Source organism: Castor canadensis, chromosome 1, assembly GCF_047511655.1.
Source record: "Castor canadensis chromosome 1, mCasCan1.hap1v2, whole genome shotgun sequence".
NCBI lineage: Eukaryota > Metazoa > Chordata > Mammalia > Rodentia > Castoridae > Castor > Castor canadensis.
The window spans coordinates 85,522,786-85,666,964 of NC_133386.1; the positions used below are offsets into that span (position 1 = coordinate 85,522,786).

The following is a 144,179-nucleotide window of genomic DNA, read 5'->3' on the forward strand; positions in this document are numbered from 1 at the left end:
TAAGTTTTAGTATTAGGAAAAGCAATCCAGAACTTAATATTTTATGAACACCCATAACACTTTATGGCAATTTTATTTCTTGTCAGCTGAAATTTGCCAATGGCATGAACACTGTAACTCCCTTTTCCAAGGAAACTTCTCTTATAGAGTAGATTCTCTATAAATACCTGGAACAGGATATCATGAATTTGTAAATAAATGTTTGGAAGACAAGTTCTTCCTTCTCAGGCAAATCTTTCCTGAGATTTACAATCACATGGATATTTTCCTCTCTTCAGCCAATTCTGTCTTGCATCTTACGAGTCAATATATCCATGCCTGATGCTTTGTTCTCTCATTGTGTGTGTGTGTGTGTGTGTGTGTATGTGTGTGCGCGTGTATGTGTGCCTGATGCTTTGTTCTCTCATTGTGTGTGTGTGTATGTGCATGCACAAGTGCAGTTCCTCCCCTAAATTAGATTATAACTTTCTCAAGAGAAGGTGCCAAAAGTTTCCTTTCTTTACATCACCCATGCTGCTTAGCCAAGGTGTAGCCATGTACTCAATGGTGATTAATAAATATTTATTCATTGCTTTATTCTGTAGTAGTAAAAGAAATATATTTTTGCTCTTATCTTTTAGTTTTAGCTTTGTTTTATGGGGATGGCTAAGAAATCCCTTTCAGAAGGGAAATCTTGTAGCAGGTTGGGCCCTGCTCCGTGCACAGGAGAGGGAGTGCACAGCCTGACCCCAAACCCATCCAGTTCTATGTCTCAGGGACCTCAGCAAGGGAGTAAACAGGGTCTTAATGCATTGTGCAGACGATGCTAAAATGGGAAATGTTGGAATAATAAAATGGTCCCTAGCAAGGAAAATAAAATAAAGCTCAACTTGGAAAAAAGAGCTAACACATCTATGGGGAAAAAAATTAAAAACACAGATTCAGTAGGAGGGACAAACTTGGATACCAGCTCTTCCAGCAAGCCATCCCCTCACATCCAGAGTCTGGAGTGACATTTCGGGGGATTTATTCTCTTCTCTTCCCCCACCCCTGAAAAGGGTAACACTTTTGTACAGTTCTGATTGCAGCTAAGGCTGAAACTATCAGATTTCAAGTTTAGGAATTTAAGGTCCACTTTGACATAAATAAGCAAATGTAACTAAATTCAGATGTTATAAATAAAAATGTAAATAATGAAATTGACAAAGGAAACTTTCAAGCATTTACTATAATTATACTTTATCAGAGCAGAACAGGATCAGATAATCAGAACAGAAATAACATAGCAGAACACACTTTTTAAGATAAAAAAGATCAATAGTAACAAGCCAGCACAAAATCAGGAATGTTTGTTTTATGGCCACAGCACAAGGGCCCTTAGTTTGGAGAAAGATGAATTTAGAATGTTCTTCAGTGGTTTTGAATGTGTTAGCATTTTCATTTCTACCCCATGGCCACAATATATCTTGTTTACAGCATTATTATGGCCTTCTCCTGGCCTTCTGCTCCCAAATGTCAGACTCAAAGCCCTTCAATTCCACCCAGGAAGAGAGAGAACCCACATTTCTGTTTTGCCGTGAGATATGTTGGTCTTAATCTTTAAAACATTCTGCACAATAAATTGTTTTAGTCTAACTTCATAAATACTCCTCAAAAATTTATAACAGCTTCTATCTATAACATTTTTAATCATTTCAACCCATCTTTTCTGGACCCATCGACTTTAGATCCCAACCATATCAGGGTTGAAAAGAAGCAGAGACACCTCTCTGTGTCAAGTAGATTTGGGATCTCACACAAGTTCAGATTAGCATGAAAACCAGACAAAAGGAAGAACAGACTAAATACACTATGATTCTCATCATTAGACAGTTGTTCAATTCTCATTTGCTCCACCCTCATTTCTCTTAGGCCAAGAATATGAAACTGAAATTATTTTCAAGGTTTCTAAGAAAAATTCATTTGTCCCCCTTACTTCAATGAGCAAGAGATCTGATATTTTCTAGGGGTGAGTACATTTCAGACAATGTATAAATAGTTTTATTCTTTTATGTAATTTTTGAAACTGGAATTTGTCCATTTAAAGGCTCTCATAGATTTCTACCCCTAAGAAAGAGGTCTTAGACTGTCTGAAATTTTAAAAAATGAACAAAATATGTGAGAAGGGATTAAAATGATGCCACACATCAAACAATAAAAAATACTGATATCCGTCAAGCATGGTTGTGCAGGCCTGTAATTTTAGCACTCAGGAGGCTGAGGCAGAAGGATCATGAGTTTGTGGTGATACTGGACTATATGTGTACCAAATTCAAGGCCAGCCTGAGCTCCTACACTAATCAGCAAATGTGTGAAAGGAAATACTCAAGTCCTTAAAAATTGCCTAAAAAGACACAAAGTGACATGGTTTAGCAATGCTCACTCAGGAATAGAAATAGTACATATCTATTCCCACTACCCAGTCTGGAAAACCTCAATCTCCACGGACCATTTTGTAAAGTACATAAAATAATTGTACGCCAATAGTGGAAAACAATTAGTCATAGAATGATACCTTCTCTGGACCTGTCTGACAGATTTTAAAAGCAAACCAAAAAGTTAAACTACTTTCTTATTTCTTAATTTCATTTTAGAATAAAACTCAAGAACAATTGTGGTAACACAAAAATATTCATCACCCAAGATAAAATTAGGTGTTTAGCATCTAATAAAAAGTTACTAAGTACAGCAAAGTAGGAAAATGCATCCCACAATAAGGGTAAACAAACAAAGCCAATTCAGAACTCACACCGACGTTAAGTCATACAGGCAACTTTTTCATGTTTTTTATTGGCATTTTATTGTTATACAGGGGATATATTGCGATATTCACACATGTGCTTGCAATATATCTTAATTAGATTCACCCCTTTTCTCTTTTATCCGCCTCCCCCTCTTCTGAGAACATTTTCAGCAAGTTTTGTTTTCTTCTCATACATGAATGCAGGACACTTCTACCATATCCACCTCTCTTTACCGTTCCGTAAGCCTGCGCACCTCCTACTGGTACCCACTTCTCACACTGGACCTGTTTTATCCCTCTGCCCTTCATTTCTTAAGATGATTTTGTTAGCTTATGATGGTTAGGGGTTTCACTGCAACATTTCCATATATGTATGTATTATACCCTGACACGATTCATCCCTTCCATTATTCTCCTTTCTACCCCAGTTCCCTTCTTATGGTGACTTCAACAGGTTTCAATGTTCCATAATTCATACTTGTATATAAAATATTTCAACCACATTCACCTTCTTTATTTTTTTCATTGATCCTCCCCTTCCCACTACTGATCTGTCCTTAACATTCCCTATTTTACATTCTTGTCCTTCATTATTTAGGTGTCTGTTCATTGTTCAGTGGAATTTTTGCCTTGGTATTATACCTGCAAATGTACTGTGAATAAGTCAGTCTACCCCACCTCCACTACTCTTCCTCACAATGAGGACTAAGCAATCAAAACAATTCAGAACTCACACATATGTTAAGTAGTAGAGATAAACATTGAAACATATGTTAAAAACATTTTGCATGTGTTTTCAAATTAAAGAGACATTGAAAATATTTTAAAATTAAACTTCTAGAGATTAAAATGACAGTTCATGAAATGGAAAAGTCACTGGGTGTTATGAGTGGCAAATATGGTACTTGAAACTGAAGAAGAGAAGGTTAGTAAACTCAAAAGTACAAAAGAATGAAACCCAGAAAGATAAAGAGAGCATCAGTAAACTGTGGGGAAAATCCAAATGGTTTCATAGGCTTGTAATTCAAGTCCTAGAATATGCAAAGGGAGAGTGACAAAAAAAAAAATGAAAAAGCTACTAAAAAAAATACTTCAAATTTGAAAGTCTCTAAATCCACAGGTTCAAGAAGTTAAGTGAATTCTAAACACAAGAAACAGAAAGAAAAGTACAAGGCACATTGAAAATAATTTCCTTAAAACTAGTAAGAAGGAGAAAAGCCTTAAATTCCTTTTTTTTTCCTTTTTCTTTTATTATTCATATGTGCATACAAGGCTTGGTTCATTTCTCCCTCCTGCCCCCACTGCCTCCTCCCTCTCCCCCCACCCTCAATACCCAGCAGAAACAATTTAGCCCTTATTTCTCATTTTGTTGTAGAGAGAGTATAAGCAATAACAGGAAGGGACAAGAGTTTTTGCTGGTTGAGATAAGGATAGCTACACAGGGCATTGACTCACATTGATTTCCTGTGCGTGGGTGTTACCTTCTAGGTTAATTCTTTTTGATCTAACCTTTTCTCTAGTACCTGTTCCCCTTTTCCTATTGGCCTCAGTTGCTTTTAAGGTATCTGCTTTAGTTTCTCTGCGTTAAGGGCAAATTCCTTGAATGAAAACTTATTAATAAAAATAAAAGCATGTTTAAAAAAAAAAAAGATGGACTTGAGAATACAATGAATTAACATTTTAAAGTAATGGAATACAAAAAAAGTCAATCCAAAATCAGAGGGAAATCAATTAAATTTTTATAAAAAGACAGAAATTAAATAAAACCTAAAGCTAGTTCTCTGAGAAAATAAATGAAATTAATAAATCTCTGGTCTGAAAAATGAAAAAAGAAGTATAAATTTTCAATGTTAAAAATGAAAACGAGGACATAAATGAAGGTTCGACAGATATTAAAGACAAAGGAGAATGCTCTCAACAACTTTTTATCAATATCTAAAACTTATTAAATAGACAAAATTTTTAGGAGAAACTGCTTTCCTCATCTCACTTAAGCTAACTCTAGAAGAAACAGACAACCTTAGCAGTATCTATTAGAGAAACTAAAATTTAATTTAAACAAAAACAAGCTTTATACAAAGTACCTAGTACATGAAATAAAACAACAAAGAAAAAGTAATACCATTTCTATTAGAGCTCTTCCAATAAAGTGAAGAGTTGATGTATGATTTTCCAACTCGTTCTGTGAGGATAGGTTCCTGGAAATCCAAACCAGAATTATATTCCTTATGAATATAAAAGCAAAATTCCTAAATGAAATTTTAGCAACTAAAATACAACAAATATGAAAGCTGATACTTCAAGATCAACAACTACTTAGGGTTTATCCTAAGCAAATAAAGTTGGTTTTAGATTTGAAAACCAGCCAATATAATTTACCATATCAACAAACTATATAGATATAAAATCATCTTGATAATTGCAGAATAAGTGTTCGACGAAACTTAAAGTGTCATCCTGATTTTTAAACAAGCTTACAACAAAATAGGAGTAGGACGGATCTTTTTTAATTTGATAAAGAACACCTATGTGTTTTTTTAAAAAACTAAGTACTTTGTCTGTAAGTTTAGGAACAAGGAAAGGATATCCACACATTCTCATTTAGTTTGCAACTAGAGGATCTAGCAAGTACAATAAGTGAGGAAAAGAAATCCATCTAGATAAGAAAGGAAGAACTACATAGATAACATCAATGTGCCTGCAGAAAACCCAAACCAATCTGCAAAATACTACCAGAACTAACAAGTTTTTTCAAGATTTTAATGAGGCAAAAATCACTTGCATTTGTGTATACTAGCAACAAACAGTGAGACCTGGAAAATGATAATGGATATCATTATAGTATTATCAAATATGTGAAATGTTTAGGGAATATTATGCAAAAATGCCAAAGACTAGTGCCATGAAAACTATAAAACATTCTTCAGAGAAATTAATCATGTCAAGAATAAATAGAAAAATATAGTAGGATCATGGTTCAAAAAAGCCAATATTGTTAAGATGTCAGTTCTACCCAAATTTATCTATAGAACCAACACAATCTCAATCAAAACACTACCCAGTTCAATAGAAATTACTAAACCATTTTTAGGGGCCAGACATGGTGGTATACCCGTGTAACCTCATCTATTCCAAAGGTGGACATCAGGAAGATCACAGTTCAAAGCCAGGCTATGCAAAATAAAAATGTTAGCAAGACATCTCAACCAATAAACCTGGTGTGGTGGTGCACACCAGTGGTCCCAGCTACACAGGAGGCATAGGTAGGAGGATCGAGGTCCAAAAGCTGGCTCCAGGAAAAAATTCAAGACCCTATCTGAGAAATAACTAAAATAAAGAAGGGTTGGATAGCTAGCTCAAGTGATAGAGAACTTGCATAGCAAGTTGAATGCCTGAGTTCAATCAACAGTACTGTTAAAAAAAGACAAAGTAATTTTAAAATTCATATGGATGTACAGAAAAGTAAAGACATGTCTGAAAAAGAATAGCTTTCAAGACTAAAATTATCTGGTTTGAAATAGTATTAAAGTGAACATAATCTATGCAGCGTAGTATTAAGATAGATAAATGGATTAATGAAATAGAATAGGATCCAAAAATAAAACCACACTTTTATGGGAAAACTGCTTTATTTTACAAAGATAAAAAGGAAAATGCATTGAAAAAAAAGGTGACTAAAAACATTAAATTATTGAATCATTCATACTTTTAAAGTATTTATAGCTAATCAGAACTAGTCACAATCTCCCTAAAGTATATTCAGTGATATAAAGAATAAAGTTTATTAACTCTGTGGGAGAAGAAGGATAAAATTATTCTACAGGTGAAAGGACATGTATTACTAAGCATGGGATCTGAATAGAGGATGCACATGTTACTGTCGGTATCATTAGTGTCTAATCATGGATATCTGGAATTCACCTGAAACCGTTCAGTCTATTAACAGCGTTATGAGTTGTTAGTCCCTGAGGCTCCCAGAAGATACTGCGAGCCTGTCAAAGGGAAATTCAGCATAAACTTCCCCCCTTCTTCCACCCTTGATGATACAGCCATGTCTACTCAATATTGCATTACTATGTTGATGGCAAGAACGTAAATGCTGGGAATGCATGAAACGTTGCAAAAGGGGAAGAAGTTTCAAGGACTTACAACCAAAGTTGTGGACATGCAGGATCTTGTGACATCTATCGGCATAAGAATACACCAAGTTATTTCTTTTCTACTCCAGAAATCTCAAGGATTGAAGCACTAAAAGAAGTGGCATTGGTAGTCATAAATGAGGTATAAATCATTCCCCTTGCTTGCTATCTGATTGCTTTTCTTTTTCTCCAACTTAGGAAAGAAAGCTAACAAAACAATTTTGATGTTTTACTATTACATCAACTCTTGCTAATAAAGATTATTGACTGAATACCTACTATGAGTTAGACATGGTACTACTCAATTTTTGTTATTCCATTCATTCTTTTAAAAAAAATCCTATGCAATTGTTATTGCATCTGTTACTTATAGATAAGAAATCTGAGGCTTAGAGAAATTAAGTAACTTCCCCAAAGATATATAGCTGGTAAATACTATGAATAGGATTTGAACTCAACTGTCTAATTCTAGAGTCTGTAGGCTCTCAGTGTGCAATGCATTGCAATCTGGGCACCTTAGGTTAAGATTGTTTCTGCACTTAACTCTGAGTTAAGGCAGTGGTGTGGATGTGAATGGGCAGAAATATTTAGACAATAGGACATGATCATGACCCTTTTGTCTCTCAACAGGAAAATAATTGCCAGCATTTCTTATTATCAGAAAAATTTTAGTTATAAGGGAAAGCGCTCTGTGGTTAGAATCATATGTTGACTTTGTCTTTGTTAATGTAATTTTGAACAAATTATTTTCTCAACTGTTCTATTTAACCTAGTGTTTTCTTACAAAAGAAAAAAGGGACATTCAGTTGTGTAAAATTGCTTTAAGATTTTATGATACATAGAAGGCTGCTTCTTGATCATTATGGTTATGATTTCCTAACTCATACTAGGAAGGAATTCCAAGGTCCTTCAAAACTTAGTAATTAAAAATATCTTGTTAAATTAAGGTTAGATACTGAGAACAGGTGACATCCTTAGAATTTATCATAATTACCCAAGAGAGATGTTATTGTGATCACAAGATGATAGAAAATCATGGAACAAACATTAAGACATTTGGTACATGAACAAAGAAGTCCATCCTCATCATAGAAAAATGTAACACTAGCATGTTGTTATTCCCATTTACTTTCATACCTCCCTCCACATATAAGAGAAAACATGTGATACTTGACTTTGTGAGACTGCTTTATTTCACTTAACACTGCTGGGAATATAAATTAGTATAGAGGCTCCTCAAAAAATTAAGAATAAAACCTCCATATAATCCAGTCATATCACGTCAGCAAAAGAATCAAAATCAACTTACTATACAGATATCTACATACTTGTGTTTAAGGCAATATTATTCACAATAGCTGAATTATGGAATCAGCCTAGGTGCCCATCAGTGGATGAATGGATAAAGAAAATGTGGTACATAGACACGATGATGTGTTAAGTGCTTTTAAAGCAGCAAATTTAACAGCAGAGCTATCACACTTCACTGGTAATCTGAAGTACAATGATATCATGTTAATGTGCTAGTTTGGAACCTAGATCAAAGTTCAAAGTCAGGCTCCACCTCTTACAACTTTGACTACTATAAATAGTTCCCTCAGTTTCAATTTATTTTTTAAAAAAGAAGAAGGCAATTATGATAGCAAGTAGTTATAACATCTAATTTTTTATGATCATGGCATTGAATGATTTTCTAAAATGGAACATACAAATCAATCTTAAAGCTTACAAGCAACAAATAAATGGCAAATTGTAGTTATATAGATCAGAAGGACAGCTAATCTAAGCTTCAGACACTATCTTCATATATAAGTGTTTCACACAAGTTTAAACTGAACAACAAAGACTCAAAGATATTAAATGAAAACACTGGAATTTTTTTCATCAAAGTTCATACACATTCAAGGGACATCATAGAATGGAATATATATAGATAAAATTATGTACTAGGCTGTCAAAATTAACTGAGAGCTTAGCATGGTGGTGGTGTATACCTGCAATCCCATTTTTTTAGGAGACAGAGATAAGACAATCTCAAGTTTGAGTCCAACCCTGGCAAAGTTAGTACCTATCTCAGAAACAAAATACCAAACAAAAGGACTAGGGGCGTGGCTCAAGTGGTAGAGTGCTTGCCTAGCATGCGTGAGATCCTGTATTCAATCACCAGCACCACAAAAAATAAATAACTGATTTATTCTAAATTAAATGAGACACAACTTATACCTATCCCAGAATAAATGTGTAACTGTTGTTATAATGTAGCCTTGAAGACATTAACCTAATGGCAACAAATGAAAGAGGTTTCCAAGGTCTGATTGCCAGGGACAATAAAGATCATCAGATTTTTGGTTTATAACTGTGTGCTGTATAAATAGAAGAAATTTATATTCATAGAATTCCACCTTAGGTTACAAAATTGGAAAAATTAGTGCCCTGCCTCAAAAAGAAAAGAAAGATTCAAACTGGCAACTGCAAAGCTACTGATGAGAGGCGGCTCTCAAGTTTGATCTCTGCTTTGTGTACTCTGGCCTCACAAACATTTCAGTAACATCTCTTGGATACAATAAAGGACCTTGATTTAGAGTCCACACAGTCTCCTCTCTGTTAGACGCACATTGAATTGCTCCTGGGAGGATAATTCATTGCCACAATATAAATGGGAGAAAAGTGGAAAAGAGGAAGAAGGATCAAACTAAGTAGATAAATCTTGTTTGTGCTTAAATTTCAGGTTTAGAAGCTTAGTGATCTGTATTTTTAGTTTTGAAAAGCAAAATTTTTGATACTTTTATTAGTGGTACAGCTAAAGGACTTAACGTATTATTTATGTGGTACTTTGATAATCTGTGCCAAAAGCATTTAAATACATCAGAAGTCACTGGAATAAAGACTCAAGACTTTCTCTACAAAATGCAATTAGACACTAAATTCTAAAAAGTTGAGGCAGGATGTATGCAAGAAGAGACATCCATTTACCATACTATACCATCTGGTATCTACAGACTATAAATATATCTAAATTTAGTTTATATTCTCACCAAAGGCAATTGCATGAAAATCCATTGACATTACAAGGATCTTTTTACAATAATACATCCAACTAATTTGTGGATGAGCAATTAACATTTGCAAAGTGCTGATACAAAGAGGAATGCTAAGACATGTATATCTGCTCCACATATACACTTTAGGCACATATTGGTTTGCAAAACATAATACCATAGACAGTTGGAGAGAGATTCTTTCTAGAAAAGATACTTTTACTAATCTAGCCATCTAATTTGCTTATGAGTTTTTATTTTAATATGATCTGTTTGGGCAATTTTTTAGAGATAAAATATAATATCTTGGATTATACCTTATATTGCAAAATTTTCTCCTAATGAGCTAGAAATGTGAATGAATATTCATAACTTCATGTAAGACTTAAAATTTATGCAAGACAAATGTGAGATAACCTGTGTTCATTTGCTAGGGCTGCCATAACCAAGGATCAGAAACAGTGCTTTACACTCAGACTGAAAGTACAAGCTCAAGGTGTTGGTCTGAAAGCAGGAGCCTCCAGCCTACCTTCGAGTACATGATTTCTCCCAATACCACATTCCCTCTTTACACATCCCTGTGTTTAAATTTCCTTTTCTAATACAAACATCAGTTATTTTGGAGTAGGGGCCCACTGTGCAACAGCTCTACTTCCCTTAGATCATGTTCTGAGCACTGGGAATTAGGACTGAGGTGTAGTTGAGGGAAGACACAGTTCAACCTATCAAAAAGTTAGAAAGGTGCTGAAAACTTTATAACCATTCATTTTACCCAATTGTTGGACCTACAGCAACCATATTTAAGTTTTATGCTTAATTATTTATGCTGAATATAGTTCAAATTAATTAACAGATTATAAATCCTAGCTTGTAATTATGGAAATTTATTAAATTCACAGAAGAACTTCTAACCTTACCGAAAAGGAGCAGGAGAATCGTCAAAGACATTAAAATCAAACTCTCAGGACAAGCTGTCAGCATGAAGTTTTCATTTAATGGTTCCCAAAGGCGTATTAACATTTACTTATGGAAAACCTTTGATAACATTTTAGCACGCAGGAAATCAGTACATAACTAAGGATGTATGTACCTGGATTTGGTTCAAATATGACATAGATGTGATCATTACTTTTTCAGAGCTCCACTAACTTTGCTGAACTCTTTGTAAAGACCAGGAACTTTCGAAATTTCTTAACATGGATTTTGTCACTTAATATAAGTCTGCAAACAATATTACTCCCTTACACTAACTTAAGGAAATAAGTATACTCACAGTGGGGACACATAAATAAACCCCTCTGAAAAATGACTTTGGAATTAACAACAAAATGCAGGACTGTAAAATAAGTACAGTATGTGGAGAGGTACTTGTGTGAAGGGGGAGGGTGAATGGAGAAGATGAAGGTGACAGAATATGGTTGATGGGTTACATTTACATATACAAAATAGAATGATGAAACCTCTCGCAAGTACTTTAAGTAGGGCCGGGAAGGGGAGCTTGGGGGGGCGATCTAACCAATGTACAATGTAAGCCTATTTGAAACTGTCACAATGAATCGCCCCTGATAATGAATATATCTTAATAAAAATGAAAAGAAAAAGGATTTTAGTAGGTTATCTAACTCATGGCTTTTTGGGGCCCATAAAACTACTCCTGAAATGCATCAAATGTTAGAGATTATAAAATTTTAGAGAAAATTGGGAAGCTCTTCTACTTTTCTCTAAACTTTTGTAGTTTCCTCTAAATTCTTCTTCTAGCTATTTCTTGATTGAGAAAATGATGCAACATTAATTTTTTAGATTACAATATTACATTAATAAATTTTCCAAACATTAACAAGCAAAAACTTGGACAAATTAATTCCCCCAAAAGCAGCAAATCTTATTTCTGTTTCAAAGTAAATTACAAAACGACCCAAATCTACATTCCTCATCTGGATGACAAATCAGATTATATAATCCGCACATTTCAAAAGGGCTATGATAATGAAAAGACAAATTTCTAAACAAAGAAGAACTGGCAGTTTGGTGATTACTAGTGCTCACCCACATCCAGTTGTCCCTATCACTCACTACTTCCCTGCTTTTTCTTATTAGGTGGGCCCTTGTGACTGGACAAAAATGACACTTGCAGGAGTCAAGCCACCAAGTGTCTGAGGTGTCTTTCTCCCCAAAGCACAGCTTAGTCTACCCTGACTAATTCAGAAACACCAATTTTCAGGTTTGATCTATCTAATTAATTATCTGTCACTTTTGAGCTCTGTAATGATTTGTCAAAGAATGTAATCATTCCACCTGGACAGGTACTGATGTCTAACAAAAGATGACTTCTCCTTGGAGCAATCACATTGGCAACTCAAAAAAGGAAAGGCCTACTTGCAGTAGCATGAAGTCCATTCTTCATAGCAGTTCTAAATGTATGGGACAGATGGAGGAGCAAATTGCCGTCAGGAAGTTTCCAACTTTGACATTCCTGGGACAAAAAAATGCTTCCAAAAGGGCATAACTCCATAAGCCTTCAAAATCTGGAGGACTAATTCACTTCATCACCCTCCTCAAATTGTTAGGAACAGTAAAATGTTCACTGGCATAAAACTAATGAAGAAAACGGAATATCCTGGAGCCTTTGTGCAAATTAGGCATTTTATTTTAACTTTAGAATTTTTCACAGATGACCAAAAATTTTTTTTGAATTTAAGGAACTGTTAACCAATCCAGTTTAATTATTCAAAAGCTACATGCATACATTACATAATTGTCTACAGAAATGATAAAAATGTCAGACATACCTGGAAAGAATGTATTTGTTATATTTGGGGAAATATTTGGATTGAACTATTAACTAGTATTACAGGGTCTGCAATCTGACTGCTTTTGACTCCCAGCTTCTCTGCTTAATAGAAATGTAACTGTGGACAAACAAGTTGCTTTACATCCTGTAAATTGAAGATTATTTCCACATTAGGCCAAAGTTAGGCTAAAAATCCATTTATCATAGGGAATGACATATGTATATATGTCTATTCATTAATATTGCTATTGTAAAGAACACACATGAATAAGTTTAGGTAAAAATACAGGTTACGGCAACTTGCAATCTTTAATTTGACTGGAGCAGGCACACTTTATTAGTAAACAGCTTAAGCTCCTGCACTTGACAACTGGGTTCAAAACTCTGTTCCACAACTTCATCATCGTGGATATTGGGGTAGGTTACGTAACTGCCCAATTCCTTAGTCCTTTTCTCTGTACACTGTGGTGAATGGTCTCATTTCCTAAGCCCAACTTAGGAAAATGTAAGGAAGAAATGTGAAGAACCATGAAGATTCTCTTTTCACAAAATTATGATTTCTGAAAGTCAGGAGGGACACTACATTATATCATTTCTATTCAGAAAAGTGTTATTATATCTAAGTACAAAGATGTACATTTGATCCAGACTGTAGTTACACTCAATGATAATTACAAAGCAGCATGTGTTAATATAGGAAGCCAATACTCAAAAGAGTACTTTTCAGAAATCTTATGGAAAATTACTATTTGCTTTAAGAAATGCTAAAAAATGAAATAAAAAAGGAAATCAGCACTTTGTTTCTAACAGCTTCAATAGAATGCATGGTTCATAATTGGATGTAGAGGGATTTATGCACAATAAAACCCTTGATGTAGTGGGATTTATACACAATAAGATCCTTGTGGAACATGTTAAAAGAAAGATTTGAAACAAAAGTTAAAAACACTTTTGTATTCTTCTAGTCAGGTAGTTACAGAATGGTGTGCAGACAACATACACAGTTATAATAAACAATCTTTTATTTGGGGAGAGGATTTTTTTAATAAAAAGGACAGAATAGAGGCATAAACCCAGAACAGAAACAATTGCAACATGCTGTCTATAAATTTTCCTTCCCTTAGGCAAGGACACTGTTAAAACAGAGAAAAAGCCAAGAAATCAGCTTTCTACTTTGTTGTTACTCTTTTTAATGGAGAAGTACTTTTTCTTCAGTCTCCATTTCCTTCAGATTACCATACTCACTTTCAGGGACCCCCGTGCTCTGAGTAACAACTCGTTTTCCCCCAAGTACATAATTCCCTCACAGGGACTGAGTGGGAGCTATGGCTGCGAGTGATCTCACCCCTGCCCCAGCGGAGGCCACATATGAGTGGAGCACTCCTCTCTGGACTTCTTACTCTGTCACCTGCAGCCAGGAAAAGCCCACCCCACACTGGAACCAAATAAACCCATCTTCTCTGACTTTACCTCCATCAGCAGGAATCACAGAGGGATTACTCAAACTTCATGCTTCTTTCCAGTTCCCTCCAACACCACCCAAATCCAGGCCTGTGCAGCTGTGACAATTATCTCTTCGGGTTAAGGTGTTCTTTTTTTTAATTTAAATTCTGTCATCTGAAGAAGCAGTGGATGCTGAAGACACTTCTCACTCCTTGCATACTATCCTCTTCTCTCACTTCTCCTTCTTTCTCTTATCTTAGATCTCTTCTGATGTGTCCTTTGGAACACATGGTCCAGCATTAGGAAAATCCCCTTTATCCTTCAACTATTTCCATAATGTTCTTTTCAAAATCTGTTTCCTCTAAAATCCTAACTCTTCCTGAAGTCACTACTTGTCCTTTCTCCATACCAGTTGTGTCTGCTCTTCATGACACAGTACTTGCTTCACTGGGCCTGGAAGTAACTGTCACTGCTCTTCACTGCTGCTTTCAGACCATCCTCTCTCCCTTCTCCCTAAAAAATAAGCCTGCCTTAATCTCATATCATATTACCTGTAAACTCTCATTTTTGCATATACATATTTACATATACATATATAGAATTTGAATTCAGGGATTTGTACTTGCTACACGGTTGTTTTATCAATTGAACTATACTTCCAGTCCTTTTTCCTTTTTTCTCTGGAGATAGGGTCTTGTTCTTTGTCCAGAATGGCCTAGACTGTAATCTCCCTATTTTATGCTTCCTGCCATCTCTGGGATGACAGGTATATGTCACCGCATCTAGCTTTTTGGTGAGTCTTGCAAACTTTTTTGTCCAGGCTGGCCTAAACCATGATCATCCCAGTCTCAGCTTCCTACAAAACTTGGGATGACAGGTGAATGCCACCACATTCAGCTATTGGTTGATATGGGGTCTTGTGAACTCCCTGCTCAGGCTGGCTTCAAACTGCTTCCCTCATCCCCAGTCTCAGTCTCCTAAGTAGCTAGGATTGCAGGTGTGAGTCACTGGCCCCTGGAAATCCCTTATATTTATGCATGACTTTAGATTGTGGCTCATTGCCAGTTCCCCCAACTTGATACTGCAAGTTCTAGATTTATGCTGGTGCCCTTTCCTCTAATTCCCTCACTCTAAAATGCTTAGAACATACTTGGATCTCCAAACCATTGATTTTACAACCATATCCCCATCCCTCATCTTGGTATCGATCCTCTCTCCCTTTACTTCATCTTAAATTCTACGGTTTTAATGACCATTGCATTGTACATACTTTTGAATTCCTCACCTTTCTGTCAATTTATTTAACTGCCTAACAAAACCACAACCCTGGTTAAATTCATCTCTAATTGTTACTACTCTACATCCATGGTTAGGAAAAAAAAAAATCTCCCAACTGTGCCAATCATCTCACTCTGAATTTGTGACCATTAAATATCAATAATCTTTCAAAATCCAGTTCCTCCATTTGTTCTCTACAGCTTCTCTTTGCTCACTCACCTAAAATTATCATTTCTGATTTTATTATGCCATTCTTTCTTCTGTCTCTCATCTCTTCTCATCTCATCTCATCTCTCTCCCACCTCTGTCTACCCCCTCTCTGTCTCTCTCTGTCTCTCTCTCTCTCTCTCCATCACTATATCCCTTATTTTTGTTTCCCACTAACATGAAATTATGCTGATATTTCTACCACTTTAAAATAGTCTTTTCATGATTCCACCAACTCCTCAACACTTGTTGCTCCACTTTTTTCTTCTCCTTTGAAGCAATCCCTCAAAATTATTATCTATATTTACCTTTTACCATTCTTTCCCCTCAATTCTGGCTTGGTCCCACTACATTCTTGATTATGCTCCAAGTACTTCATGAATACTGTTTTTAATCAAACTTACATATGACTTTAATCACTAGATAATTATTTCTTGGTCTTTATTTCACTTGACCTATCAACAGCTTTTGACGAAGTTGATTGCTCTTGACAGGAGGATGTCCAGGATAGTATACTCTTTCTCCTTCATGAGTGTTCACTTCTTCTCAGTTTCCTGTGCCTGTTGTTCTTCTTATCCTTGTCTAACTGAAATGCTGCAAGGCTAAGGTCTTGATCCTGTACTACCACTCAGTTTCTAAGTAATCTTATAGCTTTATACCTTTGAAATTAAGCAATTTGTGGGTAACTCTAAAGTATTTAGCACTAGTCCAAACTATTGCTTCAAGTTTTAGATTCATATACTCAAATATTCACTTACTATTGCTAGTGGAGGTATAGTTGCATCAACACATCCAACAGTTGAACATAAGTAAGTCTAAAAATATAATACAAAGATTGTCAGGAACTATGATGGTTCATACACTCCTATTAGAGGTTGTTTGATTTATACAAAACAAAGTCATACAGTAAAGACAAGCTAAAAGTACTACAAAATGTAGTAACTTTTAGAAATTTAATGTTAATGAATATAAGCAACTACCTCAGTGTTATTTATTTTATGTAATTTCAAAACTTCTCCTTTTATAAAAAAAACTCTTTTTGAAAAGAAAACAGACAGAAAGAGTGAAATAGGAAGTATTTGATTGCTAAAAACATACAAATACCTAGGCAAACCAACAGAAACAGAATCCTCCAAAATTTGTATTGTACTACTTTGAATATTCTATTTTCTACCTCCCAAATGGCTTGGTATATCTCTCCTTAATAAGGATGCAAATACAGAGATAGCCACACCACACTAAAATTTCCATTGCTTTTTTTGTTATGCAAACTAAAATATAAGTAAGAGTTGTAAAATGATTTATTAGCATTTAAAGAAATGATAGAATAAATCTTTTAGTATGAGTTAAAGAATAAAATAGAAAATAATCTTACTAAATCCAAATTAGTTTTATGGGTCTTACTTATTCCTTACTAAAAGGAATATAGACTAGTATCTGTCATGAAAAAGTTGTAATTCCTCACAGTATAGAATCTTACAATTTAAAAAATAGACACTATTCCTAATTTGAAATCCAAAATGCACAATAAGGGAGAAAAAAGAAATAAAGGGCTTAAGGGGAGAAAACATAAAATTGATGTGATTTGCAAATGTGCAGTCTACATGAAAAAAATCTGAAAAACCTAAAACAATTGCAAAAAATATATACATAAAGGAAACTTTTATAAAAATCAAATATATTAAAATTAATTCTTCTCTACCAAATAAATTGTATAGAGAATGAAAAGTTAAGCCCCAAATTAGAAGATGTCTTTACCACAAGGACTATTGTCTGTAATATATAATATGTACCCATAAAGCAATAAGAAAGAGGAAAATATGGGTCAGGGTCATTATGCAGAATAAATGGCCAAAACATGAAAATATTCTGCATGGCATTGGTCTCTACTAAGATGTAAACTGATTCCCAGCTATATTGGTATTTAATAAAATGTGAATTAAAACCATTATGAGGCACCCTTGCCTCAGGAGTCGAGCAATTTTTTTTCAACTTACCATACAGTGTGGGTACAGATAAGAGACAATAGCAACACCAGCCCCTCATAGGAACCATTTCTTGGAAAATGAAGTGACCATGCTAGACAAGGTGAAAATTTGAATCCACAAATTCTATCCTTGCAGCCCATGAGTGACTTGTATAACAACATCGACATTGTCTAGGGGAAGAATTTAGAAATTTAATAAATATATAAAACAGAAAAAGCACATAAATAAGAATAACTTACTTTTACTTAATAGAATGAGCAGGTCCTCAGAAGAATAAATATTCTGTTATTTCTATATAAAATTAAAGCAGGCAAAAGTAAATGAAACAGAAGTATAAAGATATCATGAATCCAACCTGTGCATATGGAATCTTCAATGGAGGACAAAGGGATGAGATCAGAAAACAGTCAAAAATCTAGAAAGTAGTCAAGAGTTTTATTTTTTTGTTTGTCTAAGTTATGGGTTCATAAAATTCATTTTACAACTATTTATTTATGTATATTATAAATATTATTTTACACAGTACAGATATTTAATTAAAACATATAACAATGTCATTGTGATATCTAATGAAGGTAATGTGGTAAGCTTACCTTTAGAGATGTTCTTTGCCCTGAACACATAGAAATACCAGTTAAAATGTGAAGAACAAAAATCTACAGGTCATGTGAGTGTTCAAAATCAAGAAGCATTAAAACTATAGCACAGAAAGTCAAGCAGGGGTCCATGAGTGTGCCCAGTGCTTTCTCTGTGAGAGAGGCCTTAGGAGCAGGAGCATGTGGCATTAACTGTTGACCTGAGCATCTGGAGCAGTCTTCAAGGTTGTCTTGAAGTGCAACACTTTCATTATCATCGTGGAACATGGTGGGACACAGCTCGCCTCTGTAAAGTCTAGTTTCTGGGCCTGGTGAATAGAAGAGACAGAGAAGAACACTAAAACTGAAAATGCTCTCTCTCAAATGGAGATTAGAACTCAAAATTATGAAACAATTGAAAAATTCAAATATTGAGAAAACCTAAATAGAAAGAATCATTAAAATAATTATGTCTAAGATGTTCAAAGAGATCAATTTTAAATGACTTTATGGAAAATTAATAAGAATCAATGAACTGAAAAAGGCAAAAATGAGATGAGCAGATGGAAATACTCATTGAGCTTCAAAAAAATTTCAATTGAGGGAAAGCTAAACCAAACATAGTTTAAGATTTAACTAATTGGAAGAAATTCTCCCAAATGTAGCATAGAACAACAATACATTTTTTAAATTAAAGAGCATTTATCAACTAGTAAGAATTCCAAATACAACTGAGGGAATAGAAATAAAAGTTATTACTTAAAATTTTCCAGAATTGAAAAAAATGTCCTGAATCAAGAAATTCAGACAGCATAATGAGTTTTAAAGCAAGTTTGTTTTAAGCTAACCCAATTCTAAATTATGGCCATTATTTTACATATTTTATTCTTGATATTTCCTGTAGATCAAGAAAAAGCAGATAGTCTTTAAAATCATCAAAGTGAACAAGACAACTAATACTACTAGAATTAACAATAAATGTCAGAAACAATGAAGAAATATTTTCCAAGTCCTTTGGGCAAAAATCCATAACTCTTAAATTAAAAATGACAGCAGAAGATATTTTTGGGGATGCATAGAATTAAGTTATGTCACAGCAAGAAAAAAATACTCCCTAATATAACTCTTAATATAGACAATAGATAGATAGGCAAATCCTAACTAATGTGATTAATAATTAGTCATGTCATTACTATTGATAATATGTCCATACAGATTTTTAGCTACCCATTTTTGGCATTAATAGAGTGAATGATAGAGATCCAGCAGAACTCCATTCTTCCATTAAGTAGGCTCTGTACTTGGTGTGAAATATAAAGCTTTTATCATTTGTTTTCTAACATTCACCACAGAACATAGTCAAAATCTCAATTATCTGTTCTTATTCATGTCATATTTCATTACCACTAAACACATTTCTGTAAAATATTGCACACCATTTTCTTCTTTCTCTTTTTCCTAAAAATATTATTCATAACTTCAGTAAAGGTAAATGCTTTAATCTCTGTTGTTCAGTCAGAAGTTCAAACCTGCCCTCTGTGACAGGAAGAAGTCTGCCCTCCTCTGAATGTGATGGTGAGTTAGAACAGCACTGTGCACAGTTACTGTTGCTTTCCCTTGTCAGCACTTTTATTCACAGTCCATCTTTCCACTCTTTCCTCCTACTCACTGCATGAGTCAGCTATAGACACTTGTCTGGGGCTAAGATAACAAGAGTCCATTATCGTGACTAAAGATTTTATCTTTCTTTTTCTTTTCTTCCTGCCTTTTTCTATCCTGCCCCCTTCCTCCTACTCCATCTCTTCTCCACTTTATCTCTCTCTGTCTCTGTCTCTCTGTCTCTGTCTCTGTCTCTCTCTCACCCAACACCTATCCTACATAACAGTCCCTGGCAGCTGGAATATTTTCATAAGATTTGTGCTGCATAGATGGTTAGTCCGGTAATGATGGGTCATTAATATGTCCAGGCAGGTGCAGCAGTATTCAAGCTTCACAGCCATGTGGACACACTTAGCTATTAGGTTGTCCAAACAAATACACTATTTGTAAAAGTCAATATTTCTGAGTATAAATCTCATGTGCACTTGTAAGAATATATTTTATCAAAGAAAATATTTAGAACAAATTTAAGATTATAATTAGGTTTCTATCTTGCTCTTCCAGTTACACCCTTAGCCTGAGCATTTTCTGATTCAAATTCCATGACATGTTTAAGGTTTTTGGAGGGGTTGTTTGCTTCTTGACTAAGGTCTTTCTGTTTGGATGTTTGGATGTTTGGTTGGTTGATTTTTCATTTGTTTCTTTTTGGTTTTGGTGCTGGGGATTGAAGCCATGGCTCATACTCTAGTATACCCTCAGCCCATGCATAGTTATGATTAATCTAATCATCTGGTAGATTATTTAAAATACTTATTGATAGTACCTGGTCATAGTATGTATTTATGTTGGTTTGTCGTAGGGCTTTTCATAGAGAATTTTTTATTCTAAAAAGGAATGGAATTCATGTAGATCTACTAGTTTCTTATAGATAGCAAACACATTTTTTCAGATACCTATACTCACAAATATCAGGAAAGCCCACTATGCTGAGTGTATATGAATCCCTTCTGTAAGTAAATGACTTCAACTGGGCAAAGCATATTCAGAAGCACACACACGCTCTTAGCACTCACAACTGCACCTGCACATTGGATGAAGGTATGCATAGTACATCTGTAAATACCTTCGAATAGAGTCTACCGACCTTAGGAAGTAAGGTCCTTTGACTCTGAAAAAATGCAATCATGGTATCTTGGAATTAATCACCTTATATCACAGATTAAAGAACTTAATCCTTGGAAAGTTAAAGGATTTTTATCAAAAGGTACCTTCATTCACCTACCCATGCTGGATTGAGGAAAGAAGTGTGAATGAACATCAGCTCTATCATTGGATGTATAGAATCACATGAAATATTATTGATGACAGAATAATTATTTATTGACTGAAATATTTGAAAAACATTTGAAAATTTAATTTTAATGGGTGCATGAGTAAAAGATAAAATTGTACATATTAGTGAGGTAAGATGATGTTTCAATACCCACATGCATTGTGTAATATTTAGACAGACAAAAGAGAGCTATCTCTTCAAACATTTCTTACTTCTTTATGATAAAAATTTCAAAGTCCTTTCCTCTTTTTAAAATGTGCAGTATGTTATTCTTATCTATAGTCACAATGCTGTACAATAGCATATCAGCCCTTCTTATTCCTACTTAATAACTATAACTTAGTACTAATTAATCAACCTCCTGCACCCCAACTCTCCCCAGCCTGTTCACCATTCTGCTCTCAACTTCTATAAGATCAACATTTTTAGATCCCAATTATGAATGAAACCATATGGTACTTGTCTTTCTATGCCTACCCTTTGCTTAACATAAGGGTCTCCAGTTCTATCCATGTTGTCACAATAACAAGTTTCATTGGTTTTTTTATGAGTGAATATTATTCCACTGTACTTATATACCACATTTTTTATTTATTCGTAGTTAATGGACACAGTTAAATTGTTTCACTTCTTTGTTATGGTGAATAACATTGCAATGAACATGTGAGTGAAATGTCTCTTCAACATACTGACTGAATTTCTTTTGAATATATCCAGGAGTGAGATATGGCAATTCTATTTTTAATTATTTCAGGAACCTCTTACTGTTTTCTATAATGGCTGTACTTATTTATACTCCCATTCACAGTGTGTGAGGATTCCCTTTTCTCCACATCCTTGCCTTATTTCTATAGGTTTTTGATAATAGCCATTCATACTGGGGTGAGGTGATCTCATTGAAGTTTTTATTTGCATTTCTCTAATGACTGGGGATGTTAAGAAGCTTTTCATAAACCTATGGGACAATTATATGTCTTATTTTGAGAAACTGCTATTTAAGGATGTTATAGATTTTTAGATTTTTTTATTTCTAATTAATTGTACAAAATAATGGATTTCATATTTTCACACTTGTATACTGTATTGATCATATGCAATCCTATTTTTTCTCTTCCCCCCTCCATTCTCCCACCAATCCTTCTTCTTCTTTCATGTCTTTTTGATTTTACATATGAGAGAAAAACAAATACTATTTGTCTTTCTGAGTCTGGCTTATTTTAGTTAACAAGATGATCTCCAAATCCATCTATTTTCCTGCAAATGGCACAATGTTGCTATTTCTAACTAAATCATATTCCAATGACCAAGGCGAAACTTTGTGTCACCATTGCCACCACTTCTTCACTGGCGCTATGGAGCTGCAGTCCCAGTCAGGTTCTCCTTCCTTCCCTGTGACGTCATGCTCCAGGACTGCACGCACCATTGTGGGTTATGATCTCAACAGTTCAGTCCTCTCAACGCAAAGGAGAATTTTCCAGTCATATTAGTTTTACAACAAACAAAAGGGGAACAGGTACTAGAGAAAAGGTTAGATCAAAAAGAATTAACCTAGAAGGTAACACCCACACACAGGAAATCAATGTGAATCAATGCCCTGTATAGCTATCCTTATCTCAACCAGCAAAAACCCTTGTTCCTTCCTATTATGGCTTATACTCTCTCTACAACAAAATTAGAAATAAGGGCAAAATAGTTTCTGCTGGGTATTGAGGGGGTGGGGGGGAGAAGGAGGGGGCAGAGTGGGTGGTAAGGGAGGGGGTGGGGACAGTGGGGAGAAATGAACCAAGCCTTGTATGCACATATGAATAAAAGAAAAATGGGAAAAAAAAGTTTTTCCTCAGAACATTGTAAAAAGTAGCATAAGATTTTAGAAATTAAAATTTTCTGCTTTTTCTCTTTCTTTTACAATAATTAGATGCTATAATTTCAAGCTAGAACATTTTCCCTACAAAATGACATTCCATGATGGTGATTAATCACTACTGAAAGAAAATTACAAAAAAGAAATATAATTTACTCCAATGACAAAAATGTGAAACATTTTTATTATTTATTTATTTATTTTTATTAAATTAATGTTTAATGTTGAATTAATATTTGATAAATTAATATTAAATTAGTAAAACACATCTAAAAGCTTAACATGACTATTTAACATAAATTAACACAGAAAACTAGACCATTCCTTTCATAAATTGCACTTTCTAAAATTACATGCTAACACATATTAACTCTACAAATGGAGGTTTTCTCTGACATTCCCATTCATGCCTACACCATGCACTAACCATTTCCACCCTCCCTTCTCCCCTCTGTCTTACTTTCCCCTCTAATGGCATTTTTTAGCTTTTCATGATTCTAGATTTATAAATAAATTTAGTTTATTTAACTCATGCTATTCTAATTTTAAATTTAAGTGAAACTCAATATGTATTTAATGTTTTTTTCATGGCCTATATAACTTATGACCTTTTTGGAATACATTAAAAATAGTAAGTGGAATGACTCAGTCCAGGGGAAAAATGTTATTTTCTAAAACATCAGTTTTCTGGTTGTAGGAAAGCTTATGATGATGTAAGAGCATACAGTGATTCACACAGAGATGGTTATACTTACATTAAAATATTTTTCCTGGCAGTGGACTTGTTAAACATTTGTATATATACATATATATATATATATACACACACTTATATACACATATGTATATAATGTAAGAATCAGTACAAGCACATATTAACAAAAAGGGACAAAACATACAATATTCAGGAACCCTAATACACTTATGAGACCAGTTTAATGAAAATAAGGGTCATTATACTTGTTTTCCTAGTGTGAGCTGTGCCACCTATCTTAGGATATAATTAACATCCAGATTCTCTCCACTGGATTGATGATTTTTCCAAGGAAGAAATAGCAAATGCTTGCCAGAAATATATGGATCCTTTAACCAAGTTCCTTAAGTTTCACATAATAGCTATCTCCACATGGGGACTACAAAGATACCTTAAAAGATAGGCCTCCACATCAGTGCATGAGCCCACACAAAGACTATGAAAACAACTCTTGGTGAAAGAAATACTCTCATAGTTTAGAAGTAAGCATATACACACCCACTGAGAATTGTCTAACAAACACCTTTCCTTTAAATTTTTTGTGTAAACTTATTTTTAACTGATACATAGAAAAACAAAAGGTAAACATTATTTAAAGAGTGTTATATGTTTTGATGCATCTATATTTTGTATAATGTTTAAATCAGGGTAAACATTTTTATGTCATGAAACATTTATCATTTCTTTGTCATGAAAACATTCAAAATTCTTTCTTCTAACTTTTTGAAATACATGGTACATTAATATTACCTGTAGCCATCCTACTGTGTAAATCACCCTGGAAATTTTCCCTGTTAAGTAGGACTTTTTGTGGTACCGGGGTTTGAACTCCTGGCCTCATGCTCGCTAGGCAGGTGCTCTACTACTTAAACCACTCCACCAGCCATTTTTGGTGTTTGGCGGTTTCAAGATAGGGTCTCACAAATTATTTTCCTGGACTGGCTTTAAATCTCAATTCTCCTGAACTCTGCCTCCTGAGTAGTTAGGACTACAGGTGTGGGCACCGGTGCTCGGTTTCTATTAAGTATTACTTCCTACTCACTGATCAACTTTTCCCCATACCTGCCTGCCACCTAGCACCCCCATGTCTGGTAATCACTATTCTACTCTCACCTTTTCTGTGGTCAACTTTTTTAGAGCCCACTTTCTTGATTTAATTTAAAAAAAATTAAATTTTAAAAAAACCAAAATATTATATATTTTCTACATTAAAAATCTCAACCTGATTTCTACTTGTATAATTTCATCCATGGCTTCCCCATCTTGTTAGTTCATTGCTTGAGTTTCATTTTATCTTTCACATTCTGAATTTCAATTGGTTCTTCATGATTGCATCTTGCTTTATGCTATTTTATGCATATTTTAAATTATGGATTTGTGTATTTTATTAACTTTTACTTGTGTGATGAGATTATCCATTTTGTCTTTATTTTTTTTGCTTCCTCAACCCTACTGAATGCTCCTATAGTTGTATTTTCACCAGAATAGTTGACAGAATGCATCCATTAACTTTAGTAAAATAGAGAAATTTTCAGAGGAACCACACATAGAAAATGGACCAAAATTAAACTAGGCAAACCTGGACTAAAAAGCTGGTTTTCCATACATGGAGTTAACACTGTTTACCCTTGACTTTGGAGAATACATTCAAGTCAGACTCTGAGACCACAGGGTCAGAAAACAACCGTCTTACTGGGGGTGAGAATTTCCTTCTGAAAAGATTAGAAATTTCTATAGCCAGTTGTTAATACTGGAAATTGGATTAAAATTTTGGAAGCAAATATTAAAAAGGAGAGGGGAAAAATATCCCTCCTTTCTAAAAGGAGGATATGTTTAGTAAGGATAAGACAAACTCAACCAGACCTGGCCTTGACAGTCTAATGTCAAGTTTCAGGCAATTGTTTTAGGAGTTGCCCTCCAATTTCAACACATAAACACAATGATGGAGTGTCATATCATGGTTTTGCTTTCCCCAGAAATAGACATTGTACAGTCCAGACATAGAGCTTGGGTCAGGTACAAGCAAATCACCAAATCCATTATAATCAACAATAGAAACTTTTTCACTTTTAATCATAACAGAGATATATGCTTATTTCTGGGGAGCATTTTCAGGATGATGTAAGCTTAGTGATCTTTCAGTAAGTGTAAGTTGGGAAAGCCGGCCTGAGAGTTAATGTAACCCAAAAGCAAGTAAGCAAAAGAAAAGGGGAGAGACAGAAAAATGAAAAAAGGAGAAAGAATTGGTAAAATTATTAACATATCTGAATCCATCTGTGCCTTAAACTGTAAAAGTTTGTTTGTTTGCATGTGTGGTTTTGACTTAAACAAGTTTGAGTTGTAAACAAACAATGTTATAAAGAATAAGGTAATCCTGGCTACTAATCGTGGCTAACATAAAAATTGATACCAGTAGTGAAATCCTTAAAATAATGAACTGGCTCATTTTAAACTCACTGGGATAAGTGCACAAAAATGTAACTATGCTTAACACTGATGAATCATTGCATAAAATGGTTAACATGGTAAATTTTGCATTATTTTATCATATTTTCTTTAATTTTCAAAAAGACAGTATGTTGCTATTGACCAACCAAAGGGAAACTTCAGCAGAAATTTTTCTTATGTCTGGGCCACCAGTTCTTTTAAAAGTTCTTTTTCTGCTTGGAAAATATCCCATGCTCTGAGTCCATGCCAGGGACTCATTTTCTCAATTTTTCCTGTAGTCAGAGAGCAAACATACAGATGACTTAAAAGCAACACACAGATTCACCCTTGCCAAGCTTCAGTTCCAATGCAATGTGTCGAAGCGGTCACCTCCTAGGATTTGTTCCACTAAAGGTGAGGCATATAAATCAGCTTTCAGAAGCTGAAATCCAGTGGTGTGCCTCTCACTGTCTGTGCCTGGTAATAGCCATGAGATCTCTAAGAGGGCACCCCAGAGTATGATAGGTGTTTTATTCTCAATGCTGCAGGGTCTACATCTGACCCTCTGCCTCTCCAGGATATTCTGTGAGATTCCTACTATCTTCAATAAATTATTTTTCTCATTAAATTGACTCTACATCTTTACACTGGGCTTCCCAAAACACAACCTGAGGCAAACATTAAGGTATATGCTACTAATTTGTTATTTATGCCTATGTGAAGTTAACATAATTATAACTTTTAAAATTGATTACAAAGGCTAGAGAGAAAAAAATAGCAAACTGGCTGTATTAAGGTAAACAGTAGTGAATGTTTCTCCTTTCCTATAGGAAAAATTGGAATCTTTGTTAGATAATAACGAACAAGTTGGGGAAACTTGCAGTAGTTCTGTGGGATTCAAACTCTGCCTAACAAGATTGAAACACAAAAAAAATTTAAGTGTATTGGCTAATTCTTGCAATCATCTTTCAAGTTCTACCAAAAAGTGACATATTTGTCCCAGGCCAGCCCCATAAGAAACAAAACAATGGAAAATACATAGGCCAAGAGATGTGCTTTCTGATTAAGATGTTTCAGGGAATTTCCATTAGACTTTAATTAAAATCTACATTAATATTCACTATTTGATCTGATTCTTTGTAGCATTTGTCACTTCAAAATTCTACCAATACATTTTCGCTTATTGTTATTATTACTTCCTCTTCTAGAATATACTCAATTTTTTGCTATTTACTACATCCTCTGAGCCAAAAGAGTGTCTGATAGAATAGTTTCTCAACAAATGTATTGGGTTAATATTAATTTTATAAAATAAATTATATATGCATAATGTATACAAATATGTAATTGTGGATATAATTTTTGATTCTCCAATTTCCAAGTTACCAATGACTTGTTTGATATTTAAAATCAAATTTTAGTTTCTGTAAGAATTCTGTCAGATATGTATTTTTCTTCTTTCATAAAAAGAAACTACAGCTCAAGATTTAGGAATCATGATACAGGTCATGTGTTTAAAAAGCTATAGAGATTTGACAGAAAGATTGGACTGACTACAAAGTTTATTCATAATACGTCATTTTGAATTTAACATGTGACAAGACACACAAATAGTCCCTTCCCTGTGTTGTACCTCAATCCTTCCCATATGTTTTAGGATTTTTTTTTACAGGTTTTATTCTTCTGCTTTCATATATACATCAAAATACATCCACCATATTCACACTCATTTACCCTTTCCTTATGCCCATCCCCTCCCACTGGGACCCACCCCTTGAAAAGACCTGATTTTACCTTTCTGTCTTTCATGTTTTTTGAAAGTGTATATTGATATCCAAGGGGGTGGGGGTTGCTGTGGCATTTCAGATCTGTATATTTCATATTTTAATCAGATTAACCTCCCATTACTTACTCTCTCTCTACCACCATACTCCCCTATTATTCAACAGCTTACAGTGCATTATATTATATTATATCATATTCACATATAAATGAGATGTTTCAATCTTTTTTCATTCTCTAACATTTTCTTTCCCACCTCCTTAGCCCCCTCAGACAGGTGCCCAATGTGTCACTATCTATTACCATAGGATTAGATATAGGAAAAGTTTCAGTATAGTACCAATTATAACACTACGCCACTAAGTTCATGGGAATTCTTGCTGGTTTTAGTACATAGTTATGACTTCTTATCTTTTTCTTTTTCTTTTTTTTTTAATTTTGGTTTTGGTGGCACTGGGTCTGAACTTAGGGAGGGCCTGACACTTGCTAGTCATTTGCTCTTTTCACTCAAGCAATTCTATTTAAGGAAAAATATAAACTCTGAAACTATAAAGAGTATCCTTCTTTTCACTAGTGTATAATGATATAGATTTTCTCATTATAAATTTCCCCATTGTTAATTTAGCCATGAAATAATATTGCTATATTAATAAAAATGTGAACTGTCATTATTATCAAAATTTACCATTTCATTTATTACTATTTTTTTTGGGTGGCACTTGTGTTCAAACTCAGGGCCTCATGCTCGCAAGGTTACCACTATTACCACTTGAGCCACTCTGCCAGGCTGAAATTTAGCACTTTCCAAAGCAAAATTATGCAGATTTTTTTCCAAACACATCCTAGATACCTCCAGCTGTTTTAATTGGCTTCGTGGCAAACAACAGCAAGACAGAGGGTCACATCAAAGTGGCACCTGATGTATAGAAAGAGCTGTCTCAGTCAGTGGTCCCTAACAGAGGGTCTGTGGGGCTGAGATCGTCTCAGAGAATACTGTTTGCCTTGCTTTTTAGTTTATTTTCTTAACCAATAAAGTATTTGTCTACATGATAGTTTAGCAAGGTCCATAATCCCAGAACATTTCTTAAACAAAAAGTCCTTTTGTCTAGCATAGGAAGAAAGAGCAAGTATATCTGAGTCTTAAACAAGGTGGCTCAACAATTTTGAATATTCTTTATTGTGAATTATGAAAAATACTTTTTCTTTTGAAGACTTCTAAGGTTTTTTTCTCCCTAATTCAGGTATTGTGCTATCAGTATAAAATCAATTGAACTGATTATTTTTAATCAAAATTAAAACATACCAAAAACTGTTTAACATGGAGAAATGAGGTAGGTTAAAAAAGATTAACATAAATGGGGTGAATTTGATTGAAGTACATTATATACATGTCATAAATATCACAATGAAAAGCTTTGTACAATTAACATATGCTAATAAAAAAATTAAGAAAAATAAAATATTATTTGGGATTGAAGAGCTGCCTCACTTCTCTGAAAAGCTCACCTATGATCTTGCACCTAACTTATTGCACTCTTTTTTTTGTTGAAAAGTAAATGACTTCCTTGGGGAAAATCCTGGTAATAAGAATCAGAATTAGATTTGTTTTTTTAAAATTACCTGTTAGGATCTGATATGCTTGTTCTCCATACAAACACATTTGGACTTTTCACTTTCAAAATTACTAGACTGAAATTAGGCAAAAGGTTCACATCCCATCCCATCCTGTTTTTCTCCCATCCCACTCTCTTTGCAAAATGACTGAGTTCTATGCCTAAGAAAATAACTTACACTCCCAAGGCATAAAGAAGTTACTGCTCAAGATGTAATTCATTTGCCAAACACAGCTCATAATTTGAACCAGACACAGAGTGATATAGTTTTACTCATGTACTCATAAGGACAATTTACAAAAGCCTGAGGTTTCTTGAGTAAATTCTCTGTAAAGTGCTACTTGCAGTTGGCAGATGAGCTGTACCATCTTTCACTTCCATGCCTTTTGATGGGCTGCTCGCTGTATCAGGAAAACCTTTTTTCACATACTTAGCTCCTGTTAGAACTTAAACTCACAGCTCAGGTCTATTTTCCCAGGAAAATCTTTTTTTTTTTTCAGTACTGCAGTTTGAATTCAAGGCCTCACACTTGCTTGGCAGGCAATGTACCACTTGAGCCACTCTACCAGTCCTAGAAAACCACCATTGTTTAGTCCTGGTTAGATGTCTCTTCATTTCTTCCCAGGGACTCCTACATTAATATTTATTCTATAACATTATAATTATTAGTTTCTCTGCCTCTTGTAATAGAGCTTAAGATCCCTGAAGAAGAGGGCTGGTTTGGGTCATATATTAAACCCATAACACTGTGCCCAAAGTATTGTAGAATCAATAAATTTTTGCTGCATAAATATACTGACATGGAAATTATGAATGCTTATATACATTAAGGCATAAGTTATATACTCCAGATGAAATTGTCATTTCTGGTTGACTGCAGCATCCATTCCCCACCACTTACTCCATGGTCTCCTTTCTTAGGCTAACAGATTTTCATAGGAAAATAACTGCTCCTGCATTTTTTGCCATGTGGATTTTGGAAAATTGATCCCTTGGTCCTTAAGGAAAGGTTTAAACCAATCTATACATCTTGCCCATCTTGCCCCTGGCCAACAGAGAGAGGCTTCATAGATATGAGGGTGACCTAATCAGAGCTAGTGAGAGCTAGCCAGTCAGATCCTTTTGCAGGTCCTATGGAAAAGGTTCACCTCTGTTCTGAAATACACAATCAAAAAGAATGAGTACAGCCTCAAAATCTACTGAAGATCATCTTATAATTGAAAGAAGGAGATACATGGAGAAAGGAGAGTCAAAAGTCAGCAATAGAAAATGTTTCCTGTTCATAGTACTTGGGGAAGAAGAAGTTCCTGAATTTAGTCAATATTCACTTAGGAGAATTGATATTATTGTTATTAAACAAATTTTGAATTAAGTTTTATGCTTCTTCAAAATAACTAATATGTTTTACTTAATGGTTCACTTTTTTCTATCCTCATCTGAGGATAACTTGACCTTCCAGTTGTCTCATACTGTCATAGTGGAGACAGCATGTATCCAAATAAAGACACATTTTAATTTAAACTGTCTCTTTCTTTTTAACCTCCATACTGGGCAAGTCATTTTACCACTCTGTGTCTCATTTTCCTCAACTACCCCTATCTTAGAAGTTGCTGGAGGATTTAATGAGATAAATACATTTACCATTCCTAATTGCATGCCTAAGCTATATAAGTTAACAAGATAATCAAAACTTTGGTTTCTTTCTCTTACAATTATCCTCACTAACTTGAACTGCTTTGTGGAGTGACACATCTCACACTCTGTTATCTCCAGCATCAACACGCTCTATTCTGCTTCTACAAGGTAACATATTGGAGCTCCCTCATCTCATTTTCATCTGGGCATCTTTCCTGGTATTACTCACTTTCTGTTATGCCAGCCTCTTTGATTCTCCTACCACTCATATCTTCGTGCCACAGTTCTGCATTTGTGTTGAAGACCAGACTGCCAGCTTTCCCAAGTCTGCACTCCCCATTCATCTTTTTTGATCACCCGACTCTGATTAGTTTCATTGGCACTGAGTGAACACCCGCTGTATGGCAGCTCTAGAGATAATAGGTGAATTACAAAAGGGTTCCTGGCCAGAGGATCTGTAACCTAAAAAAGACATGCAAGTTCTCAACCAGATAAATTCAATATAAAGCAGTATTTAAGTCAGTGCATTTGAATAAGGTTAAGAAGGAAACAAGTATAGATAGAAAATAAAGGAAACCCAAAGATAGGTTTGGACTCCAAAATTAAAACTTTGAGAAATATAAGTACATATACACAGAGAAAATTACTAGAATTATGAGTACCAAAATTTTATGTGATTAACAATGGAAAGAAAGATCTTTGTTCTTCTCATTTTATATTTTAATAATGAAAATGTATTCTTTGTATAATAAAGACTGATAAAAATTAAAATGAGGCATTTGCTAGTCATACATAGGTTCTGTGGGTTAAAAAAAAGACAAATGATTGATTACTCAACCTAAGATTTTATTTCTTTCAAGAGCTTTTAAGTAACTCCAGAACTTGGTATTTTCTGCAGCAGATGAATCCCAAATGGTACAATTCTCATCTGCATCCGATTTTTGCCCCAGCCACTGATAAGACAAGCTTTGTATGATCAATTTGGAAATAATCCTAGTGTTCCTTAAACAAATACAGCCTTAAATCACTACCCCATCTGTTACTGTGATGGAATAATTGGGCTATACTGAGGACTAAGCTTCACTTGTCCTTTTGAAAAACTAAACTTCTCTCTCACTGTTTGCATATATACTTTCTTTTCCTTACCCATCTGGCATTAGGATATACTTCAAGATGTTTTAGTCCCAAATGAAACAAGTATTCAGACTATGCCTAAGCTACTGTTTTATTTAACATAATAGAATATTCTCCTTAAATATTACCTTCTTTATAGACAAAATAATACCTTTTGTAATTTGTAATTTTCCAGATGTCATGTGGATAAGAGAAAAAGTTCACAAAGGTCAACATTATAGGTATAGAGAAAAAGACCATGTTTAAGTTGTCATTTAATTAACAAGATATTTGTTATAATTGCTTATCTTGAACCTACTTGTTTTATAACAAGCTGAAAATTTATCTAATGTTACTCACAATGAAAATGTTTAATGAATATATCTTGAAAGCACACAAAACTAAAATTGCTTATCACCATTGTATTCAGTGAAATTTTCATCTACATCTCTGAAAAACAGATTGAGATGTGTGTGTGTGTGTGTGTGTGTGTGTGTGTGTAAGACTTTTGAGAAATTATCCAGAGGAAACAAATTTAGAAAAATGTCATAACTGATAACTGAAGTTTCTTATATTGGGAATTGAGAGAAAAACAACAAAGAGACAGCTTATATAAGGTGTTTGGTGCATATATTCAGATGTGTATATCCAAATAGTGAATCTACTTAGCTAGTAAAATTTTGAGAAAGGAATTACTATGCTGAAAGTCACAATACAGAGATTGAATTAAAAATTATGTTTCAGCATGGGATATAACTCAGGGATAGACTGCTTGGTTAGTATGAATGAGGCCCTGAGTTCAACACCCAGAACCAAAAGAAAAAAACCCAAAAACTTTGCATTCACCACATATTCAAAAATATTTACAGAACACTTTCTATGTGTCCAGGATGGAGATGGGAGTGAAATGAACAGGAAGGTCCTCTGAAGACATACTTACCGAATAGACCCATACATATTTAATCACCATAAAACAACAGAAATTCAGTACTTGCTCTTAGAGCATATTAGAGTTTGTCAGCAGAACAAACTCGTGTCAGCCAACTCTCCATTGTAACAAAATAACCTGAGAGAAATCAATTTAAAAGACAAAAGGGTTTGGGGGTTTCATACTTTCTGTACTTTCAAATCATGGTCACTTGGCCTTGTTGCTTTCAGTCCTGTGAGGCAGTAAATCCTGATGGATGCATGTACAGGAGGGCAGCTTGTTACCTACTGGTGGCCAGGAGCAAAGAGACAGAGAGGAAGAGACCAGCACCCCAGGTATCCTTCAGAGACATACCCTAAGGATGTATTTCATCAAACTTATAAAAGTTTCTACTACTTCCTAATAGCACTATCAGCTGGGGACCAAGACAGTAACAATGAGCTTTTAATGGACATTTAATATGCAAACCATAACAAGTCCTCATCCCACATTACTTCACAAATAAACTGAATGGTGCAATTCTACCTTTAATATATTGCTTGTAAAAACACACTGGCTATAATGAATTCCAGCTGGCTATAATGAATTTTTAAACCATAAGAGGAATGGCAGGGACATTTCATGGTCCAGTTTTGAAAGTTGCCCAAGTCTTTTCTATTTACGTTTCACTAGATAGGACTGGTCACAAAATCCAAGCTAGATGCAATAGGGCATGGGAAATTTTGCTTTGTGATTCTCATGAAAAATTCCATAATACAGAAGAGTAAATGTGTATTTTGGGTTGACAGTTAACATGTCTTTACATTCTACCTGTATCACCCTCTCATCATCCCATCCCCAAGATGATCACTCAAAGTTTGATCCACTCACCCCATTCAAAACACAGTCAAGGATATCTCAGAGGTGAATGCTATCCTTTATCAGGCCCAGAAGTAACTTGTCACAATCTAATGACCCATTCATTACAAGGTCAATTGTTTTCATCCCCTGAACCCATATGCCCATTTTACAAAGGGAGCAAGGATAGCAACAAAACAACCTAACAAAATTTTGAAAAATGCAATTTTTGCAACAATCATAAATCCACAGCAGTCAGAGAATTATTGTTGACAGTCATTTGCAAGGTTCTTATCCTGCCAGTGAGGGAAGGTCATTCATGTACACAAATTCTGTCACTTGAAAGAAGATCTAGTGTTTGTATATTATCCTTCAAAGCCACATCTAAAGGAGAATATTGAAGAGTATGTCCTCTTTGAGAGCTATACCGACTTTCATCTCCTTATGCCTTACATATAGCAATTTGGTAGCTAGGCAGTGGTTTTAAGGCTTAAATAGTCAAAAGACCTTTGGTTGAGTCTCAAATTTCTTTGGAACCATAATTCTTTCAAAAACAGATTTACTCAGTACTAGATGCCTCCATTCAGAACTAGATGCCAATAACTACAACTTAAAATTTCTTCTAACTAATTCTCAACTCTGATTTATTTCCTTGCATCTGTATCCCTTCTCTCTATGCAAGCTACATTATGGCCAAATAAAGCAACATCCTCGAGTGGAAGAGAAGAATCTTTAACTTAAACCTTTCAAACCTGAGTTCCTCTCTTTAAAAGTACCCCTGATAAACATTTGTTATTGTGTCTTTGTAAACCTAATTTCTTATAATTTAAGTTTCTATACTTATTTCTATTTCAGTTCATGAGTAAAAAATTCTTGCCCAAAATCATTGTTTCTGTGTAATAGTTTGAACAGATGGAGTAAATATCTAACAACCCATACTACTAGCATTCTGATCTCCAACTTCTTCCAAGCTACCAACTTGTACACGCTCAATCATCCTTTTCAGTTGCTGAAGGCAACAATTCTGTGTTTTGGTAAAGGTAAACCCTGAAATGAAGATAAATTCCAAAATTTTGGTTTAAAAATAATAGAAATTTTATTCATGTAAAAATAGATGAACATATCCACACAGTTGTCAAGAACCCATTCTAGTGGAGTCTCTGACATCTCCAGCATGATGCACCCTGACAGGTACCACAATTCCACCCATCCAGAAAATGTAAAGAGCACAAGGGATTGTGGGGAAGGATTTTAAAAGCTGGACCTTCAAGTAGTACATGGTAGGTCTGTTCACATCCCTTTAGCTGAAAAAGGTACATGGCTCTATTTAGCTGAAATTCAGATGCATACTTCACTTTGATGACTGTGTGTTTCTTTTTTTAAATAAAGAAATGCTTTTACATTGAAACACATGGAAATATATATATATTAAAAATTACAAATAACATTAAATACAACTGAGGCAGTGCCCCTTAAACTAAGGAAAGTTTAGAAAACATAGCCACCAAATTCCTCATGGCTTTGCGCTGGCTCTTGCACCTGCGCTGCTTGTGGGCCTGGTTCTGCCCAGTATCGGACAGTGAAAGAGCAGCAAATGCTCACACAAGGGCTGACATGGTATTCCCCTTCTTCTGCTTCTTTGGGCCTCCATTTGTGGGCTGTGATTTGGGTCCCATATTGGGTGGGGGAATGGGATGTGTGTTGGAGGAGGGCTTGTTGGTGCCCCCGACTCTAAGCGTCCCCAGGCTGGTAGTGGTAGAGGTAGAGATAGTGAACGGGTAGTTACCGCCACTGATGGCAGGGGTGCTGGGATTGGTACTAAGTAAGGGCAGGCCATAGGAGGTGAGTGGTGCAGATGTGGACAGGGCAGAGGGCTGGGGGAACTGGATGGAGCTCGGGGCCACTGGGTTGTGGGCAACAGAGGTAGCGGAAGACCCAAGGAGGAAGCCAAGAGAGGTCAAGCTGGTGGAAGAGCTGGTGGTGGAGATGGTGGTGGTGGTTGAGCTGGGGCTGGCTATGCTGTTTACCCCAAAACCACTCCCAGGCTTTGAAGAAGATAGGCTGGCTGGACCAGTGATGGTGCGTGTGGCCAGACTGGTGGTCATGGAGGTAGTACTTAGCGGAGCAGTTGTCTGCATTAAAGGCTAGGTTGGAATGTGCACAAAAGTAGGGGGTCTAATGAGGCCAATTCGGGCCTTGATGGGCAGAGTGATGGTGCTGGTTTTGGAGGGGATGGTTTGGTTGGAAGAGGCTGGCAATGTGCCTACCTGTGTGGGGTTGGTTCCCTGGCTTTTAGTCGGGGTCACCAAAAGGCTCTTCATCATGAAACCACCAGAGGCCAGGCCAGGACCTGTTGGGGAGGAATTTTTGGTAGGTGTGCTACCAAGTGGCTTTGGCTTTATGAGGTCAGGCCAAAGGAGACTTTGTAGTCTGGCTGATACTACAGTATCCAGACGTAGAGAGGATGATGTATGCATGGGTACAACTGGGCAGGAAGTAGGTGCCCACCCCTGGGAAGGGGCAGAAGATGTGGGGAGGCTTTGTCGTGTGGCTGAAACTTCAGCTTGGAGTGGGGGAGGATGGGAGATATCCACAAGTGTAAGTGGGTAAGAAGTAGGTGCCTGCCCCTGAGAAGTTGTTGAAGGTTGGCCTGCAAAGGGCCCTGGCTGTGAAGAACTAAGAACAGCTGGAAGGCTGGTTGTCTTGGGAGTTGCAGGAGCTACACTGGTAAGTACTGCAATGGGCACTGCAAGTGATGGTGGGGCCTGCAGATTCTGCACCTTGTTCAATTGCCCAAGGGGTGAAATAGTGCTTATGGCTGGGGCAGGGGTGGGGAGGGAGGCAGGCAAAGAAGCTGGCCCTGATGCAGGCAGGGTCAATGCAGGTGGAGGTGGCTTGGCAGGTGGAGGGTTTGCAGTGCTGACCACACCAGCAGGTCCTGGTAATGATGGAGCAAAGTCAAGGTGCATGGTCTTTAGGCTGGCCAGCAGCAGGGTAGCACCTGGGTCAGGGGCAGGGGTGGGGAAGGAGGCTGGCAAGGAAGCTGGTCTTGCTGCAGGCAGGGTCAGTGGAGGTCGAGGTGGCTTGGCAAGTCCAGGGGCTTCAGTGCTCACTGCATCAGCATGTCCTGATAATGATGGGGCACTGTCAGCATTCTTCATGGTCTTTAGGCTGGCCAGCAGTGGGGTAGCACCTGGGTCAGGTGCAGGGGTGGGGAAGGAGGCTGGCCAGGAAGCTGTCCCTGATGCAGGCTGAGTTAAAGTGAGAGGAGGCTCCTTGGTGACACAGTTAGAGACCTCATCAGTCTTGTCCTCCTGGGCCTCATTAAACCACTCCAATCTGGCCTTCTTCGCTCTGTGGGCTTCAGGAGGGCTGGTACAGGCAAGCAGGGGTGGTAAAGGCAAGGTCAGTGGGTCCTCCAGTCACTTCCATTTCCTGCTCCCAGAGCTGCCAGATGTTGATAGTGAAGTGGAAGACTTTGACTCCTTCCTTGTGCTATCATCTTCAGCCCTTTCTCCATGGGACTCCTTGTCCTGCACCTGAGGAGCAGGAGCAGGAGCAGGAGTACTCGATCCATGACCCAGCTCCTCTTCTCTTGTGTTCTCTGCTGTCCTCTCGGGCTACTGGGATCCTGAGGAAGCTGGTCCAGTGAAGAGGGATGAGGTGGGACCCCCTCTTCTTCCCCAGCTGAGAGACGCCTCCAGTGGACCTGTAGGAATTCCTGATGGAGTTATGCTTGGGCACTGGACTGCCACATGTGAGCTTGCTTGGTGGGGACCGCCTTGAATACATGCGTGCTTTCCTATTCAAGATGTCATCTGAGGTCTCAGAAGAAAGACTTCTCTTCAGTGACACAGGTTTCTGTGGAAGACTCACAGAACATCCATGGAGCAGGAGGGGTCCAGATGTTGAACAGCTGCTCCCACTGCTCTCATGGCACTTTTTCTTCGTTTCCTGGCCATCTCTGTGTATTTGGGACTCTCCCTCCATTCTCCTTTTCATTGTCTCTTTGCGAGTGGTGTCCTTTGCACCTGGCTGCTGTGCGTTTCTTGCTGGCAATGCCAGCATGGAGTTGGTCATCTGCCCTGGTACTTTTTTCTTCACTATTCCTTTATTCATGCCTTTCAGGGCACTCACTGTGCTCTCGGTTACTCTTCCCCTGGAGGACTGTGTGGAGCAGACCATCTGTCGTGGCACTGGAGGAGGTCTTTGATTGCTCCTGGAGGGGTGAATCCACTGGGTCCCTGGGTTGCTGCCCATCCTGGAGTTCCCAGAAGTTACCATGGTCTCTTGGTGGCGACTGGTCCAGCAAGAGGTGGGCATCGCCTGCTGGATCGTGTACCATCTTCCAGTCGGTACCTGGAACCATGGCGTGAAATCCCCAGGTGGGCGGTACCAAGGCCTCCTATGGGCCCAGTATCTGTGCATAGTGAACAACTCAGCAGGTTAGTTCTCCTGAGCAGAGTCACGGAGAGTTGCTCGACGAGCTCTCTGTTTCCAGGGAACTTGTCCTTAGAGACTAACAACATTCCATGCCATGACGTTGAGGTTCCAAGTCTTCGAGGATGGCCTGTGAGAGCCTCAAGTTCGCGGTTTCAGCAGGAATGAGGATCAGGTGCACAAATCTTGGTTTTGAGCCTCAGACTCCACAGTTTCCCTGGGGGCCCCACTGGTAAGCAAATCCCTGGGGGCACTGGGGAAAGCATGAGGCCCAGCAGGGCCTGGACAGTTGGATTAATAACAGGAGCACACATGATTGTACTGCTTACTTTTTGCAAAAATAAGCTGAACATGTACATTTATGCAAAAATGTGCACATGAATGTTTATGACATCTTTATTGTAATTGGCAAAACTTAGAAGCAACTGAGACATCTTTCAATGGAGAAATGTAAAATATACAATGGAATACTGTTCAGTGATAAAAACAAATATACTACCAAGTCATGGAAAAACATTGAGTTACCTTAAATGTCCATTTTTAAGTAAAAGAAGCCAATTTGAAGAAACTACATGCTGCATGTAAGAACTTACAAGCATCCTGCCTAAGGCTCTTCTTCAAACGAGTGAGTGGTAGTGTGTGACTGTCATTGCAGCTACATGGGAGGCATAAATATGAGAGCAAAGTCTAAGGCAATCTGAGCAGAAACATTACACTACACTACATGCAACTACATATTGCATGTAAGAACTTACAAGCATCCTGCCTAAGGCTCTTCTTTTTACTGTCTCTGATGGTTGATAACATGCTGATTAGATCTAAAGAGAAAAAATTTTAATTATTCTAAACTCATAGATAAGACATTTGCTTGTCAAAGGATGAGTTATAAACTGACTAAAATTCAGGGACCATATATATATATATCAGTGAAATGCCATAGGATCCAGTGATGTAGGGTGATTTGAGATGCCCCTTCTAAGGTGAAAGGTAAGTTATCACATCTGACTATCCTACAGCATGAAAGAGGCAGTGACTAGTGAGCCATTAGAGTTTGGAGACAACATATTATTTTTCTCATTTAGATATGTTACTTCAGCCCATATGTTAAGTGATACAAAAAGCTACCAGTTTTAAGTAGGACCCACAAAATATAAAACTCGAGACAAGCCTGGCTCCTGGGCAAGCTTCTATGACACTTGGGCCATATGACCCAGTAGAACCAATGGTGCTGTTGATATGGATGACAGTGGCAGATAAAGATGATGTTCAAGCCTTTGACAGACTCCTTAGGTGAATCACACTGCAAACCTTTTAGTAGTCTGGAGCAAGGACTTGCCATCACCAGTAATAATGACTCTCCTTTTGAGAGAGAGCTCTTGGACTACTCCTGGGCTGTAGAAGAAACTGAATGTTTGACTATGAATCACCAAGTTATCGTGTAACCTAAACTATCATGAACTGGGCATTGTCAATCCCATGAGTCATTAATTTGACCAGGCACAGTAAATTCTATCTTCAATGGAAAGTGGTTTCTATATGACCTGTCCTGAATATTCCTCAAGGTTCAAGTAAATTACAGGAATCAATGACTTAGATGTCTATGATCCCTTCTCCTGTTACTCTGCCTTTCCTCTCCCTTACACTGTGCCTCTCGCCTCTTGGAGAGTCTACCACAATCAATTGAGAGATGAACAAATGAATCAGATCAGGTTTAGAGACAGTTCTGCATATACACAGTCACTACCTAGAAGAAGACAGCTATAGCTCTAATGCCTCTCCCTGGCATCACTGAAGGAAAATAAAGAGTTATATTCCAGTTGGGCATAGTTTTAGTCAATGAAATTCCTGGAACATTTTTAGGGGAGAAAAATTAAGACTGCAAATTTGACAATAAATCATTTGGGAAAAGAGGCACATGAATTGACCTCTCACTGAAGAAGAAAATGTGAAGACATTTGCATCCCATGTGATTGCTCAACAAAGGGTGCCCTTAGCAAAAGAAGGCTTTAATAATCAAGTGGGTCGTATACTTGTTCTAAAGGTATCAGTCAGGTTTTTTCTCTAGCCACCCAGGTTATCACAAAATGGGCTCATGAATAAAATGTTTGTAGGTTTATTCATTGGCTTACCAACACCAGCCTGGCTATAGCCACTACTGAATGCCCAATCTGCCATCAGCAAAGACCAATACTGAACCTCTAAGATGGTTCCATTCCTAAATGATCAGCCAGCTACTTGGTGACAGGTTGATTCAACGGGGCAGTTTGCATCATGGAAGTGACAGAATTCTATTCTTATTAGAGTACACAAGTATTCTGGATTTGTTTGTCTTCCTTGCATTCACTGTTCTGTTAAAATTTTGTATATACCTTCATGACACCCTGTGCAGTATTGCTTCTGATCAGGGAACAAACTTTACACCCAACGAAATAACTCACCAGTCTTATCATGTCTCTTGCCATCCCAAAACAGATGGTTTGATAGAAGAATGCAATGACTTCTTGAAAATTCAGTTATAGTGCAAGCTGGGTGAAAGTACTTTGCATCCCTGAGCAAGTTTCTCTACAAGCCTTGTAAATATGCTATACAAATGCAATTCAGTATATAGTGCTGGCATACACTATACAGCACTGCTTCTCCAATAGCCGGGGTTCACAGGTTCAAGAATCAAGGAGAAAAAAATGAAAGCAGCACCACTCATCATTATTCCTATTGACCCATACAAAAATGTTTGCCTCCTGTTTGCACAACTTTATACTCTGCTTGTTTATCTTAGTTCCAGAGCTAGGAATGCTCCCACCAGGTGACACATGATTCTACTCAACTGGAAATTGAGATTGCCACCTACTTTGGGCCTTTCATGCCCTTGAGACAGTAAGTCATAAAGGGAGGTATCTTGTTTGCTGGAATGAGTGACTCTGACTACCAAAGGGAATCTGGACTACTCCATATGGAGGTGAGGAAGAGAATGTCTGAAATATAGGAGCTCTCTTGGGGTGTCACTTAGTGTTACCATGCTCTGTGACAAAGGTCAGTTGGAAACTACAGACACACTATCCAGGCAGGATAATGAAAGGCCCAGATTGTTGAGAAAGAAACACTTGGATCACCCTACCAAGTTGAAAACCATGACCAGCTGAGGTGCTTGCGGAAGGCAAGGGCTCACTGAACATATAGAGAAGTGGCATTAAAAGTGGAAGCTAAGAGGTGCCAAGGTTTAGCAGATTGCTGACAGGCACCACTTTCCTGACTGTCCCCATATCAGAAATAAAATCTCAGGGATGTGGCAGCTAAGAAGTGTGGGGAAGTTAGTAGCTAAACCAATAAGGACAGATAGTTGCTAGAGAAAAATCAAGAAATGCTGATTGTTAATGAAGCCTCTTAAAGTTTAAATCCAATGTAGGCATGAATCTGCTGCATACCAGGCCCCTCCCAGCCCAGTTTTTTTTTAATTGTGTGGGCTTGAATTGCTTCATGCAAGAGCCATACACATAGGACACCCTATGAATAAAACAACTTCCCAGAGGACTAAGAGCAGGTGGACAAGACTTGCCCAGGCCACCAGACAGAAGCTGACTGACATCTGTGCCCAACTACCTGGGGCAAAAAGGCAGGGATGGAAATAAGCCAATGGAGTAAACCAGTTCTGACCAGGAAGGCCCCCACACAGGACTGGGCAGCACGTGGATGAAGATACCTCCATTCCCTGAAAAAACTTTTGGTTAAGAGCTTATTAAAGTCCCACACACCCAACCCTGGATGGCAGGGCTAAACCACTGTAACCACTGTTAGTGCTGAAGACCACTGTTCATCCCTGTATAGCACACATGCAAATACACTGGATCCCCAAAACACTTTTGGTTAAGCAAAAGTGTTAAAGGCTCCCATAAATAGACCTGGTTCAGATCAGCAGGGGCAGGTGAAGTTGCTCAGCCCAGAGTCTCTATCCCTAGGACAGGTGCAGAAGTGAGCAGACAAGCTGGCTAGAGCTCAACATCCAGGTCTCGGTTCCAAGAGAAAGAGGTCATGGATGAGAGCTGGCCAGCTAGCTAGAGCCTTAACACCACCCAACACACAGTGTATTCATATACACAAGTGACAGAAACCCCTCACTCTTCAAATGAAATATTAGACTGGAGGCCTAGGAGGAAAAGAGAAAAATGGCTTGTGGTGGACAAGCCAGAGCAGCCACTGGACTCCTTGAACAGGGAAATGTGTAGGCTTTGAAAGCAACAGAGTGATTTCTGACACACTATCTGTTCTCAGAAATCCCACTAACCACCCCCAACTGCTACCTCATGCACCTAAAACTGCCCCACCTCCCTCCTACAGCTGCTCTGATCAGAGCCATCCTCCCGACTACATCTGGTAAATCCAGAGCCCTGAGGGGACCCATTAGTAAATACAACAGGAGAACTACAGACAGAAAACAGAGGACCAGGAACTGTAGGGGAGCATCGAGTGTACTGACACATTCCAACAGACCATTCTGTTTTGTCATTTATGGTAGGAATAACAACTTTTTTAAATTGTTAAAAATTTTGTTTACCTTTTTTATATTGTCATTTTGCTCTTTACTTTTTCTACTTTTTTTCACTTTCCCTATCTCTTGCTTATTAACTATTCAACTGGTGTTTTATTCTTCCTCCTTTTATTATTTTTCATGTTTCTATCCTTTTGTAATTCCTGGTGATAGTAGATTTCTCCACAATTATTGAACTATCTTCCAACAAACTAATGTTTTTTTTTACCTGCAGCCCTCATACTTCATTCCCCTTCCTCCACTTTTTTCTTCCTGTCTTTCTACCCTCTTGATTTTTATTGTCTAAATTTCAACTCCTAGAAATTTTAACTTTCTAATTCCTTACAGTACTTTATTCTTACCATATAAGAATACTAGGCCCATATTCATAATGTGATTGGTTATATAGATAAGTTGCCAATGGTATTTTACTTCATGTAAATATATGGTTCGATACTGAAGGTGAATTTGTTATTGCTGAGTAATATCCCCAGGCCAGTGGTCAGAAATGGCACATCAACCCTGCCACTAAACAGTTCTGCCAGAACATAGAGAATAACTCAAGGAAAAAATTTCAGGTGACTAAAACTTTAAACCAACTAGCTAACTACAGATGAGCAAACATAGAAATAGAAGCACAAGAAATATGAACAACAAATGTAATATGACAACTCAAAAGATCAACAATCATGCAACTTGGTCTGATTGATAGTGAGGGGGATGAAAACTTGATTTCTGAGCTCAAAAGTATGATGATAAAAACAATTAATGAGACAAAAGAAGACAGACTTAAACACCTCATCAAAATCAAAGAGAATATGAATAAACAGCTAAATGAATTCAAAGAGAATACAATTAAATAAATGAACTCAAAAAAGATACTACTAAGCAGCTGAATAAACTCAAGGAGGGTACAAATAAATAGCTAAATAAAATAAGGAAGATAGTGCTCAACACTAAAGGGGAATTCAATAAATATTGAAGAAGACTGAAAAAAATAAAATTGAAGGTCTGGAACTGAAAATCTCCTTAAGTCAAATTAAAAAATTCATTTGAAAGCCTCTCCAACAGATTGAGTTAAATGGAAAACAGAATATCAGGGCTTGATGATGAAGTACATGTAATAGAAAAATCATATGAAGATAAAGAAAAAAGGATAAACAAATGCAGATGGAATATGCAAAAACTCTGAAACTGCCTTAAAAGATCAAACCTATGCATTATGGACATTAGAGAAGGAGAAGTAGTGCAAGCTGAAGGCATGGAAAATACATTCAATAAAATAAGAGCAAAAAATTTGCCACATCTTGGAAGAGTTGCCCACCCAGGTATAGGAATCCTTTAGAACTCCAAACAGACAAGACTGTAATAGAACTACTTCTTGGCATATTATAGCTAAAACATTAAGCACAAGCAAAAATAAAGAATGTAACAAGCTGCAAGCGAGAAGCATCAAATCACTTACAAAGCAAACCCACTAGAATAATAGCAAATTTCTCAAAAGAACCTTAAAAGTAAGGAGGGCATGGACTGAGGTATTTGAACTTCTGAAAGGAAATAGCTTCAAACCTAGATTACACTACCTAGCAAAGCTATTAGTCATAATTGCAGGAGAAATAAAAGCCTTCCATGATAAACATAAACTAAAGTAACTTATTACCACCAAACCAGCAATTCAAAAGAGAAGATGAAGATAAATATAGCCATAAAAATATAGATATCAATGAAGGAGATTAAGGAGAGGGTTTATGTTTGATGAATTTAATATACTTATATGAAATAGAACAAAGAAACCTCTTGTAATTGCTCTAAGTGAGGTGGAAGGGAGTTGAGAGGGAGAGATGATGAGAATCATCTAAGTAATGTACAATAAAAGCCTAATCAGAATTGCCACTATGAATCCCCTCCCTGTATAACAAATATATTCTAATAAAAATTTATAATAAAAAATGGAAAAACTATATAGATAGCAATAAATCTCACCAGATCAGTAGACAATAAAATGAAGAGTAGAAAAGAATCATACGGTGCAACAACATGGAAAAAATTACTACACACATTTCATATTAGCACAGAATGTTCATGTTCTCAATTCCCCAAACAAAAGATATAGAATGGTGAACTGGATTTAAAAGCAAGCCACTACCTTTTGTTGCCTATGCTGGCTTAGGATGAAAGAGGGGAAAAACATTTTCTGAGGAAATGGATCCTGAAAGCAGTCGAAAATAGCTATTCTCATGTCAAAATTCATCAGAAGAGACCAAAAAAAAAAAAGGCCACTTCATATTAATAAAGGGAATGCTACATCAAGAGGAAACAGCAAGTGTTAATATATACATTCCAAATGTTGGTGAACCCAGCTTCATTAAATAAACACTACTAGACTTAAGCATCACAGATAGAGCCCAATACAATGATAGTGGAAGATCTCAATTCCTACTATCACTAATAGATGGATCATCCAGATCAAAAATCAGCAAAAAAACCTCAGAATTAAGTGACATTATAAACCAAATGGAGTTAACAGATATTACAGAATATCTCCTCCAGCAGCTGCATAATATGCATTTTTTCTCAGCATCCTACAACACTTTCTCCAAAATAGATCATATTTTAAGACACAAAGCAAGTCTTAGTAAATATAAGTAGAAATAAATCCTTATATTCTATCAGATCATAATGGAATAAAACTAGAACTTAACAGTGTAAAATTACAGAAAATAATCAAACCCATGGAGAATAAACAACATTTTGTTGAATGACCAGTAGGTCATGAAAGAAGTAAGGGAGCAAATCCAAAATCCCCTAGGGTCTACTGAAAATGAAAACAAAACCACCAGAATCTGCAGAATATAGAAACAGCAGTGCTGAGGGAAAAACTTATAGATATGAAGGTATGCATACAGAGTTCTCAAATGAGTTGCCTAGTTATTGTCCTCAAGTGCCTAGATAAACAAGAGCAAGTCAATCCCCCAAAACAGAACATTGAAGGAAATAATAAAAATGAGGGCAGAAATTAATGAAATAAAGACCAAAAACTACAAACAATTAATAAAACAAAAAGTAGATTCTTAGAAAAGATAAATATCATTAGGAAACCTTTAGCCAATCTGACTAGAAAGAGGAGGAAAAAGAGACAAATTAATACAATTAGAGATGGAAAGGAGGATATTGCAACAAATATCAATAAAATCCAGAGGATCATGAGGGAATACTTCAAAAACCTATAGTCAAATACACTAGACAACCTAGAAGAAATGAATAAATTTCTAAATACATTTGACCTAGCAAAATTCAACAGAGGTATAAGTCACTATAATAGTCATACAAAAAGCAATGAGATTGAAGCAGTAATAAATTCTTTAAACAAAGTTGAGCCAGGACCAGACAGATTAACACCAATACTCCTCAAACTTTTCCATGAAATTGAAAGGGAAGTAACACTACCAAACCTACTCCATGAAGCCAGTATTACACTCATTCCAAAACCAGAGGACACACCAATTTAAAAAAGGGAAATTATAGGCCAGTATTTTTAAATGAACATAGACATAAAAATTCTCAATAAAATACTTGCAAACTTAGTTAAATAACACATAAAAAAGATCATACACCATGATAAAATTGGTTTCATTCTAGGGATGTACAGATGATTTAACATACAGAAATCAATAAATGTGATACAGCATACATGTAGAATCAAGAAAAATCACATGATCACATCAATTGATGCATGAAAAGCCTTGACAAAATTCAGAATCCTTTTAAGATACAAGTTCTGAATAAACTAGAAATAGAGGGAAGTACATCTAAATCATGAAAGTTATATATGACAAGCCAATATCATATTAAATGGGAAAAAACTGAAATAATTTTATTATTTTTTTTAATTTTATTATTCATATGTGCATACAAGGCTTGAGTCATTTCTCCTCCCTGCCCTCACCCCCTCCCTTACCACCCACTCTGCCCCCTCCTTCTCTCCCCCACCCCCTCAATACCCAGCAGAAACTATTTTGCTCTTATTTCTAATTTTGTTGTACAGAGAGTATAAGCAATAACAGGAAGGAACAAGGGTTTTTGCTGGTTGAGATAAGGATAGCTATACAGGAAGTTGACTCACATTAATTTCCTGTGCGTGTGTGTTACCTTCTAGGTTAATTCTATTTTAAAGTCAGGAACAAGACAAAAGGGTCTACTTTGCCATCTCACTCAGTATAGATTGGAATTTGAAGCACAGAAATAAGGCAAGAGAAAGAAATAAAATAGATTCAAATATGGAAGGAGGAAATCAAATTATCCCTATTAGCAGATGATATGATTCTATACTTGAAAGACTTCCCTCAAAACTCCTAGATCTGGTAAAGACTTTCAGCCATGTAGCAGGAAATTAACTCAACATGAAAAAATCAGCAACATTTCTATATACCAACAATGAACAGACTAAGAAAGAAATCTGCAAAGCAATTCCATTCTTATCCTTCAGAAAAAGAAAAAAAACTGTGAATAAACTTAACTAAGGACCTATTCAAGGAAAACTGCAAAACCTTGAAGAAAGTACTTAACTAAGACACCAGAAGATGCAAAGATTTCCTATGTTCATAGATTGAATAGAATTAATATTGCAACAGTGGTTTTACTAACAAAAGCATTCTAGAGATTTAATGCAATGCCCATCAAAATTCCAATGTCATTCTTTTCAGAGACAGAAAAATCAATCATAAAATTCATATGGAAGCATAAAAGAATCTGAATTGCAAAAGTAATTCTGAGCAAAAACAGCAATGCTGGAAGTATCATAATAATAGACTTCACTTACTCTAGAATAGTAGCAACAAAAAGAGAATGGTACTGACACAAAACCAAACACAAAAACCAATGGTGCAGAAGACCCAGTAATAGAACAACACAGTTACATCTTTCTGATCTTTGATAAAAGCCAAAAACATACAGTGGAGAAAAAAGACAGATTCTTCAACAAATGTTGTTATGAAAAGTCACAGAAGACTGAAATTTGACCCCTATCACTTTTCCTACACAAAAATCAACTCCAAATAGACCAAATACCTTTTTTTTTTTTTGCGGTAATGGGGCTTGAATTCGGGGTCCTCACCTTAAGCCACTCCACCAGTCCAATCTTTTGTGACAGGATTTTTTGAGGTAGGGTCTCATGAACTATTCACTTGGGCTGGCTTTCAACTGCAATCTTCCTGATCTCTACCTCCTGAGTGGTTAGGATTACAGGCGTGAGCCACCAGTACCTGGCTTTAGATCAAATATCTTAATATAAGACTTGACACATTGAAATTCCTACAAGACAATGTAAGGAACACTCTGCAAAATATAAGCATAGATAACTGTTTTCTGAATACAACAAAATGTCCAGGAAATAAGAGCAAGAATTGACAAAAATAAGACTGCATCAAATTTAAAAGTTTCTGCACACCAAAAGAAACAATTACCAGAATCAAGAATGGGAGAAAAATCTTTGGCAGCTATTCATTAGGAATATTATCCAGAATATACAAAGAACTAAAAAAACTAAACAGCAAAAGAACAAATAATCCACTCACACAAACACACACAGTCACACACACAAACACAGTCTCTTACCCTCAGTCATACACACTCACACACATAGGCACATACACACACACAGACACACAAACACTAGTTACACACACTCATACAACCATATACACACACTCTCACACTCACACGCATACAGTCACACACATACATACGCACACACACTCACACACACAAGCAACAGTCTCTTTACTCAGTCACACACACTCACACACATAGGCACATACACACACTCATACACACAAACACTACTTACACACACACACATACACTCACTCACAGAAACACTCACGCACAAACACATGCACAGTCACACACACAGACACAAACACAGACACAGTCACACAGTCACACACACCTACACACAATCACACACATACACACTCTCACATGCACTCACACACACTGACACACACCCACACACTCATATACTCTCACACATAAACACACACACTCATATACACATTCACACACTCACTCATACACACTCACACACTCACACACATCCATACACACTCACTCACACACTCCTACATGCTCATTCACACATACAAACACACTCACACACATACCCACACTCATACAAACACACACACAAATACCCACATAAACACACTCAGACACACTCACACCAACTACAACACTCAGACACACATGAACACACACAAGCCAACACACACACACAAGCCAACAAACACACATGCAGTCACACACAGACACACACACACTCACATGCACAAGCATACACATACACACACACAGATATACACATACTAGTTTTCAAAAAAATTCACAAAATATAAAGAAAAAAATTGGTTTGTTCAAAATTAATAAATAAACCAACAAAACCATGAGAAAACCTGATGGCATGTGTACCATAACTTTAAGACAATCATCCTGAAAATATTCAAAGAACTAAAGGAAGCCTTGTGAAAAGTTAAGAATAAATGCATAAGTAAAGTAGAATATACTATCTGCATCACATGAGCCATTATCAAGGATTGACAATATATTATAACATAATTTAATACTCAGTAAACTGAAAAGATAGATATTGTACAAAGAACCTACTGCAACCACCACAACACAAAGCTAGAAATCAATACCAATTCACAAATTTTAAAAAATTAAATAATACATTCTTAAGCAACCAATAAATAAAAGAATAATTCTGAAGGATAATTTGAAAATTAAAAATGAAGCCAATAAAAATATATAACATTCCAAAATTTCAGTCACACAAGAGTATAAAGAGGAAAGTTCATAACTTTAAATGGTTATGTTAAAAAACCCTAATTCATCAAGCTAACTTTGTAACTTAAGGAACTACAAAAGCATAACAAACTAAATGCAAAGCTAGTAGACAGACAGATATAATAAAAATTGGAGCACAAATACAATAGATAGTAGAAAAGCAACTGAGAAAATCAATAAAACCACTATCTGGCTCACTGAAAATATCAACAAAATTGGTAAATCTTTAGCTAGATTTATTGAGAATGAAAGTGGAAGACTAAGATTATACAAATCAGAAATAAAACTACGAAATAATACTTGTCCACTAACAAATTTGGGAATCTAACTAAAATGATCAACTTATTAAAGCCGCAAGTTCTCCCAAAAGAGTCACAAAGAAATAGAAAATCTCAATAGACCCATAAAACTTAAGGAGACTAAAATGTTAATAAAGACTCTCCCCTGAGCAACAAAAAAATTGACCTCCTCACTTCAGTCTTGAATCTAATGAATGAATAATTAATATCAGTTTTCTAAAAACTTGAGCAAGAAGAAATTTTTACCATCCAATGTTAGGATACTAAATCCAGAGAAAGATACACTGGAGAATAAAATTGAAAACTGTTTCTCTATGACTCATAAATTTGGGTATTTTGTATGTTCCTAAGTTTTGTTCCATTTTTTAGGTATTTCCTTATAAATATTATGAAATAATACTTAGCAAACTAGTGAAGTTCCCTGACCAAATGGGAGTTATACCTCTAATTCAAGAATGATTACAAATACAAAAATTGACCCATGAAATACATAACATTAGTGGAATCATCTCAATTGATGAGAAAAAATCTATTGGACACGATTGAACACATATTCATGATAAAAAGAATCCAACAAATACTTCCACATAATAGAAGGAAATCTCAAAGTCTAGAGCAAACACAATAACCAATGATGAAACACTGAAAGCTTTTCATGTAAGATCAGAAACAGTGTCAGGATGCTTGCAAGGGAGAGAAAGGACAAGGAAGGGAAGATAAAAACTTGAATGTGGTTGATATGCTCACTGCACAGGAATGAATATAGAAATCTTAAAATGACTGGGACCAACATGGGAAGGGAACTAGGGAGGAGTGAATAGGACTAAAAGAAATGAATCAATTTGGGTTGTAATAAATATAGGCACCAAAACAACACAAAGAAATTCCTTGTGTAGCTATCTTTATTTCAAGCTAGCAAATACATGATTTTTATAGTTTATATTTTCTCTTCTACAAAATCAGAGAACAGGGGCAGAACAGGTGATGCAGTGGAGGAGGGTGTTAACAGTGGTGGGGGTTGGTGAGGTGGAAGGGAAAGGGGCGGGAGGATGAATATGGTTCAAATAATGTGTATACATGTATGTAAATGAAAAAATGATACCTGTTGAAACTATTCCAGGAATCAGGGGAGAGGGGTAAGAAGAAGAGTAGTGGAGGGGATGAATTTAAGTAGGATATGTTTGATACATTGTAAGGACCATTGTAAATGCTACAATGTACCCCCACCTAGCACAGCAATAAAAAAAGGGGAAAATGTCAGGTTTTTCTTTTTTTAAAAAAAACAAAATGGAGAATAGGATGGCAAAACAGGTCTTTTCTTGGGGGTTGGTACCACTAGGGGTAGATGTAAGGAAAGGGTGGAGGAGGGTGAATGTGGTGGAAATATTGTGTACAAGTGCATGTAAATGGATAATATTCCTCCAGGAAGAGAGGGAGAGGGAATAAAGGACAATGATGGAGTGGGTTGGTTTAACTATGACATATTGTAAAACTTTTATAAATGTGACAATGTTCCCCCAGTATAACAATAATCAATAAAAATAAAAAGAACAAAAAGAAAAATAGCTCTAGACAAAGTGAATATCCATAAGTAATAGTGAAATTGGACTCTTGCCCAACATATTATACAAAAATTAGGTCATAATGAAACAAACACCTAATCATAAAAGCAAGTACTATAAAAATCTCTTAGAAGAATATATATGACCAATACTTCATAACAAGATTTGACCACAGGAGATTCCAAGATGGCAGCTAGAGGTAGGAAGCAGAAAGCGACCCTCCTATAGTGAAATCTTGGAGAGACGCTGGAGACACACTTTGCAGGCATAATCACCGAGAAAAGGCATAACTTTGACCCCTCCACATCTCCAGCCGGTGCAGAGAATCTCCACTTCACGTTAAATGGAGAAACGAGGAGGGCCCCCGGGGCCGCCAGTGGCCGGCGCCCATACAGCTTGGGAAGACGCGGACCAGGTGAGCTTCGCGGTACTGCGGTAGCCCCACAGACAAGCCTGGGCCAGAGCAGCATAGCCCCCTGGACAGACTGACCTCCACCCGGGAAAAAAAAAAAGAGAAACTGAGTAATAAGCAATAAGAACAGTTAAGACACGCTGGAAAGAGGGTGGGGAGCCCTGAGCGCTGAAGATTGGGGGAAGGGAATCCTACCCGGGACTGTAAATAAACAAGCCGGGCGGGCGCCCAGCAACCAGGAGCAGGGAAGCTTGTGAGAGGAGGGAAGACCCACTTCCCACGTGAACTGTAAACAAACATGGCGGCCGGCAGGAGCAGCAGCACCGCACAATAAGCAGGAGCAGGAAAGCTGCTGAAAGTGGCAGTGGGAGGAAAACTCCAGAGGAGAGGGGCTCCCAAATGAACTGTAAATAAATACGCAGGCCTGACAACACGGGGCAGTGTCACCTTTCCCAGTGCTTGGAAAGGGGAAAGCCTGTAGCAGAGGCTCCCGCACAGGAGAACTCTGAGCAAACAAAGCCTGTGGGACCAGGTGAGTGCTAGCTCACCCCAGAGATCTGCATAAATAATGCCGCCAGCTACAGGCTGAGAGCAGCAGGCAGGCAAGCCACAGTTGCAGATACCACTCTCAGAACTGTCTCCAGACGCTTTTTTTCTTTTTCTCCCTACCTTTGATGAGAGAACAACTGAATTACACCTGCAAGCCGAAAAACTTACTGAAATTGTATTGCATTTGAACTGGGGACACTTGGTGGCGCTTTGTGTGTGTGTGTGTGTGTGTGTGTGTGTGTGTGTGTGTGTGTGTGTGTGTAGTTTTGTTCTACTTTATGCATACCCTTTGATGAGACAACTACAGAACAACATCTGAGGCACCAACTCCAGGACTGGAGATTGAGACAGACACCCAAATTATTAAGACTGAAACTGCATTGCATATGAACTTGGAAGTTTTTTGGTTTTTTTTTTTTTAATTTTCTATTTTCCATTTTATTTTAATTCATTTTTATATATAGATATTACTTTCATTTACTTATTTTTTATTTTTTTATCTTTGATTTTCAACCCTCTCTCTGTCTCTCTAATGTCTGTTCAGCTTACTGTCGATTAGTACACTAACACTCCCTGTTTATACCTTTGAAATTCTCTTGTCTGATACCTTGTTCTGCTTTCTCCCTCTTGTCTGTATATTTGTTTTCCCCTTTTCTTTAACTTCTTGCTTTCCATCTCAGCTCACTCTTCCATTCTAAATATTACCATTGTTATTATTACAAGCTAGAAAATACTTAATTACACACAGTACAGGGACAGTAACAACACCAAGGACAATGACGGGAAGACAGAAAAAACAGGGAAACCAGTTTCCCCACAGCAAAAAATTAGTACAGGAACCAGAGGGGAATGAAGAGAACAGAAACTCAGATCCAGACTCCAACAAAATGAAGATAAACTATGCCAAATGACCCAATGAAGCCCACAAGAATAATTTAAAAGAAGACATACTACAAGTACTCAATGAGAATTTTATACAGATGATACTGGATAGGGTCAACCAAAATGTACAGGAGACACTCAAGAAATTCCAAGACAATAAAAATAGAGAATTTGAAAAAGCAAAAGAAGAAATAAAGGAAACCATAGAAGCACTGTATAAACACCAAAGTGAAAGAGAGAACACAATGAATAAATGGATAAATGAACTCAGGACAAAAATAGACAACAATAAAGAAGAAAACTGCCAGGATATGGAAAACCTCAGAAAAAAGAACGAAACAGAACTGCAAAACAAAACGGAAGGCCAATCCAGTAGAGAGTAACATCAAGTTAGGTACACACAATCAAACCTTCAAACAACTAAGATAACTAAATGGCAGGAATCACCACATACCTATCAGTACTAACGCTTAATGTTAATGGACTTAATTCACCCATCAAAAGACACCGTCTGACAAAATGGATTAAAAAAGAAGATCCAACAATTTGTTGCTTACAGGAGACTCATCTCACCGACAGAAATAAGCATATGCTTAGGATGAAAGGCTGGAAGAAGATTTACCAAGCCATGGCCCCCGAAAACAAGCAGGAGTAGCAATACTTATCTCTGACAAAGTAGACTTCAAACCTACGTTGATCAAACGAGATAAAGAAGGACATTCCATACTAATAAAAGGGGAAATAGACCAAAAGGAAATAATAATCATCAATCTGTACGCACCCAATGTCAATGCACCCAATTTCATCAAACATACCCTGAAAGACCTAAAAGCATATATAAAGGCCAACACAGTGGTTGTGGGAGACTTTAACACTCCATTATCATCAACAGATAGGTCATCCAAACAAAAACTCAATAAAGAAATCCAAGATCTAAAATATGCAATAGATCAAGTGGACCTAGTAGATGTCTACAGAACATTTCATCCAACCTCTACACAATATACATTCTTCTCAGCAGCCCATGGAACCTTCTCCAAAATAGATCATATCCTAGGGCGCAAAGCAAGCCTCAGCAAATATAAGAAAGTAGAAATAATACCGTGCATACTATCTGACCACAATGCAGTAAAAGTAGAACTCAACAACAAAAGTAAAGACAAAAAACATGCAAACAGCTGGAAACTAAATAACTCATTATTTAATGAAGAGTGGATCATCGATGCAATAAAACAGGAAATTAAAAAGTTCCTGGAAGTCAATGAAAATGAAAACACAACCTACCGGAACCTATGGGACACAGCTAAGGCAGTCTTGAGAGGAAAGTTTATAGCCATGAGTGCATATATTAAAAAGATTGAAAGATCCCAAATCAATGACCTAATGATACATCTCAAACTCCTAGAAAAACAAGAACAAGCAAATCCCAAAACAAATAGAAGGAGAGAAATAATAAAAATAAGAGCTGAAATCAACAAAATAGAAACCAAAAAAACCATACAAAGAATTAATGAAACAAAAAGTTGGTTCTTTGAAAAAATAAACAAGATCGATAGACCCCTGGCAAACCTGACTAAAATGAGGAGAGAAAAAACCCAAATTAGTAGAATTAGGAATGCAAAAGGGGAGATAACAACAAACACCATGGAAGTCCAGGAAATCATCAGAGACTACTTTGAGAACCTATATTCAAATAAATTTGAAAATCTAAAAGAAATGGACAGATTTCTAGATACATATGATCATCCAAAACTGAACCAAGAGGAAATTAATCACCTGAATAGACCTATAACACAAAATGAAATTGAAGCAGCAATCAAGAGTCTCCCCAAAAAGAAAAGTCCAGGACCAGATGGATTCCCTGCTGAATTCTATCAGACCTTTAAAGAAGAACTGATACCAACCCTCCTTAAACTGTTCCATGAAATTGAAAAGGAAGGAAAACTGCCAAACACATTTTATGAAGCCATTATTACACTTATCCCAAAACCAGGCAAAGACACCTCCAAAAAGGAGAACTATAGGCCAATCTCCTTAATGAACATTGACGCAAAAATAATCAACAAAATAATGGCAAACCGAATTCAGCAACACATCAAAAAGATTATTCACCACGACCAGGTAGGCTTCATCCCAGGGATGCAGGGGTGGTTCAACATACGAAAATCAATAAATGTAATAAACCACAGTAACAGAAGCAAAGACAAAAACCACTTGATCATCTCAATAGATGCAGAAAAAGCCTTTGATAAGATCCAACATCATTTCATGATAAAAGCTCTAAGAAAACTAGGAATAGAAGGAAAGTTCCTCAACATTATAAAAGCTATATATGACAAACCTACAGCCAGCATTATACTTAATGGAGAAAAATTAAAACCATTCCCTCTAAAATCAGGAACCAGACAAGGATGCCCACTATCTCCACTCCTATTCAACATAGTACTAGAATTCCTAGCCAGAGCAATTAGGCAAGAAGAAGGAATAAAAGGAATACAAATAGGTAAAGAAACTGTCAAAATATCCCTATTTGCAGATGACATGATCCTATACCTCCAAGACCCAAAAACCTCTCCTCAGAAGCTTCTAGACATCATCAATAGCTATAGCAAGGTAGCAGGGTATAAAATCAACATAGAAAAATCATTAGCATTTCTATACACTAACAATGAGCAAACGGAAAAAGAATGTATGAAAACAATTCCATTTACAATAGCCTCAAAAAAGTCAAATACCTAGGTGTAAACCTAAGAAAAGATGTGAAAGACCTCTACAAGGAAAACTATACACTTCTGAAGAAAGAGATTGAGGAAGACTATAGAAAGTGGAGAGATCTCCCATGCTCATGGATTGGTAGAATCAACATGGTAAAAATGTCGATACTCCCAAAAGTAATCTACATGTTTAATGCAATTCCCATTAAAATTCCAATGACATTCATTAAAGAGATTGAAAAATCTACCATTAAATTTATATGGAAACACAAGAGGCCACGAATAGCCAAGGCAATACTCAGTCAAAAGAACAATGCAGAAAGTATCACAATACCTGACTTCAAACTATATTACAAAGCAATAACAATAAAAACAGCATGGTACTGGCACAAAAACAGACATGAAGACCAGTGGAACAGAATAGAGGATCCAGATATGAAGCCACACAAGTATAACCAACTTATCTTTGACAAAGGAGCTAAAAATATACGATGGAGAAATAGCAGCCTCTTCAACAAAAACTGATGGGAAAACTGGTTAGCAGTCTGCAAAAAACTGAAACTAGATCCATGTATATCACCCTATACCAAGATTAACTCAAAATGGATCAAGGATCTTAATATCAGACCCCAAACTCTTAAGTTGATACAAGAAAGAGTAGGAAATACTCTGGAGTTAGTAGGTATAGGTAAGAACTTTCTCAATGAAACCCCAGCAGCACAGCAACTAAGAGATAGCATAGATAAATGGGACCTCATAAAGCTAAAAAGCTTCTATTCATCAAAAGAAATGGTCTCTAAGCTGAAAAGAACACCCACAGAGTGGGAGAAAATATTTGCCAACTATACATCAGACAAAGGACTGATAACCAGAATATATAGGGAACTTAAAAAACTAAATTCTCCCAAAACTAATGAACCAGTAAAGAAATGGGCAAGTGAACTAAACAGAAGTTTCTCAAAAGAAGAAATTCAAATGGCCAGAAAACACATGAAAAAATGCTCACCATCTCTAGCAATAAAGGAAATGCAAATTAAAACCACGCTAAGATTCCACCTCACCCCTGTTAGAATAGCCATCATCAGCAACGCCACCAACGACAGGTGTTGGCGAGGATGTGGGGAAAAAGGAACCCTCTTACACTGTTGGTGGGAATGTAAACTAGCACAACCACTCTGGAAAAAAATTTGGAGGCTACTTAAAAAGCTGGACATCGATCTACCATTTGATCCAGCAATACCACTCTTGGGGATATACCCAAAAGACTGTTACTCCAGAGGCACCTGCACATCCATGTTTATTGCGGCACTATTCACAATAGCCAAGTTATGGAAACAGCCAAGATGCCCCACCACTGACGAATGATTTAAGAAAATGTGGTATCTATACACAATGGAATTTTATGCAGCCATGAAGAAGAACGAAATGTTATCATTCGCTGGTAAATGGATGGAATTGGAGAACATCATTCTGAGTGAGGTTAGACTGTCCCAAAATACCAAAAATCGTATGTTCTCCCTCATATGTGGACATTAGATCAAGGGCAAACACAACAAGGGGATTGGACTATGAGCACATGATAAAAGCGAGAGCACACAAGGAAGGGGTGAGGATAGGTAAGCCCTAAAAAACTAGCTAGCATTTGTTGCCCTTAACGCAGAGAAACTAAAGCAGATACCTTAAAGCAACTGAGGCCAATAGGAAAAGGGGACCAGGAACTAGAGAAAAGGTTAGATCAAAAAGAATTAACCTAGAAGGTAACACCCATGCACAGGAAATCAATGTGAGTCAATGCCCTGTATAGCTATCCTTATCTCAACTAGCAAAAACCCTTGTTCCTTTCTATTATTGCTTATACTCTCTCTGCAACAAAATTAGAAATAAGGGCAAAATAGTTTCTGCTGCGTATTGGGGGGGATAGGGAGGGGGCAGAGTGGGTGGTAAGGGAGGGGGTGGGGGCAGGGGGGAGAAATGACCCAAGCCTTGTATGCACATATGAATAATAAAAAAATAATAATAATACACTATTATACAGGCCTATGGAGCCCAAGAATTTTCTAGTGTTAAAGAGAAGGCTGTTGAATTTTGTTTGCCAATAGCCACCAACTGTCCCATGGATACTACCTAAAAAAAATAGTGGATGAGTTTAATTTTTTGCTAAAGCTATTTGGATCTCAATTGAAGTTATATTTATCATAATTTTAAGCATATACACAAATTCTTGATTTAAAGAAGTTTCAAAACCTTTTGAAAGCTAGAAAAGCCTTCTTGACAATACAGAGTATAAGCTAGGAAACAGAAAATGATAAGAGTAAAGCAATTCTGATTAGATTTTTTTTTTAAATCATTATTTTTAAATTCTCAATTCTAATTTCTCTTCTGTTCTTAATTTTCGATGACACATAATACTTGTGCATACTTATGGGATATAATATAACATTTCAATACACGTATTTAATGTGTAATGTTCAGATTAAGGTAATTGGCATATCCAGTCCTTCAAACATTCCTTTCTTTCTGTTGGTAAAAACCCTATTTGTGATTGAGAAGAATACAAAGCTCCACTGGGAGAACTGAATTAGCAAAATTGTCCATGGTGGTAATTATTATTTTCCCTTTCTTACATTTTACGATTTTCCATAATGAATCTATGCTGTCTATCTAACAGAAATTTAAATTTTAAACATAGTATAAATTTTAATTATCTATTTTAAATTGAAAATGCATGTATAGGTGAAGAAAGAAAAAAGATATTTAATTGTGGTGCAAAAAACACAGGATATAATGTTAAAAACAGTAAGTTAAGTGTAGGCATAAGGTGGACATCATTTAAGATAATTGTAAAATAGATCATAAACTTATATTCTATAAGAGATTACCATATAGCTAAATTCCTTCTGTTGTTTGTTGCCACTAACCACCAATGCAAAAGGTGATCCACCTAGACAAAAAAAAATAGTAGTTAATATGTACATATCAAGGGCAAGAGAGTCTAATTATATTGTACTTATCAAGTGAGTTTTAGGCATTACCTTTATATTTTCATCTCTTGTTTTTAGCTGGATGTATGGTTTACTAGGAGATGTAAACATGCCATGAACTGCCTACAAAAAAGAAAGAAAAGCTATAAATTTTCATCTTCAATAACCTGGAGAAAAGATGTTACTAGCTGAATAATTACTGAAAGCCGAAATCACTTTCAGTTTTTCTCATTCACCAGACATTGGCTCTTCATCATTTTCTAGCTTATACTGTAAAGAATCTGCTAGCTTTAAAAGACAGAACTGAGGGTTGGAGATTTAGCTCAGTGGAAGAGCGCTTGCCTGGCAAGTGTAAGGCCCTGAGTTCGGTCCCCAGCACCGGAAAAAAAAAAAAGGAAAAAAAAAGAAAAAAAAAAAAAAAAAAGACAGAACTGCCATATGATCCAGTGATACCACCCCTAGGCATCTACCCAAAGGAACATAAGTCAGAATACAACAGAGACACCTGTACACCAATGTTCACTGCAGCACTATTCACAATAGCCAAGCTATGGAAACAACCCAGATGCCCTACAAATGATGAATGGATCAAGAAATTGTGATATATATACACAATGGAGTTTTCCTCAGCCATAGGAATAATGATATGTGGTTTGAAAGTAAATGGATGCAACTGGAGGACATGATGTTACATGAAGTAAGCCAGTAAGCCAGGCTCAGAAAGACAAAGGCTGCACGTTTTCTCTCATACATGGAAGATAGATCCAAAAGGTAAGCATATATGCAAAAATTGGCATGATCATATGCAAACTCATGTGTAGAACATGTTACTAAGAGTTAACCACTCTATGGAACTCGGGGAAACAGGGAAAGAAAAATAGAAAGATAGCGCATCAGTAATATCGTAAGACATAACACTGTGAAGGTAGAAGACATAAGGATATGCATTGAAAGCTGCTGGAAAAGGGGGTTGGGAGATAAAGAGGTAAGAGAGAGAAATGGAAGGGGTTGAACAGACCAAAATAAAGTACACCCACAGCGTGGATAAACAGAAAAACACCTTTGAACATCAACTTAAATATTAATAATAAAGACAGGACTGTAAATAGGTATAGTGTGTGTCAGGGTTGGGGGGTATTTGCGGGACACGGGAGGGTGAATGAAGGAAAGGAATGTGAGGGTACATGGTTGATGGACTTCAAATACTTACATGAAATAGAACCAAGAAACCTCTTGCAATTGCTTTAAGTGGGTCGGGGAGGGAGGTGAGAGGGAGAGAGGATGGGGATGATCTAACCAATGTACAATATAAGCCTAATCAGAACTGTCACTATGAGTCCCCCTCTGTATAACAAATATATACTAATAAAAATTTTATAATAAAAAAAGAATCTGCTAGCTTTAAAACATGGGAATGGATCCATGCTAACATAACCTAGAGAATTTCAAATGACTGAAAAGTCAACCTAGATGAGGGTTGCAGGACATTCACTGTACCTTCATATTGCTGTTCTTCTGTGTTCCTCCAAATCAAGGTAAAAGGTAACATTCAGAGTAACCCTTCCTTGCTGTCATTATGCTACTTCTACCATTTTCTCTTATTTTCAAGAAAGATAAAAACATGTCTACTTCCTCTGGACTCTGAGCTCTGACAGGTTGAGTGCTACCCCGAAAGTAGAACTGTAAAGGTGCTGCAGTGACATAGTGATGGGAAGCAGACGGCACCTTCAATTGCAGCTCACTGTAATCGTCCAGAGTTGGGAATTCAATCTTGAAGATCCCATTTTGGGGGACAGTACAGTTTATGGTCTGGACATTGTCTGTTTCCTGATTTCCACTGCTCCACCTGGTCCAGGAACTGGTACTGTTCCTCTGTGTCACTGCTATTACTACATTATTGCTTCTTTCTTCAGGAGTCAATCGATTGCCATCAGAATGGGTGATCTTGACCTAATTGTCAAAACAAGATATTTTTAAAACAGGGAACAAGAAAAGCAAGGACTTAAGTTCAATTGAATCCAGTTTCCCATACTATTCCCATGAAACTGAACTACTTTCCAGATTCACTGACCCTTCTCTAGGAGGTGTCTGACCCCACAGTCTCTGCCTTTTAGTTCTATGGCTTCCTCATCTTCCCCAGCTCCACAACAACCTCCTTCACTTCATACCTCTGTTTCTGCATGCTCCCCTCAGTGTCCCTTTTGGGTCACCTTCCCACTCTAAACTCCCTCTAAATGTGGGAAATTGTCAAGGTCAAATATTCAATTGTCTATTCTTTACCCTTCCTCAAAGGTCTCAGCATTCCTATGGCTTCACTTGTCATCTATTTGTGTTTAGACCCCAAATCTAAAATCCCCACCCTCACCTTGCTCTGGAGCTCATAATATTCTAAAGTTCCATTTCTCTGTAGGAAATTTCTACTTGGATGCCCAGTCACCTCAAATTCAGCACATCTAAGAATAAGCAACCATTTTGCTTTTTCTGTTTTTAACTGACACCATAATCTTTATTATTATTATTATTATTATTATTATTATATTGTCCTGACATTTACAAAAGTTCTTACTATTAATAGATCATGGTTGAATTCACCTCCTCCATCGTTTTCCTTTATCTTCCCTGCCTATTACTGGAATAGTTTCAATAGGTCTCATTTTTCCATTTACATACATGTGTAGATAACATTTTCACTACACTCACCCTCCTATTTCCTTTCTTCAAATCCTCCACCCTGCCACTAGTATCAACCCCCAGACAAGACCTGTTTACCTGCCTGTTCTCCATTTTTGAAAAAAGGGAGATATCTCATCAAATCTCTGATGATGTTAACTACTTAATCTATGCAACTGTAAGTCTACCAACTTTTCTGGATTTTGCTTCTTGTATATTTGGAATTATGAGAAGTACAGTGATATCGTAAATATACAGAGCAAGAGATGTCTGGAGATGAATTAAAAGAAGAATATAGGGGCCAGACTGTGGAGGATTTGACTTGCCATGTTTACAAAGTTGGACTTTTACAGGCAAGTGTAAAAAAAAATTTTAAATAAATAACGTTTTGTTCAAAAAAGAACAAGACACTTTTTTTTTGCTTAAGATAGCTATACAGAGAGTTTCACCATAACACTTCAATCTATATGTGTTATTATAACCCAAACTGCTTCATACCCCCTATTTTTCTTTCCTTTTTTTTTTTTTTGGCAGCACTGTGGTTGAACTCAGGGCCTCACATTTATAAGGCAGGTGCTCTACTACTTGAGCCACTCCACCAGCCCTGTTTTGTGTTGGGTTTTTTTCAACATAGGGTCTCACGAAGCACTTGCCCCAGTATGGCTTCGAACCACAATCCTCCTGATCTCTGCCTCCTGAGTAGCTAGGATTACAGATGTGAGCCAGCAGCACCCAGCTGACACCACAATTCTTCCAGACTTACTATCTCTGAATTTTCCCTCATTCTCTCCACTTCTCAAACACCAAGTCCCATATTTTTTCTGCTCCCTCCTCTCTACCAGCACAACTACCATCAACAAGGCTCTTCCTGGCCTCACAACTGGGCTGTACATAGCCCTGCTCAGTCTTTCTAGAAGACTCTCACCATATCCCACCCATGTTCCTAAGTCTTCTAGGTTTCTCACTGCCCACAGGACAAAGTTTAAACCCCAGGTTTTCCTCCTGTTTTCCCACTCCTGGACACAACCCTCCTGTCCAGTCACTATTGTATGAATATGCCCTGATCTTGCCAACCAGAGCTCCAGTTCTTTCAGCTCATCTTACTCTCTACCTCCCACTGCCGTGTCCAAACATTTAAAACACTAACAATCTTGAAATACATCATTTAGAGCTTCCTTTCTCATAAAACATCCCTTAATAACCCCCACCCCTATCCCCAAACCAGTGCTCCCTCAGTGAACTCCCATTGTTCCACTCTACTCATTTGGAAATGATCATTTGCAGCTTCACAGTTTTTTACTTGCCTTTCAAACTATCTATGTTACCAAGGTCATTAAAATCAGGAACTACCTAAAACTTTTCTTCATATATTCAAGAAGAAGAGACTCCCCCACTACTTTCTTTAAATTAAGGGACTAGCAAGCAGGCATGCCAATCTATTATTTCTATAAGTAACATTTAGTTGGAACATAGCCACTCTCTTTTGTTTATAAAATGGCAGAGTTGAGTAGCTGTGACAAGAGACCGTATGGCTTACAAAGCAGAAAATATTTAGTGTCCAATGCTATGTAGAAAAAAGTATACCAGTCCCTGCTTTAAATCCCTATAGAAATTAATTCATGATCCTAATATTACATTGCCTGGAATTGTACTTCTATGCTTAGTTTCTTGTCACCATCACAAACACTGTGAACTTCAAGCTAGGGACTGGGTCTTTCTTAGCTTTTCAAGCCCAGCCTAGCACAATGTCTTGTACACCACCAAAATTTACTCAGGTAATATTACTTCAACAGTCTCTGAAAAAAAAAGAGTATATTTGTTGATAATTTTGAATACTATATCTTTGCTACAGCTAAAAGTACTCATTCTAAAATCAAGTTTAAACTAAGTTTATGATTGCCCATTAATAAAAGCCTCAATAAATAAATCTACATTGCTTATTAAATAAATTTTCAGGAAAATATTTTTGTTGTTGTTAGGACCTACTTTAAAAAAATAATATTAGACAAAGGCCATTTGTAAACAATTCTACGTGTCTCACACATCTAAAGAGGAAAAATAATTATCTACTTTTTGGGTTAAATTTTTAAATAAACATGGAAAATATTATTTCCCTTTCATTGAATTGAACTTATTACTACAGACTTGTAAGAAATATACCAACTTACAGTGGCTGTGAAGTTGAGAGATGGCTTCAAGACAGTAGAATAATCAAAAAATTCAATGATGTAATCATGCTGCTTGAAAAACACATTGGCACTTGCATTTCTTGAGACACCTATTTGGAGAATTGCACAATTTACAATGCAAAAATATTATTTCACCACAATTTCTATCCACCTAATTTCTCCATATATGCTACTTGCCAAATGGGTTTGAGGGGATTAAGAAATCAGAGGACTCAAGCCTTGTTTCCATATTGGCTTTGACACTAAAAGAACCACATCATTCTATTATGTTCTTTACAGACTCCTAAACACCCCTACTACTCCATCAGTGACATGAACATCAGCAAACTAGAGCTACTGAAAGAATGGTACTTTGCTTGTTCAGTAATTGGTTAAACTTGTTGAAATACTGACAGGTTCTAATAATTAATCTTTTTCCTTTTATTTTCTTTTTTCCAGTATTGGGTTTGAACTCAGGTCCTTGTACCTGCTAGACAGGAGCTCTTCCACTTGAGTCACACCCCTAGCTCTTATTTTATTATTAAAGGAGAAAACTATCTAGTTAAGATGTCAGACTAAGTGATTTTTAAAAAGAAAGAAGAAGGAGAAACAGAGAAAAAGAAAGAAAGGGAGAGAGGGAGGGGAGGGAGGAAGAAAAGGGAAGAAAAGAAAGAGAGAAGAAGAGAGAGAAAGGAAGGAAGAAAGAGAGAGAGAGAAAGAAAGAAGGAAGATAGCTTTTCTTGTGGTTTCAGGCTGAAAAATAAAGAAAAGAGTAGAAATGCAAAGTATTGCAAATAGCTATCACATGATTGAAGTACAGACTTGCATAGAAAATAAGTTTCACTTTTATTATGAAAGAGTCCTAAAAGTTAAACTAGTTAATAGTTGTGATAATTTCAATATTCATTAACATCTTTAGAAAAGCAACAAATACCTCAAATGAAAGTGCTAGTTACACTGAGAGAGACGACAGAGGAGCAGCACATAGACAGCTTTACATTCACTTCAAAGTAATTCTGTCACTGTGGCTACAATTTCTATTGGCCCAGGGATAGACAAATCCATGTGTTCAGAATGCCCATCTGAAAAATCCATTACCTTTTTCATCTCTTCATCATTAAAAAAGAAGTTTGCAGATCCATTTATCTGTTTTGTTTAAAAGTTCAATTTTATTTTTCATTTTAGGAATTCAAACACTAGAAATAAAACTCACAACAATACAATGCTCTGACTGCATTTTAATCACTATAAGTGGGTACATTCTCACTTTTCCAATGCTTTTGGAAAGCGCTTCATTTTCTTATAGCCCACTTTTGTTAGTTCAGTACAAGATCTTGTTTCTAGAAAAAAAAAGTTTAAATTTTCCCCACTACCAGTGATAAAATATCTGCAAAAGTTACCTTAAATTTTTTTGTAATATTTTTCTTCTCTCCCCAAAACGACAGAGGTAAAAATGTAAGGATTATATCTCCTTTCACTGGCTTCCCATATGTATACCTGAAAAACAATAAACGGTTAGTTGTTTTCCTTTTTTATTTTATATTTTCAACATGAGAGTGCCAGAGGGATACAACGGATATACAATTTTCAGTACCATATTTTAAAAGTACATTATTAAAACTATACTTTTACTACAATTTTTTAAAATAAGCACAAACCAGGCATCATGGTGATGCATACCTGAAATCCAAGTATTCTGGAGGCTGAGGTTGGAGGGTTATGAGTTTAAGACCAGCTGGGACCTAACTGATGTCTACAGATATTTCATCTGACAACAGCACAATATACATTCTTCTCAGCAGCCCAGGGAACTTTCTCCAAAATAGATCATATCTTAGGGCACAAAGCAAGCCTCAGCAATTATAAGAAAACAGAAATAACTCCCTCCATTCTATCTGATCACAATGCATTAAAACTAGAACTCAACAACAAAAGCAATATCAGAAAATATGCAAATAATTGGAGACTAAATAACATATTGCTCAACTATCAGTGGGTCACGGAAGAAATAAGAGAGGAAATCAAAAGGTCCCTGGAGCTAATGAAAATGAAAATACCACCTACCAGAACCTATGTGACACAGCAAAGGCAATCCTAAGAGGCAAGTTTATAGCCATGACTGCATATATTAAATGGACAGAAAGACCTCCAGTAAATAACCTAATACTACATCTCAAATTCCGAGAAAAATAAGAATAAGCAAAACCCAAATAAAGCAGAAGGAGAGAAATAAAAATAAGGGCCAAAAATAATGAAATGAGACCCAAAAAAACCATACAAACAATCAACAAAACAAAAAGCTGGTTCTTTGAAAAAAATAAGCAAGGTTGACAAGTGCCTGACAAATCTGACTAGTTTACTAGTTTGGGAAAAGACCCAAACTAGTAAAATCAGAAATGAAAAAGGGGGGGGATAACAACAAATACCAAGAAAATCATCAGAGACTGCTCTGAGAACCTATATTCCAATAAATTGGAAAATCTTGAAGAAATGGACAAATTTTTAGATACTTATGACCATCCAAAACTGAGCCTGGAGGATATTAATCACCTAAACAGGACTATAACATATAATGAAATTGAAGCAGCAATAAAGAGCCTCCCAAAAAAGAAAAGTCCAGAACCTGATGGATTCTCTGCTGAATTTTACCAGACCTTTAAGGAAAAACTAGTACCAACTCTTCTTAAACTTTTCCATGAAATAGAAAGGAAGGAACACTGCCTAACTCAGTCTATGAAGCCAGTATTACACTAATCCCAAAACTAGACAAAGACACATCCAAAAGGGAGAACTATAGGCCAATCTCCTTAATGAATATTGACATAAAATTCCTCAATAAAATAATGGCAAACTGAATCCAACAACATATCAGAAAGATTATTCACCAAGAGCAAGTCGGCTTCATCCCAGAGATGCAGCGAGGTTCAACATATGCAAATCTATAAATGTAATACAGCACATTAATAGAAGCAAAGACATAAACCACACTTGATCGTCTCAATAGTTACAGAAAGTCTTTGGTAAGATTCAACACTATTTCATGATAAAAGCTCTAAGAAAACTAGGAATAGAAGGAATGTACCTCAATATTATAAAGGCTATATGACAAACCTATAGCCAACATCATACTTAATGGGAAAAAACTGAATCCATTTTCCCTAAAGTCAAGAACAAGACAAGGGTGCCCACTCTCCCCACTCCTATTCAACATAGTCCTGGAATTCCTAGGCAGAGCAATAGGGCAAGAAGAAGAAACAAAAGGAATACAAATATGTAAAGAAATAGTCAAAGTATCCTTATTCACAGATGACATGACTTTATTCCTTAAAGACCAAAAAAACTCCTAGATACCATAAACAGCTTCAGCAATGTAACAGGATACAAAATCAACTTACAAAAATCAGTAGCCTTTCTCTACACCAACAATGAATAAATTGAGAAATAATATAGAAAAACAATTCCATTTACAATAGCCTCAAAAAAAATCAAATGCTTAGTAATAAACTTAACAAGGAATGTAAATGACCTCTACAAGGAGAACTACTAACCACTGAAGAAAGAAATGGTCCAAACAATGTATGTACATATGAATAAATGAATTAAAAAATGAACAAATTTGGAAAAATATCAGTAATCACTGGAGTAAATAGTTAATAGCATTTTATTATTCTATACTCTAATTTTGTGTACACTTAAACTTTTTCATAATGAAAAGGTTTTTGTTAAGGCATGTATACTGAAATGATTTTAAAGGATTATGCTCATCTATTTCCCTTAAGACTATAGGGCATAAGAAACTGAAATAAAAGATAATCTAGGTTTTCAAATCAGATCACTTGCTGTGCAGTGATAAAAGGGGATAGGGTAGGGATGATTGGGCTTAACTGAGTAATGATTGGAATTCTTTTTCCACTGTTATGTTGTTTGGCAATCAAGTCCAAAGGTGGGGTAATTTCCCTAAGCCTGCATCATAGCAGTCATTGTATACCTTCCCACGTCTAAATAATCAAAATGTCAACTATGAAAACAACAACTGTAAAACATAATTGAAGACATCAGAAATAAAGAGGTCAACAGACAGACACCTGACCCCAGTCCAATCCCACACAAACTTTGGACAGTCCTTGCTATAATTTGGATTTTAAATGTCCCTAAAGGCCTCTTTTTTGTGTGTGTCTGTGGTACTGGGGTTTGAACTCAGGGCCTACACATTGAGACACTCCATCAGCCCTTTTTTGTGATAGGTTTTTTTTACAGATAGGGTCTTGTGAACTATTTGCCCAGGCTGGCTTTGAACCTCAATCCTCCTGATCTCTGTCTCCTTAGTAGCTAGGATTACAGAAGTGAGTCATCAATGCCTGGCTTCCCTGAAGGCTTTTTAAGGAGGAAAGTTTATTTTGGCTCACGGTTTCAGAGATTTCAGTCAATGGCTACTTGGATGTGTTGCCTTGGAACTGCGGCATCACAGAACATCATGGCAAGAGTGCATAGCAGAGCGTATTTGTTCATCTCATGGGTAGCCGGGAAGAGAGATGAAGAAAAGGGACTAGAGGATTAACATTTCCATCAAGAACACACCCTCAATGACCTAACTTCCTTCCACGAGACCCATCTCCTAAAAGTTCAGCACCTCCCAATAGCACCACAGGTTTGGGACTAAGCCTTTACCACCTGGGCCTTTGAGGGACATTCAAAATCCAAGTTTTAATGAGTTATATTTTTAAAGCTTAAATTCATAAAAACATAATGTAATGAAAGTTGTCAGGGGTTAGAAGGAGGGTGAGATGGAGAGTTGTTATTAAATCTGTATAAAATTTTAAGTTATGTAAGAGGAATAAATTCTGGAGCTATGCTGTACAATATGATGTCTACAACTAATGAGGCTGTACTATCCACTTAAAAGGTCAAGTGGCCCCGGTGCTGATGGCTCATGCTTGTAATCCTAGCAATTTGGGAGGTTGAGAATGGGAGAACTGTGGTTCAAGGACAGCCCAAGCAAATAGTTTGCCAGCCCCATCTCCAAAATAAACAGAACAAAATGGACGGGAGGTATGGCTCAAGCAATATAGCACCTGCTTTGCAAGTGTGAAGACCTGAGTTCAAACCCCAGTCCCACCAAAAAAACATAAATAAGTCAAGAGGGTAGATCTCACATTAAATGTTCTCACAACAACCAAGGAGATGGATGTGTCTAATAGCTTGACTGTGGCAATAATTTCACAGGTGCAGGCAACTAGCTAACCTCATCTAACTGGATGCATTAAATGTGTGCAGTGTTTTGTATATCAATTTTGCCTTAATACAGTGTTTTTTAAATTCTATTGAGTTCGGGGTTTCATTTCTGACCATTAGTTCCTGAGGCACTATGCCTTTTGTTAGTCATAAAATATATGAATGTCTAGGTAGAAAGAATTCTGGGACCCAAAAGGACTATCAGGAAGGGCTGATTCAATAACACTGTGGTTTCACATGCACTTAGGACAGATTTGAACCTTAATCTTCTAATCTGCCTGCATCACTCAATTTTCAGTTGCTTTGTATGCATTTTTAGCTCACTTCTGAAGGTCATTCTGTTTCTTGTATGATTCCCTCAGTTGGTATACTATCTGCTCCATTGATGTTTTATATTTGCAAATTTTGACTTAAATTTCTCTGAAGTCGAAGAGATAAAACTATGTTTCCTTAAATTTTTCAGGATATTTAAATTTTAGATATCATCTCTGCCAGGCTTTCACAGAGGCAATATTAGTTACATCTTTTTTTTTTTTTAGTGTCCCCCTCCATCAAGGAAAACTAACAAATGAAATGCCACATAATTTGTAAACAACTAACAATCTCACATTTTATATACTTACCATTAAAATGATTTTCAAGACTAACCAAAATTGTGCTCAAAAGTTTTAAGATATAGGGCTGGGGGCATGGATCAGTAGTGGAGTGCTTAGCTGGCAATCCTGTCCCCAGGTTCCAGCCCCAGCACCAGGAAAGAAAGGGAAGGAAGGGAAGGAAGAGAAGGGATTGAGGTAGAGAGAGATGTAGAGTTAGAAGGAGGGATAGAGGAAATTAGTTTTAACATGCAAAGGAAACACACAAGGTATAGAAAATAAGGGAATTATAAAGAAGTATCATCCTAGGATTTGAATACAAGGAAAGGCAATACATCTTAATTGTAATAGTGACTGTTGCTGACCTTAGACATATCACTTCATTCAATTTCCATCTATTAGTTCTCCTCTTCAAAATGGCAATAGTAATACTTGTGAGCTGAGGATACAGCTTAGCAGTAGAGTGTTTGCTTACCACGTGTGAGGCTCTGGGTTCAATCTGTCAGTAACAGGCAGACAGACAGACACACACACACACACACACACACACACACACACACACACAAATATGCTCACATGTCTGTATGAGGTAAGAATTACACAATTGTCAAGTTGTAGAGTATTGAGGAAAATCAAACTCTGCTATGAAAATCATGAACGTATGCTTTCATATAAACATGACAGAAAACTGCACCTTTCCCATCTTATTTTGTTTTTATATTGATCACTGTCTGAGGACAACTGACAGAACAGCTGCCTAAATAAAATATGGGGAAAGTGGCTCAGCTTTTCTGAGCCACCCCCACCCCATACAGGGGCTTTTCTTCTCTTTTCCTCTCTGCTAATAAACCTCTGGTCTTTTGCTCAAAAAACAAAAAAAAATAAGAAGATATGGGAAAATATCCTCATGGAGCACAGACTAATTTTAAAATTCCTTCCTAAAAATATTACCACTCTTCTATGGGAAATACATTATTCATTTAAAACTTGCTCTCTAGAATCTATAAATAAAAATATTCCCCCTAACTTTCATAACTGCCAGGGCAGTACTTTATTTTTCCTTGGACAGTATTAAGAAATATTTCCTTCAGGGTACTTGTATGCTCCTTGAATGCAGAAGGCATATTTATATACCTTTCATACTCCCATAGCAACCAGGACAGGGCCTGACACATAATATAGGGCTTCAAAAATATCCATTCTCTCTACTCAGAGCTGGAAATGGAAGATAAGTCAAAATTCCAGATCTAAAGCAATGACTCACCTACTATTAGAGTGTCTTAGATAGCTCTAAAACAATGTGCTACAGTAAAGAGGTATACAGCATACACAAAAGCACTGAGTAAGGAAAAGATTATCAAGGAATCATTAAATAAAAGGTGACATTTACCAAAAAGGACAGATAGGAACTCACCATACACATAAACAAACAGGTGGAGGGAACAACACAAGGCAAACATGATATGTGCAAGGATCAGTGAACAGAACAGTGTGTGATGCACACAGAAGGTGGCAGCCATGGAGAAAGACGACACTGAAAATGTGCACTGGGTATCAAAGATTAATACAGAAAAAGAGTATATGTCAATAATTTTATGTTGGGTAGGTATGCAATTGATAATTTGTGATATAGTAGGTTAAATGATATGTATTATAAAATTAATTCTGCCTTTTTATTATTTTTTAATGTGGCTACTAAAAAATTTTAACTTATATATGTAGCTCGAATTGTATTTCTACTGAACAGTACTGGTCTAGAGTGTTGGTAAAGGAATTACCAACTAAAAATAAATGAGTACCATCAACAACAATCTTTATAGTATTGTGCAATCAGAAAATAAATGCCACATATAAGGGGTGGGAAATGTCGTCTTACACTTTTTTCTTTAATCCTCTTGGGAAGACTCTAAATCAAACAAAAACAACAACAGCAATAAAGTACCTCCACTAGGTCTAGGAAGGTCTACCCAGGGCCCAGATGTTAGTTTCCAATACCATTCTCTTTGGAGAAATAACAGGGGCAGAGAACATACAAGATGAACCTAGACACAGGCGGTGGTAGCTCAGGCCTGTAATCCTAGCTTCTCATGAAGCAGAGATTAGGAGGATCATGGTCTAACATCAGCCCAAGTAAACAGTTGGCAAGACTCTATCTCAAAAATACCTAGCACAAAAAAGGGCTGGTGGAGTGGCTCAAGCAGTACAGCACCTGCCTAGAAAGCATGAGGCCCTGAGTTCAAACTCCAATACCATAAAAAAAAAAAGATGAACCTAGATAAAACATCTTACTCTACCAGAAAGAAAAGCATTGCTCAAAACCATAACAATGGAAGCATGTAAAAAGATACAGGAGCCAAAAGAAAGTACTCCTAATCACCAAATCTGAAACAATTTGATCAAGAAAATAAATGACAGAGTATGATCAATAATGGAGGGATTTAAATCCAGTGTATAAAATAACCTAGACTCTATAGCAAGAGACTTGTTATAGCAAGTCTCCCATAACAAAACAGTTGTGCCTTCAAAGTGGTGGAGCATAACTCCCCACCCTTTAAGTGTAGGCTGCACATACTGATTTCCTTCCAAATAGCAAAGTATAGAAAGGGAGTAAAACAATAATTTTGGACTGTAATGATGGCTAAAGAGATGGAGTGCCTGCCTTGCAAGTGTGAAGTCCTAGTTCAAACCACAGTACCACCAAAAAAGAATTTTTTTGCAGTGGAAAAAATCTAACAGACCTTAATTCAGGCATGCAATGAAGCTTAACATAATTAGTAGTAATCATCAGTGATAAATCATCTTGCCAGCACATTCTCTGGAAATTATGTGAGGAGAATGGCTCTACAGCCTTTCTCTAAAACAACCCAATTAATTTTAAGGAAAACATTAGACAAATCCAAACTGAGAGACTTTCTATAAATCCTACCAATACTCTACAAAACTGTCAAGGTCAGCAAAAATGAGGAAGGTGTGAGAAACCATCATAGCCAAGAGGAGCCCAAGGACACACAAGGACTTAATGTAACATAGCATCCTAGATGGATCCTGGGACAAGAAAAAAATCCAAAGAAACTATGAATTTCAGTTAATAACACTTATCAATATTGGCTTAATAGTTGTGATAAGTGTGTCATACTAATGATAACAGATCATGTTAGGCAAAAGGTATAGAAAACTCACTGTACTGACTTTGAACCTTTTCTGCAAACCTAAAACTTCTCAAATAAAAAATGTACTAAGGTTCTGGTGCATGACTCAAGTGGTAGAGGGCCTGTCTCGCAAGTGGAAGGCCCTGGGTTCAAACCTTAGTACTCCAAAAAGTAAAAATAAAATTAAAAATTAACAAGTTTTTTTAAAAAGAGACTTGCTTTACTTTGAAATCTTTCAAGACTGTTGGAATCTTTATTTCCTTGGCCAAGTCCTTTATAACCTTACTATTCAGTGTGGTCATCTGGAAGATGACCCACTCACCCACCTCAGATGTGTTGGGGTTCTCAGAGAAACAGAACCAATGGGGGGAGGGAGAGGGAAATAGAGAGAGGGGTATGAATATGGTATTGCTTCTACAGGCCCCACTCCCAGGAGAAGGATGGTGGAAGTGGAGGGTACAAGGGTGTGAATGAAATCTGAATTCAGTCTGCTATCAAGAATCCCCACTTTGCTTAGGGGGAAAAGGGACTGTAGGGAGGCTGGAGTTTTTGTTCTAGAGAGTTTTTGTTCTATAGAGGACAATTAGCTTTACAGATTATGAGTTAACCTGACCCCTCAGTGTTGACAGGTAAAATTCCACACCAGGCCTGCCGACTCAGAATGCACTTTTTTTCTTTTTCTATACTGTTACTTGAATTCAGGGCCTACACCTTGAACCACTCCAGGAGCCCTTTTTTATGATAGTTTTTTTTGATAGAGTCTCTGGCACTATCTTCCCCAGCTGACTTCGAACCACGATCCTCCTGATCTCTGCCTCCTGAGTAGCCAGGATTAAAGTAGTGAGCCACCAGTGCCCGGCTCAAAATGCACATTTAAAAAGTATCCGCTCGGTGACTGTGTACATATTCGAGTATGAATGGAACAGCTCTACAATCCTCAGAGTTTGAAACACACCTGGCAATTTCAGTCACCGGATCTTTCATGTTTTAATTTGATCAGGAACCTTAGGGATGCCCGCAGAAGGCCTCCCACCTGGACCTCACAATCCTCTTACCTGGCTCACTGAATTATTGCTTGCAACCTTCCCGGCTGGCAACTACCACATCTTATCTTATCCGTCTGTCTCCACAGAGATGACCTTTCTTGCCCAGACAACAGCTCCCCACTGGTTCGTGTTTCCTAGTTCCTCTTAGAGTCAGCAACTAGGAGAATCTAAGGGAATTAGATCTGCAAGGAAACGCACACAGCAGAGGATTAGACAGGCTGAACCACAGGACACCCCTATATCGGGCTCTTTTCAACTAGAGAACCGGCTATTTCACTGGACTCTATTATTTCCATCTGCAGTTTTTCTACCTCAAAAGCTAGTTTAGGAAAGACCAGCAGTCACGGGGTAAACGGCACAAAGGCTGCTAATATTCCTATCACTTTGGCGACTGACAGCTGAGCGTCAAGCTCGCACCACTTCCCGAGTCTTACTTAGAGGCTCAAGTGGCAGTGCAAGACCCCAGGCTTCGAGTCACCCAGGTCCTCCAGCGCGGCCTCGCGCTTTACAATGGTCGCCAACCGGACGTTCCCAAGAGCACCCGCGGCCACGCTGGCTCCGCCCACCAGGCCGGAACTCCGGAACCTTGCTTTCCCCGCCCAGACTTGGCCGGAGCTGCCCGAACCTAAGATGGTGGGGGACGGAGTAGGCAAGGCCGGCTCAGGGCGGGACCTCGGTGACAAGAAGGGGCGGGGGCGGGGCCAGATGGGGCGGGGCCAACTCCTTGCAGAGTCGCCAGCACCTCAGCTGTGGCAGGCATCATGAGGCCAACGGCCCGGGGTCCGGCTGTGAATGATGAGGACGAGAACACGGACAGCACCCCGCTCCTGCACGGCGCCCGCCAGGCCGAAGCCGGTGAGCGGCGGGACAATCGAGGGGCGGCGGGCCGGCGACACTCCCGGGACGGGCGGTGGTACCGGCGCAGGTGTGTCCCATCCAGGGTACCGGCGCAGGTGTGTCCCATCCAGGGTACCGGCGCAGGTGTGTCCCATCCAGGGTACCGACATCTTGGCTGGCCGGGCGGAGCTGTCAGGCGCAAGGGGACTCAGCGGAGGGGAAGCCCATTCAGGGACCAGCCCGACCGGCCTGTCCGGTGCAGGGACGCCCTCGGGCGGAACCCCGGCAGGTGCAGGTGCAGGTGCAGCCTCACGGGGCCCGCCCGCGGTAGTGCCCACCCAGGGAAGAACCACCTGGGAGGGACCTGCAAATCAATGAGCCGAGGCCAGACAGAGCCTCTGGCTCCCTTCCCTGCGACCGCCAGGTTTCCGCAGCTGCACATCAGCAAGCATGTGATCTGGTGGCTCCCGGGCGGGAGGCCAGATGAAAAAGGATAGGGTCAACATTTGTGGGTGTGCAGAGCAGTCATTGCATAACCCAGCGAACATCTGCCATTGTGCTGAAAGACACAAAAGATTGCAGACTTTTCAGGGTTCTTCCGTGTACGATTTCTATTAGGAAACAGTTCGGTTATCGTCAACATAGGGTATCTATGGAGCTCTATGACAATTGGTCAAAGTTCTTCTAACAAATCGAAAGGGAAGAACTTCAAAAAGTATCTTCCCAGAATCTAGAGAAACTACAGGATTTGCTATTTGATACTTTTGTAATGTAGCTTCTTAAAAAGTAATAAAAAAAAAAAAAACCTAAAGAGCAAGTTTGATTGCATGCATTCCACAGTATCAAAGGCGTGCGTGACAAAGAGTTAAACTGGAAATAGGACTTCTGTTGACCAAGAACAAGTTTTCCGTGGTCCACCCTTTGTATTTCTTTTTAACATTACCAGACGGTGGCAGTAGAGATGGCAACATTGTTTTTCCACCTGGCCTGTGAGAGCTTATTTTAGTCAAGGCTGAAGAGAAATATGAGACCAAAGTGACATTTTATCCAGAAATCTTAGTTCCATAAGCTGATGTGGCTTATGCTGTTAAAATTAGGTGGCCCAGTGACTGAAGTGCTAGAGTGCCTGCCTAGCAAGGGTGAGACCCTGGTTTCAAAATCCCATTACCGTGGGGGGGGGGGGGGGAAGGACGAGGGACAGACGGACACTGATATAATCTTACTTTGTAAAATAATCCAAATGCCTTAATAGAGACTACTGTACTCAGTTGCAATTGGAATACATATGTTATCAAAATTTAGCTCAAATGTCAAACATCATTCATTGTCAGAAAATGCATATTGAAACCACAGTGGGCCATTATATACTCCTAGAATGGCTGAAATTCAAATCAGTGCTGACAAAGAGCTGAATAACTACAACTTAGTCAGTTGGTGAATGGATAAACAAATTGTGTATCCACAGAATGCAATACTACTCAGTACTAGAAAGGGACAAAAAACTGATCCACGTAACATGAATAAACTTCAAAAACATGCTGAGCAAAAGAAGTCACCATTTTAGCAAGTGATCTCATCGATTTGGAGTTTTAGGACAAGTAAAACTAATATGTAATAACGCAAATCAGTGATTGGCTGGAAACTGTGGGCAGGAGGGAATCTACGAAAAAACACTGAGGTACTTTGGGGGATGATATGAAAGTTTTACATCTTGATCTTGATTGGATTAGACATTAGTCACTTTCATTGTACTTTGATAAAGTTGAATGAGAAGAAGTCAGGCATGTAATCCCAGCATTTATGAGGCTTGAGGCAGGAGGATCATGAGTTCCAAGCCAGCTTAGGCTACATAGTGAGACTCTGTCTCCAAAACAAAACATATTTAGGGGTGTGTGTGTTTCTGGAACATGCCAGTAGGAAATCAGCTGTACCTTATTTGTGCTAAGTATATTGTTTTCTTTTTCTGAAGAGAGAGGCTGAGGAAATGTCCTAGCCATAAAATTTTACAGCAGTAAAAAGACCCAAGGTTCCCACTTTTATGCCAGTGTCATTTTTATGCCAGCAGTGAGGGCCAAAGAGGCTTAGTCAGTTGCAGAAGCTCGCACACAGTGGTAAAGACTAGATTCCAAGGTCCCTTGGATTTTAGTCCTAACCTCCTTCCTGGACACATAGTGCTACACATATGTTACATTCAAGAAATTTCTACTTGAGATCCAGGTTCTGATGCACAAAAGACAGGCAGGAATTTCAGGGTTCTTGGGTCCACTCTGAGAATGAAAGCAGCAGAGGTCGGTAAGATTTTATTCATAGAGAAGAGAAAGGCTTCATGGGGGCATGCAGGAGGACCTGGAAACTGGTGATCCTGTGGGTCAACTTGGGGATTGTGTTTTTATAGCCTTTTTTATTGCCTGAGGACGGAGATGTGTCTCAGGTGCAAACAGACGTTTTCTCGGAAGGAGAGGTGTCTCCTTGGCCAATTACCACCTTTTAGGACCTCCTGCAGTCCGTCTTTTAATTCCCCTCTCTCAGTGATCACCCTAACTCCTCTTAGGGACAGGGATAAGTCTATTCAGTGACTGCTTCCTGCTGACAGGGGGCGATGAAGGGGCCCGCAGCATCAGGGCTGACCATGAGAAGAGTCATTTTCATGTTCATCAGGAGCATCTGTAGTTTGATGGATTCTAGGCAAGAGGAAACAAACTTGACAAGTCAGTTTAAAATGCAAGGCCCAAACACAAGCAAGAGATAATGGCAACTATAGGCCCCAGAACAGGTAGGAACCAATCCTGGAGGGGAGCCAGGATTTTATTTGGTTCCTTACCTAGGTAGAATCCTGAGTTTTGAGAGACTGTTATTGCAGCCACTTAGCCTGTTGGAGAATGTAGTCTGCAGTTTCCTCTAGGATGCCTGAAGTGTTTATTTATGTGCAACAGGAAGTATTGGCAATAGCACATTGGTCTTGTTTATTTTTTTTTTTGCTCAATTATTTTTTTTCTTTTATTATTCATATGTGCATACAAGGCTTGGTTCATTTCTCCCCCCTGTCCCCACTCCCTCCCTTACCATCCACTCCGCCCCCTCCCTCTCCCCCCTACCTCCTCAATACCCAGCAGAATCTATTTTGCCCTTATTTCTAATTTTGTTGTAGAGAGAGTATAAGCAATAACAGGAAGGGACAAGGGTTTTTGCTGGTTGAGATAAGGATGGCTATACAGGGCACATTGATTTCCTGTGCATGGGTGTTACCTTCTAGGTTAATTCTTTTTGATCTAACCTTTTCTCTAGTACCTGGTCCCCTTTTCCTATTGGCCTCAGTTGCTTTTAAGGTATCTGCTTTAGTTTCTCTGCGTTAGGGACAACAAATGCTAGCTAGTTTTTTAGGTGTCTTACCTATCCTCACTCCTCCCTTGTGTACTCTCGCTTTTATCATGTGCTCATAGTCTAATCCCATTGTTGTGTTTAGCCAAAACAAAATCTAGGACCAGGCAAGAGACAATAAAGACCTTCATATGTCCTTAATGTCAAGGCCTACCTGGTCTGAGGTGCTCTCTACTACTTTGATTAGGTTTTTTAGTTACATGATCCACAATCACCCTATAGCTGATTCCAGTTACAGCTGCAATCCATGCTGAAAACTATTAGAATAACTTCCCTTTTGAGTTTAAAATTCTCACTAGGTCATGTGGGGTGTAAAGTGGCAGGAGCCGGCTTAGGACCAGTTTTTCATCTTTAGGCACCAGAAGGCTAACTGTAGCAACTGCTGGAAGACATCCTGGCCATCCCTTGGCTATCTGATCTGATTCTTTGCTTAAGTAGCCCACTGGCTGGGGAGTGATGTCCCAGGGCTGAGTCACCAATCCCAGGGCCATTCTTCCCTTTTCATAGACATATAATTGAAACTTGTCCTGAACTGGGAGACCCAGGGCTGGAGCTGTCATAAAGGCCTTTTTTAACTGGTAGAATGTATTTACTGATTTGTCATCCCATTTAATAAAGGGCTGGAGATCCTTTTGTGTTTCCTTAGGGATTTGATATAAAGACCTAAATATGTAACCCTGGACTGACCCAATTGGGCTTTTTCTTTAGAGATTATTTATCCTCTGTCTGCTAGGAAGTTTAGTAAGGATTCAGTGGCTTGTGAAGTGACAGGCTCAGTCGGTTCACAGAGCAGGAGGTCATCTACATACTGTAGCAGAGGAGCTTGTGGATATTGCCACTCTGCCAAGTCTTGGGTTAGAGCCAACCCAAAGAGGTGGGGGCTGTCTCTGAATCTCTGGGGGGAGGACAGTCCAGGTGACCTGTCCAGACTTTCCTGTGGGGTCCTCAAAGGCAAAGATAGGTTGACTTTTAGGATGTAAGGGAATGCTAAAGAAGGTGTCCTTTAAGTCCAGGACAGAGTAGTAAGCAGTACCTGGAGGTATTTGGGCTAAAGCGTATAGGGATTTGGAACTACAGGGTGGAGAGGCACTCCTGCTTCATTGATCAGGCAGAGATCTTGGACTAGCCTCCATTTGTTAGGTCCCTTGCTGACACCAAGAATAGGAGTATTACAAGGGCTGGAACATTCTATTCATATTCCCCATCTTTTTAAGTCTTTGATTATGGGAATTAGTCCCTCCTTAACTTCTGGTCTTAAAGGATACTGATTTAGATAGGGAAACCAAGAGGGATCCTTTAGATGAATTAGCACTGGGACCGCTGTTCGTGCCCATCCCACGGTATGTCTGTCTGTCCACACTGTGAGGGGTCTACTGTTCCTCTATCAGGAGCAAGAAAAAGTACTCTGCTGGGGATAAAAGGAGCTACACCCCCAAGTTAGAAGGTCTCGCCCTAGCAGAGGAGTAGGGATTTCTGAGGCTAGAAGCTTAGTGAAATAATGATCTAGAGGCTGGCCTGATATGCCTCAAACAGTAATTTTCTTGGAGGACCTGGGTCAGGAGAGAAAGGAATAGCTGAAATGCTGGCTCCAGTTGAAGCTTTCTACAGATATCTGGGGCTGTGTTAGAAATTTATCTTTTAGGATGATTTCCTCTTTCTGTGACTCTGGTACAATGTTGGTATGCTCTTGTAAACTCCTTAAGTCTCTATAGGAAAGCTATGGGGTTTCTACAGGTCCTTGCTGCACAGCTCTGACTTGGGAGTAATTAAGGGGTTTTACCTTGGCTCTCCTTAGATCCTCAAGAATGCAATGGATGAAATGGTTACAGCTCCATTCATCCTTGTCCTTTTCAGGATCCCACTTAGGATCATACCTAGGTACTGCCTGATCTCCTGTTGGAACTGGGAATCGGGGTTCCCTTTTAGGTATCCAATGTCTTTGTCTTTCTTCTCCCTCCCCCTCCTCCTCCTGTGAGGGCCCAGTCTGAGATAGGCATGTTGGGCTACATTTATCTAAGTGATAATCATCCCCAGCTGTAGCTGCCGGATCTAGTACTGGCTGTTCCTCCAGAGAAGAATGTCATTATTGGGGGCCCTTGGGCATTAGATGGGCTTTTTTGGTTCTGGTTCCTCAAGAGAGTTTGGGGGCTTTTTGGAAAGGGTCACCATGGTCTGGGTATCCAGCCTGCATTTGCTCAGCCATTTTGGGTGGTCTCTTAGGTGAAAGAAAAATTGAATATATGGGACTTGAATCCACTTTCCCTCCTTTTTACAGAACATATCTAATTGAAGAATAGTATTATAATTAATCTCCGTCCTTCTGGCCATCTTTCCCCATCTCCCAGAGGATACTGTGGCTAGGCCTGTGTTCAGAAAAACTTGAGTTGTTTTGGCTGAAGACTTTCTAGATGAAGGTCTTTCCAGTGTTTTAGTAAGCAGGCAAGGGGGAAATCCTTCCAGGATCCTTGAAGCCTGATTTCCCCATCTAAAAAGGGAAGCTAGGGAAAATTGATCACGTTAACAGTGGTTTTCTCCTTTTACCTAGGCATCCCCAGGTGAAGAAATACTCTACATGGGAGACGGCGACCCTCTCTCCCTTGCTCTCCTGCCCCTGCCACCTGTGGCTAAGGTCATGGGGAAGACATTTAGGTAAGTCCGGCTACAACCACCCCACCAGAGTGCCCTCTGATCAATTTTTTTATCTACTCATTTTGACTTGCCTGTTTGCCTCGTGACCCAGGTACGAGCTTCTCCTCTACCAGCTGAAGGCTTTTAATTTTAAAACAACTCTATCAAAGTAACCAAGAGGGCTTACAAGGCCAGAGAGAGGACCCCTGCAGAGGCATGGACGGGAACTCCTGAAGAGGTAGACTTTGTCCCTCTATATATCCTATGAGTCATATATATTTTCTATGAATAGAGCAGGAGCATCTGAAGGCACTGTTTTGTTTTGTTTTGTGTTTTCCTGTAGTAAGGGACAAAATCATAGAAGACCTTTGAGGTCTCTTTAACTGGTTTTTTTTTCCCCCTGAGGGCAGACTATGGAACCTACTTAGTCAGATAAGCCCAAGTTAGAGAGCAGCACTTTCTGGTGTCTGTCATGGGGGATGTAGGGATCTCTCCCAGACTCAGCTGAAGACGGAAGCCCACTGCTGTTTAGGACAAAGCGGAGAGGCCACTCATCCTGATCTAAAAGGAAAGAGGAAGAAGAAGCTGAGGATTGGGTGAAGGAGAGTTTCCAGACTCAACCATCAGGTATTATTGGTCATCACTGCTATCTAGGTCAATCCTGGCAGAGGCAGTACTGGAGCACTGGAAGCAAGAGGTGACCTCCAATCTCAGGCATGGGAATCGTGAAGAAAGTGTAGAGATCTGATTGTCTGTTTACCACAGACATGGCTGGAGGGGTTGCGATACTTAGCCACCTTTGGAGCCTCAGGGTGGGTCAGGAAGTTGAATCTTCAGCCTTCAGGTGTCACCGGGGAGTTGCCCAGGTCAGAGCACCCTTATAGCTTGAAGAGAAACTTTCCTTTCTACCAGCTGTTTTCAGACATTTTCATAAGCAGGTCAGATCTTGAAAGGGAAGGAGTTTAAGGAGGGAAGGAGCCGAGAGTTGAGAGGAGAAAAGCGTAGGTTCACTGAGGTTTTAGCTCTGCCCCTGTAGCATTGGCAGTCTGGTATAAGCCCCCAGCCAGACTCTGATTTCTTGGGTTGCCTGCCTTACACCTGTAGAAGGCTTAGAGCTTTTCCTCAGGTTCCCAAGGGAGAAACCCTCCTTAATGAGAGAGAGGAGGAGAGAGAGAGGGAAAGAGAGAGAGAGAAAGAGAGTGAGTCAGCTTGAGAGGTCCACCACAGCTAAGCCTTGGCAGGGTTTCGGGGGGTGAGGCGCTCTCCTAGAAGACAGACTCCATTGGAGTGCCAGACAATCACAACCATTTCCTAGGCAGTCCCCTCCAGTTTGGTGCAACCTGTACTGACCTCAGGTAAAGAAGTGTCCCTCTGTGGTCACCAAATATGATGCACAGAAGACACACAGGAATTTTCAGGTGTTCAGGGTTCTTGGATACACTCTGAGAATTAAAATACAGCCAGACTCAAGCAGCAGAGGGCAGAAAGATTTTATTTGTAGAGAAGAAAAAGGCTGCATGGGGGCATGCAGGGGGAACCACAAACCAGTGGTCCCGTGAGTCAGGTTGAAAATTGGGTTTTTATAACCTTTTTTGTTGCCCAAGGGCAGAGATGTCTCTCAGGTACAAAGGGAAGTTTCCTGGGAAGGAGAAGTGTCTCCACCCAATTATCACCTTTTGGGACCTCTGGCAGTCTATCCATCAGTTTCAGTGGCTTCACCTGTAATCCTATTTACTCAGGAGTCAGAGATTGGAAGGATCAAAGTTCAAAGCCAGCCTGGAGAAATAGTATGTGAGATCCTATCTTGAAAAAAAACACCACAAAAAAAAAAAGGGTTGGTGGAGTTGCTCAAGGTGTAAGCCCTAAGTTCAAACCCCAGTACTGCAAAAAATGAAAAAAAGAAAGAAAAGGAAAGAAATTTCTATTTGAAAAATACTTTATCATTTTTACGTGATCCTTCACAAATTTGAAAATATTCCACTTCTACCTGACCATAAGTAATGGGACATGGTTTTAAATTATGCACAGTGTTTTTTTATTAAGAGAGCTAAAGTTAGGATATGTTTCTTTACTGTTAAGAATTAATACCATACCATATCACTTTGATATGACAGAATTCTCAGTACCCAGCTGTGTCATTCCTCTCAGTGAAGCACCTGCTTTCATTGAGCCTGAGGATTCAAAGATGCACACCCAAACAATGGGGGAAGGGTGGCTCAGTGCTGATAACAGTAAGTCTGCAGGTTTTTCTTCCTAATTTAGATATGGGAAATGGAGGGTATTAATAAAAGCAAAGTTTTTGCTGATATACATAAAAATTCGTTCATCATAGTTTCCATCAGTTGAAGGCTTGCTTGTATATAAGTGGGATATCTCTTGTATTTGATTATTGATTGATTATTTGTATCAGTTCAAAATACTGTTGCACCAATGATGTGCTCACTCATGGTTCAAGAAGTCAGCTTTAGGGGTTCTAATACATTTCTTGTGTTTACAAAACAACATAGATTTGCTGAGTGCCTAATTGTCAGTCCCAACTCCACTAACTAACTGTGTGAGTGTTGACATGTCAACTAACCTCTCTGTGCTTCCCTTATCTATAAATCAGGAAAAGTAATATACTTTAATATAAAGTTATTGTGAGGATTAAAATGAACTAGTAGAAATGGCTTAGAATAGAGTTTGGCACATGTTAGTTTCTATCATCATCATCAAAGACCATTTGCTGTTTGTATTCCTCAGAGAACTTAGTACTGAAAAAGGAGGGTCCCATTCTTCATGGTCACACTCTGCTGGAATTTGTGATTATTTGTGATTTTCTGGCTTATAAATACAGAAACTTGCATGCATCCTGTGCTTTGTTTCCACTGGTTTTAGTTTAGGTTACTTGCCCTATTCTTCTGTTAGTAGAAGGAAGGGTTTACATTCAAAGCCACAAGCATACCAGTTCTACCAGACACTGCTCTGGGCACTGGGAATACATAGCAGTGAACATCACAGAACAGAAGCTTCTGCCTCATAGAACTTTTATATTCCAGTATGTATTTTCCTAAACTATTAGCCCTCTCTATTTTACTTTCTTCTTGGTTTAGAATCAGAATCTGATACTTTATATCCTTGCCAATCTCTAAATTCCCTTGCCCTCTACTGTATCATCCTATCTATCTCAGTGCTAGCTCTCTGATGTCTCAGCACCTCCCATAGCATGGATGAGCAGTGCTTGAAGTTAACACAGGGCAGGTGCTCCCACTCCCCACTTAGCAATCCTGCTTCACTGGGAGCCTCATGCCCCACAAATCCTAACTTCTCACAAATGAGAAGTAACTACAATTCCTACCTCAACTTGTAATATATCTAGAAAAAGTAATGTACTAAGCAGTGTTTTAAGTATTTACTAACTCAGTTCATCTTTATAATGCCCATAATACAGGCAAAATTCTGGTCTGGTACCAAGCACATAGTAAGTACTTGACAAATATTAGCTATTATTTTTTGTTAGTAAACTCAATACCAGCTGTCTCACTCAATAGCATTAGTTCTCAGAGTTGCAGTTCCTAGGACTGCCACCTCAGATCCTATAGGATTTCCTGCTCTCCCTCTGCCCACCTTTCTCATTTCCATGCTTCCTTTTTCAATTCTTTATTACCATATTATTGTTGTACTGAGGGTACACTGTAGCATTTACAAAAGTGCTTACAATATATCTTAGTTACCTTCACCCCCTCCATCATTCTCCTTTACTCCCCTGCCCCTATTTTGCTTGGGTTGCTCTTCTTCCTCTGACCTGCCTGGTGACTTCCTTCCTGCTCATAGAGGAAGACTCAGTCAAATATTCCTCCTCCAAAAGTCTTTCCCACCCCAAGCTCATGTTATACATGTATATATATGTAAGGCCTGAACTGAGGGTCTTCACCTTGAGTCACTCCACCAGCCATGGGTTGTGTTTTTTTTTTTTTTTTGAGATAGGGTCTCACAAACTATTTGCCTGGGCTGTCTTCTAACTATGATCTTCCTGATCTCTGCCTCCTGCGTAGCTAGGATTACAGGCAAGAGCCATCAGCGCCTGGCTCAGGTCAGGTTTTTTAGTAATTTGAAATCATTTTTCTCACCTTTCACTTCCCAAGCTTTCAGCCCCACATCTACTCACATGATAAAATACACCATAGTCCAAGTCAAGCATCCCTTGAGGGAAAACTAATAACATACAGTAAAGGAAGGTAACTGCAAAAAGAATAAAATAGAGTAATGACAGTGCAAGTCAGAATGGCATAAAATAAAGTTACTTAGAGTAACAGAATTTAGTAACTTCATTCCTTCCTTTTACTTACTCTCATATCTAGCCTTTAGGTGAGGCCTATTAATTCTGCATTTAAACTTACCTCAACTCTGCCCACTTCTCTCCATTACCTCTGCTTTCACCACCATTTAAGCCATCTTCATCTCCTACTTTCTTTGGAAAGCTCCAACAGTCCCCTAAGCAATCTCCCTCAATCTACATCCGCCACACCCATTAACACTTTTCCCCTGAGTAAACTTTACAAAGCAACTATGGGCTTTTGGGGGACAGGGCAGGAGGGAAGGAAGGGGCTCACTATGTAGCCCAAGCTAGTCTCCAAACCATGATCCTTCTGCCTCAGCCTCCAGTGCTGGAATTACAGGAATGTGCAACCATAACCTTTTTAAACCAAAAATCACTACTGAAGCAGATAATAAGCTTTTTAAATACTACTTTGACAAAGCAGATATAGTGCATGAATCTGAATTTTTCTTCCTCTAAATTATTTGAAGTAACCTATTTTAATTACCCAAATTTGGTGAGATTATAATTTCCCCATCTAGATTTCCATGTAATATTGCCTGACAAAGCATTGATAAAGAAAATGTGCTGTGGAGGTGTGACTCAAGTGGTAGAGTGCCTGCTTTGCAAGCTGGAAGCCCTGAATTCAAACCCCAGTACCACCAAAAGAAAAGAAAGAAAGAAAATGTGCTGTGCTATGTTGTAAAACATGCCTTTTAGTACCCAAACTGTCCTTAACTGGACAGCTGCCTATTTCATGGAAATGGAAAGCAAATTTGCATAAATTCAAATAAGAGAAAGTATGAATGGAGCTTTAGAAATACAGCTCTGGACTGTAAGAGTGACACAAGAGGTGGAGTGCCTGCTTAGCAACCATGAGGCCCTGAGTTCAAAGCCCAGTATCACCACAAAATTAGAAATACAGCTCTCACAGATCTGGATCTAACCATAATTTTAATAGCTATATTCCTGAAAAAAAGGATTCAAAAATACCAAATGAAGAGTTTTCTGTTAACTTGCACAGGCAAAAAAATTGATTACAATTGTTAAGTGTGGGAAGGCTCTTAGGAAAATGAGTGGGATTGTAGTTAATTAATTTATACTCAGGTATAATATTGTCTGAGTTTCCATCTGAATCAGACTATCTGAATCAGGACCAAGACCTTTATACTCTGAAAAAATATATTTTTGTTTAAGGTCACCAAAAAGTGCCATTGGATAACAAATTATAACAACATTTAGCTAGAAAAGAACCTGAGATAAAGCCATCTCACCTTATCTAAGTGGAAGCACCCCAAAGTTTGAAGCTTCACTCAAGTTGGGAGAAAACAATTTCCATGGGAGACTATAGCTCATACTTTAGGAGATGAGAAAATAAACCACTTGATTTTACCACACTTTACACAGTTTGTTGTTGAATTGTTTTATTTTACTTTTAAATTAGTTCTCATTCATGGAACTTCCTCTTTACCATTTGTTCTTTTCTTGTTTCTGATCCTCTAACTTACAGAGACAAATCATTTATGATTTTATATAACTATCCCAATTTAGTTCTATGATTCTTCTGGACTTTTCTGCTGTAAGAATTGTTATTATTAATTTTCATCTCTTTTTCTCTCCTAAGATGTCCATAGATCATTTTTAATTATTTTTGTTTGTTTTGGTTTTGATGCTGGGATCATATCTGGGGCCTTGAGAATACTAAATATGCATTCTAACTCTGAACTATACCCTAAGCCCCACTTAAGGAACTCTTAATTCCTATCTTTCTTTTCCTCCCACCTCTCTTTTGTATACCTCCATCTTTAAATAGTGATTTCTCTTCCTTTGTAACTTTGAACATCTACCTTTGAAACCTAGGCATAGATTTATTGTGCTGTCTTACATTTCTTTAACTTAAACACAATAGTGGCATGCATGGAGCATGAAGGTTATGTTAGGTAGCACTGTATGATACGTGTTGGAAAGAACACTGAAATAGTGTGAGAAAAATCAGAGTTGGAGTAATAGCTCCACTGTATCTAACAGTAAAACCTTGAGTAAAATCTAACCTCTAGTCCTCATTTCCATGATTATAAAAATTGGGATTAAAGCTAGGCATGGTGGAGCATGCCTGTATTGCCAGCTACTTGGGAGGCTAAGGTGGGAGGATCAAAAGTTTGAGGCCTGCCTGAACTACATAATGAGTTCAAGGCTGGCCTGTGCAGCTAATTAGACTCTGTCTCAAAATAAAAATTAAAAAGGGCTGAGAATGTAGCTCTGTGGTAGAGCACTTCCCTAGCATACACAAGGCCCTAGGTGTGATCCCCAGTACTGCCAAAAAAGAAAAACAATTGTGACCAAAATACCTCCCCATCCTCAGTCACAGGATAAATATAAAGCTTATATAGGAGAAAGGTTACTAAAGTACTTTGAAAATCTCCGAGTACTGTTTAAAGTTGTGTAATTTATCAGAGTGTTCTTATTTTATCCTTATCATCTTTGCATCTCATTTTTCTCTCTATTAGTACTAATAATTCTGTTTTTATCTTTACAATAATTTTTTTGTGGTACTGGAGTTTGAACTCAGGACCTCACACTTGCTAGGCAGATGCTGCACCACTTGAGCCACTCTGCCAGCCCTTTTTTGTATTGAGTATTTTCAAGTTAGGGTCTAATGAATTGCTTGCCTGGGCTGGCTTTGAACCATGATCCTCCTTATCTCTGCCTCCTGAATAGCTAGGATTACAGGTGTGAGCCACCAGTGCCAGGCCTTTACATAATTATACAAGATTATAGTAGTCTAATAACCCTTCTTGGTTACAAAGTAAAAATTATCTCTATTACTAGGCTATCCTTTTTCTTACCTAAATAAAATAAATAAAATATATTTATTTATAGTATATTTTCTTTGATCTAAGTAGCCAATCTCACCTTGGGCTGTAGCTCTGTGGTAGAGTGGTTGCCTAGCTTGTACAAGGCCCTGGGTTCAGTATCCAGCACTGCAAGGAAAAACAAAAGCACAAAAAACTTTAAAACAAGTAACAAATCTCCTTAATATATTCTCATACTTTGGCTTCCTGTCCGTTTATGGAACTAATTGAACATTACAGCATACTCTTTGCATTACTACTCATGGATGTTCCAGGGTATAGATAGCGTACATCATCTCTGCCTCCCATGGTACTTCTCCATTCCTTTTTGTTCTGAAAGAATCAGCAGAAATTATTAAAGCATGTTTTATCTCTGCTAGTAATAATTCTAACTACCTTTTATCTTTACAATAGTTAGGCAAGATAGAGAACATTATCTCTTTTTTTACAGTTGAAGAAACTGAAGTTCAAGATGGTTGACTAGGGAGAGAGGCCCAAACAATGTATGCACATATGAATAAATGTACAAACAATTTTTAAAAAGATGGTTGGCTAGTCTTTCTAAGGTTATACAGCTAGGGAGTGGCCAAGAAGTGTGAATTTGTTGATTCGTGAATTTACCAAAACCCATTCTCTCTTCCTGTCTTGTGTATCTCCTGCTCTGCCAAGTCTCCATGGGCCTCCTGGTGTCCGTGTTCCATTACCTCTCCATATCAGTAATTGGCATTTACTGAGCTTGTTATCACTAGGAGGGAAGAACTATGAACACTCTCATTGAATTCATTCTTTTCTAAAAGGACCATTTTTCCTGCTGATTTAATTTTAATATCCTCTAGTATCCCAAAGTATTAGCTCAGTATTTTTAAAATTTACAAACTGGTAATAGTCCCATTTCATCCAGATCACTAACAAAGAGAATGAATAAAATTAACCTTGAGAGTGACCCTGTGTGTCATCACCCAGGACATTCTTTCAGATTTATTGTAACCCTTACATTATAGTCCCCAAACCAGCCCACAAGTCCATGAACCTTCATCCAGATTTTGAAAGTATTTCATTTTTAGGTGTTTTCACTTAACACTGACACTATTTTAACACTTTAAAGACATCTCACTTGCTAGAATTTGATTCTGGTTTGGTTCTTATCCAGGAACTTCTTTTGTAACAAAATACCTAATTTTAAGCATTAGCAAAACTACCCTGTATTTCATCAGAAATATTCTCCACACCCCTCCCAGGGTGTTACATTTCCAGCTATGCATGCCATGTGGTCTTCTTGGGCTCCTCCTCTTGAAAGAAGCACACTTCTCAGCATTTCATATGTAAGTAAGATAACCATTACATTAAAGTTTTGCTACAATGCACTATGTGTACACTAATGTGGGGAGAAAAGTAAGTGCCTTCATGCCAGAATTGTACAACACTGGATGACTCTTTTGGGGGAAAATAAACTTTTTGGTGTATAATTTTATTATTAATTTTCCTCTTTGACTCAACAATATACAGTAATGTGTCTTGGTTAACTAATATCATTTTACCCATCTACCATCATTTATTTCAAAGTATGCTGTCTTTTTAATGGTATAGAATGCTATTAAGAGAAGGAAAAAAAGACCAATAGCATAAAAATTGAGAAGTTTTGTCCTTTAATTGTGGTTTCTAATTTGATTGTATAATAAACATACCATGACTCTCAATCCTTCATGCATCTTTTTTTCTATGCATTTATTTGTCATCACTTTGAACTATAGGTAAGATAACATGAGCTTTCTATATGTGAATTATAATTTTACCAAATTACATAAGAACCTCTAGCTCTTCTTGCATGTGCGTGTGCGTGCATGCATGTGTGAGTGACTGGGATTTTAAGTGCTGGTGTTTGTTTTTATTTTTGTTTTTGGAGAGTTAGGGGTGGGGTTGCTTTTGTTTTTGTATGTTTTTATTTCTTTAGTTATTTGGTTTTTGGTGTTGGTGTTTTTTTCTTTGGTTCTGTTCATGATTTTTTTTTTTTTTTGAGAGTAGGTAGCCCAGTGTAGCCCAGGCTGGTGTTGAACTCATGATCCTCCTGCCTTAGCATTCCAAGTGTTATTACAGGCACATACCACCGAGCCTGCATCACATTAAAGGTTTTTACAAGTGAGAGACTGGATCAAACAATTGTTTGTGCTACTCAGAGGTAACTAAAAAGTTTACTTTTATTTCAACGAGTTTCTTATTAGCCCTACGGAACACTTTTGAACCTTTCCCAGACACTCAAATTTCTAACACATGGGTGGTTTACTATATCATGTGCGTGTGAGTGCGTGCGTGTGTGAGTGACTGGGATTTTAACTTAGGGCTTCATGCTTACAAAGCAGGCAATATACTACTTGAGCAACACTTTCATTTTGCTCTGGTTATTTTGGAGATAAGGTCTTGCAAACTATTTGCCGGGGCTGGCCTCAAACCTCAGCTTAGCATTACAGTCATGAGCCACCAGAGCCCAGCTCATACTTTTGGGTTTTTTTGAGACAGGGTCTCACTATGTAGCCCAGGTTGCCCCAGAATTTAACAATCCTCCCACATCAGCCTCCCGAGCGCTAGCATTACAAGTATTCACCACCACACCCCCATGGTATATCATACTGTCATGAATCTTCATATTGATTGATTCCTTCAATACAGCTGTCAATTACAAAGATGTAACTACATTAATGTGTAGATGTTTAAATATTGTCAGTTTTCTAGAAAGTGATCCACTAAGAGAGTAGAGGAGTGTTTACATTTACATAGGACTAATGTGACTCCTTTAAATTTTTTTTTTCTTTTTTCAGTACTGGGGCTTGAACTCAGGGCCTACACCTTGAGCCACTCCAACAACCCTTTTTTGTGATGGAATTTTTCGAGATAGGTCTCACCAACTATTTTCCTGTGCTGGCTTTCAACTGTGATCTCTGCCTCCTGAGTAGCTAGGATTGCAGGTGAGAGCCATTGGTGCCTAGTTCTCCTTCAGATCTTAGTAGTTCTTTCTAGGCAGGTGTTCTATTGCTTCAGCCACCCCTCCTGGTCATGGGTTTTCATAGTTCTTCTTTTATTAGCTGCTCCCTATCCTTTTTAAGCAATATGCCTGTCCCTTCTTTGTTCATCTTTCTGGAAAATTTATAGTCTTATGTGTTATTCTAGGAGCACAGCTTGGAACAGTAATTTCACTTCCTCTTTCTGGACTCATTTGCTACTACATGAATTGGACTTATGTCTTCTACTTTTTTGATAAGTTAAAATTTGAACCTAAGTTTTATAGCATAACAAATCCAAACTGTAATAATCAGTTAATATATTTTAATATATAATAAGACATATATATATGTCTAATCATCAGTTAAAATATATACATTATTCCAACTTGCTGAAGTAATCATCTCCTAAACCACAAAGTTCTAAATCACTGACACCTGCTTTTCAATTTCCCATGGTTAAAAGGATCTACCTGAGTTATCACCTGATGTTAGTTTTAGACTATTTCTCAGTAGAAGCTGCTGTTGAATCCTGAAATTAAATGCCACACTACCAAAAGTTACTGTGTTGGGTACTATAAAAAATGTGTTGGAAAATATTTCTTCTCATCAAAGCAGGTGGGATGCTCACATTTGGCCCTTATTTTAGTCTGAGGACATGTCTCAGATTCATTGGCAAGATAAGATACATTCTGAACAAATTAGATTTTCATGTAGACATTTCATGCAGGAAATACATCTACCATCAAAAACAACAGCAGGAGCATGACTAAAATGGTAAAGTGCTTGCCTAGCATGTGCATGACCCTGAGTTCAATTCCCCCTGTACTGAAAAAAATCTGACTACTAAGTCATGAGAAATCAAAACAAATGAACAAAGTAGACACTTATGGAAATATATAGATTGTAGAAATTTATTTTCAAAAAGGTTTGTCAGGTGGTCCATGACTGCAATCCCAGCACTGAAGAGACTGAGGCTGTATAACAAGACCCTGTCCCCCAAAAAAAACTTGTCTGGTAGATCCTGATAGGCAGAGCCATGTGGTTAAAAGCTGTTTTCTCAAAATGTATAGGAATTACACATTAAAGAATTGAAACTTGAAATTGAAACTCATTTTACGTTGAATTTACAGTTAGGTTTTCTTTCAAGTCATGTAAAAATTGCTGTTAATACATTCTAAATTTACTTAACTATTATTTTTCTATTTTAAGGTATAATTGGAATACCTAAAATAATACATAAAATACATAAATAAAATACATAAATAATACATAATACATACATAAATACATAAATAATATACATACATAAATACATAATACATAAATACATAATACATACATAATAAATACATAAATAAAATACATAAAATAATTGTTTATTTTATGGATCTGGCTAGTTAGTGATACACCAAAAACTCACAAAACAATCTCCCATTATGAAAAACAATACATTCTTTCATCATTAAAAAAATCAGGTATGGATTTTATTTATTTTAAAATTTGGTACATTTTTTTTAATTTCAGGGATTGATAAGAGTGGCCCAGGTAGTGGAGTGCCTGTATAGCAAACATAAAGCCCAGAGTTCAAACCCTAGTACTATACAAAAACAGAAAACCAACCAGTGTTTTCATATCTGTGTTTTGTTTTATTTTGTTTATTTATTTTGCAGTACTCGGGATCCAACTCAGAGGCCTCATGCAAGCTAGGGGAGTACTGTACCACTTAACTACATCCCTATCCCTACCTAGGGATCTTACCTCTCATCTACCCACAAAGTATTAAATTGGTCAAGTATGATGCTGGCCTCAGAATTTTTAAAGCTTCCCTGGTGATTGCCTGCAGCAATGTATAGGAGCCAATGCTCCATAAAATCATCTAAAAGTAAAATTTCAATTCCTTGGCAGACTTTTTGTCATTTGTTTGCCTTGGTTGTGTTCTGTTTATTTAGTAGGTCTGGAGTAGAGTACAAGCCCCTGTAATTTTAACATGAGAGAGGCAGTGTGAAGGACAGCTGGAACCAGAACTATTGCTGCAAAAGTACAAGTGCACTATTCCCTGTGTCCCTTGCACCTTTGTTACACGTTGACAGGCCAACATGCTAAATAAAAAGTCCCTAATGCAAAAACAATAAAAGACCCAAAAAAAAAGAAATCCCTAGCAAAAAGGCCACAAAAAAGTTAATACTAGAAGACAGATTCCAAGATGGCGACTAGAGGGAGGAAGCAGAAAATGTGCTTCCTAAAGTAAAATCTTGGAGAGACGCTGGAAATACAAGTTACAGGAAAAACCACCAAGAAGAGGCAAAACTCGGACACCTCCACACTCCCAGCCCATGCATAGCATCCCCACTCCACATTAAACAGAGAAACCAGGAGGGCTCCCGCACCACCAGACACCAGTGCCTAACCTGCTTGGGAGAAGCAGACCACCAGGTGAGCTAAGAGGCACGCGGTACTCCCACACACAACCCTGGGCCAGATCAGCATAGTCCCCTGGACAGACTGACCCCCACCCAGGGAAAAAAGAGAAAAAAACAAGCTGAATAATAAACAAGCAGCTGAAAAAAAAAGAAAGGTAGCAAAGAGGGCGGGGCACCCTGAGCTCCAGAGGGTGGGGGAGGGCACTCCCTCGTGGAACTGTAAATAAACAAGCCCACTAGAGAAGCCAGGAATGACAGCACCCGCCCAGCAACCTTAGAGTGGGAAAGCTTGTAACAGTGACTGTCGTGAGGAGGGTTCCACTGGAGAGTGGGGGAGGGGTACTTCCCACGTGAACTGTAAATAAACATGCTGGCCAGAGTAGGCAGGTGTGGTGCAACCTCCCCAGTGTGCTTGGAGAGGGGAAGGCTTGCAACAGCAGCTAAAGTGTGGCACGCTGCACTGGAGAGTGGGGAGGGGCACATCCCATGTGAACTCTAAATAAAAGAAAAAAACAGACTGCAATTGTAACAGGTGGGTAGGGCTGCATACTGGAGAAAATGAAAGGGGCATGTGTCCAGGAGAACTCTAAATAAACAAAGCCTGCAGCAGCAGATGACTGACAGTAGGAGGCAGGTGAGCCACAGCCTCAGGTAGACATTCACAAACCTGTCTCCAGACTCTCTTTTTTTTTTTTTTCTTCCTTTGATGAAACAACACTGGTTGCTGAAGGACTAACTGAAACTGTACTGCATTTGAACTTGGAATTTTTTTTTCTTTTTTCTTTTTTCTTTTTTCCCCTTTGATGAGAAAATGACAGAACTACTTCTCAGACATTGAGAAGTCTTTAGGACTGGATTGCTGAAGGACTAACACCAAAATTATTAAGACTGAAACTTTATTGCATTTGAACTTATGGATTTTTTTTAATTTTTTATTATTATCCTCTTTCTGTCTCTCTAGTGCCTATTTAGCTTACCATTGATTAGTACACTATCTCTCCCTGTTTCTTTCTGTTTTTTTTGTTTGTTTGTCTCTTTGGTTGGGTTTTTTTGTTTGTTTTGTTTTGTTTTCCCTTTTTCTTTACCTCTTTGCTTTCTGTCTCCTCTCACCTTTCCATTCTAGATATCACCATTGTTATTATTACAAGCTAAAGAATACTGAATTACACACAATATAGGGACAGTAACAGTAGCAAGGGCAATGATGGGAAGACAGAATAAAGAGGGAAACCATTTCCCCCCAATAATAAATTAGTACAGGAACAAGAGGAAAATGAAGAAATCAGATACCCAGATCCAGACTCCAACAAAACAAGATAAACTATGCCAAAGAACCCAATGAAGACCACAAGAGCACTCTGAAAGAAGAAATCCTGCAAGTAATCAATGAGAATTTTATAGAGATAATACTTGATATGGTCAACCAAAATGTACAGGAGACACTCAAGAAATTCTAAGACAACAAAAATAGAGAATTTGAGAAAGCACAAGAAGAAGTAAAAGAAACCATAGAAGCACTGTATAACCACCAAAGTGAAACAAAGAATACAATAAATAAAGAGATAAATGAACTCAGGGTGAAAATAGACAATATTAAAGAGGAAGTGACTCAGGCTATGGAAGCCCTCAGAAAAAAGAATGAAACAGAACTGCAAAACAAAATGGAAGGCCAATCCAGCAGAATAGAACAAGCAGAAGACACAATCTCAGAACTCAAAGATGAAATGGTAAGTAAAAGAAAAACCAAAGAACTATTAAACAACTCAAGACCTGTGAAAAGAAAATGCAAGAACTTACTGACTCCATCAAAAGACCAAACCTGAGAATCATGGGCATTGAATGAAGGAGAAGAGGTACAAACAAAAGGAATGTGTAATATATTCAACAAAATAATTACAGAAAATTTCCCAAATCTAGAAAAAACTATGCCCATAAGGTACAGGAGGCCTCCAGAACTCCAAAGAGACCCGACCAAAATAGAACTACCCCACGACATATTATCATTAAAACAACAAGTACAGAAACTAGAGAAAGAATATTGAAGGCTGTAAGAGAGAAAAACCAAATAACATACAAAGGTAAACACATCAAAATCACAGCAGACTTCTCAACAGAGACATTAAAAGCAAGAAGAGCTTGGGTTGAGCTCTTCCAGGCACTGAATGAAAATAACTTCAACCCTAGGATACTCTACCCAGCAAAACTATCATTCAAAATAGATGGATCAATAAAAGTCATCCATGATAAGCAGAAACTACGACAATATACGACCACCAAGCCACCACAACAAAAGATTCTTCAAGGGATTCTGCACACAGAAAATGAAAACAACCATAACCATGAAAGGGGAGGCCATACCAAACCACAGGATAAGAAAAGGCAAGAGAGTAGAGAGTAACATCAACTTATCTACACACAATCAAACCCTCAAAAAACTAAGATAATGAAATGACAGGAATCACTACTAACTCTTAATGTTAACGGACTTAATTCCCCCATCAAAAGGCACCATTTGACAAACTGGATTAAAAAGGAAGATCCAACAATTTGTTTCTTACAGGAGACCCATCTAATCAATAGAAATAAGCATAGGCTTAGGATGAAGGAGGAAGAAAATTTACCAAGCCAGTGGCCCCCAAAAACAGGTGGGAGTAGCAATACTTTTCTCTGACAAAGTAGACTTCAAACCTACATTGATCAAATGAGATAAAGGAGGACATTCCATACTAATAAAAGAGGAAACAGACCAACAGAAAATAACAATTATCAATCTATATGAACCCAATGTCAATGCACCCAATTTCATCAAACATACCCTGAAGGACCTAAAAGCATACATTAACTCCAACACAGTGGTCCTGGGAGACTTTAACACTCCACTATCATCAATAGATAGGTCATCCAAACAAAAAATCAATAAAAAAAAGTCCAAGATCTAAAACATACCATAGATCAAATGGACCTACTTGATGTCTACAAAACATTTCATCCAATTTCTACACAATATACATTCTTCTCAGCAGCTCACAGAACCTTCTCCAAAGTAGATCATATACTAGGTCACAAAGCAAGCCTCAGCAAATATAAGAAAATGGAAATTATACCATGCATTCTATCTGACCACAATGCAATAAAACTAGAATTCAACAACAAAAATAAAGACAAAAAGCATGCAAACAGCTGGAAATTGAATAACTCATTGCTTAATGAACAATGGGTCATTGATGAAATAAAAGAGGAAATTAAAAGGTTCCTGGAAGTCAATGAAAATGAAAACACAACCTACCGGAACCTATGGGACACAGCAAAGGCAGTCCTGAGAGGAAAGTTTATAGCCATGAGTGCATATATTAAAAAAACTGAAAGATCTCAAATCAATGACATAATGTTACATCTCAAACTCATAGAAAAGCAAGAAGAAGCAAATCCCAAAACAAATAGAATGAGAGAAATAATAAAAATAAGAGCTGAAATCAATGAGATAGAAACCAAAAACACCATAAAAAGAATTAAAGAAACAAAAAGTTGGTTCTTTGAAAAAATAAACAAGATTGACAGACCCCTGGCAAACCTGACTAAAATGAGGAGAGAAAAAACCCAAATCAGTAAAATCAGGAATGCAAAAGGGGAGATAACAACAAACACCAGGGAAGTCCAGGAAATCATCACAGACTACTTTGAGAACCTATATTCAAATGCATTTGAAAATTTGAAGAAATGGACAGATTTCTAGATACTTATGACCATCTAAAACTGAACCAAGAGGACATTAATCATCTGAATAGAACTATAACACAAAATGAAATTGAAGCAACAATCAAGAGTCTCCCCAAAAAGAAAAGTCCAGGACCTGATGGATTCTTGGCTGAATTCTATCAGACCTTTAAAGAAGAATGGATACCAACCCACCTTAAACTGTTCCACGAAATAGAGAAAGAAGGAAAATTGCCTAACACAAACTCTAAAGTTGGTACAGGAAAGAGTAGGACATACTTTGGAACTAATAGGTATATGCAAGGACTTTCTCAGTGAAACCCCAGCAGCTCCATAACTAAGAGCATGGATAAATGGGACTTCATAAAACTAAAAAGCTTCTGCTCAACAAAAGAAATGGTCTCTAAACTGAGGAGACCACCCACAGAGTGGGAGAAAATATTTGCCAGCTACACATCAGACAAAGGATTGATAACCAGAATACTTAGGGAACTCAAAAAACTAAATTCTCCCAAAATTAATGAACCACTAAAGAAATGGGCAAGTGAACTAAACAGAACTTTCTCAAAAGAAGAAATTCAAATGGCCAAAAAATACATGGAAAAAATGCTCACCATCTCTAGCCATAAAGGAAATGCAAATTAAAACTACACTAAGATTGCACCTCACCCCTGTTAGAATAGCCATCATTAGCAACACCACTAACAGCAGGTGTTGGCAAGGATGTGGGCATAAAGGAATGCAAACTAGTACAACCACTCTGGAAAAAATTTAGAGGCTTCTTAAAAATCTAAACATAGATCTACTATCCCCAGCCCCAGAGAAGCCTTCTTTTTCTTTTTCTTTTTTTTTGAAACTAAATACATTTTAATATGTTGCCCTTAACGCAGAGAAACTAAAGCAGATACCTTAAAAGCAATGAGGCTAATAGGAAAAGGGGACCAGGAACTAGAGAAAAGGTTAGATCAAAAAGAATTAACCTAGAAGGTAACACCCACGCACAGGAAATCAATGTGAGTCAATGCCCTGTATAGCTATCCTTATCTCAACTAGCAAAAACCCTTGGTCCTTCCTATTATTGCTTATACTCTCTCTTCAACAAAATTAAATATAAGGGCAAAATAGTTTCTGCCTGGTAGTGAGGGGGTTAGGGGGAGGGGGAGAGGGTGGGGGGGGTAAGAGAGGCAGTAGGAGGGTAAGGGAGGGGTGGGGTTAAGGGGGGAGAAATGACCCAAACATTTTATGCACATATGGATAAAAGAAAAATTTTTTAATAAAATAAAAAAGTTAATACCAGTTCATCTCTTTTGAAATAGCAGTGAACCCTGGAGGCAGACATAGACTTCTCTTGAAGGAACCAGAGCCTCAGTTTAAAGAAAATTTAAAATTCTGATGTCCCAGACCAGTCTCTGCCATCCACACATTATCCAAATGTACTACTGTACTTATTTACATCATGAAGTATATACAAAAATACATGACATAAATATTTACCTAAATTTTAATGGAAGCCCCTTTTGCTGTTACTTACAAATGATAACAATTTGTTACCATACTAATGTCTAATGAGACCAGTGTGTGTGAATATGCTATATTTGATGATCCAGAGTAGTTAACAAAGCACTCCTGAGGAAAAATGGCAGCTCTGGTATTTTTCTTAGGTGTTCATTGTGTTGTATATTTCTAGAATTCTCTTCTATTGACTGTCGCTCCACAGGAATCTTTTGAAGACCCTGTCAATTTTGTGAGACTTGTTTTAATTAAAACTGACTTAAAAATCCCTAAGTCCACCTAAGTACAGAGGTATAAACTGTGATCTCAAGTTCTGCCATAATACACTGAGGGCAGACAAAAAAATGAGAATGCCATTGTTAAGCCCTCTGAATTGGGGAAATTATACTGTGGGTGATCATCTGATCTATTTCAGGGCCAACTTATTTACTAAGTATAGATAGGGCTTAATTTCTTCCTTTACAATAAAAATGAGTATAAACAGAAACTCTAATGTGTCTTTTCCCAACTCAGTGGATCATTCCCCTGGGGTGCTTCTACCCTACTTTGAAGAGCGCTTCTCCACATGGTGGTATATAAAGCCCTCTGTTGCACAGATCTTCTTTTCTTTTTCTTTTTTCTTTTCTTTCTTTCTTTTTTTTTTTTTTTTGAAACAGGGCCTTACTATATTGCCTGGATTGGTCTCCAACTCTGGGCTTAAGTGATCTTCCTCCCTCAGCCTCCCAAGTAGCTAGGTGCATAGATGTACTAATTCATATAAATCATTTCAGTTGAACCAAGGTTGAATAAAGAAATATGATTTGTAGGCTGGGTGCCAGTGACTCACACCTGTAATCCTAGCTACTCTGGAGGCTGAGATCGGGAGGATTGTGGTTTGAAGCCTACCCCAGCAAAGAGTTTGGGAGACCCTATCTCGAAAATACCCAATACAATAAAAGGCTGACAGAGTGGCTCAAGGGATAGAGTGCCTGCCTAGCAAATGTGAGGCCCTGAGTTCAAACCCCAATACCGCAAAAAAAAGAAAGAAAAATGAATTGTAATAGACTCAACCTTAGGCCATAATTATGAAACCATTCTCTATTTTATAGAGAAATTAATGCTGAAGGCAGTATTTATGAGAAGTGTTTAGGATTGACACTGTCACTCTAATATTACATTTCCATTCTTTCCTCTTAATAATAATCATCTCTAGCTAGTATTTTTAAATGAAACATATTTATCATGTATTTTGCTATTTAATATTTCAAAGGAGTTGATTTTAAATTCTGGAATTTACTAGTCAAGGCTGATAGTTGAGACTGTTTTAGGTTGAACTTTAGCTAATAAGGTAGAGCGCTAAGCATTAGCACAGTGGTTGCTTATCCTAAGTTTTTCTGTTTCCTCAGCTTTCTTCACAGAAGCCAGTACCACGGAAACCTATTTTAAAATCATTGCCACCTTGAGCTATAGAGGTTGCACATTTTTCTTACAACTGGACTTTTTATACTTTATTGACATTATTGCCTACTTACATGAAGGATATCCTAAGATTCAATGTTCAAGAGGTAAGAAAACCATCTACTTCTTATGTAGAATATATATACGCATATACTTTATACATAGAATTTGTTTTCTTCTAGATGAAATTCAGTCATTTTATATCTTCCATTTTACTGTGCTTATTAAATTTTATACACATCTTTTTTTGGTTTTTTGTTTCTTGGGCTGTTGGGTTTTTTGTTGTTTTTGGTGGGACTGGTGTTTGAACTCTAGGTTTCACACTTGCAAAAGAGGAGCTCTACCGCTTGAGCCACTCCTACAGTTCATTTTCGAGATAGGGTCTGGTGAACTATTTGCCTGGGCTGGCTTTGAACCTCCTGATCTCTGACTCCTGAGTAGTTAGGATTACAGGCATGAGCTACTGGCACAAATACTGAAAAAAAAAAAAAGAGAGAGAGAGACAGTGCCTGGTGAGGAAAGCCACAATAGGAGGAATAAAAACACCAAGAATACTTACCTGGCAGGGGAGATACCATGATCACGAAGGTGGTTTTCCCAGGGCGAGGCTTATCCATTGCACTCCAGATGTGCTGACCTGTGCGATTTCCCCAAATGTGAGAAACTCGACTGCATAATTTGTGGTAGTGGGGGACTGCGTTCGCTCTCTCCCCTGAAGAAAAAAAAAAAACACCAAGAAATATTCCCAAGCTCTGGAGGGAGGGAGTGTGTGTGTGTGTGTAAATGTAAAATGGACTTACTTTTTTTTTTTTTTTTGCAATACTGGGGTTTGAACTCAGGGCCTACACCTTGAGTCACTCCACCAGCCCCTTTTTGTGAAGGGTTTTTTTCTCCAACTATTTGCCCAGCTGTCTTTGAACTATGATCCTCCTGATCTCTTCCTCCTGAGTAGCTAGGGTTACAGGAGTGAGCCACAGGCGCCCAGCAGATTTTCAGCTTGATCTTTTAAAAATAAATAAAATATGACCTAGGTTCTTTAATAAAATTATAAGAAAAAAGGAATTGAAGGGATGTGTAGATTAAAAGCGACATAAAAGACACATGAAAAATTATTAAATAATTAAAGCCTCAACTAGAGTTTAGTTAAGACCAAACTACAGTATCTAGGGTTGCACCTTGGGTGATGCAACCATAGACAAATGTGAGCATGTGTAACCAGGATGATTCTTACTTATGGAGAAAGGAAGAGGTTGTGATTGGACTAGGACAATGAAAGGCTCTCCAGGAGGCTGGCTATTTCTTGATCTAGATGGTCCTTAGAATAATCCGCTAAGGTATCCATTTATTTAACTTGTGTGGCTTTCTGTGCATGAATTTTATTTTATAGTAAAAATATTTTAAAATAAGTAAGTAGAGATTGAGGACAAAGTGTTCCATAGAGAGAATCCAGAGGCTAACAGGAAGACTTGTCTTCTCCAACAGCTCAAGTTCAGAGTAACAGCCAAGATTATGTAAACAGACAGGACTGTGATGGACCTGGTTTCCCTCTGAGACAGCTCCTTGGAGACTATGTTAAACTGAATCCCATAATCTTTCCAAATGGAAAATTATTTCCTATAATTCTAGAAACATTAACAGAATATTCCTGTTTTTCTCGTTTTCAAATGGTAGTAGTGTGTGTGTGTGTGTGTGTGTGTGTGTGTGTGTGAGTGTGTGTGTGTGTGTGTGAGATGTGTGTGTGTGTTTTCCTTCTACCATAATTAATCCTGTGTCTTCTTATTCCTTCCAGAAGGGGTTTTTATCTGCATTGCCTTATTTTGGCTGTTGGTTATGTATGATCCTGTCTGGTAAAGCAGCTGACAATTTAAGGGTAAAATGGAATTTTTCAGCTCTAAGTGTACACAGAATTTTTACCATTATAGGTAAGTGAAGTGAATCAAGTTTTGCTTTGGTTTATAGTTACTAAAGATAAGAAAAAAAATGTTTTCCTACTCTCACATATTCATACAATATACAACACCAAAAACACTTCTCTGGTTGCAACGTGTGTGGAGACTTTTCCACACACATCCAGTTCTGCAATAGACACCAGCTGGATGTGCTGTGCTATAATTCAGTTTCTCCACTGTCTTCCTGGAGATGTGTTGGTATATGTACTGCAAGCTGAGGATAAGTTCACAAAGCTGCCCCTGCCTACTTGAGATGCCCAGCACACGTCCCAGGTTCTGGCCTGTACTGTTCACTGACTGACTATAACTTGGGGTCATGACCCATCTCAGGTTCAAGTACTTTGTTCAAGTAGCTCACAGAACTCAGGGAAACACTGTATTTGTATTTGCTCACATATTACAAAGGCTATTCCAGAGGCTGCAGAGGAATGGCCAGGTGGAAGAGATGCTCAGGGTGAGTATGTTGGAAGGAGCTTGGGGCTTCCATGCTCTCCCCAGGCGCACCTCCCTCCAGTAACCTCCACATGTTCTGCTGCTTGGAAACACGTCCAAAACTTCTTGGATGTTGGGTTTTTTTTTGAGACAGGATCTCCCTACTTTTCCCAGGCTGGCTTGAACTAGCAATCCTCCTGCTTCTGTTTCTGTGTTCCAAGTGCTGGGATAATAGGCACGCACCAGCACATCTGCCCAGTCCTTTCCTTTTGAGTTTCTGTGGAGACCTCATCGTGCAGGCGTGATGAAGTAAATCTTTGGCCATTGTGATCAACCCAACCTTCAGCCCCTTCCCTTCCCCAGAGATTAGAGAGTAGAGCTAAAAGCCCCACATTTTCTTTTTTTTTTATTGTTTTATTATTCATATGTGCATACAAGGCTTGGGTCATTTCTCGCCCCTGCCCCCACCCCCTCCCTTACTACCCACGCCACCCCCGCCCTCTCCTCCATATCCCCTCAATACCCAGCAGAAACTATTTTGCCCTTATCTCTAATTTTGTTGAAGAGAGAGTATAAGCCATAATAGGAAGGAACAAGGGTTTTTACTGGTTGAGATAAGGATAGCTATACAGGGAATGGACTCACATTAATTTCCTATGCATGTGTGTTACCTTCTAGGTTAATTCCTTTTGATCTAACCTTTTCTGTAGTTCCTGATCCGCTTTTCCTATTGGCCTCAGTTGCTTTTAAGGTATCTGCTTTAGTTTCTCTGCGTTAAGGGCAACAAATGCTAGCTAATTTTTTTGGTGTCTTACCTATCCTCATACCTCCCTTGTTTGCACTCACTTTTATTGTGTGCTCAAAGTCCAATCTCCTTCTTGTGTTTGCCCTTGACCTAATGTCCACATATGAGGGAGAACATATGATTTTTTGGTCTTTTGGGCCAGGATAACCTCACTCAGAATGATGTTCTCCAATTCCATCCATTTACCAGCGAATGTAACATTTCATTCTTCTTCATGGCTGCATAAAATTCCATTGTGTATAGATACCACATTTTCTTAATCCATTCATCAGTGGTGGGACATCTTGGCTGTTTCCATAACGTGGCTATTGTGAATAGTGCTGCAATAAACATGGGTGTGCAAGTGCCTCTGGAGTAACCTGTGTCACAGTCTTTTGGGTATATCCCCAAGAGTGGTATTGCTGGATCAAATGGTAGATCAATGTTTAGCTTTTTAAGCAGCCTCCAAATTTTTTTCCAGAGTGGTTATACTAGTTTACATTCCCACCAACAATGTAAGAGGGTTCCTTTTTCCCCACATCCTCTCCAACACCTGTTGTTGGTGGTGTTGCTGATGATGGCTATTCTAACAGGGGTGAGGTGGAATCTTAGTGTGGTTTTAATTTGCATTTCCTTTATTGCTAGAGATGGTGAGCATTTTTTCATGTGTTTTTTGGCCATCTGAATTTCTTCTTTTGAGAAAGTTCTGTTTAGTTCACTTGCCCATTTCTTTATTGGTTCATTAGTTTTGGGAGAATTTAGTTTTTTAAGTTCCCTATATATTCTGGTTATCAGTCCTTTGTCTGATATATAGTTGGCAAATATTTTCTCCCACTCTGTGGGTGTTCTCTTCAGTTTAGAGACTATTTCTTTTGATGAACAGAAGCTTTTTAGTTTTATGAGGTCCCATTTATCTATGCTATCTCTTAGTTGCTGTGCTGCTGGGGTTTCATTGAGAAAATTCTTACCTATACCTACTAACTCCAGAGTATTTCCTACTCTTTCCTGTATCAACTTTAGAGTTTGTGGTCTGATATTAAGATCCTTGATTCATTTTGAGTTATTCTTGGTATAGGGTGATATACATGGATCTAGTTTGCAGACTGCTAATCAGTTTTCCCAGCAGTTTTTGTTGAAGAGCCTGCTATTTCTCCATCATATATTTTTAGCTCCTTTCTCAAAGACAAGTTGGTTATACTTGTGTGAAAACCCCACAATTCTAATCATGCATTGGTTATCTGCCCATCCAGAAGGTAACCAGGGCCAGTCATGATGGTACACACCTAATAGTACCAAATTCCAAATACTGGAGAGGCTAAGGTGAGAGGATTACTTGAGCCCAGAAGTTTGAGGCTAGCCTGGGTAACATAGTGGGACTCCATCTCAGAAAAAAGAAAAAATAACAGAGTGGAACATAGTGGTACACACTGTAATCCCAGCATCCCAGCCCTCAGGAGGCTGAAGTAGGAAGACCATGACTTCAAGGCCAGTCTGGGCTGCATTAAAGCCCTGTCTGGCACTGTCCCAGTGTCACCAGTCATTTTGTTAGCAAGCAAAAGACAATCTTATCACTCTAGAGATTCCAAGGATCTTAGGAGCTGTGTGCCAAGAACCAGAGAGCGAATACAAATTACAAATATGTAATTTCTTCTTATATCTCAATATCACAACAGTGCAAGGCAAAATAGAAATGATGATGTTAGTCATTTATTTTGTTTACATATTAAAATATTAGGATGGATTAGTGCATTTCTGTACAATATAGTCCTTTTTGAACCATGAATTTTGAGATGAAGACTTATCCTTCTTCAGTGCTGACTCTGGAAAAAGATTTTTAATACCCTGTTATTTCCACTTTGTAACAAAAAAAAAATGGCTTGCTCTGCTCAACAACATCCGCAGAGTTTTATAAATCACTTTGTTTTCTTTTCTGGGGGGAAGAGGGGGAAGCCTTTCTAACTTTTTGCCTGGATTGTCATTGACTGTTTTCAACTATTAAGTTTGAAGTGGAAACATTTAAAGCCTTTTTTGAACGAATACACATTGAATTTCAAAAATACTTAATAACTAAAATAAGTTCCTTTTTGTAGCATATAGAAATACATTTCCATTACATAGTTACTGGGTGGCACTGCTGTAGACTCACCTGGAAAAACTGGCAGCTGTTATTTGTCTATCATGCTTAACTGCCTGTAATGTCCTGTGCATAGTGTTATCAGCTGTTAGAACTAAGATGGATCACTTACCTAACTCTTCCAACAGAATGGATTATTTAACTGATCTACTTTGGTATATGAATTTTAAGCATATTCTGTGTCAGCTGTTGCTTCTCTCTACAACCATAATTTTGGTTGTTTACTTCTGTATCTTCTCTAACACTGGAGACCTTTAGCTGAGTCCTGGTCACATGCATTATGAGGTTTTCTTTGTACTACTACATTAGGTATAATATACTCAAACTTGGTTTCGGTGGGGTTTTTTGTTTTGTTTTTCTGTTGTGCTGGGAGGGGGTACATTGTGACATATACAAAAGTTCTTACAATATATCATAGTTGAGCTCACCCACCCCATCATTCTCCTTTATTCCTCCCCCTGCCCACCCCCACCGCCTGCTTCCTCTGTGTTGTTTTCTTTCTTATTGTTCTGGTGGTAGTACTGGGGTTTGAACTATGGGTCCTGCACTTGCTAGGCAGGCAATCTACCACTCAATTGAACCAGTTTTTCTAATGAGAGTCCTTTCACTAGAAAAGGTAGTTCAGTGATTCTACAGTAGGTGGCAGCAATTTCAAATTTCATTTTACTGTTTTTTGGTGTAACAAATGCTAATACTAGAGCTTCTTTTTCTTTGTAACAGGTTGACTCCAGGCATGACTGGACCTTCGATATTCCTGATAGCCACTGGATTTATAGGCTGTGATTATTCTTTGACTGTTGCATTCCTAACCATATCAACAACTCTTGCTCTTCTGGATTTGGCATCAACCATATGGATATTGCTCCTTTGTGAGTACAAATATTAAGAATTTGCTCTGATTGACTTTAAATTCTTTTCTTGTACTCATGATAAAATATATGTAAATAAATGTTACCATTTTAGCCATTTTCAAGTTACAGGTCATGCCAGTAAGTACATTGACCTTGTTGTGCAACTATCTTTACAACTTTTCATCTTCTCCCACTGGAATCCTACACCTGTTAAACAGTAATGCTGCATTTCTCCTCCTCCCATGCCCTGGTAACCGTCATTCTGCCTTCTGCCTCTATGAGTTTGACCACTGTATGAATGACTTTAAATCTCTTCACGACTTCAATTTACACAATAAATTGTTTTTAATTTTTTAAGTCAATCACCTCGTCTAGAGTATTCTCATAAAAACATTGCAATAACATAGTATAAGTGTGTCTCTCCACCCATCTAGAACAGGAACTCTGGGCAACTTCGGCTCATCATGGTGCTTGGCACATTGTGGACATTTAGTCAGATAGTGAATGCCAAGGAGCAGACCAATTGATGTGTCCAATTTTGACATTACCTGTGCAAATGGAACTGTGCAGTACTTGATAGTTTACAGAGCACATTCTCAAACATTAGCTTAATTTATCCTTAACACGTAACAGTGAGGCAGGTGTTCTTCCCTATATTAAGGCTGAGACAATCAAGTCTAGAGAAATTAAGTGGTTTGTCTTAAATCACATACTATTAAGTGATAGAGCCATAATTTGAACCTGAAATTCCTACTTTTAAGCCTGAAATTCTGCATCTCCATCTACGTCTCTGGAAGCATTGAGCCACATTCTTCTAGAATTCTTTTTTGCCAGCTGACAAGGTAAAGGAAGGGACTGTATAAACATTTTAACCCACAAGATTTAGTACACTTAATTTGTAAAAATAGTGAATATGATTTTTTTTTAGAAAAGAGGGTCTTTTACCCTTTTTTGTCTATCCCAAATTCTTCAGAATCCTGATTCCTGTTGATCTTCTCCCTTCCCTTCAATATACACTCCAATAGAAGCTCCACTACATACCCTTTCTTTTTCTTTTTTTTTATTGGTACTAGAATTTGAACTCAAGGCTTGGGCTTGCAAAGCAGGCAACTCCACCACTTGACCAACATCTCCCGTCCATTTTATTTTCATTATTTTTTATATCAGACTCCCAAGTAGCTAATATTACAGGTGTGAGCTACTGGTGCTCAGTTCACTACATACCTATAGACTTTGTGTGTGTGTTGGGGGGGAGGGTACTGTAGAGTAAATTCTGGGCCTCAGTAGGCAGGTGTTTACCACTTGAGCCACACCTCAACCCTTTTTTTTCTTTCCTTTTTTTTTCTACCCCAACCCTTTTTGGGAGGCAGAGGCAAGAGGATCTTGAGTTCCAAGCCAGCCTGGACTACATGGTGAGACCCTGTCTCAAAAAAATAAATTAAAAAGTAAAATGTAAAAAAGGCTGAGGAATATAACTCAGTGATAAAAGAGCTTGCCTGACATGCACAAGACCCTGAATTCAAACCCCCATGCCACAAAAACAAACAACAACAATAACAAAAAACACCTCACTAGTTCTTTCTAGTCCCCTATGTCTTGGTTAACAGGAGTTACATATCTTATCATCATGTTGTTTTTTAGTTAATTCTTGTTGCAATAACAACCCACTGTCCACTCAGTAGTCCAGCTCTCCTAGTTAGAACAAGAACACTTGAGGACCATAGACACTTAAGCATTCAGCACCAGGCCTTGTGGTTAAAAAAAAAAAAATTCATCGAGGTCAGTGATCACTGTGGTTTTAGCAAAGTGCATTATAAGGCATAATATTACTAAGTGTTGATTTGGAGTCAAACACATTGGATAGCATTTTAAGACTTTCTTCATCTACAAAATGACAGTAATGATCCCTACCTCATGAGACTGATTTCCTGTTAAATGAGATGATAAATGTAAAAGACTTAGAACCAGGCCTGACAGGAAGTTTCCAATAAACAGTCAATATTCCTATTAACATATAATTGTGTACATGGTATTTTCCAAGACTTTTCTTCCATGGATTGAAATAGAGGGTTTCTGTGGGTTATTTTATGTCCCATATTTAATCCCTTAAATATTTTAGGTTTTCAGCTGTTATTTCCACAGAATTCTGGTACTCCAGCAGCACAGAACCCAGACTGATGCCATACCAAAGTTTTCTTCGAAGCAGTCATCACTCTTTCATGGCCTTCCCTGGCCAACTGTGATATAAGTACTTGAATGAGCTTCTTAGTGCTGACATTTAGAATTTTACAGCATTCGTCTGCACTTAATAACTGTCACTGAAAAGGCCTGCCAACACTGCATTTGGTTATTCCTGTTGCCAAGGTGTCAATGGTTTAAAAAAAGAGACAGGTCCTGCCAAGACTGGGTAATTTAACATATGCTCCCCAAAGGGGTAAGCCAAAAAGATTTGTGCTCATGCTTTTCTTATTGTGTCATATATGTACAGATTTAAAACAGAAAAATTTATGGTGTTTATAGATAACTGAATTAAATTCAGCAGAATTTTTTTTTTCATGGGACTGGGGTTTGAACTCAGGTCTTCACGCTTGCAAAACAGGCACTCTCCTTCTTGAACCACACCTCCAATGCAGTTTGATCTTTTATTTTGGAGATGGGGGCCTCACAAACTATTTCCTGGGGCTGGACTCAAACCATGGTCCTCCCGATCTCAGCCTCCCAAGTAGCTAGGATTACAGGTGTGAACCACTGGTGCCCAACAAGAGGATTTATTATTATTATTATTATTATTTAGGTACCTTTCCATCCAAAATGGTAAGGAGAATTCAAATCAGCAGGCTGCAACCTAGATATTGAGAATCCTAACCCTAATAGAAGTGTTATTATCCCGCGGTAAGACTACATGGGCCAAGAAAACATCAAGCCTCTTGAATTTTGTCCAGAATTTACTTTATAATTACATGATTATCTCCCCCCAAAATAAAAGCTATAATTGGACTTTGCATATATCTAGGTGACCTTTATGAAAAATAAGTGCCATTACTTAATCACATTTTTTAACTTAGCTCCTTCACCACCTCTAAATTTTATTGCAAAAATATCAACTCTATATTGCAAACAATGACAAAGACTGAAGAAGAATGCCACAAACTAAAAAGTTTAGCTGGCACAGTGGCTCAAGTGGTACAAGCCTGCCTAGCAAGTGTGGGGCCCTGAGTTCAAACCCCAGTGCTCCTAAAAAGAACCAAAAGTTAAACTCAGATCTACACTCTTCCAGGTGCATTTTTTGGACTGGCAGAGTGGCTCAAGTGGTAGAGTACCTGCATAGTGAGCCTGAGGTCATGGGGTTTGAACCCAGGACCACAACAACAAAATTTTAAAAAGTTTAAAAGAAAAAGAAGTTATGGGGTAAACTAAGTTTCCATTTCCTAAGATGTGAACCATTAAATTTACAGAAAATAATTTCAAATACTGAAGTTGGAAAAATAAAAGTTCAAAGATATCCAGCTGTGACAGGCAAGCTACAACAGGGACTGTGTTTGTAAGATGAGGGACAGAATGCCAAGGCATCTAACAGAAGGCATAGCCAGGACTGTGCAAGTCAAGTTCCATTACCCAGACTCAAAGAGCTGTCCATAGACTTGTTGTTCTAGAATTTTCTCAGACATTGCCTGAAAATTGTATAGTATTGGTTGCCTTTGTAAAGAAAACAAAAATCCTGCTTAAAAATGATACTGACTTTAACCAGTTAACATTTTTTTAAAAAAGAAAAGAAAATATCAACTCTAAATATGATGAACCTTCTAGGACATAAAATTATGTTAAATTAAAACTTAGGGATTCCTAAAAAAGAAACATTTCAGTTTCTTCAATTAAGACAGTAATTAAGGGCTGGTAGAGTGCCTGAGTTCAAACTCCAGTACTGGAAAAAAAAAAAAAAAAGACAACAATTAAAAGAAATGAACTGGTTGAGACACACCACAGTTTGTGATGACACTCTGCAACCCTAGTATGTAATCCAAAATACTGCATATTGTATGATTCCATTCATATAAAATTCCTGACTGGGAATTGACAGTCATTGGAGTCAGTGCCCAAGACGGGTATGAGTCTGCATGGAATGATGCTCCCTGGATAGTGGAGCCTGGTCAGGAATCTTTAGGCACCTAATGGCCAGTTCATTATAGATAATGATAAGCATTTCATTCTTAGGATGGTGAGTCCTGATGACCTTGGCCATGGTGGCCTTTCTTAGTCTCATGTGTTCCTAATTTAAACACACACACATACACATATTGTAAACCCAGTTTGTCTGCTGGGGCAGTGTGCAAAGATTTGGCTGTAAGCAAATATGTAATTGGTGAGACAGGTGAGCTATGAAATTGTATGATCTCATGTCTATAATCATAAACTAAAAATACAAATATAGAGAAAAATGCTTAGAATGTTTACTAAAATGTTAATGTTAATTATCTCTATTTGAAAGAATTATAAGTAATTTTAATTTCTTAATGTTTTCCCTTTTTTATAAATTGGTGGGGGTGGTTCTGGGGTTTGAACCCAGGGCCTCCCTCTTGCTAAGTAAGTGCTCTACCACTTGAGCCATGCCCCAGCCCTTTTTGCTTTAGTTATTTTTCAGATAGGGTCTCACACTTTTTGCCCAGGCCAGCCTACAACTTTGATCCTCCTACCTATGCCCTCCATATAGCTTGGATTACAGACATGAGCCTCCATACCCAGCTTGCTAGTGACATGGAGTCTTACTAACTTTTTGCCCCAGGCTGGTGTCAAACCACAATCCTCCCAATCTCCACTCTTCAAGTGGGCTTATTTAATTTTCAGTAAGTATAATTCAATTACGTAATCTGGAAATAATTTTGGGTTTGTGGTGCTAGAGATTGAATCCAGGGCCTCAAGCATGCTAGGCGAGCACTCTACCATTGAACTATAACCCCCCAGCTCATAAACTTTTTTAACTTTAAAAAATTCAAGCTAGACACACCAAGCCTCCTATCCAGAAACAGCATGAATGAAAAATCGTATGTCAGCACTGTTCTGTATCACTTTAAAGGGATCAATTTTCAGGGCACTAATGGCTCATGCTTATGATCCTAGCTACTCAGGAGGCAGAGATCATGAGGCTCGTGGTTCAAAGCCAGCCTGAGCAAATAAGTTCTTGAGTCCCTATCTTGAAAAAAGCCCATCACAAAAAAAGGGCTGGTAGAGTGGTTCCAGGTGTAGGCCCTGAGTTCAAGCCCCATACCAAAAAAAAAAAACAAAAAAGAGTAAAGGGATCAGTTCAAAGGCCATGATCCTCTATGCAAATAGTAATAATAATAAGTCACTAAAATTTTAATGAGCTATTATTTCAGACCCCTAAGGTAGCAAAGATTAGAAAGTTTGAAGCTGCTCCTGGCTGGGGGTATAGCTTAGGAGTAGAGTACTCATCTAACAGGCTTGAGGACCTGGGTTCAATCCCTAGCACCACAAAAAAAAGGAAAGAAAGAAAGTGTGAAAACACTAAGGGGAGGTAGGGAACATGACAGGCAAAGCAGTTCCACAAAGCAGTTCCACAAAGCAATTGAAATCAAACAGGACTCCATCCATTGGCACCATTGCCCCCATAGGCAGACGTCAAGAGTAATTCTTGTCCCACAGTTGATAAGGAAGCATGTACACCACACTGACGGTTGTGACATACATGGAGATGACCAGGAGTCCATCATTAGGGAAATATAAGTAAATGTATGGATGTCTACTGAGGAACAGTGTAACATAGGAACATGGAAGTCTGAAAAAGTATTCAGTTAAAACAAAAAAGAGAGAGGTGTGGCTCCAGAGGTGTGACTGCTTTGCAATCTCCAAGCTCCGAGTTCAAACCCCAGTCATGCAAATAAATAAGTAAACAGCATAGCACAATACCACTTCCAATTTTTAAGAAAATATAAAAAGTGATACTTTTCTGAGGATACTTGTATAATTTAGAATATGTATATTGAACATACTAGAGTGGGCAGCAATGCATGGGAGGAGAGTGAGAGCAGACATGGGGAGGGAGAGGGAACAATTGAAAGCAAAGCTGGGTGTGGTGGTACATGCCTTTAATCCCAGCAGTCAGGAGGCAAAGGCAGGAGGATCACAAGTTGGAAGCCAGCCTGGCCTACACAGGAAGATCCTATCTCTTAAAAAAGAAAACAAAACAGATATGTGGGCCAGCATTGAACATAAGCTCTACAAACATGCGAACAAGAGGTAAAAATCACTTTTAGTGCATACTGGATATGTTAAAGTAGAGGAGGAAAGAGACGCTCTCTAATTTTCACTCCTCTGCATTAATTCTTTTGCAAGGAATGTGCACTGCTTGGTAACTAAAACGCTGCAGATGCAAAGTTATTAGGACTGTGGGGAAATGTCGTTGTATATATTCTAATGGGGTTACTTTTTCAAAATGCTGTATTGAGATATAATTCACATACCATAAAATTCACATTTTAAAAGTGCACAATTCCTGGGTGCCGGTGGCTCACACCTGTAATCCTAGCTACTCCGGAAGCGAAGCAAAAATCAGGACAGGAACAGTTCCAGGCCAGCCCCATCAAATGGTTTGCAAGACCCTGTCTGTAAAATACCCAACAAAAACCAGGGCTGGTGGAGTGGCTCAAGTGGTAGAGTGCCTGCCTAGCAAGCATCAGGCCCTGAGTTCAAACCCCAATACCACCAACAAAAAAGACACAATTCAGGGCTGGGGATATAGCTCAATGTTACAGCATTTACATAGCACACACAAGGTCCCTGCTCTACCCCCACCCCCAAAAAGTGTACAATTAGAAAAAAAGAGGTGGGGGGAGGGGCAGTGGTGTAGTACTTTATTAGCATGTAAGAGGCCATAGGTTCAAGGACCTAGGTTCAACCCCCAGCCACACACACACAGACACAGTACAATTTAGCAACTTTTATTATACTCACAGTCATTCAACTATCAAATTTCTAATTTCCGAACATTTCCTCACCCCAAAAAGAAACCGTATATCAACTAGCAGTCCCTCCCCACTTCCCCGCTGCCCACCCCCTCCAACTCAAAGTCTACTTCTCTCCTCCATAGACAAGCTTGTTCTGGACATTTTCTATAAATGGAGTTACACAATCTATGGTCTCTTGTGGTTGGCTTTTTCCTCTGAGCATAACGTCTTCAAGGTCCAGCTTGAAAATGTACCATGCTTCCTGCTTTTTTATTTACCTCTTCATCCGTTGGGCATATTTGAGTTTTTGTACTTTTGAAAACATTCGTGAACAGATGCATTTTACTGGCATATGTTGTCAATTGAGTATAGTCATTTTACTTTTGTTTAAATAAAGTAGGCCCAGAAAAATCAATAAATAAACCGTGAACACTTACACCAAAATGTAAGAATGACTGTTTCTGATCTTTTGTTTTCCCCCAGGGCCAGGGATCAAACCCAGGACCTTGCACACGTTAGGCAAGCACTCTTCACCCAGCCACATCCCCGGCCCTTTGCCGTGATTATTTCTGATAGAGAATGAAAGATCATTTTTTTCTCCTTTGTGCTTTAATTATTTTTGAAAATAAAAGCCTTTAGTCAGGAGAAAAATGCATTGCTCACTATCACTGTTCCCCCTGGCTCTGGCACTGGCATTCCACACCCAGGGATGGGCAGGACGGCACGTGGGTTTTCTTTACTCACCAGAAAACCATCCTGAAGAAAAGCTCCGGGAGCTGGAGTGTGCCTCACTGGTGGAGCACCTGCCGGGCGTGTGTCAGGCCCTGGGTTCCAACAGCCAGGCGTGGTGGTACATACCTATAATCCCAGCACCCAGGAGGCTGAGGCAGGTGGATGCATAGGGGTTCCAGACCACCCCAGTGTACATATCAAGATCCTGTTGACAGAAAGAACAAGGAAGGGAGGAAGGAAGGAAGGAAGTTAGTTAGTCAGTTAGTAAGTTAAGAAGGAAGTTGGGAAAATCCACCTCCAAGCCTTTGCTTCCAACCCAGAAGGGAGCATTTCGCTGGGACCAGAGGAGGCCAGTTTGTACCTCACAGGGTAAGAATTTGTCCTTTCTGGCAGGAACAGGAAGCTAACCCTGGTAGTTAGAAGAGCATTTCTGCAAAATGCAATCCTCTAATAGACTCTGTTGAGTGTGGGGGTTCTTCTGCAGGTTTGTACTAAGAACAGAGGCTAAGGCCAGCATTCTAAAAGCCAACAGAATGTGACAAGTACCCTGCTTTTTGTCCTTGAGGCACTTGGTGGTACATGGACTAAAAGGAGGTCCAGCTGCGGCTGGCTGCCTCTAAACATCTCCAGGAAGTCCCATCCATGCCCATGGTGGCCCTCAGCCTGGACAGTTTGGACCCCAGCTGGCCTGTGCCCAGGGTCCACAGAATGCCCCAGCTCCAGCATTGCCTGTGGGCCATGTGCTGACCAGCACCTCAGCCCCTAGTATCATGGTCACCCTGAGCCCTGCCCAAGACAGCTCCCTGCCACCACCCAACCCCATCTTGACAACCAAACTCAAAAGCTGCCCCGCTAGGTCCCTTCTGCCATCCCCAGGGGTACACTTCCAGCTGTACACCAGTGTCTCCAATCCACCAGTGCAGTCCATCTTCACCTCCTTTACTTTCCTTCCTTTCTTCCTTCCTTCCTCCGTTCCTTGCTCCCTCTCTCCCTCCTCCTTCCTTCTTTCCTTCCTTCTTTTTTTTTTTTTTTTTGGTTCTGGGGCTTGAACTCAGGGCCTACACATTGAGCAACTCCACCAGCCTTTTTTGTGATGGGCATTTTCGAGATGGGGTCTCTTCAAACCTTGATGCTCCTGATCTCTGCCTCCTGAGTAGCTAGGATGACAGGTGTGAGCAACTGGTGCTGGCAAGACCAACTTTTTAATAGAAACTCTTACAGCACATACTGTGGAATCGGAACCCAGGCAGTCACTGCCACAGCCTTGCTCTGAAACACGAAACCTGGCCTCTGAGTGCTCCCTAAGGGCTGAAAGAGAGGTGAAGCGCTTGATTAGGCCATGTACTCGGGCATCAGTGATATGTTTACTAGGAGGACATTGTCCATCCTCCTAATACACGTTCCCATCAAAATCCCAGAACAAAGCTGCTACTAGGCTCCACCCCAGTGTTCTAAGACCGTGAGCTGGTGTGCTCCAGCCTTCTTTCCTCTAACCTGCAGTCTCAGCTAACCTAAAATTCCAGTTTACACACTTCTGCACATCTTCTCTCTGCTTTTCCCTCTATCTGGACTATCTCTCGAGTCACCCCTCTCTACCCAACTTCTTCAGCTGAAACCATGTGGACGTTCAAGGCCAAGATCAAGGGGACATTCCGCTCCCACACAAGACAGTCTCTCCAGAGTCTGAAATCCTACAGCTTTTATCTGTCCCCCTCACAGCCACATGTCTTATCTGCCCGACTTGGTCAGCAATTGCTTTGCACACAACACTGAGGCCAGCACATTTCCACATAAGTAGCTCTCAGTGGATGTATATCGCACATTGTTTGCCTTTGTCCATCATCTCTGCTAAATATCTGTAAAGAAGTATGATCTGTTCATTATTTTAAAGACAGAAGACTTCCTCCTAAAAAGGAAGCCATGATTTTGTTCAGGAATTTAGCACACAAAAATAAAAAGAGAACTGCCATCCACTAGAAATAGGATTATAAATTTTCTCGTAGTGACATTAAAGAGTAAAAGCAAGCATGTGAAATTAATTGAATAAATTTTATTTAATCCAGAATATCTAAAATGGGTTGGGGGTGGAACTCAGTGGTAGAATGCTTGCCTAACATGCTTAAGACCCTGAGTTTATCCCCAGTGCTGAGAATAAAAACAAAAATTTTAAAAAGAAGAAGAAGAGCGGAGTCAGGTGTGGTAGTACATGCCTGTAATCCCATCACTTAGGGACTGAGGCAGGAAGATTGAAGGGGAAGGGGCCTGAGCACCACTGCCTCATGCCTATAATCCTAACTACTCAGGAGATAGCGCTCAGGAGAATCTCTGGTTCGAAGCCATCCTAGGCAAATAGTCCACAAGCTCCTATCTCAAAAAAAAAAAAAAAAAAATCCCAGCACAAAAAAGTGCTGGTGGAGTGGCCCAAGGTGCAGGCTCTGGGTTCAAATTCCAGTACTGCAAAAAAAAAAAGGAGAGGTGGGGGCTAGGACTAAAGAGAGGGAGAACAGGGAGGGCAGGGGTAAGAAGAAGATAATGTACAAAAAACATTATTTCAATATGTAATCAATACAAAAAGAATAGATTTTATTTTTGTGTATGTGAAGTGTTTAGAATCTGTGGAGGATTTTACATTTACAACACATATTAATTCAGATCAGCCACAGTTCAGGTGCTCCATGGCCCCAGTGGCCCCATATGGCTAATACCTCCCTACGTCCAGGGCAGGTCTGAGCCCTCCACAAAGGCCGTATTGCTCCAGAGGTTGTAGTCTGGAGACCTGAGTTGGGCTGATCAGACTGAAGGAAATGATTTCCAGTCCTCGATGGGAGAGGTTTCCTCCCAACACTGGCAGCCTCCGTGGGAATCATCTGGGAACCCTAAGGGAGATCCCACAGGACTGGTGTCACGATGATGCCAACATGTAGGATGGAAGGAGTAGACGACAAAAAGAACCCGTGCCCCTAATACCAGCACCGATCACACAGGGCCTGCGGCTCACTCACCCTGCTTCTAGTTACAAAAAAATAGTACATTTTCCTTTTGTTTCAGGCAGACTGAGTCAGAATTTCCCTAGCATCCAAGAGCATCCCCAAGTCAGAGCTAACTCAGGAAGCCAGGTCTAAACCTCCTATGGCCAGCCTCTCCACCAGGATGGCTCGAAAGAAAGATTTGTAGCACATTCATTCCATGGCACAGTGCTGGTCCTGCCAATAAAGTGGAAGTAAGGATCCCTCACTCACCGAGTGAGGCAGCACAGCTGTAAATGTCACCTTGGAGCCCAGGAGGGTGGGAAGTCCCAGCTCAGGCAGCAGCTCTGCTCTGTGTTCCAAGTGAGCCCTGTGTGCCAGGGCAGGCATTTCAACAGCCCTTCAACACCTCCTCTGCATCCAGCAGACCCTGGAACTGCCCCAAAGCTGGACAGGCACGCGCCCTTTGCCAGGAGGCAGCCCAGGAAGCCACACTTGCCACTGTGACATGGCAGCATTTTCTGGCAGGGTACTGAAGATAAGATCACTGCGTTCCAGGCTAACGGCTGGTGTGAATAACTTGCAGGTAAACTCAGAAAGATTGACAGTGAGGACAGCTGTGTGCCATCGACTGCAAAGCAGCAACTGGGAAAACACACTGAGGAAATGGTCACAAGCGGGGGAGGAAACGGCTCATTGCATTTTGCTCATAAGCAGCAGCAGTGTGTGGACAGACCTGTGCTCAGGCGGACAGACGACATGGCTCACTGACAAGGCCCGGAGCACCTGCTTTACAAGTGGGAAGTCTTAAGTTCATATACTAAAATTGCAAAAGAAATGAGAACTTGAAGTTGTGCACAGGTGGCTCAGGTCTGTAATCCTACTCAGGAGGCAGAGATCATGAGGATCAGGGTTCAAAGCCAGCCCAGACGAGTAGTGCTCAAGACCCTATCTTGAAAAAAAAGGGGGGGGGGATTTAATGAGAACATCACTTTGTAGATATTTAAAACTATAAATATAAATTTCAAAAATTCAGGAACTTTTTTTGTTGGGTGGAACTGGGGTTTAGAACTCAGGGACTTGCACTTGCTTGGCAGACGGTCTACCACTTGAGCCACAGGACCTTTGTAACATTGATAATCCAACACCTCGGTCCCAAATCAGGCAAAAGGTCTACGGACTTGAGATTTACATAGTTGGGCCTGATGGGAAAAACCTCTTCTGATAAATCTTGCCATTCATTATTCTTACGACAGTCATATTCAAACTGTGTGACTGAGTTCAGATGGGGTCTATCTGCTGCCATCTTATGAAGAATTGAGTCTAGGAGAATGCTGGGGGGTGAATTCAGCTGTGATATATCATAAGAACTTTTGTAAGTATCACAGTGTGCCCCCAGTACAACAATAATATGATAATAAAAAATGTAAAAACAAAACTCAAAGTATCTGCTGGGCTCTGGTGGCTCATGCCTTTAATGCTAGCTACTCAGGAGGCAGAGATCAGGAGGATCACAGTTCAAAGCCATCCCAGGCAAATAGTTCCACAAGACCCTATCTCAAAAAACAAAAAAAAAAAAACCTCACAAAAAAGGGCTGGTGGAGTGGCTCAAGGTGTAGGCCCTGAGTACAAGCCCAAACTGCAAAAAAAAAAAAAGTATCGTGAGTCCTCTATTTCCTATACAGCACTTCCTAATACACATTTAACTGAATGTTCCTTCTCATTGTTTGTTAAAATTGAATGTTTTAACTTTAGAGGTAATTACCTTTAAGGTTAAAATTAATGTACTAAAACCTCGCCAGGTGCCAGTTAGTCACACCTGTAATCCTAGTAAATCATGAGGCACAGATCAGGAGGATCTCGGTTCAAAGCCAGCCAGGAAAAATAGTTTACAAAACCCTATCATGAAAGAACACGTCACAAAAAAAAAAAAAAAAAGATTGGCAGAGTGGCTCTGGTGTTAAGAGCACCTGCTTAGCAATTGTGAGGTCATGAGTTCAAGACCCATTGGCAACAAAAAAAAAATACATATTTAAAACTCCAGTTATTTGTCACACTTCCTGAAATTTTCCTACTTTATATTCCAAATGACGTTGTCCAGGACAAAAGCTGGTCTATCTAGTTATTTGATGTCCTTACTTTCTTTTCCAGTCCCTGTGCTGCCATACCCTACAAGGCAACCATGTTGACAAATTCACTTGCTTTGTCGCCCTGCTTTCTTGACCTATTTAGAGAACCCTCACTGATACCCCAAGACTCAGGTCCAATGTCATGTCCTCTGGGGTAGGTTTTGGGCTCCATCAGTCAGCTTTCCCACACATACCTCTGTGTCAATACTTATTTCCTTGCTGAAATTATCTTTGTCCGTGCCTGTCTTCTCTAAGTGTCCTAAACGCCCTATGGTCTGACACCATAATCTGCTCGTCTTTGTAGTTCCAGTGACAAGTCTGGTGGTGCCTGACATTCAATCAGTGGGGGACAAATGACTGAGACTGAGCAAATGAATCCATGAATGCATTATGACACTGCAAAGCTATACTGAAAATAATTTGCCTGTGTGCCGCCAGAGAACTTCGGGAACATGGTTAAGTATGATGCACAGACACCCAAAGAGGAAGCACTTAGCCAAGCACACATTGAACTTAGACTGGGAGGCAGCTGGCCACACCTGCGAGCAAAACTGAACTTCCACGGCGGGCTCTTGGCTCATCCGTATCCCTACAGCTACGTGGCTGCAGAGAAATTTTACAACCATAAAGCACATTCTGTGTTGAAAGCCTGCTTACTCATCACGCCTTGCCCAAACCCTGCTGCTCAGTCCCGACTGCTCTCTTCCCACAAGTTTTCCAAGGAATACTGCCACCAGTGTGTCTATTGGGGTGAGCTGAGGGAAAACCAGCAACTCCCGGAAGCCAGGAAAAGTGGGTTGTGTAATCAGGAGATGCCCGCAAGATTAGCTGCACCTGGAACTTGCTGGACCCCACAGGATTTGACCTTCCGCTTTCCAAAGATGGTCCAACGGGACAGCAGCCTGATCTTCCACTTTATAAATGTGACTCTCCTGAAATGATCATATAGTCTATGTAGTGACATCCTTGATTTGTAAAGACATTATTATAGCTAAAAACATACTTGTTCAACTATTATATTTAACATGTACACAAAGTAATGGAAGATTTATAACCCAGAGCAAAATGCCAGGGAAACAGTCATTCTGATCTTGTTCTTGCAGGCTAGCAGGATTTGGTGCAGGGAGGCACAGGGGAGTATAGCACGAGCCGCCTAGTTTCTGTGTCTGATCTCTGAAACTGATAGTTTGCTAAACCAGCCACCATTTTCAGGCAATGGTTCTCCAAGTGAGGTACAGGCACCAAGTTTCAAAGAACCAGAAACTTGTTCAAATGCACATAATTATTTGGGATGGGGGCAGTATTGGGATTTGAACTCAGGGCCCTATGCTTGCTAAGCAGGCCCTCTTCCACCTGAGCCACTCCACCAGCCCTCAAATGCACATTATTGACCCTACCCAGACCTACAGATGCAGTAGCCCTGGGGCCCATTTTACCTGTATTTTGGCCTGGCCTCCAGATAAGGTGCATGTGTCCTGAGGTGAGACAGACAGTGTTACGCTCCAGGGTAAAGACCTGAGCCGGGACTTCCTCCTCTGGTGTGCGTGTCACTGGAACCAGGCAGCCCCAGGCCTGCTGTATCCATGGCCACTCCAAGAGCCACTCTCCTCCTCAGTTCAGTCCTAAGCTGTTTAAGTCCTAAATCCTTTGAAAATATGGAGCAATTGCTGTTTGCTCCATGTATATAGAGCTTCAAAACATTTTTCAGGTTGGGGATGTAACCAGTGGTAGAATGTTTGCCTAGCACCTTCAAGGCCCTGAGTTTGATTCCTAGCACTGTAGAAAACAAATGAAAACTTTTAAAAAGTATATTTTGTTGGCTGGCAGAGTGGCAGGAGTGGAAGAGCACCTGCCTAGTAAGCGTGAGGCCCTGAATTCAAACCACAGGCCACCAAAAACAAAGTCTCCTTTACTGTTCAAAAAGTACATTTTTCCCCTCTGGGAAAAAAGAAGGTTATAAAATAGGTTTTTTGTTCCTTTTCGTCAGAAATTATGATTGTTTTAAAAGTTAAACAAAAAAGTTCTGAGATTCATGATTTCCGCAGGCTCAGAGGACAGGGAGCTGCATTAGGTCAGATTGTTTCTGACACCCTGTAGAGCCAGTCCCCATGGAGAACAAGCACACTTACATTTCTATATAACTCCATCTTCTAACAACGCCATTTTATCACATTAATAAATTATTAAATTGCTCCAGAATGAAGGGTCACAGTCTGCCCCATACTTCCAAAAGACAAGTTACAATTTTGTGTGTGTGTGTGTGTGTGTGTGTGTGTGTGTGTGGTACTGATGTTTGAACTCAGGACCTCATGCTTGCTAGGCAGGTGTTCTACCACTTAAGCCACTCTGCCAGCCCAGCCATTTTTTTTTTTTTAAATAGGGTTCCCTATTTAATCCAAGTTGGTTTTCAACTCTCAATTCTGAGATTAGGGATTATAATGGTGCATCACTAAACCTCTCTCTAGAGTTCTTAGGGGATTTTGTTTGTTTGTTTTTGGCAGTATTGCGGTTTGAACTCTGGGCTTCACACTTGCTAAGCAAGTGCTCTGACATTTGAGTCATTTTTAAGACAGGGTCTCTCGACCTATTTACCCAGACTGGCTTCAAACGACAATCCTCCTGATCTCTGCCTTCTGATTAGCTAGGATTACAGGCATTAGCCACTGATGCCCAGCTTCTAAAGATCTTAATTACACTTGTTCAAAGTTCACTGTATGCATCTATGAAATTATCACAATGAAAGCCCTCATACTATCAATGTATGCTAATTAAAAAGTAAAATAAAATTTTGTTAAAGAAGATCTTAATTAGCATTTCTTTTTTTTTAAATGGTGCTTGGGATGGAAGCCAGAGCCTCATAAATGCTAGGCAAGAGCTGTACCGCTGAGCGTCTTCCCCAGGCCTGGCCCTGTATTTAACTCTAGAATCAGCAGCACTTCATTCAGTATGGTAGAAACTGCTTCTGAAGGGCTCACAGAAGAGTCTGCTTTTATAGACAAAGGCTGAAGAAAGAGCAAAAGAACAAAAAGTAGATTGGTCCTTCAAAGTCATTTTCATTGTAACTGAGGGATAGAACATTAGGAAATAAATGATTAGGTCACATTAGGACACTTCCTTGTGTGTGGATTAAAGCAGAGGGAACATCATTTTCGTGCCGATTGACATTGCCCAGTTGGGGCAAATTGGCTATTATCTCTTTAATCTGCTTTCGGGGAAGGTCAGATAAGCCGCTCAGTTTCAGCTTGGTGACCTGGAAGTGGCAAGTAGCTCCATTTTGAGTATCCAGCCTGGTTTCTGTAACATTTATTTACAGAGCACTAGTGTCAAGCACCCTGGGCAGTCAAACTGTGCAAGAACCAACAAGACAAGAGTGGTCTTGCCCTCATTCTCGTTTCGCTCAACCTTTAATCTTTTGGAGTTTTTTTGTGGTACTGGTGTTTGAATTCAGGGCTTCACGCTAGCTAGGCTCTACCACTTAAGCCAGTCCACCAGTCACTGCCCCCACCATGCTTTTATTCATTTTTTTTGCCTGGGCTGGCTTCTGGCTGCTATCCTTCTGATCTCTGCCTCCTGAGTAGCTAGAATTACGGTTGTAAGCCACCAGCATCAGGCTAACCTTTAATCTTATTTCCTGTAAACACCTGGGAATTCTTTCAGGACAACTCTGTGTCCTTTCAATATGTATCCATCTTTTTTAAAAAAATTACTTCTTTACTTCTTGCCACTACAAGGTGCCAAAATATCCAGAGATTTCATGTCTGTATATGAATGTTTTATGTGTATACATGTATATTTTAATATATGATAATGTATTTCATACATTGACTTACAAATTTTATATAAGACACACCAGGGCTGGTGAAGTAGCTCAAGTAGCAGAGCACCTGCCTAGCAAGGGAGAAGCCCTGAGTTTAAACCCCAGTATGCACCTCCCCAAAAAACTAAAACTTCAAAACCCCCACAAAGAAAAACCACACACAACATAATTTTATCTTAGAGATTATTCCATGTAAGTGTGTACATGTAGAACTCAGCCATTAAATATGCTAGAGTGCTATATAATTTATTGATTTCAGTTGACATATAGGTAACTTATCTTTTACAATTATAAGCAATGTATGTGGGAAGACATTTATAGGATGAAATTTTAACAAAAAGTGGGTTTTTTTTTGATAGCTGGGCATTCCCAGAAATGATATAGCTTTAAAAGTTCTTAATGTGAAATAATACACAACTAGGAAAGCGCCCAGGATATAAAAGCACAGGTCAGTGAGTTATCACAACTCACCCACTGTGTTAATGACCCCTGAGGCTACAAAGAGGCTGTTGTCAACAAGCCCCTCTCCCTACTCACTTGCTCGCCTCCCTTTTTCAAAGTTATTCTTCCCATCTAGCTGAAATTTGGTACTTCGACTGACACCTCCCAATTCTCTCACCCCAGTCTCTCTCTGATAATTACCATTTTACTCTCTATTTCTGAGTGCAAGCTTTTTATTTTTATTTTTCCATTCCGTATATGAGTGAGATCATGCAGTGCTTCTCTTTCTGAGCACTGCATGATGTATATGTCTTCCACGTTCATTCATGTTGTTGCAAACTCCAGGATTTCCTCCCTTTTTAAAGGCTGACTCGTATTTAATTGCATATATATATATATATGGCACACTTTCTTTATTCATTTATTGGTAGGCAGTCCACATCTTGGTTGTTGTAAATAATGCTACAATGAGCATGCAGATGCAGACATCTCTTTGAAATATGGGTTTCATATCTTTTAGATATATAATCCAATAATAGGATTGCTGGGTTCTGTTCTTAATTTTTTGAGGAACCTCCATGCTGGTTTCATAATGGCTATGCCAAATTATATTCCCATCAACAATGTGCCAAGGTTCCCTTTTCTTCAGATGCTCCCGAATACTTATCTTTTGTCTTTTTGATAATAACCATTCTAACAGGTGTACCATGACACTTCATGGTTTAATTTCATTTCCATTTGATTCATACACTTTTTGGCCATTTGTGTGTCATCTTTTCAGAAATGTCTAGTCAAATCCTTTGCCCACTTAAAAATGAAGTTGTTTTCTACTGAGTTGAGTTCCTGATAGGTTTTTGATATTAACTCCTTATCATAAATATGGTTTACAAACATAGTTCTCCTATTCTGTACATTGATCCTTCATTCTGTTGTTTCCTTTGCCATGCAAAAGCTTTTTAGTTTGGTGTATTTTCACTTGTCTATTTTTGCTTTTGTTGCCAATGCTTTTGGGTCATGTCTAAAATTGCCCAAAATTGATCAATGTCACAGAGCTTTTGTCTTATGATTTCTTCTAGTAGTTTCATAGTTTTTGGTCTTACCTTTAAGTCATTAATCCATTTCAAGTTATTATCTTAGCTCTACTTTAGTTGCACAAGCTGGCCTCAAACTTGAGATCCTTTTTTTTTTTTGGAAATAAAGTCTTGCTTTAATGTTGTAAGATGCAATATAGGTATGCCAGGCTGCCAGTTATTATTGAGACAGCAATGCCCCAGTCAGTGATCCAGAGGGCTGGGAAACACGTGAACTCACATTTCAGAGCATGTGAACTGGCATTTACAGTTTCTCTTCCTGAAATCTACCTGGACAACATCTGACCACACAGGCATTGCCACAGCACTTGCTTTGATGCTAGGATACCACAGAGTGAGTTCAGTCTTATGATCTGTGGGTCCTCCAAAGGTTTGGTTGTTAACATCAAGCAAACCATACTAAACAATATAAGATATGGCTACCAAGTACTGGAACTTATTCATGAAACCAAATAATAAAACATTTCCATGTAGATCTATACAAAAGATATAAAGTTAAAATTAAAAGCACCAACTATCTTTAAGTATTCCAGTTCTCCTACAGTGCATTGTTCCACATCTGTTGTTACCACTACTGAATGTTTTTAAGGGGAGAGTTAACAAAAATCAAAATAGATAAAGATATTGAAATCATTGGATCCCTTTATTCCATGGCCTATATCAAAACATGAAAGTGGCCAGATATTTTCTACTACAGCTTAAATATCAAGATTTATCTGTAATTTATAATTAGTAATGAACTCTATACTGAGTCATTTTTGGGGCAGAGGCATAAAGACCAATACTAATGATGTGTTACAGGTTGCCAAAATAATTTTGAATACTCCAAATCTTGAAATATAATGCAATGAGTTGATGTTATGACAACAAAATTCCAGGCATATCAGAAGAGCAGGTTAATTGATGCCTAATTTTAATGTCTTGGATAATGGAGGGAGGGTTACTTATTTGAAAATACAGCTAAGTACATTCTTCTCTGATTATTTATGTTCATATATGGAAGAACTTGTGATCCTTTTGCCTCAGTTTACGTGGGTTAGAGGCTCCTGATATCACACCTGGTTTTATGAATTTTCAGTGTAGGATCTTTTATCTTCTTGGTAAGATTTTTTTTTTTCACAGTACTGGTGCTTCACACCTGCAAGGTGGTGCTCTACAATTTGGACCACTCCACCAGCCCCTTTTTTGTGATTTTTTTTTGAGATAGGGTTTTATGAACTATTTGTCTGGGCTGGGTTCAAACCTCAATCCTCCTGATATCTGCCTCCTAAGTAGCTTGGATTACAGGTGTGAGTCACTGACACCTGGCGGTAAGAATTTTTTAAATGTATATTAATTGAACAAAATAACTGTTTCCTTTATGGCATGTTTTTAAAATGGTAATCACTTCCTTGCTTTTCTTTGTAATTTTATTATCTAAGCATACAATCCTAAATTCTATATTTAAATTTTGCTTTATTTATGAGTTTTGTAAGAAAAAAATACATTGTATGATTTTTTTGTGTATATTATTTATTCAATATGTATTGTGAGATTCACCCATTTTGCATCTTGTAGCTGTATTTCCTTCATTTTCCTCATTGTATAATATTCCATTGTATAAGTATGTACCACAATTCACATATCTATTCCACTGGTGATGGGACTTTGTTTTCAGTGTTCAGTTGTTACAATTAATGATACAGTGGGCATTCTTGTATGTGTCGCTAGTGTTTAGCCACATATATAACTCTTGGGAAGGAATATATTATCATCTGATGTTTGTGTGACCTGCCACTGCTCCAAAATCACATGTTGAAATCCTAACCCTTACTGTGATACTAGGAGGTGTGGGACATTAGGAGATAATGAGGTTGCAAAGGTGGAGCCCTCAATCAATGGGATGAGAGAAATGATTCTTGACCATGTGAGAATACAATAAAAAGAGACACCTGAAGCCAGGGTGGGGACCCTCACAGACACCAGATCAGCTGGCACTTTGATCTTGGATGTCTCAGCCACCTGAACTGTGAGAAATAGGTATTCACTCTTCTTAGAGCTAAGTGGGTGATAAAGTCTTACAGTGGTTGATTTTTATATTTTTCTGAATGAAATTGAACACCTTTTCATATATTTATCCTTTTGAGGATTTTTTTTGCAGGGTTCTCTATTTTTCTTACTTTATATATATATATATATATATATATATATATATATATATATATGCTGGGCATGAGCCTTCTGTTCATCAAATGAACAAAAATAATGCAACTATATTCTCTGTTCTGTGGCTCACCTTTTTCATTTTATTTTATCACTTGAAGATTTTAAAGAAGTTTAATGCCTTTCAGTTAGTCAATTTTCCCTTTATGGTTGGTGCTTTCAGTATGCTGTTTAATAAATTTTTTTCCCAGTCAGATGGCTCCATTTTTCTTCTAGAAACTATTGTTTCACCTTTTGCATTTAAGTCATAATTTACTTGAAGATTATTTTAACTTAAATTTTATATTGAGATAATTGTAGGTTTATGTGTAGTTCTAAGAAATAATACAGATGTATTGCAAAAATTTTGCACAATGTCAACCTTTTGAAGAACTGTAGTAAAATATCGCAGTCAGAATATTGATATCAATATAATCCAGTATTTTCATGTTTCATTTGCATTCATTTATGTGGTGTGTGTGTGTGTGTGTGTGTGTTTGTGTGCACACATACTTATTTAGGCCTGTGTGCTTTTTCATCTGTATAGGTTTTTGTTCCCATCACCATTGTCAAGATACTGTCTAGTTTAGTACCACAAAGATTCCAACTTTCCTCAATAAATACCCACCCAAACCAAATGGATTTTTGTATATAATATGTTGTAGAATCTCCTTTCTTTTTCTTGTTTTCTTTTTAAAATTATATATAGTCAATTCCCTAGCATCATTTCTTGCACTACTCCACCTACCACCTTTGCTTAAACCAGCTCTTCATGTATGCATGTTAGTCTTGATGATTTATTTCATGTGTCTTTTTTGTCAATTCACATCAATACTCCTGTCTAATTATTGCAGTTCTAAGAAGTTTTTTTGGGGGGAAGGGGGTATTAGGATTTGAACTCAGGGCTTCACTCTTGCTAGGCAAGCACTCTTCAACTTTTTCACTCACTTGCCCTGTTTTGTGTTGGATTTTTTTCTTGAGAAATGGTCCCACAAACTTATTTGCCTGGGCTGGCCTTGAACCACAATCTTCCTGATCTTTACCTCCTGAGTAGCTAGGATGACAGGTGTGAGCCATGGGTGCTGGACAAGAAATCTTGATGTATAGCAGAAAAAACTCTTCCCTCTTAGTTTTCTCTTAAGGAAGTGTCTTAGCTCTTCTTGGCCCTTTATATTCCTATAAAATTTTCATTGTTTATTTTTTCATATAAATATGGTGCTGGAGATTGAAGACATGGACTTGAGCATGCTCTACCACCGAGCTACACCTCCTAACTCCTCCCTATAAATGTTAGAGTAAGCTTGTCATTACCAAAAAGAACCTGTTAGGTCTTTGATTGGTATTGCAGATCACCTGTCTCAAACGCCATCTCAGGTTGTCTTAGATTGTTTTTATATGTCTGCCCTTCAGAACTTGTCTTTTGTTTCTTTAAAGCGTGGCCTCTGTCTTTGCCTCTTCCTTCCCTGAGACACAGAAGTCATTAGTGTGCATTTCTCTTATCATCCTTCAACATGCCATGAAGTAAAACCTTAAGATCTGTGACACATCATTCTATTAGAATTCACTGAAGTCATACAAGAGTCTCTAGCTGTCACAGAAAGTGGCTCAGGAGCAGTAGCTACAATTTGTTCCCCATCAGTGCTCTTACGTGCTTTAATTAATTTTTGTGGTACTGAAGATTGAACTCAGGGTCTTGTTCTTGCTAGGAAAGTGCTCTACCACTTGAGCCACACCCACACCGACAATCTTCTTACCAAATTTAATCTCCAGGTTTTTGTTTCTTTTCTTTTCCCTTCTTCCTTCCTTCCTTCCTTCCTTCCCTCCCTCCTTTCTATCTTTCTTTCTTTCCTTTTCCTTTTTTTTTGTGATACCAGGATTTGAACTTGGGGCCTTCACCTTGAGCCGCTCCACCAGTCATATTTTTGTGAAGAGTTTTTTTTTTGTTTTGTTTTGTTTTTGTTTTTGTTTTGTTTTGTTTTTGTTTTTTGTGTGAAGAGTTTTTTGAGATATGGTCTCATGAACTATTTCCAGGTTGGCTTTGAACTGTGATCTTCCTCATCTCTGCCTCCTCATTAGCTAGGATTACAGGCATAAGCCACCAGTGCCTGGCCTAGGTTTTGGTTTCTAATTTATTACAAGGAGCCAGGACACAGGGTGGCTGCTTCTGAGCCTTTGGTTCTGTAACATCTCCCTGACATAAGGAGTGAACAAGCTTGGCAGGCCATGTCAAGTGTTGTCCCCTTTTGGACTGGAATTGTTGACACCCATGCGGTGACTAGTTGACTGTGACAGATCTGGTGCTGTGAGTGTCAGGAGGTGGGAGGGAAGCTGTGAGAGGTGGCAGGGAATTCTTGGAAGTCTTGCCTCAGGAGACTGAGATGATGGGCCACTGCCATGTTTGCAGGTTGAGTCCCTTGGGAAGCAGACTCTGAGTTTGATGTCTATGAGTAGGAGCCTCTTAGGGAATCGCCATCTGGGGAGGGGAGACAAAGGAAGCCAGATTGGGCAGAGGGGAAGTTGAGCTATAATGCTGACCCAGTGCAGCCTCAGGTGACCTCATGGGAATCTTTGGACCTGGGATGGACCTTCAGAGCTGAATTGGGCTGAGGCATGAGGGATAAGCCTTGCCAGGTGTGGTGGTGCCCACTTGTAATCTTAGCTTGTGGGAGGCTGAGGCAGGAGTTCAAGGCTGGCTTGAGTTACATATCAAAATCATGTCTAAAAAAAAGTTAATTTTTTATATTTCCATGTCAATCAGTCATTGATTATCAAGACTCGTCACTGAAGGTTTTCTGGTCCTGTACTTCTAACAGCTGAGTGTGTAAGCCCCTCATTCCTGAGGAGAAATCTAAGTGTTGTCATTTGGATCTATTTCTTATGTGAGCTTGGGGACAGTAACTCCAGGATTCTAGTGGCCCTCATTTCTTAGAAATAACTTAGAAAAGAAAGGTTAATGTAATGACCCGCAGGGATGGATGGCAACTGAGCCTCATTTTCTCTTTCCTATTCATTTTAGATTCCCCTCACCCTCTCTTGGCACCTACGCTTGTCTCAGTGGTTTGCTTGGTAATGTGACCCAGACTGTCATCCATGAGAGATCCAAATCCCTACTACCACATTCCTTTCAGGTCATGCCTGCTATACATTTCCACTTGTCATCAAAATAAAACAAGAGAGTGCCAAGAGGTGTCCAAACAGAATACTGGACTCTCTTATCCCTGCTCTTATCAGCACCAGTTCTCCCTGCTCCTGATAATCAGGGACAATTATCGTCATCAAGATATTGATTATTCTTGCCTGCTGATGGCTGAAGACAGGGACCCAAAGGGTTCAGACACAAGCTTGGCTTTTAGTTCAATAGGACTCTGTCTGTGTCCTCTGGTGGAAGTGTCCCATATTTGGGGACCAGGATCAGATGCCAAGGTTGGAGAGGCAGGGAGCAGAAATTCCTCACATAGGTCACTTGTACAGGATGGGCCCTATCCTTCTTTCACCAATTCATTCCTAAACCCTTGTATTCTACCTGTTGGTCATACAGAACCATAGAAATTCCATTGGTTTAAGTATAGACAGCTTCCAGGAGGATGGCATCTCATCCTGGGAAGGTATCACCTCTGAGTTGGCACTTCAGTTGTGTGTTCCACAGGTAATTCTGGCATTTTATCAGATTGGTAGCTTCTCCATGTGGATCTTCTGGTTGTGTGACTACTTCTGCTCCACTTTTGCTCTAAAATAGGCTTTCTTGATCTCAGGTGATGTTATGTGGGATGAAACATTTTCTAAGGGATGCTGAATGTGGTCCTGGGGCAGAAAAACAAACCCATATCTGGAATATGAGTCTATTTCCATCAAAGTGAGCTGTTGCCCGCTTCAGAGTAGAAGGGAGTGTAATGTTGAATTTCCCCTAAGTGGCTGCTTGGTCTTCTTACAGGATAGTGCATATTAAGGACTTAGTGTTACTCTGTTGCTGTCAAGATTGATATTCACCAGTGACAGTTGCTAGATTATCCCTGGAGAGTGGAGCCTATGCTTATGAGCTCAAATACTGTCCCTGTGATGGTTCATCTTAATTGTCAACATGATTGGATTGAGAGATGTCTAGGAGATTCCTAAAGCACACTCATAGGTGTGTCTGAGAAGGTGTTTTAAGAAACGATTAACATTTGGATCAGCAACTAAGGGAGAAGGAACTGCCATGAATGTGCGTGGTGCCATCCAGAATGGGGGTCTAGATGGAATAAAATGGGAAGGAGGAGGAAGCCAGCCAGAGTGTGCAGACGCCACTCTTCCTGATGGAGTGTCTATTGTTGCTGTCATTGCCTGTGAACCTCAGAGGCCAGCTTCTTTAGCCTTTCAACTCAGACTTACACCAGTGACCCTTCAGGGAACTTCCAAGCTTTCAACCTGAGACTGGGACTGCATCACTGGTCCCCCTTATTCTGCAGATTCCAGATTCTTGAACTGAACAACTATGGGGTTCTCTGCAACATCTCAGCAGACAGCCATTGTTGGACTCTCCACCCTCCAGGCGTGTAAGCCAATCTAATAATGCCCCCTTATTTGGTAACCACTGTGGGTTGTCACCAGTCTTGCCTTCTTGAGCAGCTTTTCTGTACCATGTGGATAGGCAAACAGTAGTTTTCCCCTTTTCCTTTCTCTTTCTAAATATGATTGTTTACAGGGAAGTTTTGGAAATTTGGAATGCTTTGGAAACAAGCCTAAAACTGGAGACAAGAGGCCTTTGCTATCTATCTTTTCTTTTGGTGATACTGGATGTTGAACTCAGGCTCTCCCACTTGCTAGGCAGGTGCTCTACCACTTGAAGCAGCTCCCAGACCCTGAATTTATCTTTGAATGAGCTAGTTGATATCATCAAGAAAACAGCAAACATGTGAGGATGTGAGAGATAGGGGTGGTGGAAGAAAACCTATACACTGTTGATGGGAATGTAATTGAGTCCAGTTACTCTGGATATCAGTATCGATGTTCCTCAAAAAATTAAAAATAGGACTATGATTATTATCCAGCTGTATCACATCTGAATATATACCCCAAAGAATCAAAGTCAGCTTACAATAGAGACACCTCATAGCCAAGCTATGGTATCAGTATATGTGCCCATCATCAATGAACCAGTTAAAAAATTTGTGATATATGCCTGTAATCTCAGCTACTTGGGTGGTGGAGATAGGAGGATTGTGGTCCAGCCTACCAAGACAAAATCCCAAGACCCAATCTGAAAAACTAATGCAAAGAAGACTGGGTGTGTGAGGCGGGGGAGTGGTTCACGTGGTAGGGTGTTTGCTGAGGCCTTGATTTCAAACCCCCAGAACCACCCAAAGGAAAGAAAATGTATATATGTATGTACACACACACACTCACACAACCAGAAAAGAGAATAAAATTGTGTCGTTTCCAGGAAATTGGGTGGAACTAGAGATCATCACCTTAGGTGAAATAAACCAGTCTCACAAAAACAAGCATCACATGTTTTCTGTCATATGTGCATTCTAGGGTGAGAGTAAAAGGAGGACTGTTAGAAATGTGGAAGTGGGAAGGGAAAGAAGATAAGAAAGGGCAATGGTGGTGATGAATGTGTTAATAGTCATTTTATATATATATATGGAAATATAATGTAAACCATTATTTTGTATAATTAATACATGTCTTTAAAAAAGTCTACCTAAGCCAGGTGCCAGTGGTTTACATCTGTAATCCTAGTTATGTGGGAAGCTGAGATCGGGAGAATGGTGGCTCCAAGGCAAACCAGGGAAAGTTCTCAAAACCTCCTCTCCAAAATGACCAGAGCAAAATGCACTGGAGGTGTGGCTCAAACAGTAGAGCACCTACTTTGCAAGTGGCAATGCCCTGAGCTCAAATCCCAGTCCCCAAATGAATGAATGAATGAGTGAATTAATTGATTAATTCATTAATAGCTAACTAGAAGGGAATGGAATTAAAGTAAGATTGTGCCCCATCAGGTGGCTAATGTTTGGAATGACCAAATTTGGAAATGCGATTCTCTTAAAAATAATAGAAAATAGGTCATAAAATACATGAAGAAGGCATAGATGCCAAACCAGAAAATTAAGTGTACAGACTTTGGGAGGTTTGGTGAAATTCTTCCCAAAACATTGGAAGAAGATGAATACAAAGTTCCGTAGCAGTGGGGCACTGGAGACCCATGCCTGAAATCCCAGCTATTTGGGAAGCTGAGACTGGAAGGGCCGTGGTTTGAGGTCACCCTGGGCAAATAGTTCATGAGAACACATCTCCCAAATGACCACAGCAAAATGGACTGGAGGTGTGGCTCAAGCATTAGAGTGCCTGCTTTGCAAGCAAGGAGCCCTGAGTTCAAATCCCAGTCACACACATACAACTATCACTGTCTTTCTATGACAAAACAAGTCCTGTGTAAATTAGAGTGCGATACAGTCCACCTACCCGCGGAGATCTGTGTATTCTGTATACATGGATTCAACCAGCCTTGAAACAATAATGTTAGGCCTAGAATTCCGCTTCTGCACTGAACATATACTAACTTTTTTCCTTATCATTCCCTGCACAGTACAGTATAACAACTACTTACATTGCATTTACATTGTATTACGTGTTGTAATTAATCTAGAGAGGATCTGAAGTATATGACAGGATGTGCATAGGTTAAATGCAAATACTGCACCCCCCCCACCCATTTTTTGGGCAGTTCTGGCAATAAAACCCAGGTCTTGCACATAGTAGGCAAGTGCTCTAACAACGAACTACATTTCCAGCCACGCTACATCATCTTTTTAAAAAACCTTTAAACTTCTAGGGATTTTGGTATTCAAGGGGGTCTTGGAACCAGTGCACTGCAAAAACTTAGATCTGGATGTATTTATAATTCAAAGTAGCAAAAGAATCCTTCATAGGTAGTTTGAAAAGAGGAAGGCCAGAAATGGTGGAGAAGTCTGATATCTCAAGAGAAAGTGCAGCTATGAGAGCAACATGGAATTGACATACAGGCCTGACACATAAGGTTGCTGTTAACCCCAAAACATTTCTCAGACACCAGAAATGGATGCCTGAGTATATGGGTGATGGGGAAGGAAAGTGTTGCCCTTTCCTGTACTGTGGTTATCTAAAATCAAAAAGAAGGGAGAGCTGAGATGTAGCTCAATGGTAGAGCACTTGCCTAACATGCTCAAGACCCTGGTTTAATACCCAGCATCTCTCTCTTTCTCTCTCTCTCTCTCTCTCTCTCTCTCTCTCTCTCTCTCTCTCTCTCTCCCTCTCTCTCTCTCTCACACACACACACACAGACAAACACACACACACACACACACACATGGAAAGAAAGGTGATGAACATTCAACAAACCAAAAAATTAAGGAAACAAAATGGTGAAAGCAGAGCCAGTGGAATAAGAAACAGGAAATAGGATAAGCAAAAACACAAGTTGGTTCTTTAAAAAGATTAATATAGGTCGGCACTGGTGTCTCACCCCTGTATTCCTAGCTACCTGGTAGGCTAAGATGGAAAAGAATGCAGTTAAAGCTAGCTTGGGCTAAAAAGTTCAGGAGACCCCAATCTCAATTACAAAAGAGATGGGCTTGATGAGGTACACTTGTATTCCAGCTATGGCAGGAAGCCTAAAACAGGAAGATTGTGGTCCAGACCCAACTGAGCAAGAAGCAAACCCTATGTCCAAAATAACCAAAGCAAAAAGGGCTGGAGATGCCCTTGCTAGCACCTGCCTGGCAAGCATAAGCCTGTTCATCCTGAGTACCACTGAAAAAAAGATTAGTATAACTTGGATCCCTACAAATAAATGATTGAATAACTGAGGCAGAGTAGACAAATCTCCCATGCAGAACTCCAAACAATTTGTGCAGACATCCTGCTCTTATGGAGGTAGAGCACAACCCCTGGTCCTTTCATTAAGTGTGAGATGTACATAGTGACTTCCTTCAAAAGGACACGGCATGAAAAGGGGAGGGATGTGTAACCCTGCAGTGGAGAAACCTGAGCAAGAGTAACTCAGCCAGATGATCAAGGTCAACATCCAAAGTGAAGTAAGTCATGGTGAAGACATGTACCTAAGACATGGTGAGATGAAAATGGCCCTTTACCTTGAGGGCATCTTCCTTTTCAAAATCCATAAGACTTGTCTAATCATGACAAACACATCAGATTCAGCTACAAGGGTATCTTACAATATATATGACTCGTATGTGTAAAAAAATGTCCAAAACAAGAGATGTCTGAGAATGTTTCACAGCCAAGAGGAGCCTCAGGAGACATGATGACCCAGTGCAAAGGGGTCACCAAAGGGATCCTAGCAGAGAAAAATGACATTAGGTAAAAATTAAGGAAATCAGAGGGCTGGCAGAGTGGCTCAAGTGATACAGCACCTGCCTAGCAAGTGTGAGGCCCTAAGTTCAAACCCCAGTAACACCAAAAAAGAAAATAAATAAATTAAGGAAATAAGAATAAACAAGTAATGTTGTATCAATATTGGTCCATCAGGTGTAACAAACATTGATAATGGGATTGGCTGTGGGATAAATGGGTGCTCTACTGCCTTCATGGTATTTCTGTAAATGTGAAACTCTTCCAAACAATTAAATTTATTAAAAAAAGTTAGTGTTAGTCAGCTTCACATTATGACAGTGGCGGGCATGAGGCAATTAGCTATAAATGGAAAGGGTTACTTTAGTCAGTGGTTCTGGAAGGTCCAGCCCATGGTCAGGCAGCCTCACTTGCTGGGGGTCTCTAGTGAAGGTTCCAGCTGGCAACAGCAGGAAGCATGTGTCAGAGCCAACTGCTCACATCTCAAGTGCATTAGTCACTTTTCTTGTTGCTGTGACAGAATGCCCAAGTAAACAACTTCAAAGGAGAATTTAATTCGACTCCCAGTTTCAGAGATTTCAGGTCATAGCCCTTAGCTTTGTTGACTCTGGACCGTGAAAAGCAAAATATCATGGTGACAGGAGCATGTGGAGGAGGAAGCAGATGGGAACCAGAGAGGGGGAACAGAGAAGAGGCAAGATAGAGTCCCAAGGACACACTCCAAGTGACTTACTTCCTCCAACTAGGCCCCACCTCCTACTTTTCCTCATCCCTCAACAATGCCACCAGATTATGAATTCATCAAAGGATGAACCCAGTGATGAGGTCACAGCCCCATAATCTAACCATGTCTGAGAAGGTCTTCACAGAACACCCAGAGGCGTGCTTTACCAATCTCCTGGGCACTTCTCAACCCAATCAAGTTGCCAAGATGAACCATCACAGTCAGGGAGCAGAGAGTAAGAGAGAGCAATAGAGAGATTGGGTACCACAATGTCCTTGAATGCATGCCCCCAATGACCTAATGATCTTCCAGTAGGCCCCAATCCTAAAAGTCCATAGTACTTCCTAAAGCACCATCCTGGGCATCAAGCTTTTAACCCATGGACCTTTGGAGGACATTATCCATATTCAAACCATAGCAGTTAGTAAGAAATCTGGTAAACCTTACCAGAAGCACAGAAGAAAGGTGGATGGAATGAAGAAGAGTGAGGAATGACTGGTACAAAAGCATTAAAATACAATGAGCAGCCAGGAAAGGAGATACACACCTATAATCCCAATACTCCAGAAACTAAGACAGAACAGTAACCTGGCCTACTGTCTTAAAAACAAAACAAAACAAAATAATACAAAAAACAGAAAAATGACACCTGTTGAATCTATTCTGAAAAGGGGGATAGGAAGGATGGATAGAATGATGGAGGTGATGAATCTCACTAAGTTACGTTGTAAGCACTTTTGTAAATGTCACGAAGTACCCCCAGTACAATAATATGCTAATAAAAATAAAATTAAAACAACCCAAACCAAAACAATAGCTACAAAAACCTCCTTACAAAACAAACAAACAAACAAACAATGACAGTAACAACAAAGCAGCCCCCACAGAAATCTTAGTAGCAATGGCAGCCAGCATCAGGCCTGTGACATGTTTAAAGAGCTGAGACAGAAGAGTCAGTTGATGGTTATGTATCAAGGAAAACTCTCCTGTAATAATCAGGGTGAAATAAAAGATTTTTTGGGGGAAAATGGCAGATGAAGCAGATGTATCTAATTTCATATTGTCTCAACTTTCCATAAAAACAAGGATAATTGGAATTCATGAGTAAGAGACCCAGTCTGAGCAAATAGTTCATGAAACCTACCTCTAAAATAACCAAACTAGCCATGCACTGGTGGCTCACGTCTGCAATCCTAGCTACTCAGGAGGCAGACATCAGGAGATCAAGGTTTGAAGTCAGTCCAGGGCAATAGTTCGTGAGATCCTATCTCAAAAAACCCATCAGAACAAAGGGCTGGTGAATGGCTCAGGGTGAAGGCCCTGAATTCAAGTCCCAGTAACACAGAAAAAAAAGTGAAGTGGACTGCAAGTGTGAGTCAAGTGATAGACCTCCTGCTTTGCAAATGTGAAACCCTGATTCAAATCCCAGTCCCAACAAAAAATGAAAAAATTCCAGTCCCAAAAAAATGAAAAAAGAAGGAAAAAAAGTAATATGGGTCTTTTGTATCTCCTGGAAACCTAGCACAGTACTGACTACACATGAAACTGCAACTGACAGTGTTGCTGAATTCTCATCATTTTCCAAGTCAACTCCTGGCCTGCATTTTAATGAGAGCTACTTATGAACTGATAGTGAGTTGCTAAAGTCTCACAGTTACAAATAAGCCTTATAAATTGAGCAATGGTTAAGCGCGCACGCACACACACACAGACACACACACACACACACACACACAAAACACACAAAAAAAAAAAAACCCTAAGAATTTAGTGAGATTTCTGTTTTGTTGGCAGTACTGGACTTTAAACTCTGGGCATCCATTTTCTAGGCAGGAGGTCTACCACTTGAGCTGCTCCACCAGCACTCTGTGTTTGCAGTGGGTTTTTCCAGATAGGGTCTCTGGAACTAATTGAGTGGAGCTGGCTTTGAACCGTGATCCTCTGATCTCTGCATTCTGAGTAGCTAGGATTACAGGCGTGAACTTTAGGTGCCCAGCTACTGAGATTCTTATGAAACTATCCTTCCTGGACAGGAACAATTCAACACTGATGAAGATGAAGCAGAAAGTGACTAAGCAGGACTAACGGAACAAACTGGTGTGGGGAGGGAGGGGACAGAGATTTAGATCATGCCTAATGGGTGATTAGCAGTGAAAATGACTTCAAAAAGAGCTCTTGAAAGAGAATAATTAGCATGAATGTTAATTAATGTGCACTTTGCAGCTCTACTTAAAGAATTAACTTGTTAGCCAGAGCAAGATCTTGTTTCATCCAAATAAACCTGAGTGGGAAATGTTAACCATCTGGCATGGTGGTCCACTCCTGTAATCCCAGCACTCCAGAGCCTGAGGCTGGAGGATTGGGAGTTAAAAGGCCAATCTGAGCTATGTAAGGAAACAAAAACAGCAACAAAAAAGTCTGGAGGCATGGCTCAAGTGATAGAGCACTTGCCTAGCAAGCATGAAGACCTGAGTTCAAATCCCTGTCCAACCAAAAAAAACCCGAATAAGGTAAGAAAGAAATGTTGAAGGGCTGGGAATGGAGCTCAGTGACAGAACACTTGCCTATCATGCATGGCACCCTGGGTTGGATCCCCTGCAAAAGAAAAAAAAAGAAAGAAAACAAGAAGTTAACGTGTTTCACAAGTAGTGAAACTCGGAGCCTAAATAGCTATGAAAACCTCAGTGCAAACAATGCACTAATTAAGAACAGAGGTAGTGAAATCACTACAACCTGTCACCAATCTCTGTTGGGCCCGAGAGCTAAGAAAATTAGAGACAGGGTATTCTGAGCAGTAAGCAACAAAATGGTTAAAAAGAAGCTCTTGTAATAAAAGCATTGAGGCTTAACTATTGATGTGAAATAATTCTACATACAAACAAATATTTTATCCATTCATCTAACTTGCAAAAACAATTGCAACATGTGGGGGCACACACCTGTAATCCCACCATTTGAGAGAACAAGAGGATCTGGAGTTCCAGACCAGCCTGGGCTACCACACAAAACCTTGTTTCAAAATAACAATATTAAGTGCTCGAGTGGGCAGCACATAAACTAAAATTGGAACCATGCACAGGAGACTAGCATGGCCCTATCTGGAAAAGAGAAAAATAAAAGCAAAGGACTGGGGGCCTGGCTCAAGCAGCATAACACATTCCTAGCATACAGAAGGCCCTGCACTGAAAAGCAAAAAGCTAAAAACCCAGGGGCTGCAGCTTGGGGGTAGAAGATCTTCTTAATGAGCAAGGTTTACACTTACATCTCCAGCAGCAAAAACAAACATAAATAAGTAGTTGGAAAAAGTACCTCTACAAGTACTTAAAGTATGACATTGCATGTAATAAAGTTAATTGCACATCCTTAATTATCAAAATAACCATTTGGTTAATTGGTTAACTGCAGGGAAACAATCATTTGGTTAACAACACTAAGAAGACAACAGAAACAATGGGCCTAATCCCTGCCTCCCAGGGAACTGACTAGCTAAGGAGATGCAAGGCACACGACTCGCAAAATGAATCCTGAATTGTATTCTACACAGTACAACCACGGGGACTGTGAACTATAGGATGGATGAGGCTCCTCAGGAAGGCATCGAAACTGCAAGTCTTCAAGGAATAAATTCATGACAACTGCAGGAGGCACAGAATGGCTGGGAGAAGGGGCAGCACATTCTAGATGTGGCACATCAGGAGGAACACCAGGGGGCAGCAGAGAGAAAGCGGGGCCTCCAACAATTTAGGAAGGGAGAGGACTGGTGCTGGAAAACTGAGATGAGAATGGGGAGACTTGCTAAGGAGATCACTAGACCTTAACAAGCAGAAGAAGTCATTGACAAAGTACATCTTCTTTCAGTCTCCCAGCAGTGTATCCAATGCTTAGAAACGATGTATCAAATGCCAAGCACAGCACCCCATCCCTTCCTCTTTTCCTTGAAGTGCAAGGAATCAAGAAACCTTGAATAGGTTGCCTCAGTGGCAACTTTCACATAATTGAATTATGGTTACAGCCAAGGTAAATTCTTCACCTCTGATAACAGAGTACCACCGAATCAAGAAAATAAAACATGGTTGAAAGGCTTGTAGCTGTAAAGAACACCATAAGCACATTTTTACTCAAATACAAATGCTTTATATTATATACAATTAAAATCAGTCCTCATGAAGCCTGTGACGTTTGTAATTCCACCTAGTTATGTCCACTTCCCTATTCACAGAAAGCAAAGAACAACCTAACCCCAAATGAAACCTGCAAATTGATTTGCTATTTGACATAATAACCAACACACTGCTTTAAGAACCTACCAGGAACCAGGTTCTTCATGAATGTACCCATTTAGGCATTGCACCTTGATAAGGGTGTTACACTCTTTTATAGAAAAGAGAACTGAAGTTCAAAGAGCTCTGTAACAGCACATGCCCATATTATCTTCCAATAAGGGAACCAGAACTGGATCCCAACCTGTCTGACACAAAGCAAGTTGCTCCTCTGTCGCCCCGTATTGACCCCATAATCTGCTTTGACAATCCCTGCTCAATCAACTAGTTTCATTTTACACTAGTATGGGAGATCTCAATGTGGCTGGCCCAAGGATATTCAGCTCACTCTTTCTACATGTCCACACACACATATGCCTAGGGCAAAGGTGTCACTGGAGGCAAAAATGCTCTCTATAGATTTATGTGAGCATTTGCAGTTAAGACATGTTACATTACCACAATGACTGCAGGTTGCTATTGACACTTAGTGGGTGAAGATCTGCTATATTCACAATTGCCCCAAACAATGAAGAATTGTCTCAAATTCCTCATCATTCTTGAAAGTGTCTTTAGATTTATGTAAAGTACCTGTTTAAACTGTCCTGAGCCTTCAACTGGAGTCATTCCACCAGCCCTATTTTTGGAAAGGATATTTCCAGATAGGGCCTGGTAAATCGTTCACCCGGGCTGGCTTTCAACCACAGTCCTCCTGATCTCTGTTTCTTGAGTACCTAGAATTACAGGCATGAGCCACTGGTGCCGGGAAATTCCAACTTATTTATAAAACCAAAGCATTTCTCAGTACATGTTGAATTTCTCACAAACACAACTATTTTGTGAATCAAGAAAAGATTGCACTTTGCTTTGTTTGCAACTTCATTGAAAGTTGTCCACCAGAGCAGAAATACACATTCCTGCAAGTAGCATCACCCAAGATGTCTGAGATACTGAAATAATGCATGTATATCAACCCACACTTATTGCTGTTATACAGAGGATGAGTCTATGCATGGCATAAACATTTAAAATACAGCACACCTAAAGCAACAATCTTTGACCACTTCAATATAAAATACAGATTATGTCACTGTACATTTCTTCCTTTTTATTTCACCTAGTCTTTTACTTATAGCATCATGTTAAGTTTTGGAAAATATGTTATACTTTATATAAACTTAATTCTTGGATGGCAAAGGTGCAACACAAAACATCTCTTTTAATTCGAGGCCTTGACATGTAACACAAGTGAGAGGTATTGGTCTAAGGCCACTCATGGTGGTTTATTCTACTTAGCAGCTGGAAAACTAAGGCCAGACATGTTACTCAAGTGGTAGAGTGCCTGCCTAGTTAGCACAGGGTCCCGAGTTTAAACACAAGTACCAGAAAAGAATAAAAATTGGGAAATAACATGTGGTGCCATTTGATTAACGACATAGGAAGCAGTGTCTGCTAGAGGGACATATTAAGACGTTCCACTTGTCCTTGAAGGACAATGGAAATACTTTCCCCCTCTTCAAGCCATTGGGTCTTACATCAGGTCAATAATAAACTTTTCTACCCCAATGTAATTATGGACCTAGCACATTTACCAATTTAATATGCTTTCATTCTAAAATTTAATACACATGAAAGGTAAAACCAAAGAATCTCTAAGAAATGAGAAGCCTCATAAGCAATCAGTTTTGTAAAAATCTATTGAGTAGCTAAAACTTTCTAAGCTTAATGACACTCTAATATTAGTGAGAAACCCTTCAACATGCTACCTACCTCCACTGGAGCAGTTGATAGTCTAAGACCTAAGTCTTCAGAGATCACAAAGGCAGTAGCCACCTAGGGACTGATAGGATTAGGTACAGCAACTTCAAATTCTTGGTAAATCTTGAATATGAAGTCAAGATAACATAAAGTATAAAACCAATAATCACACATATCAAAATAAGTCAACAAAGCCTGAAAGAGTTTTTGGATGAATTTTAATTCTCTATGTCATTTATACATACAATTTCATAACCACTGCACATAAAAAAAGTAGATCCCAAATTCTCAAGGAATACTTCATAAGGTCAGAATACTGGGTACTGACCCTTACTCCAGGAAAATTTTTCTATGATGATTATATCTTAAGAATGACCACTATATTGTCATAAGTGTTGGGTGGAGAATAAATATGTATTTTCAAACTTCACTCCAATTTTCTTCTCTCAATTTGCAAAAAACAAGCATTCTGTCTGTATTCCTATCACTGCTGGGATATTTTTAAAATTTGACTTATGTCATTTCAACTATTGATAAATGGCTGACTATAAAACTCCATGTACATTTCACCAATTATCTGCTCAATTCTCAGGTGGCAAAGAGTTTATGAACTCAACTGAATTCCTTCCACCACACACACACCATCTCCCTGTGGTTATGGGAATGTTCTGAGGAGTGGGGTTCACTTAGCAGCACTGTCACATAGTCCAGGAGATGATGGGGACTGTTTCCACTCCATGCAACAAACGTAGTTCAGCTATATTTCTGCCCATAAGAGCCATGAGCCCTCAAGGAAGTTAAAATCACCCTTCCCTTAAAAAGGCCTACTTAAATGCAAATCAACACCACACTAAGATTCTACCTCACTCCTGTAAGAATAGCTATGATCGAATGTACCACCAATAACAAATGTTGGTGACGATGTGGGGACAAACAGACCCTCACACACTGCTGGTGGGAATGCAAGCTAGTACAACCACTCTGGAAAACAATATGGAGGCTTCTTTAAAAACTAAACATAGGTCTGCCATATGATCCAGTAATCCCACTCCTAGAAATATACCCAAAGAATGGGACTCACGTTACTCCAGAGGCACCTGCACACCCATGTTTATTGCAGTGCTAGACACAATAGCCACATATTTTTTGAGGCATGAATTTTAAAGCTAAATCACATTATTAAAGTAATCTGCAATTTTTTGACTCTCCTCTTCTTAGCACCTTCCTGCTGATTACCAATGGCTATGCCACCCGTAGATGTTACAAACATCTACTTTATTAGATTTTATAATTTAAAAAGTCATGTGACCACACACAGTTTGGATCATCGATCTCCATTTTTTCAACATTTCTGTAACTCTAAAATTATGTCAAAATAAAATGTAAAGAAATTTAGGCTGAAATATAATGGCCAACAGTACAAAGATGAATACGATGAGCTCTATTCATAGTCTATGGAGACAGCAAATAGAGAATTCTGATAAGCAATAAAGGTGATGTTAGATATATGCAGAAGCTCTATTACCCAGAGAACACCAAACTTTACACAAAATCTGGTTAAAAGGGGTATGGCTAGAAAAAACTTTCATGTTGCATGCAGTTTCAAAACACTGGCTGCTTTTAATTAATTTCAAAATAATAGCATAGTTTGCAATACACACTGGAGCCACACAATCTTCCAAAATGTCCAAAATATAACCACCTCAAAGAATTTCAGAGAACAGGACTGGCCATGGTTCAAGTGATACAGTGCTCGCCCAGCAGGTACAAGGTGCTCAGTTCCTGCCACAGCACCTCAATAAGAAAAGAAAGGAAAAGAATGACAGAAAACCAATAGAGAGCAATCATTTCAATGATCTAGAGAGGAGCCCAGGTGAAAATTCCATGTCATAGCCTAGATGTTCTTCCAAGTACATTAAATTCCACACATCCAACTCTTCATGTTCAACCAGAAAGTATTCACACTGCTGGGGATGTGGCTCAATGGGGGAGTGCTTCCCTGCCATGCCCAGGGTCCTGGGTTCAATACCAGGCACCAAGAAAAGAAAAGGGGAAGAAGAGAGGGGGAGAAAGAAAAGACTTTTTACAAACATCTTGCTAGGCTTTACTTACAAACACCATCAATAGAATCCTTTACAAGGTTTGCATCCGTCAGTACCCAAAGACTATACTCCCAGAAAACAATTTTCATTTTCTTCAAAAATCAAAGTTTCAAGACAATAAAAATGTTAAAATAAAATCAAAATCAAAGTTTAAATGCTCTCTACTCATGGAAACTTCCCACACTCTAGACTCAATTGTGCTCATTTTTGAGGGATTTTTTTTTAATGTTCTCTCTTTTTTTTGGTTTTTTTTGTTTGTTTGTTTTTGATCTGTCAAAAAGTTGTGTCTCTCTTTTTTTCACAA

At 38.6% G+C, this 144,179-nt stretch overlaps 3 long non-coding RNA genes and 1 other non-coding gene across 5 annotated transcripts; 3 read left to right on the forward strand and 1 right to left on the reverse strand.

Annotated features, from left to right (window-relative positions):
* Positions 1-18,378: 18,378 nt before the first annotated feature.
* Positions 18,379-74,509, reverse strand: LOC109676122 (uncharacterized). The gene is made up of 7 exons (XR_012445420.1): positions 74,174-74,509; positions 65,545-65,641; positions 64,145-64,254; positions 61,032-61,256; positions 59,358-59,429; positions 59,205-59,266; positions 18,379-18,549 (listed from the first exon to the last, which is right to left on the reverse strand). It is a non-coding gene; the product is annotated as an uncharacterized lncRNA (long non-coding RNA).
* A 370-nt stretch (positions 74,510-74,879) lies between these two features.
* LOC141424817 (uncharacterized) lies at positions 74,880-84,421 on the forward strand. Of its 2 annotated transcripts, XR_012449749.1 has the most exons (4): positions 74,880-75,019; positions 80,925-81,028; positions 81,120-81,245; positions 83,122-84,421. It is a non-coding gene; the product is annotated as an uncharacterized lncRNA (long non-coding RNA). The 2 variants fall into 2 exon arrangements; XR_012449748.1 differs by having other exon boundaries at positions 81,120-84,421.
* Positions 84,422-85,761: 1,340 nt separating this feature from the next.
* LOC141424816 (uncharacterized) lies at positions 85,762-106,397 on the forward strand. The gene is made up of 5 exons (XR_012449746.1): positions 85,762-91,116; positions 92,823-93,585; positions 100,184-100,342; positions 102,025-102,157; positions 106,255-106,397. It is a non-coding gene; the product is annotated as an uncharacterized lncRNA (long non-coding RNA).
* On the forward strand, positions 100,787-100,950 carry LOC141415747 (U1 spliceosomal RNA). Its single transcript, XR_012440702.1, has one exon. It is a non-coding gene; the product is annotated as a U1 spliceosomal RNA (small nuclear RNA).
* Positions 106,398-144,179: the final 37,782 nt, after the last annotated feature.